Source organism: Sturnira hondurensis, unplaced genomic scaffold (genome assembly GCF_014824575.4).
Source record: "Sturnira hondurensis isolate 20B ecotype Veracruz unplaced genomic scaffold, ASM1482457v3 Scaffold0019216, whole genome shotgun sequence".
Lineage (NCBI taxonomy): Eukaryota > Metazoa > Chordata > Mammalia > Chiroptera > Phyllostomidae > Sturnira > Sturnira hondurensis.
This window is the reverse complement of record NW_028091847.1, coordinates 5,646,121-5,784,221: the sequence shown is the minus strand read 5'-3', so window position 1 is coordinate 5,784,221 and position 138,101 is coordinate 5,646,121. Positions and strand designations below refer to the sequence as shown.

General features: G+C 46.7%; 3 protein-coding genes and 1 long non-coding RNA gene across 7 annotated transcripts in view; 2 read left to right on the top strand and 2 right to left on the bottom strand.

Moving 5' to 3' along the window:
- Window positions 1-31,180: 31,180 nt before the first annotated feature.
- Window positions 31,181-77,891, bottom strand: LOC118974213 (uncharacterized). 2 transcript variants are annotated; one of them, XR_005063808.1, is made up of 3 exons: window positions 77,724-77,891; window positions 68,254-68,370; window positions 31,181-31,237 (listed from the first exon to the last, which is right to left on the bottom strand). It is a non-coding gene; the product is annotated as an uncharacterized LOC118974213 (long non-coding RNA). The 2 variants fall into 2 exon arrangements; XR_005063807.1 differs by lacking the exon at window positions 31,181-31,237 and adding an exon at window positions 62,677-63,023.
- ATF3 (activating transcription factor 3) lies at window positions 34,952-87,966 on the top strand. Of its 3 annotated transcripts, none has more exons than XM_037027592.1 (4): window positions 34,952-34,971; window positions 80,997-81,240; window positions 85,257-85,364; window positions 86,519-87,966. In XM_037027592.1, exons 2-4 carry the CDS (start codon window positions 81,001-81,003, stop codon window positions 86,714-86,716), a joined length of 546 nt encoding a protein of 181 aa, XP_036883487.1. In that variant the 5' UTR covers window positions 34,952-34,971; window positions 80,997-81,000; the 3' UTR covers window positions 86,717-87,966. The 3 variants fall into 3 exon arrangements, with proteins under 3 accessions (XP_036883487.1, XP_036883486.1, XP_036883489.1); XM_037027591.1 differs by lacking the exon at window positions 34,952-34,971 and adding an exon at window positions 74,933-75,123; XM_037027594.1 differs by lacking the exon at window positions 34,952-34,971 and adding an exon at window positions 75,161-75,393.
- Window positions 87,967-90,452: 2,486 nt separating this feature from the next.
- On the top strand, window positions 90,453-93,696 carry GARIN4 (golgi associated RAB2 interactor family member 4). The gene is given in 2 exon segments (XM_037027525.1): window positions 90,453-90,467; window positions 91,939-93,696. Coding segments are annotated over 2 exon segments (1,773 nt in total).
- A 36,658-nt stretch (window positions 93,697-130,354) lies between these two features.
- Window positions 130,355-138,101, bottom strand: part of BATF3 (basic leucine zipper ATF-like transcription factor 3) — a 12,158-nt gene continuing 4,411 nt past the window's right edge. Inside the window, exon 3 of the mRNA XM_037027598.1 lies at window positions 130,355-130,913. Coding sequence (XP_036883493.1) covers window positions 130,728-130,913 — 186 coding nt within the window. The 3' untranslated portion in view covers window positions 130,355-130,727. The remainder of the gene's footprint in view (window positions 130,914-138,101) is intronic.

Sequence of the window (138,101 nt, the reverse complement as noted above, 5' to 3'; positions counted from 1 at the left end):
AGCAGTTAGGTTGTATGTGCCATGAGATGAAAAAGGTTGAAAATCTCTGGTTTAGCACAACTGCGCTGTTAGCTCTTGAGTCTTTGACGTAAATTGTTAGGTAAGATTGAAAACCGGAAGCACACACGCCCACCTGGTCTCTTTTCCAGAGGCCGTTTGAGATGATTATGCCGAGATGGCTAAGAAGACTGTATTGTTTTTGCTCCCAGACTTGCGGCCTTTTCCTATATTCGCCCTTCATTTCAGACACTGAAAGTCCCAAATGATCTCTGCAAAATTCCAAAAGTTACCCAAGCCAGATTGAATAGGAAGGTCACATTGTAGATTTTTCAGAACTCGTTCACCTGGCATCTTCGTCAGGACAGCTAATGATTTTCTAGAAACAGCTGTTAGCACATCCATTTTGTGGATGTTAAAACCTCATTGAATGACTGGATTCTTTGCCATTTGGTGATTATCTCATACCAATTTCACAGTTTTCAAGCCCTCAGGACTTCCCTAAACACAGGCAAAGGTACAAAACTTTCCACCAAAGGTACCAAGTAGTGCACCAACTTCAAGGGTAGTCGCTGTGGGACAGTGAAGGTGGAGGAATGCACACCGGTCCTCTAATCTACCGCCCAGACCTGCAGTCCTCGGTCTCAGCAGGCCTCTCCGCTTCCCACAGCTTCATCCCGAGGGAACAGCCCCTGGTAGAACATGACGAAGTCACTTCCTTGAGACCATACACTCCTGAATTTGGGAGCCTTATTTCCCCTGTATCTTTGGACTATTCTTAGCAGAGTAATAACTAAGCTAGCAGTGTCCCCTAAGAGAGTTCACTAGTCAAGCCCACAGCCTTTAGTGCCTTTCAACTTGGAAGGGGTCCTACAGGTCAAGTCATTTAACCCCCAAATTCAACATGAAGTGGCTCTTAAGAAAAGGGTCTGCTGTCAAGTGGTATGAAGAAGGCCAAGCTCAGCCAACTTCTCTGAGGCGACAACTGCGATGATGGGGGGAGGTCCTCTGAATGGCAGGAGAGGATCCTGGAGTCCTATGGGCCTTTGATGGCCACGGTTCCTGGTCCCATGACAAAGATGACACAAGATGACAGGGCCCTTGAGGAGGCTGTTTACATCCGCCTTGCAGTTTGTGGGTGAAAGGGTGGGCGGATTTTGATGACTGTGGCAGTTCTTCCTTCCTCTATTCCAAAAAGGTGAGTGGCCCAGCAGAGCCTGACCCTGAGTCGGACGTTCACGTGGACCTCACCGACTGTGAGCACTTACTCTTGACTCTGATGGAAAAGGTTTTCCCTAACCAGTGGTGTGACCGTGACGCGGGAGCATATTTCTGCGTCCAGCTCAGAGAAATACTGGGGGAGAAACAAAAAACAAGCGAAAAAGAAACTTCTTCAGGCTTTACGGAGGGGCAGCCACCTCCACGGTCAGTGAGCAGCTTTTGGGACCCCTTCTGGAACCTCACTCACTACAAGCTCTCCACCTCCACTGCGGGCAGGAAGAGACTCACCGGCCCACAGGGAGGCTGTCCTCATGCTTGTGCAGCCTGAAGGGGAAAGGCCGCTTTCTCTTTCCCACTCTGACTCGTTAGACCCAACTTTCAAATTTAGTTTAGGGACACCCCTCACTGCTCCAGCTTAGAAGCCATCCATGGCTCAGCCCTCCATGAAGCCAAGACCTTACTCAGCCCAGATTCACCCCTTACCCAGATCCCAGCGCCAGGCATGGAGCGGGGTGGCGCAGGGGTCAGTGAACCGAGTCAAGTACTTCTGGTCCTGCTCTTCGTGTGGTTCTCTGCGGCAGTGTATGCAGTTTCTCCCAACCTGCTGCCTCTGGCTGCCCCTTATGTTCACACTCTGCATCTGCTACAGAATCCTGCCCATGCTGCTGTTTTGGAGGTCACCTGCCATTATCTGTTAACTGGTAACAGTTGTTTGTGTGGAAAATAATACAATAATTAATACACGATAATACAAGAGTGAACTCTGTGTTTCCTGTACTCACAACTGTGAGCCTACTTTCCCCACCCTGTGTGCCAGGGAATGCTATGCAACAGACCCTACACTGAACTGGCGAGCAGCTTGGAAACTTTGGGCAAGCTATTCACTTACTGGTGGTGCGTCAATGGAGAAATTAGTCAAACGCCTCTATCTTTCCCCTCTCCTGCCTCCCTTCCCCTCTAAATTTCCTGACAGGGTAATCTGTGTTTACTCCCTTCCACTCATACCTTGCCCATTTAAATCTGTTTTAATTCCCCACAATCCTTCTGCACATATGCAACTCTGAAGTGTTCACTCTACCAGATACAAAACCCTTCCTTGAATTGTGTTCTCGCTAATCTTCCTAATGAATTTGACGCAGCTCTTAACCACCTCCTGGAAAATCTTCTGCCCTCACTTTGGGAACGACTGGAATACGTTCTGCCTCCCAGCCCTGACTTACTTCTATCTCACTGAAAACACAAGTACGTCCCAAGAATTCTCCTCAACTCAGTTTCTCTTCCTTGTCCATACCTCCTTTTGGTGATCTCAAGTACTCCTGCTATTTCAATTAGCACCTCTGTACAGATGCTTCTGCATGTTTACCCCCAGCCCAGCTTATCTACGGAGCTTTAATTCCAAATTTCCCACTGTCTGTTGGATCACATCATCCACGTCATCCTCCTAGTCCTTCAAATTCAGCAGTTCCAAAGTGAACAAGTTGTCTCCCCCGAACCTGCTCCTCCCGATCGCTTCCCCATTAATATTTATGAAAGAAAACACGTCACTAACATTGAAATAAGTTTGAAACCGAAAAATCTCTCTAAATCCTGAATCTAACAAGATGACATTCATTGAGGTGACACATTCAATGAGGTGACAGTCATGAACATGTACTAAATGCCAGGCTCTGAGGATTTAGTATGGAAAAAATAAAGGGGAGGGAAAGGGGAAGAACAGGGTAGGGGAGAGAGAGATCTTACCCGAGAACTTGTAAGAGGAAGACAGAAAACTATTTATTCCTTTGACTAATATTTATTGAACACCTACTAAAGTCCAGGCACCCTTCTGGGTGCAAAGTCCTTCCATCCCCGCAGTGCTTCTCAAGTCTACTCTAGCCTAGCTCGGATCTGGTAGAACTTCCAGATCAATATTTTTTTAAGTGGGAAGAATGGACTTCTTACTTTTAGTATTTTATTATTTTTTCATCACTGATTATCGTGTTAGCTCTTGGTTTAAAAGACACTTTTGGGCAGTATTCTTCTATCTTAAATCATTATGTCTAACTTTTCCTGTCTGTCTTGACATTTTATTTGTTCCCTTGGCTCTCTCCAAAGCTCCCTAACAGACCCTCCATCCTCTGTTTCTCCACATTCCCACCCACCCCGTGTGCTGCCACCGGACAAATATCCCTGTGACACAGCCCTAAGGTGCTTCCTCATTTTAAAATGTTTGAAGGCTCAACAAATTTAATCTAAATGCTGCAATTAGGAATTCAAGGCTACCATCATGAGACTTGGGCTCCAGCCTCTCCTCTGGTCTTACCTCCCAGTTCCCCTTCATGTGTTCCTGTTTTCTAGCCAATCAGGACTCAGTGTTCCCAAACGTGTCCTATACTTTCTTTTCTTTCTTCTTTTTTTTTACCCTCCACTTGGAATGCCATCTGGTCTATCAGTAGTCCCTGAAAGCCTTCTTTCCTCTGTTAAGGTTCAGCTTAATTGCTTTGTCATTGTAAAGGTTTTCACCTTATTCTCCCTGAGAGCTTGTACCGCCGGCCATGCCTGAGTTCTAATCAGGGTCATGGTACATCCATTTCACATACAACTTGCAAAGGCACCTTGTCGTTACACGTGCTAAATACTTAATATTTACTAAATACATGCTACCTCAGATAATTTTCTAACAGTTTCACATGAGTGCATTATATCTTTCCAACAAGATTATAAAGTCTTCAAGAGAGCAGGAACCATGTTTTCTCCCTTTCCCTTTGTGTTCTACACAGTTCTCTACAACTATAAATACAGGAGGAATATACAAATTAGCAGAGTAAACAGGTGACGAGTTACATTTTTCCATAGGAAGTCATTATATTACATTAAAATCCATAGTCATTCTGCAGTCCGAGTCTTCTGTTGGCATACGGCTTTTATTCTAGAGAAGGTAAACAGTAAGTAAGTTAACAAAATATTTTGCGAGCAAAATATTTTCAGGTATTCATAATAAGGACTATAAAGATAATAAAAATGCCCTGGCTGGTGTAGCTCAGTGGATTGAGCACGGGCCTGAGAAGCAAAGGGTCGCTGGCTCGATTCCCAGTCAGGGCACAAGCCTGGGTTGCGGGCCAGGTCCCTAGGAGGGGACCCATGAGAACCACACATTGATGTTTCCCTCCCACTCTTTCTCCTTCCCTTCCCCTCTCTCTAAAAATAAATTTAAAAAATATTTTTAAAAAAGATAATAAAATAAGGTGATGTACTGGGGAATGACCGATAAGGATGGGTCATTTCAGCCGAAGTGACAGAGAAGACTTCTTCAAAGAATGATATATGAACAGACACCTAAGTGACAAACAGGAGCCAGCTACATAAAGAAGATAGGACACTGCAAGCAAAGGAAATAGCAAGTGCGAAGGCCCTGTGGTGAGAACCATCTTGGTATTTTGCAAGAACGGAGAGAAGGCTGGAGAACAGTGAAGGGAAGAACAGTGGCAGGTGGGTTTGGAGGGAGAGGGGGACCAGACGACAGGAGAGAACCTGGGTTACTTGGATTCACAGAAATCGCTCTCTAGGGTGAGGATAATAACACATTGGCCAAGATAAATATTTATACTTAGAAGACTGGCAATGTAAATCATAAACACACAAACAACTCGAATCTTACATAGGAAATAAGCCTAAATAAGGCAAGCTCTCTACTATTGTCATGCATTCTATTCTCTATAAGCATTCTCATGTACTTTTGTTTTGTCACCAGGAGCATGAAGATCTTGGAATGATAACATGCATTCCTGGAGCAAAATTTCCTTATACAACAGACTGTGAGCCAAGGTCTTTCGGGCAGTGTAGGCAGTTCAGAGAGACACATCATCCTAACCCGTTAGCTGTGGGCTCTCTGCAGCTGAGGAATCACATCATCCACACTAATTGCAACATTAATGGTAAATTAAACAAAACCCCATGACTTAGTTCCTTTCTTTGTACTCTTATTTGGAGTGAAAAACAAGTAAATGAAGCACTTTTGGTCCCCACTAAAGTTATCCAAAAATAAAGTATGTTACAAGTGAATCTGGATGAGTCAGGGTGGTCACACTCCATGTGTCTTGATTTAGAATATTTTAGGCTATTTCTGGTTTGTCATGACTAGCTGGCTGTTGTGGTCTCAGACCAGGCCAAGTGCACTGATCAAAGCAGTGCTTTGTCACAGCACAGAAGCTTGTGGCAAAAAACCCGGCAACTTTCTGTCCCTTTGTGACAGAAGAACACTGAATCCCAGTTGTGGCTAGATCCTGCTGCCACGCCCTCCAAGGGGCTACCAGAGTTTTAACATTTCACATAGTGATCATGTCCTTGGAAAGAGCAGATCACTAAGGAGATCTTGGGTTATAATGGTTGTCGTGGTGATTAGAATCAGGAAGAAGTAGGGCAAGCTCCTCCACTCAGACACCACCAGGTAGGCCAGCTCCCCCTCTGTGGGCAGCGTACTTCACACAGGGCCTGGGAGAGAGGAACCCCTCAGTAGAAGTTGCCTGGTTATTTTCATTATTGTACATTTATGTACATTATTGAACACCAGGATTCACTGCAGGTCTTTGGTTCACTGCTCAAAGATCAGACAAGTCCATGGGTTTAGGCTGGTCTCCAACAAAATGAGAAACAACTTTAAAGTTATCATTTATCACTTCTTGTTGATTGCCTTTACTCTTGGTATTTCTGTCTTTCCTGCAAGGTTCTTCCTAACATTAGCATGTTTTTTTTCTTTTTCTGTAAAGAAGATCATTATTACATGGTAGTAGTTGTTGTTTTAAATGTCCTTACTTGGCAAGCTAAATGATGTCATCTCAATGTCAATGGAAAATTTACAGAGCCCTGAACAAATCTGGGAACCCCCAGTTTGGAGGTGTATAGCCTCTAGTCGCCTGACCTTTTCAGGCCCTACTATATAGTATTTGAGATGGATAAATGCTGACTCTGAAGCTTCTTCACTAATTTATATCTTTCTTCTCTACAATGTCTTGTAACCAAAAGCTGAAAATCTGCGAGGGACAGAGAGATGTGGTAAGAAGGCAGGAATAACTATTAGCTATTAATAGTAAGATTATTAGCATTTGCAGTAGGATAGCAGAGGGGCAGAAAATAAGGCCACACTAATAAAACATACACATTTATAATGAGTGATTTGTTTTGTAATAATATGGACCTACTTCACCCTGGCCAGTGTGGCTCAGTTGGTTGGAGTGTTGTCCCCATAACCAAAGGGTTGTGAGCGTGATTCCTGGGCAGGGGGCTATAACTTGGTTGCAGGTTGATTTCCAATCCCTGCTCCAGAAGCATTCCAGAGGCAACCAACCAATGCTTCTCATACCGATGTTTCTCTCTCCCTTCCTCTCTCCCTTCCCCTCTTTCTACAAGTAATGGGAAAAAAATGTCCTCAGGTGAGGATAAAAAAAAATAAAATTAATATGAACATATTTTAAAAATTAAATGCTTCTGTTCCTTCAATGTTTGCTGTTTTTAGTTTGCAAATATAAAAGGTGCTTTAAAAAAATAAATAAAAGGTGCTTTAGATAGTCCCTTTAAGAAATGGTTAGAATGATAAAAGACCCCAAATAGCCAAAGAAATCCTTAGGAAAAAAGAGAAGAATGACAGAGGTATCATACTCCTTGATTTCAAGTTATACTACAAAGCTACAGTAATCAAAACAGTATGGATTGGCATAAAAATAGACACACAAACCAATGGAACAGAATTGAGAACCCGGAAATAAACTCACGCACATATACAGACAACTAATTTTTGGCAAAATAGCCAAAAATATACAATGGAGAAAATATCTTCAATAAATGATGCTGAGAAAATTAGAAGCCATATGCAAAAGAATGAAACTAAATTGCTATGTGACATCATACATAAATATAATCTCACAATGGATTACAGACTTGAATATAAGACCTGAAACAACAAAATACATAGAAGAAAACATAGATACTAAACTTATGGACCTCAGTCTCAGAGAAGTTATAAACTTGACCCCAAAGACAAGGGAAATAAAAGAAAAATAAATAAATGAATAGGACTAAATAAAACTGAAAACCTTCTTCACGTTGAAAGAAACGACCAGTAAAAGAAAAAAGCAACAACCAAATGAGAGAAGAAATTTTTGCAAATGATAATTCTGATAAGGAGCTAATATCCAAAATATATAAAGAACTTATACATCTCAACAACAATAAAACAAACAATCCAGCCCTGGCTGGTGTAGCTCAGTGGATTGAGTGCTCAGTGGATTGTGGTTCAGGGCCTGTGAACCACACGATCGCAGTTTGATTCCCAGTCAGGGCACATGCCTGGGTTGCAGGCCAGTTCCCAGCAGGGGACTCACGAGAGGCAAACATACATTGATACTTCTCTCCTTCTCTCCTTCCCTTCCCCTCTAAAAGATAAGTAAATAAAATCTTTAAAAAATGAAAAAAGAGTCTTTAAAAAAATCCAACTAAAAAAATAAGCAAAGGGTCTGAACAGACACTTTCCCCAAGAAGATATACAGATGGCCAAAAGACATATGAAAAGATGCTCAAATTCACTAGCTGTAAGGGAAATGCAAATCAAAACCAAAACTAAATATCACCTCATACCTGTTCAAATGGCTGTTATCAATAAGACAAAGAATCACAAGTGTTGCAGAGGATGTGGAAAAGGGGGAACCCTTTTTGTACCCTGCAGGTGGAAATGCAAATTGGTGCAGCTTCTATGGGAAGAATAGCGCTACCATATGACCAAGCAATCTCTCTTCTAAGTATCTAAATATTTTGAAAACACTTGTTTGTAGAGACGTTTCTACCCCTATGTTTGTTGCAGCATTATTCACAATAGCCAAGGCGTGGAAACAACCTAAGTGTCCTTTGACCAATGACTGGATAAAGAGGTGGTACATGTATACAATGGGATACTACTCAGCCATAAAAATTAGGAAAGTATTGCCATTTACAACATCACAGATGGCTCTTGAGAGTGTCATGCTAGGTGAAATAAGTCCGACGAAAAAGGACAAGACCCATATGATTTCAATCATATGTGGGATATAAAACAGAAAGCAACAATTGGGCAAGTAAAACAAACTCAGAGACACATAACTATCGGAGGGGATGGGGGTAGTGGGAGGATGAAGAGGGTAAAGGGGGTCAAATACATGGCGACAGAATGAGACTAGACTTTGGCTGGTGAGCACACAATGCAATATACAGATGATATGTTATAAAATTGTACATCTGAAATTTATGTAATATTAATAACCAATGTTATTTCGGTAAGTTACCAAACAAAATAAAAGGAAGAAATATTTCACACCACAGGGCAAGTGTAGATTTTCTACAATTAAATCATTGGTTAGATTATGCTTCATGTACAGTTTATGAATACGCATGCAAAAAGCCAAATAGCTATTTTGACCCCAGCGGGCCACCCTGGCTGGAGTGCAGGACTCCGAGATACAGGTCTTGCATTCAGTTAAGTCACTAATTTACTATCGCACCACCCTGGGAAAATTGCTTCAGCTGCCTGTGTTATATTTTATACATTTAAGAGAGCAAAATTTGTTACTAGTGGCCCATTGGGAAGGGCACTGGCGAACACAGGTGATAAACAATGGCCTTTGCTGCTGGGAGGGTGGTTATCTGTGAATTTGAAGGTCATACAACTACTATACTCTATCTGCTATAAATAATTAATAGTATGGGAATGAAAATTTAGATGAACAACTTTGTAATGACATCAATAACAGCTACCATTTTCCCAGCATTTATTAGGCACCAGGCATTATTCGAAGTGCTTTCTGAACAATGTCTGCTTTACTCTTTTTAGGAAGGCACTATTACCGTCTGCAACTCACAGTTCAGGAAAGTGGGGCTTCTGGGGAGAATTCCCCACGAGTTACAAATGCCAGGCTGGGAAGCCTGAGACAGGCGGCCCCCTGTTCCCACGGAGCAGTCCTGACCCCCTTGGAATCTCTCTGTGTTAACCAGCCCAGTGAATTGTGCATCCCCCACACTGCCACCCCCGCCCTGCCCCGCCTCCGCAATACCTAATAAGGTGGTATTTTCCTTTTTCATTCCTCTGGTTCCTTATATAATTCTCAATTTCCCTTCGTCTTTTGTCATTTGACTTTCATTTCCTGTTTGGGGTTTTCTGCTTTTATCACTCTGAGCCTTCGGTAACTGCCCTGACTCACTCTTCTTCTTAGCGGATTTAACCTAAGTTCCAGTTTTGGTGCTTTTCCTTCACGTTTCAAGTCCTTACAAAGTCTGTGTTTTCCAAGTGGAGTTACCTTTTATGCTTTGCATCCCTTCTTTCCACCGGAGATTTTCTAGTTTTTCTGCATTCTTTTGATATGTATATATATATACTTAAAGGGCTTTCCTTGGGAGGCCTCTCGGTTAGATTTCAAAAAGAACTTTGTGATTTAAGTGCTGTAATGCATTAGAACATTTTACGGAAAAGAATTACACATGCCGATAGGTTTTGATTTTACGAAGAAAGACTAACCACTGATGAAAAGAAGAGGGATGGAAGGACTGGTCATCTTGCTGAGATGCAGAGAGAGAGAGGGAGATGGAGAGAAAGTGATGGCCTCCACGCGTGTGGCCTTCTGGCTGGAGAATTCCGAACTATCTGTGTGATTTCAGTACCTAGAATAACAGGACCCAGAAATGGACATTATGTTCACGACATCAGATATTTTGCTAGGTAAATTTCGTTTTTGTTTTCTCTAGAAACAAGAACATCATTCTTCTACCCTGTGTGCTTTTGATCCTTATCGCTGGGAGTCCGGATGGTGAATGGCTTAACGAACTGGCTGGGCAGCAGGGCGCGTGGCCGCAAATGCTGCGTTGGGCACGGGGGATCGAGTTCTCGTCCTGGTTTTGCTAGCAACTAACTAGCTGTGTAACCTCGGGCAAGTCATCTGTCTTCTCTACATCTGTTTCCCTACTAGTATAAGGAGTTGAAAGGATTTGGGGACCCACCACAAGGCTTTTCGTACTTTACAATTCTCAGCACAACACATTTTCCCCCTTTCCTATTAAAACTTGGAAAATTCTCTTACAAAGAGAAAGCCATCTGGGGTAGGAAGACTGAGAATTCCAGCTTTTCCATAGTTAGGGCTTGGTAAGTAATACTGCCCTGTTCCCCACATCTGTACATATCAGCTATTTTCTAAAGAATGGTCAAATTTCTTGTAATGTCTCCTTGTGACTGTTACTTTATGTGACTCAAATGCCTCCTTTACAGGTTCCCTGAGCTACACTGACAGAAAGTAATGCATTTAGGTTTTTTTTTCTTTTTTGGTGGTGCTGTTTAGCAGTTTTACTGCATAACCTGAAATATCAGATGCCAAAAGTCTGCCTTTGAAAGCACATACAGCTTGAAAACAGCTTTTGTGGTTGAAAAGATTCCATAGATATTCAGCAGAATGTTGGGAAGAAACTAAGTGCCTGAGGAGAACTTCTCTGACTCCGGCATTTAAAACCTACTGCTGTGATCTACAACCAAGGAAGAAGCCCCGAGGGCCTGTGTTCTCAGGAGTCATCACTGCACTTTAAATTGGGGGGGCGGGGAGTCTTGATCATGTAGTTGAACCTTCTGCTCAGCACAGGCTTTTCCTCCCCACATTCCCGCCGACTGGTCCTCCACCCTCTGCTTTCACATGTCCTGCGACAGGGAGCTTGCTACCTTCCAATACAGGTCATTACACTGAAAGGCAGCTGTATCCATTGGCGGTTTCTTCTGTAAACCCCCCTTTGGCTACGTTTGATTGGTAGCCACAAGTTGTAGCATATACTCCTTTGCTGTGGGGCAAGAGTGTAAATAGAGGACCACATGCCATATGTCTAAATATGTAAAAGTTATAAATCAAGCAACACATTGTCAAATAAAGCTGATCTGTATTTCTACCTTGACAAATATACCTTCATAACCCCCGTATGGTATGAACGTGTCCCCCAGATCCCTGTGTTGATGCCTAACCCCAATATGACTGTGGTTGGAGGTAGCTCCTTTCAGGAGGTAATTCAAATTAAAGGAGGTCAAGAGGGCAGGGCTCTGATCTGATAGATCCGGTATCCTTAAAGAAGGAGACACATCAGAGATCCCTCTCTGCCTCCCCATCTGCCTGTGCACAGGGGACACGCCACGTGAGGGCAGTGAGAAGGTGACTGCATGCCAGCCTGGGAGAGGCCTCACCACAGAGCAGCCCCGCGGCACTCTGACAGTGGACTTCCAGCCTCCAGAACTGTGAGCAAATAAATGTCTGGTGGTTGAGCCATCCAGTCTGGTATCTTGTGATGGCAGCCCGATCTGACTAACAAAACACCCAAGTTGAACAGTGGATGAAAGCTGTGGTTTTCACATGAGCAAAATATGAAAGATAACAGAATTCCTCATTATCAGATATATCTGGTGTTTTGCTGATGAGCTGACCATGTTGAATGAGTAATAAAATAAACATACCTAATTTTTAAATACTATGAATTGTTTTAATTTTAGTGAAACCCCTAGGTATGTTGTTATCATCAAGATTTGCACACCATTTATGTTCTATTAAGGATTAAAAATGGAATGTTGTTATACTAAATGAGCACACATTTTCACCAAAAAGTTATTTTCTCCTAATACTAAAGATCATTTAAGTGAAAAAACAGAATGTAAATTATAATTGATACCAACTTAAAACAAAAATTATTTAAATTTGAGTTTTGCTTTTCTTAAACATTTAATTACATATTAATTTAATTAAAAATAAAACTATTCACAATCTAGCATTCACTGTCCAACTTGTTGCTGTCATTCCTAATACATGTTATACCTCAGTCTATCTATATACAAATTAACGAGTAATACGAATTATTTACTATTACAACACGTTCCTTGGCTGCTCTGTGCACCTGTTCAGAATATCATGCTAATTCAGGATTACCTTCATAACCATGTACTGGAGCACAAAGACAAGCAAGGAAGTTCATTCCTGGCACTAGGAAAGTATCTTTTTTAACGTGAGAATCTCGCATTCATGCTACCTGAGAGGAAGGGTTTGACAGGTGCATCGGACTGGTCCTTTCCTTACCTAAGTGGTTCTTCCACTCAGATCCTCCCTGCACCCAGAGCAATGTCTGATTCCGATGTTAGTAGCAGTGAATTCACAAAACTTCATAGCAGAGAGACATGATGAAGCATTACCCTGGGACTGGAACCGTGTTAGTTACTAAAACAGAAGTTCAGGGTTACAGGCTGCTATTGCAGGGCCCACTGGAGCCTGGGACCCAGAGCAGAGGCCCCTCTCACCTAGGACTATGGGTTAACCCAAAACCTGTAAACAGTAAATACTGCATTTCTCAGCAAACTCTATACTTGAATTATTATCTGTGTGTTACAGAGCTGTCTTAGGATATGATACCATACAGGGGTTCAGAATTTTTTCTTACATTTGAGAGGATTTCATTCAAATGCAAACCACATTTTATACACCAAAGCAAAGCATAAAGAAATGAACCTGACATTGTGCAATAAGAACAGAACCACTAAGATTGCATCATATTGAACATGCAAGTCTTTGTCTCACCCTGTTTCCATTTATCTCCGAACCGCATTTGCCAAAAAATTGGAAGTTAGGTTCCAAAAGCAGAGCAAAGACAGCTCAGAATCTCCCCTCTTACCCCTCTAAGAGCAAAGCTCATGGGTTTATCTATACTTAAACAACTATCTTTTCTTCTGCTTTAAAATCATCTTCTTCACGTGATGAAAACAATAAGTTGTACTACAGATCCTGTTCTCTAGGCTCTTCAAAGGCTCCTCTTACTTCTTTTATCTGAAAGGGAACCTGAGGACTAAAACCTGCCCTTGATTTTTTTAAAGCAAAAGAACATGAAATAAAGAGTAAAAGTATTTTTCCTTACTCTATTCCCAACTCCTAGTAACATTTATCAGGCTCAACAACTGTTAAGATTTTCTTGTGCATCTCCTCAGAATTTTTTTTAGGTATATACAAGGGTAGACTCTTTTCCTCTCTCTCTTTTTTAACATTAATGGGATTATGTTCATCTGTATTTTATTTTCTTAAATTAAAAAAAATTTAAATCCTCATCCAAGAATATGTTTATTGATTTTAGAGAGAGAAAAAGGAAAAGAGGGAGAAACAGCAATGTGAGAGAGAAACATTGATCATTGCCTACCATATGTACCCCAACTGAGGACTGAACCTGCAACCTAGGTACGTGCCCTGACCCAGAATCAAACCCTCAATCTTTTGGTGTATGGGGATGACACTGCAACCAGCTGAGCCACCCGGCCAGGGCATGCTCATCTGTATTTTTAAAAATAAGCAATTTATCTTGAAGGAATTTCCATTTCATCACACATAAAACAAACAAGCTTATCTCCCAAGGCTCTTTAAAAACTAAATGAGGTAAGGATGTATCACGATCAGCACCGCATCCGGGGTACACTATGTTCTCAAAAGGCGTTAGTGATCTTCCTTCCTTTCATTAACAGGAGAACCCCATGGATTTGTGATGGTGATTCTGGAGAATTCTATTATTAAGTGCACATGGAGGTGGAGACGATCACAGAATTACCGAATTTATGAGTGAATGGCTCTCATAGATAACTTGATTCAAGTAGTACATCCTGTATCAAAACCAAATTTTTGCTTTCAGTTTGGTGTTCTTTTAATTCTTTTTTGCTTCCAATATTTTTTGACTTTTATCTATTGTTCATCTTAAAAATTAAAGTAGAGCATATGAAGATGTTAAAAATGGTAATAAATCAGTTTGTGTACACTTCTTAACAGAAACAAGCTGGTAATTATCACTTAGACAAGATAGCTCCAACCAAAGATATATATGGTTCATTTGAAAAACATAAATTGTAGCAAAAACTCAAAAGTAATACTTCTGAGCCCTGGCTGGTGTGGCTCTCAGTTGGTTAGAGTAATGTCCAGTAACCAAAAGTCTGCAGGTTTGATTCCTGGTTGGGGCACATGCCTGGGTTGCGAGTCTGATCCCAGGCACTTACGGGAGGCAAGCAATCAACGCTTCTCTCGCTTGCATTGAGGCTTCTCTCTCTCCTTTCCTCTCTCCCTTTCTCTTTCTCTAAAAAACAATGAAAAAAAAAGTGTCCTCAGGTAAGGATTTAAAAGATTTTTTAAATATACTTCTCGCCCTGCTTGGTGCGTCCTCTGGGAGACCAAAAGGTCGTGGGCTCAGTTCCAGGTCGGGGCACACACCCAGTTTGTGGGTCTAACCCTGGGTCCAGGCACCTACAAGAAGGCAACCAATTGATGTTTCTCTCTCATGTTGATATCTTTCTCTCTTTTCCTTCCTCTCTCTCTCTAAAAAAAACAATGAAAAAAAAAGTCCTCAGGTGAGGATTAAAAGAAAAAGTAATACTTCTTAAAAAAAGACTCAGCATTTGGAGTTGGAAGACTTTCTTCTTCCACTGTCTGCACTTGTTGGTGCATGCATGCATTTTTCTACTTGCAAAACCAGGATTAATACACATACGCTGTTGGGCAATGTTCGGTGTCTTGTAGTTTAGACCTGGGGGTCCATCCCTCAAAGCTTAAAATGTGTTGATGCAAGGAGTGGAGACCCGGGGTTCAGGGTAAACACGAAGAATCCAGGAGAGTGCTCTGAGGCTGGAAAGGGAACAGAAACTGGGAGTTTCCTGTGGAAGAGAAAGGGAACTTTGACAAGAGCTTAGGCCATGAAGCACAGACAGTGATTTTTACTTTGCAGTTGTTCTAAAAACAAATTTTTAATTTTAATTTAATTTTATTTTTTGCAAATAAGAGAGAGAGGCCAGGAGTTGGGGGGCAGATGTGAAAAGTGAAATTACTCAATACACTCTGGAGGAAGAAATCAGGTAATAACTGATGGGACCGACATAATACTGGCGTAGAATAAACTCTCTTGTGCTGAAGAGAGTGGCTTGTTTTTCTCCAAAACATATGATGATCTGAGGAAGCCGCCTAAAATGAGGTTAGGCAATCCATCACATGACCTGAAGTCACCCATCCAGACTCTCATGTGAAAAATGGAAATTTTGAAAAACTCATGTTTACATCAGCGCAGCAAAAGAAAGCCTCAGGCTTTATTTTTGGCAATGCCAGGACTCTGTTATTTGAAAGCCATTCAAAGCACAGAACCACAGAACTGGAAGAATCTTAAAGGTCACTGAGCCCCCTCATTTTCTAGACGAGGAAATGCACAGGGGCGCAGGCACTAGCCTAGGTCTCGCAGCTGGCCCAGGGAGCACCAGCGCTAGGCTCCAGGCCCCCCGGTCCCGGGCTAGGCTGCACTACTGAGCTCCTTCTTCCCACGGACTACTCATTTCTGGCCATCTGATATTTGGCCCATTCTGTGCCAATGCCCTCTTTTAAAAATGATTTTGTGTTATCTTTTCCCTTTGCTAACTGTATGAAATTGTAAGTCCAATACCAAGGAATCATATATCTTTACTTGGAGAAAATGTTCAATGGACATATAAACTTTCTTTCTTCCACTAAGAAAGTTGTGGTAGTTATGATTGCCCCTCAAACATTTTTGATCCTGGGCTGTAATGGTGGAGTGTGTGGAAAGGTGGGTACCTTACTGACACATTCACACACACACACACACACACACACACACACACACACAGACACACACACATAGACAAAAACAGATGATGCATACTCAAGAGTATAAAACAGGGACTGTGGGAGAAAAGATAAGAATAAAGAGCCTTATTGAATTCATTCCAAAATAACACTGGTGATAATAATTCATCTTTTGTAACTATTTGCTAGTCATTCAAATTTATTCAACAGGAATTTACTGGGTGTTTTGTTCCCTAAATCCCAAGGTTTCAAAAATGAAAAGGCAAAGTTTCTCACTTAAAGAGCTCACTGCCTGGGAGAGGAGATACATAAACAGAGGCAGCAGGCACATTCGGTATCACATGCTCACCTTGCAATTAGTTGTCAGTTGATTTTTAGAAAGCTAAGATCTAAAAAAACCCTTTTACTTGACCAGTTCCTCAAATTTCAGTTTCCAAAATGCTTCAGAATATTGTATCTCTAGTCCCTTCACAATATGAATTTAACCCTAAGAAAATTCTGTCAACTGAACAAAATTTTTTGGCTCTTCCCATAATTAGATGACGAATACATAAAAGAGAGCCTTTAGCTAGTCTCACCGAAGTGCTGGCACATGCCTTCAAGCACTGATAGGGTTGTGGAGAGCACTGAGGCATGGTCATTAGCTCTTACGACCCTATGGCTATAAATTTTCCCTTCCATACCAGTTCATCAGCTTTGCTACTGATCTAAGTGCTATTTTTATATGGCACAGAGCTTCAGAACTTCCATAAAGAGAAGATACAAGATTGAAACAACTGAAAATTACATTAAAAAAATCTTTAAAAACAATTTCATTGTGTTAAGAAGACTTAACGTGAGATCTATGCTCTTCAAATTTTAAGTGTCTGTTATTAGGACTGTAGTTACAATGCTGTACAGCAGGTCTGTACAGTCTGTCTTAACACATTTTGTGCCTGTTGAATAGCAGCCTCCAATTTCCCTTCTCCCCTTTCTGACGACTGTCATCCACTCTGAGTCTGTGAGTGTGACTATTTGAGGTACCTCACTTAGTGGAATTACGCAGTATTTGTCTATGACTGACTTTGATCTCACTTAGTTCATCCATGTTGCTGCACCTTGCAGAATTCCCTCCTTTTTAAGGCTTAACAGTATCCCAATGTATGTAAATGCCACATGCTCTTTGTCCATTTCTCTCTCAATGGACAAGTTTGGGTTGTTTCCACATCTTGGCTATTGGGTATAGCGCTGCAATGAACATGGGAATGTTCATAGCTCCTTGAGATCTGACTTCAATTCTTTTTAATACTCAGAAGTGGGATTGCAGGTTCATATACTTGGATTTTTTGTATTTCCCTTATAATATTGAACATTTTTCATAAATCTGTTGGGTATTTTTAGAATTCTACCTTATTATATAATAACCTTCTGTGCCTCTTGTGACAGTTACTAAGTCTCCTTTTTTTGATATAGCCGCCCTTCCTCTTTTGGTCATTTGAGTGGAATCTTTTTCCTTCCCTTCACATGCATCCTGTGTGTGTCCTTAACTGTTAAGTCAATTTCTTGTAGATAGTATATAGCTGTTTAGTTTATTTTTAAAAATCCATCAGCCAACCTATGCCTTTTAATAGGGGAGTTAAACTCACAGGTAAAGTGATTATTGACAGGGAAAACTTCACTATTGCCATTTTGTTAGTTGTTTCCTGCTACTCATGTGTTACTTGGGTCTGTTTATCTTTCTCCTTTTGTATCCTTTCTGTTTGAAATTTTACTTTTTGTACTGTCATGCTCTAATTCCTTTCTCTTTTTCTTTTGTGTAATATCTAAAGAAATGTGTGTGTGTATGTGGTTACCTTGGAGCTTACATAAAATCGTAAAAGACCTTAGAGTTCAAAGTCTGTTTTACACTGATAACAATTTAAGTTCAATCACAAAAACTCCACTTTAACCTCACCCCCTTTTTATGTTATCACAATTTACATCTACTCATAGTATATCTTATATTTTTAGTTATATTCATTTTAATGTCTTAACTTTTATACTAGAATTAAAAGTGATTTGCCTACAACCATTATAGTAATTCAGTATTCTGTATTTGTCTATGTATTTACTAAAGTTTCATACTTTTTTAATACTATCATGTTATTTACCATCCTTTCATTTCAGCTTGAAGAATTGCCTGTAGCATTTCTTATGAGACATGCCTAATGGTGATGAACCCCCTCAGATTTTTGTCTGGGTCTTTCTCCTTCATTTTTTTAAAAGATCTTATTTATTTTTAGAGAGGGGGAAGGAGAGAGAAAGAGAGGGAGAGAAACATTAATGTGTGGTTGCCTCTCATGTGCCCTCTTCTGGGGACCTGGCCCCCAACCCAGGCATGTGCCTTAGACTGGGAATCAAACCAGTGACCCTTTGGTTCACAGTCTGGCACTTAATCCACTGAGCCACACCAGCCAACCAGGGCTCTCCTTCATCTTTGAAGGTCAGTTTTGCTGGTTATTCTTAGTTGGATTTTCTTTCCCTTTAAGCTCTTTGACTGCATCATTCTACTCAGTCTAACCTGCAAGTTTCCTAATGAAAATCCACTGATAGTCTTATGGGGTCCTATTGTATATGACAAGTTGCTTTTTTCTTGTTGCTTTCAAAATTCTGTCTTTGACTTTTGACAAGTTGATTATAATGTGTTTTAGTATGGATTTCTTTGCATTTATCTTAATTGGGTTTTTTTTTCTTCTTGAATTTGGGTGTCCATTTCCTACCCCAGACTTAGGAAACTTTCAGCCACTACTTATTTTAATAAGCCTTTAGGTCCTTTTTCTCTCTGCGTCTTCTCCTTCTGGGACTTCCCAAATGCACATATTAGTCCATTTGGTTATATCCCCTAAGTTCCTTAAGCTTTCTTCACTTTTTTTTTGCTTTTTTGACTGAATTATTTCTAATAACTCATCTTTGAGTTGGCTGATCCTCCTTTCTGATTGATCTAGTCTACTGTGGAAGCTCTCCAGTGAATTTTTCAGTTGTTACTGTGTTTTCAGCTCCATGACTCATGTTTGGTAATTTTTAATATTTTCTGTGTCTTTGTCGAAATTCTCATGTTGTTCATGCATTTCTCTCTTGACCTAGTAAGCATCTTTGTATAAGTCATTTTGAATTGTCAGGTAAATCATATAACTGTTTCATTAAGGTCAGTTTCTAGAGATTTATCTTGCTCCTTTGTTTGAAACACCTTTGCCAGATTCTTCATTTTCCTTGTCTCTCCGTGTTGGTGTCTGTGCATTAGACAAAGCAGGCATTGTATAAGAGAAGACTCCCATCAGAGCATCCCCACCAGATGTGGGAGCCTCTGCCAGCGAAAACTGAGAAATTATGATATTCTTCCACTTGCTCTTTGCTGAGCTGGGGTGGGGAAGCTACTGCATCTGTCAGTCCAAACCACTGTCTCCATTCCCCTCAAGGCAGCTAGATTGCACCAGACTCAACAGAGTTCTCAGACTGATGAGACAGATTCTAGTTCTTCGATCTGCCCCAGAGAAGTTGGGGCTCTGGACACGTGGATCAACTTGTCTCTTCTGAAGGGGTAACTGAGAGCTAGGATTTCTCATCTGTTCATTCCATGATATGCAGGAGAGAGGATCTGGTATCTATCAGCTCACACCCCTATCTCCCTTCTCCCTTAGGTGGCTAGATTATGCCAGACCCATCAGAGTTCCAAGACTTCCAAGACAGAAGCCAGTCCTCTGGGGAGCCCTTTGGAAAAGCTGGGTATGAGATGCATGAACCAACCCTTTCATTCAACCCCTGGAAGAAGCTGGGAGCTAGGGGATCTCCCTGATTGTACTGCACAGTGCAGGGACAGGAATTCTGCTGAGAGGGTGTCCTGAACCTCCCTACTGGCTTTGGTGAGTTGGTTTCACAATCACCACAGTGCAAGGGCCTTTCAGTTAGTTTCTGGATTTCTCACAAAGTTAAATTGTTCGTGAGCTGTTGCTGAATTGGTGTGTTTGTGCGGGAAGAAGGCTCTAGGGCTTCCTATTCTGACATCCTGCTGATGTCATTTCTGAAAATTCTTATTGCACAGATTTTTTCTAAACTCAAAATATTATCTAAATTTGGAAGAAATTACAAAGAAAAATCTCTTCAACACCTGTGATATTTTCTTACAAAAATTATTTCTAAATTTATAACAGTTCTGCTTACAAGAATATGATATTCAATACTTCAGAGACTGTTTCTACATATCAATTTTTAGAAAACCACATTTCTATTTTTAGAAAGAGTAAAAAATGAACAGTAGATATGAAAAATAAAGGAATTGGTTATTTTAGAAATAATATTAAATGACTATTAAATTTTGTATTACTAAGAAATGTTAAATAAATGTAATACTACTACAGAAATGCTTCAATGAATCTTCATTTAGTATATGGTAATTTTCTGCAGGTGAACATAAAAATGTTACTATAACCTCCATCAGGCTACCAGGGCATTTTCCAGTCTTCAATCTGAAGCATTTCTATTACAGACAACAGAAATGCCAGCACAGTAATAACTGGCCTGTAAGTGGCAGAGAGAGTTTATTGCTTTGAAGAGTAATCCTATTAATAAACTTCCCGAAGAAAAAAAGCAGTTAATACTACTATACAAACAGAGGTCTCCTGTCACAGTTTCGAATTTTCGGATGTCAGAGAGATTCAGCTATGCATGTATAAACAAACAGGTTCTATTAGACACAAAAGAGATAATAGCACAAAATTTTATCTTCCTAAAGGTTAGTTCAAAATCTATTTAAAAACGTTTCCAATAATTATTCAATAACTAGTGACTTATAGGTTAAATAATGGTGAACAGTAGATGAGTTATAAAAATTATACTTGATTTTCCATTAAGAATTGATTTTCTTATTATTTCCAATAATAATTAAGACTTATTATTAAAGGAAAATATACCAAATAAGGGTTAAACTTTTTTTGAGAACTACCTAAGTGGTAAATTCTTATCAATAATATGATAGCTGAAAATTCTAGCTAGTTGTCTAATAAAGGCAATCTTCGTTATTAAAATAAGCCTGATGGTAGAAAATAAATGCTTATGGAAGATTGAGGGACATGACATCCTGAATGGCACCTGGCGAAGGAGCTGGGCGATCAGAAAGTTTCCTATCTAGATTACATTCATAGTTAGATTAATAGGAGGGCTAGAAAAATCCAGCATAAATATACTAACATGTTACTGGAAATGGAATGCATCAGAGAAGAATGTATTTACCAAGACTCCTCTTGGAAACGGGGAGAAAGGCATACTCTGATGAGCCATTTGGGTGGAGGGTGTGACCCCCAAGGCACCTGCTGCAGTCACCAGAGAGATACCAAACTGCCTTCGAAGGAGGGCACAGGCAGGTCAGAGATACTGTTTTGCTTCGAGGGAGCTAGTGTGTGGCAAGAGCTAAATTGCTTGGGACAATAGACTAACCTGCCAACCTCCTTCTAGCCTCCGGTGCAGTTGAATGGAATGCCAATTAGTGATAACCTGACGTGCCATTCACATGCCTTTGGCTCACCTTGGAAAGCACTATTTAGTCCTCACAGAACTGCCTTACTTAGTAATACTTGGGGCCATAAGGTCCGCCATAAGAAAGTCACATGAAATACAACATTCTGTTGTAGGGATAAAATGAAGAGCAAAAGACACTTTTCATAATATCTACAATAGGTCTTTCGGGAAAGTACTTATTTATCTTAAGAACATTATGCAACTTGTAGCTGAGCATTATTTCCTCTTTTGCTTTGGATGCTAGGAAACTTAAGTGTTGGATTTTTGTCATCCCATTCTTGAAATTATGCAGGCCCAGAGCATGCATTTCTCTTCCTCTTACTTCTACCTTTTATTTTCCTACATTTCTCTTTCACCTGTACTCCTTTGATTTTTTATTTCAATCTTCCACATCATGATGTTTTCGAAAGTTACTGCTATCCTTTGTAAAACTAATTGGAGTCCCTGATTCTGGGGTCTCACACCTGCCTCTTGCTTTTTTTCCCCTTATTTGGAAAGACCACCCCCTCCAGCAGCTTCCTGAGACAAAAGCAAATGAGAAGTAATTGTTTTGAAATCTTGCTTATTTAAAATTGTCTTTATCCTGCCCTCAAATTTGATAGTTTGAGCATAGACATTCTTTTGATCTTTGCTCACTGGGCAAGAAAAGGTGGTATTCTTGGTTTCACCATGCTCTAATAACACTGTACTGGTCAAATAACTTAACAACTTCAGGAAATCAGAGTAGGCCAGTAACTCTGAACCACTGTTTTCTGAACCCGAATGCCATGTAATATACAAATTAACACCATGTAAAAAGAAACTTTTGCACTCTCATTTTATTTTTCCAAAACATTTAAATACCTAGTTTTTTGGTGTTCTTTATAGAACTTCCTCACTTTTTCCTCTTTTTTATTACGTATGTCACATAAGATGGCTTACAAAGGACAATATTACTTTTTTGGTATTTTGCTCTCTGTTCATTCATTCGTTTCACTATTTGTTCAATCATTCATTCAGTAAATATCGCTCCCTTCCTCAATTTCCCCATCTTGTTTCCTTTCTCTTCTCTATTGCCACTTTTCCTTCTGTCTTTCCTCTCTCAGAGAAAATCCAATAAATGAAAATGTGCAGTTAACCGGAAGCCAAATGAGAGTGATTAGCCCCCTTGCGCCCACAGGCCCGAACCAGCCACCTGCACCTGCACCCTAAGAGAGAATTCTCTCCACTCTGACAGCTGTAGCCTCGGCTTTAAAAGTAACTTCTAAAGATTTCAAGGTACAAGAAGGGGTCTATGGGCAAGATGCTGTGCCAAGGGCTTTAACCTCAAATTCCTCCTCACTGCAGTTCTAATGTGACATGCCTTTTGCTCTGATGCGTTTTGCTTTGTGATTTTGTAACATTGATAGGAAAACTGATGCCCAGAGAAATAAATTTGCCTTAAGTTTCACAGCTAAATAACAACGTTGGAGTTCAGATTTCAATCCAACTCTAAAATTTTAACTGAGTATTAAGTTTTCATCTAGTGTTATCAATACTATCAATGTTCACTTGAGAAAATCCAAGTCACTCTTAGAGCCCTCTTTGCTCAACTTAATACTATTCAAATGAAGAAAAATTACATTTGTTTAACAAATATTTAGGCTTCTTTGCAAGGAAAAGATGGTAATATACAAACAAAGGGGATGTGGTCCTTGCCCGTATGTTGCTCATTTCAGAACAGAAACAACATTCCGCTTTTATATTCAATGAAAACACTAATATACAAGCTAGCAAGAGAACATGCTTTGAAGATTTACTATTAGGGTATTTGAGGAGACTGACGTAGGGTAAAGAAATATTCATCAGGGAGATGGAATATAAAACATAATGAAATCAATCCTTTGCATTATGTTTTGTTTGTAACAGTTCTGCCTAATCATTTAAGAGTAATATATTCAAAATCTTAGGTTTGTTTCAATTATATTTTCTTCCCTCTGAAGTTATAATCTAGTTTATAACAACAATGGCCCAAGGTCCATGTACCAGGCATGTTTTTACCAGTCTTATTTCATTGCTGTTAAGGAATGTAGATCAAACCCTTTGGCTGACCGCAAAGCAGCACAGGTGGGCTTTCTGGAGTGGTAGCAATGCTCTGTCTTGGTGGTTGTAGTGACCGTGACTGCCAGAATTCACACAACTTTACACTGAAAAGGACAAGTTTGACTGAATGTAAGTTATACCCCATACACCTGACTTAAAAACAAACAACAAAAAAAGCCTGAAATCTTCACTATATAGCTAAAATTACAATAAAATTTAAGATACAATTTAAAATTTAGGTGCAAAACAAATTTTCTTTTTATGAGTGGAGTAATTTTTTGTATATAATTATGGTGCTAATAATCTAGTTATATATTATTAAATATGTACTTTAAAATAGGATACATAAAAATGTTATGAAATTTTTCAAAAATAAGGATTGAACTGCAAAACCTTTATTATAACCCTAATGTTGCTAAGGCAATGCTATATTTGAAAAAATTATCTCAAACAGAAAATCATTGCAGGTAAATTTTTCAGTGATTTAAAATTCCATATTACCATAATTTCTGCTTACATAATATGCTAAAAACTCTACATTTAATAGATAAAGAATTACCAGCTAGTTTCATTACTTGATAGATTGCATCCAAAAATGTAATTGTAGCTGAGTTTCTTAAAAAGGCCAAGAAAAAGAAATGACAGTTTTCAACAAAACTGGGTTTAAAGAAAGCATTAAGGACACAGGAAGGGGTAATTAAGTGATGTTTCCTCCTTAATACCCTCTGTTTTTATTCTATCAGACACATCTAAGCCAACCAAGTGGAGGGGTAATTCCAAGCTCTGAAAACTCTTAACAAATGTACTTTAAACAGGAAGAGCTCTCCAGCCTTAATTAATGTAATTGGGGCAGATGTCACTGTCCATCAAAAAATGCACACCTGATTTTTTCCTAACGTGGAACAAGAGTGTGTCTTTTCTTGTAGCTTTCATAAAATACCCCATGAGTGTATTGTGCGTGGTCAATTAACTTTTAGAACGAAAAGTGATTTAAGTGATAACTTGGTATGTGACAACTGCCCTCTGCAGTGAAGCCCACCTTCCAAAATCCATCTTTAAAATTTCAGTTTGGAAAGGCAGACAGGCTCAACCCTGTCTTTTGAGTATCAGTAACATACAGTTTTGTCTGTGTGCTTTCTGTGTTCTCTAATATTTTATCCTTAACATACAGCAGTGAAAAAACCTAAGATGTGAAAGGCAGAGAAAAGTAATCAGAGCGTTGCTCTATTGGGAATGAAAATGTTCTGGGTATTAAAGGACAACTAACTTGCCCAGAACAAAGCTCTGAGGCTGTTCATGAAAAAATGCTGAAGCGGCATTAGGGCATCTGTGACATTGATATAAGGTGTCCTAGGGTGTAACTGAGCAGTGCCAACTAAGCAAAAATTACATAAGAATCTGTATTCTTTCCAAAATTACAATCGAGGAAAAAATCAATCAACAATGTTCATTAAAAGTGCATAGGTCATGGAAGTTTTTTTAAATAAGCACTCTCTGGGACGTGGGTTCACAAGTCTGAACTCAAAGTGAGGCCCCTGCAGGGACAGTTGCTTCTGTTGCGGGGAGAAGGTGGAGGTTAGTTCTCAAACGATAGTGCCAGTGATGGCAGGAGTGAGTCGAGAGGAAGCAAAAAGCAAGGCTAGTGCTAAGGAGGCAGTTGAGAGAAGGGAAGCCCATGGGCTGGGCTGGCCTGGCTGTACCACCAAGGCCTGATGTCCTTCAAAGAGGTCAATGAAGAGGACTGAACAAGGAGACAGGTAGAATTTGCTGAAGTGAAGGGAATCAGTTCCAAGGGTTGTGTGAAGAGAAAATCAGAATGCAGGCAGAGTAATTACAAGCTGGGAAGTTATTCTAAGGAAGGAAATAGCTGTGTGGTAGGTGCTTCTGGGGATGGGGATGGGGATTCTAAGTTGGTTACTGACACTTAAACACCTGCACTAATTAGGTGTGTTTGTTAGGTCTGAGTGGGGTGAATGTTGATAGACATTCCAAATGAAGAGAAAAGAGACCCGGGGTTAAGGCTACTTTGTAATTCCTAGAGTGGGAGGAAGACATAACATTAGGAGCATAAGCTTTGGAAATCAAAGAGATCTATACAATGGTTAATTTATTGATTAACCTGATGGAGCCACAGGGCTATCAGACATTTGGTCAAACCTTACTCTGGGTGTTTTTGTGACAGGGTGTTCTTGGATGAGGTTAACATTGAAATTGGTAGATTGCCCTCCATCATGTGGGTGGCCCTTAGTCGAAGGCCTGAAGAGACAAAAAAGCTCACCCACCCCTACGTAAGAGGGGATTCTTCCTGCCTGACAGCTTTTGAACTGGAATATCAGCTCTTCTGCATCTCACACGTGAACCAATTCCTTACAATAAGTCTCTTTATATGTATACACATATCTAGAACACACCCTATTGGTTCTGTTTCTCTGGAGAACACTAAGACAACTTGGGTTCAAAATCATGGCTGTTTCTTCACTGCTGTGTGACCTTAGGAAAGCCCCTTAGCCTTTCTGAGCCTCTAAAATGGAATCATCCATTCAGCATTGGATTGCAACAAGGACCGAAATAATTTCATAATGCATTGAATGCCTGGTCCGGCACATAGTGCTCAACAAAGGAAAGGTGTTGTCATTTATCTTCATTATCATAGAAGGTTCTGTTTTGAGAAAAGAACCCTGGTGAAACGAGGCCTACAGACGTGTTCGTGGTGAGGAGAGACAGACGAAAGTGAGGAGGGACTATCAAAGCTCACCCTAGCCAATAGCACTCTCCTTCTTCTTAGTGTCCCTCCCATTTTCAAGAAAGCTACGGTCTGTGTCTCATCATGCTCAAGTGACCCGTTGACTGGGAACATTCAGCTAAACTTTCAAAATTTTTCTATAATCCTATTTAAAATCTTATTAAAAACCTTCCAAATAGACATCACTTGTTCTTGACTTAAACATACTGGATGCAAAAATGCGGACCTTCTCATTCAGGATTTTGCAGTACTAGGTTATTACTGAAAATATTAATCACTGTAGCCCTACATATTTATTTTCAAAACTAAATCTCTGATAGAAACATACTGTGTTGTCGCTAGCCCTTCGTAATACTGAGTGTGGCATCGATTCCAGTTTGCTAAGAGTTCTGGTTAGAAAAGCTTCACTGTAAAAGTCCCCCTCTGACAATGGTAACTTCTCCGACAGGAAGTAAGTACCTTTTCTTCATGTTCTATCCTAAATCTTCTCTCAGGGTCAGTGTGAAGAATCATAGTACAGAAACTGATTTAATTTCAAATGTAAACATTCCATTTAGCAACTACTCTCAAGTATTCACAGATTCAGCAGAGGTTCTAAAATCACTTTTGTTTTCTTAAGACTAGCCAGCCCCTGTGACAAGAATCTGACCAATGACAGTGTGTGGATGACAGTTATGAACTCGAGGGCTCGGGTTCCACCACCTAGAACCTAAAAGTACATTACTACTTAGGTTCCCCAAATAATTAAGAGTTTGGTTGTCGGTTTTATTATATTTTCCCCTGGTTCCTCCCTCACGGGGAGGAGTTAAGGTAGGCTTGGAAAAAAGGAAACTGTCCCTTGAACAGACACATAGGTCCGCAGCTCCATCCTTTCCACCATTACCCTCCCTTCCCAAAACGAGCAATGTGGTTTTGGTAATCCACATCTATTCACCAAACAAAACACTACAAAAAACGTTTGTAGCTCTTACTATATTCCAGATGCTAGACATGAAAAGATAAGGCTAGTCTGAAGCCCCGAGGGCTTAGTCTACTGGGCGAACCCTGTCAGCAAACAATCACAGCAGCACACAATGACAGACACAGTTCAAAGACAGCAGGTACAACTTGGGGGCAGGAAAGTCTTTAGCAGAATGCTACAGGATGCAGGTGGCCCATCCCAAGGTTAAGTATTTTTCAAGCAAAAACTCAATTTCCGGACAAAAAAATGACCCCTCATTTCTGAATGTAAGGAGAGTTATGTTAAAGTTCTTATACATCATAGACACACACAACAATAACTCAAAGGGAAATGCGCGGTTCGAGAGCATTATTCATCATTCACACCTGCTCAACCAAACACCTTCACAACATAGGCACTGCGTTGAGGAAACTGTGGTAGCCAGGGTACAAAACCCGGACAGAGAGACTTCTGTTGTTATACGGACAATATAAATCTATACACGCCTCTGAATTTCTTTGTTGCATTGTAAGCGTCAATCCTTTTTAACCTGTGTTAAGATGGGTTTTGAATGAGAACTAAAGCCCTAAACACTTGCAGTTTTCCCACTTATATCTGAAAACACTTCAATTTATAAAGGCCAGTGTGGTGATTTTGAGAAACAAATGAAAATTCCACTTATCATGTGGACTTATCGATTTGTTCCTCACTCCTGTCATAATCCCCAAGCTACCTTTATTCCACAACTAACTTTCCACCATTTCTTTCTAAAAGGAGAGCACAGAAATATTTTTTTCTAGGTTATTAAAAAAAAGCTTTGCCCTGGCTGGTGTAGCTCAGTGGATTGAGCACTGGCCTGGGAAACAAAAGGATTTCGGTTTGATTCCCAGTCAGGGCACATGCCTGGGTTGCAGGCCAGTTCCCAGAAGGGGATGCACGAGAAGCAACCATACATTGATATTTCTCTCCCTCTCTCCTTCCCTTCTAAAGATAAATTTTTAAAAAATTTTAAAGCCCTGACAGAAAATTTCAACCCAGCAGGGTAAAAGCAGGCCCATTCTACTGTTCAACGTTCCCAGTTGATCATTGTATTCAACACTCTTGTAACATCCAACGCCCTTCGTGGAACAAGGTCAAAGGTCCCTGAACGTTGTCTTAGAAGCTTCCCACGGAGACAAGCCCTGTGGAACCTGAAGACCTCAGGCCAGTAACAGGATGCGGGTCACTAACTGCGCAGACCACTCCGCAAAGTCGCAACTGCAGTTCATGTTAGGCTGACAGAGCTTCTTTCCAGAACCCTAGCCCTGGCCCCCCTCCCCCAAAGAACGGGAAAGTGTGGATTTCACAGGATGTCTTTAGATGAAGCTTTTATCTGGCTGCTGGACGGACCAGCCCGGGGTGGAGGGCCCGGGCTTTGTGGCATCAGCGTTGGCTTCTCAACCGGTGACCTTCACCCCCTGTGCTTGGCCTGACTCTGGAACAGCCACTGACTGCCCTTCACACCATGGAGGACGCCTTCGCTCTCACTGACAGACTGAATTCGGACGTGACAGCTCGGTGGGGAGGAGGGGGCCCCAGGCCGGGGCCCCAGGCCGAGCCTCCAGCCCAACCCGCGCAGATGGCCAGACCCGGGGTGGGGGTGGGGACGAGGATGACGGAAGCCAGGAGACGATGAAAGACGTTCCACCGAGGGCTGGGCCCCGACGGGCTCGGTCCGCTCCGCCTGCCCATGACCTCATTGAAACCGACTGCTGTTCTGACTTAAGCCCATGCCTTACTTCGTCCACCAGGGAACTTTCCAGAANGTGGAACAAGGTCAAAGGTCCCTGAACGTTGTCTTAGAAGCTTCCCACGGAGACAAGCCCTGTGGAACCTAAAGACCTCAGGCCAATAACAGGATGCGGGTCACTAACTGCGCAGACCACTCCGCAAAGTCGCAACTGCAGTTCACGTTAAGCTGACAACGCTTCTTTCCAGAACCCTAACCCTGGCCCCCCTCCCCCAAAGAACGGGAAAGTGTGGATTTCACAGGATGTCTTTAGATGAAGCTTTTATCTGGCTGCTGGACGGACCAGCTCGGGGTGGAGGGCCCGGGCTTTGTGGCATCAGCTTTGGCTTCTCAACCGGTGACCTTCACCCCGTGCTTGGCCTGACTCTGGAACAGCCACTGACTGCCCTTCACACCACGGATGACGCCTTCGCTCTCACTGCCAGACTGAATTCGGACGTGACAGCTCGGTGGGGAGGAGGGGACCCCAGGCCAAGCCCCCAGCCCAACCCGCGCAGAGGCCAGACCCGGGGTGGGGGTGGGGACGAGGATGAGGGAAGCCAGGAGACGATGAAAGACGTTCCACCGAGGGCTGGGCCCCGACGGGCTCGGTCCGCTCCGCCTGCCCATGACCTCATTGAAACCGACTGCTGTTCTGACTTAAGCCCATGCCTTACTTCGTCCACCAGGGAACTTTCCAGAACCCTGGCCCCCTCTGTAAAATGCCTACTCGTCGTCCAGGAGGGAACTTTGGTTCGTTTTTGAGTGCCCACTGAGGCAGGCGAGCTCAGGGCGGAGTTGCACAAGGAAGGGACCCTTTCAGGTTCGCCTCAGGCAACTGCGCTCCTGCGCCTCCAGGCGCCCTGCGGGCAGCCCCACCCCCACTCCCCCCTCGGTCCGGCCCCGTCCTACGGGAGGACAGACCACGGGGCAGGAAGGGTCCCGGAGAACCGTGCCCCGACTCCCCAGTTCCCTCTGCCCGCCTTTACCTCTCCTGACCCCACCAGAGCGGCCGGACCTAATATTAGAAACCCGCAGGGGGTGCGTTCACGTGCGCCCTGGCGAGGCAGGGGGGCCGGGTCCGGGTGAGTCACGACCCCGCCCCCACTCGTCGAAGACGCGCTGACGTTAGCAGCTTCCCTGAAGGGTGACGTAAGCGCGTCTCGGGGAGGCCGCGAAGCTACCCTTGAACGTTCACGGAGTTTCCATGCCTTAAAGGGACCAGGCCTCGGGAAATGGAAGAAGTGGGGAGACGATTCCACTCACCCATGCGTAGCGTCAGAGCCCATCATATCTCCCTTTGTACTGAGAAATGTTGACTGTTGAGATGGTGATGAGCAAAGGATAGTAACTGAGCGTAATGGGAGGCTCACTGAAACCTCAGAACCTCTTCCTGGAAGCCCTCCTTGATTAACCCAAGTCTGAAGCTGACCGCAAAGTCCCTAAGTTTTCTGTGGCCCTTAACTCACTACCCTTCACTTACTGCCCCTCCCCATATACTTACACATCGCTGGTAGAAAAAGGCTGTGGTCTTGAATGTTTATATCAGCTTGGATCAACTTGGCCCTTCTGACTATGTTCAAACTCTGTCACCAGTAGTACGACCTGAAACAAGTTGTTAAAATCTCTGCGTGTGAAATTGGTGAGCTGGTCTCCAAACCCTCCTCTTATGCTAATGTTGCCCCTGGACACTTCCAAAGGCAGGAGCCCTGTCCAACACTTGGTCACTCAGCATTATCCCAGCCTCCCAGGAAACTAGCAATTTACTGAGATCAACTACGTGGCAGGTATTTTCACTCTCCTCCCTCCCCCTTCATTCAGTCCTCCTATCACCCCCATTTTACTGCTCAGGAAAGACCACAGGGTTAAATCTGTTTCCCTAGGTTAGACAACTAAAGAATTGCAACCTGGCAGTCCTTCCCAGACTATGTTTGTGGTGATCAGGGTGGGCTATGAAATGTATGTTTTCTTCTGGATACACTGAGTCCCCTAGAACAAGTTTTTCCCTTTTAACACAAGCCCAGTGCTTCTGGACAAACAATCCGCCCTGTTTCAGAAGATTCCCAGAGAAGGAGGGCCCAGGCCTCAGGGAAAGGTGAGTGAGAGGGTGCTTTCCCTCAGGGGTCCTGCTCCTGCGCCCGCCCAACCCTGAGAACAAGTGCCTTTTTGAGGCTGACATCCCAGGTATTTCACTCCACCCTTGTCCCAGCCCTGCTAGGCCTACCCTTGACCCTGTGTTTCCTGTTTTGAAACTAGAGAGGCCATCCTGCTTACAGCATCCTTACTTGGCACACTGGTGGCCAGCTCTGTTGAGGTGCAGAAGAAATACTTGTTTTGCCTCCATCCTAATCCTTTCTCTATAAAACAATAGAAAATTCCAGGTTACAACAGCATGTTTACATCAAAAACAAATTAGAGACAATGGCTCCTCAAAGTTTTGAGCACAATGATGGTACCCATGTGCTAGACATGAAGCCAAGAGGGTGAGCTTCTGTCACTGTCGCCTTCCAACAGTCATTGCTGGTCCTTGGCTGAGTCACAGCCCCATCCTCAGGCTACACCTGCCAGGTCTGCCAGGAGCACCTTCCTCTCGCAGCTCCCTTTGGAAGCACTTAAAACCGATCCCTCTTCCCTACTACCCAGTCTCCAGCCACTACCAGGTTCTCAGGTTCTCCCCTTTGGGTCCCCTGCTCCTGTCCCCTCTATCACACTGATGGGGTTACTACCACTGCTCTTCCTGTTCTGTCAAACTTTTTGGAGCCTGTGACCAAACAACTTGTGTGCTCCCCTCGCAGCCTTGGGAGGACATGGAGAAAGCCACGGGCAGCCTCAGCTACAGGGACAGTGGCTTCTTTCTCTATATTGGGGCTGGACACACAGACGTGGAAGCTTAGACCAGCATGGTACCTTCAGGCCAACCAGACCAGTCCCTATTTTATAGCTAAGGGACCAAGGTCCAGGTGAGCTGACCTGCCCAAGGTCACATGGCCTGTGGAGTATAGAGTCCTAGTCACCTGACTTCCAGTTCACGGCTCTTTCCATGGATCACATTTATGTTATGAATTTCAAGTGGAACAATGGGCGTAAATGTGCATGGTAAGTTGTAACATGCCATGTAAGTGAGAGAAGGGGAGACAAATGGTGGCCTGAAGTAAATATAGAGATGAAGTCACAGGGAGGAATTGGAGAACACAACTTCTGAGGACCCCTGGCTGTTCCCACTTTCCCCTTCTCTCTCCCACCCAGTCTGAAGACCTAGGAACCATTTCCCAGTGGAATGAGTTCCACAATGACCGGGATTGCCATTTATAAACCTTCAGTAATCCAGACCCTGTGTGTCATTTCAGGGTTTGGTTTTTTATCTCCCAGCTTTCACTTCTCATCATTTTCTGATCCCAGAAGCCCCATTAAATACCATTAAGAGCCTTAAGTGTAACTGGCCACTAATGTGGAAGGATTGTGATGTCCAGAAAACAGCCCCAGCAAAGAACACAGAAGCAGCCTGGGTCTGTTCCCAACCGTGCCGGTGACTCACTGGATGACACCAAGCAAAGCTTTGCTTCTGGGGGGCGGGGGGGGGGCAGTGGAGCTGTGGGACAACATGCACAGCTGCTGGCCTGACCGAGGTGGAAGGGTAGGGGAGAAGCCACTCGGCGGGCTTTCAGCACAGTGGAAGCTCGGTGGTCCCCCGGGAACTGCCGAGCGGTGGCCCTCTGGGTCAGTCCTGAGCTCTGCCCCACCTCAATCCCTGCCCCCAGTGCAGCCCCCAAGGTGTTTTGGGCTGGATTATAGCACTCACCCTTCATGACCTCATTCTCACTGGTTAGGAACGCACCCTAGTTATTCCTAACTCCACTGTAATAACTGTTACAGATCTGCCCTCCAGGAATTTATTTGAAACTTTCTTTAATCTATTTATATTTCAGCCTGTCCCGCCTTCTCAGGGAACAAGTAAATTTACCATTTATGTAAAGCCCTTAGGCAAATCCTACAGTACAGAAATGTGCTATATAAGGGTTTTAAAATAATAATAATAATAGGATTATTATATAATGTTATACATAATAAACATAATCCTGTATTATAATTTGATGACAGTAATAATTCAGATGGTCTCACAGGCTTCCTTTCAGTCTCTCACTGTGTCTGCCTTTGCCTTTATATCCCCTGGACCCACACATGCACACGCCCCATCCAAAAGTATTTATTAATGGAGTGAGGTGTTGTGCTGAGTATAACTGCACAGATGTTCATAAACATGCATAGTGTCCTCGAAGGACTTACCACCTTAACCAATGAGGACGACCATAGAATAAATCCTTGTCAGGGGGAATTGCAAGAACAGAAGCCAGTGCAGTCATGGATGAGACATAGTAGGAGTGACTGTATTGGAGATCGGAGTGGGTACATAAAAGTATATTTGGCATGGAGGGAAAGGGGCATGTCCTGATTTTAGGGAAGGTGGGTGCATGAGCTCTGAGCTCTCCTCGGATTGGCCCCAGAGCTCATCCTGGAGGAATGGCTGGTTCTCAGGCCGCTTAAATAGATGAGGGATGCCAAAGGGGTACCCCCTTTGGCACTGAGACAAGTGCTGTGCGGACGGCAGGAGTGAGGAGGCAGGGGTGGGGGCCAGAAGAGGAAGACCGGGCCCTGTGCCACCTCTATTTTCAGCGTTAACTGCACTAGAATGGAGTTTTAAAAGCCAGGTGGGTGGACAAATAAATAGGTGAGTGGACAAATAAACCCTAGAGTATCCAGACAATAGGATGCTATTCTGCACTAAAAAAAAAATTGAGCTATCAAGTCATGAAAATACATGGAGGAAACTTAAATAAATATTATTAGGGAAAGGCAGCAAATCTGAAAAGGCTACATATTGCATGATTCCAACCAGATAACATTCTGGAAAAGGCCAAACTCTGGAGATGATGAAAAGATCAATGATTGACAGGGGCTGGAGGAAGGACAAAAGGGAGGGCACAGAGGATTTTTAGGGCAGTGAAAATACTCAATACAATATTATAATGATAGATACATGTCCAAAACCATAGAGTGCAGAAGACCAAGAGTGAGCCCTAACACAAATTGTGGACTTTAGATAATAATGACGTGTCAATTTGAGTTTATCATTGGTTAAAAAATAAAAGTACCACTCAGGTGGGGGATGTTGGTAGTGGGGGAGGCTGTGCCTGTGTGGAGGCAGGAAGGTCTATGGGAACTCTATACCTTCTGCTTCATTTTGCTGTGAACTTGTAACTACTTTACAAATTAAAATCTACTAATAAAAAAATCCAAGTGAGGCAATGACACCTTTCTGTATGTACGTTAGGTCCGCTGTAGAGTCACTGAGACTTGACTGGGACTCTGAGGCTGTAGAGTCACTGAGACTTGACTGGTCTCTGTCACTTTGGAAAAGTTATTGAATACCCCTGATCTCAGTGTCTCCTAACCCCACAGGGTGGCTGTGCCTTCCTCAGAGTATTTTGAACATTAAATGGAGAATCTATATGTCAAGAGTCTAACCCAGTTCCTGCGATATTCAGCATGGTAAATATATATAAACCACCTCCCCAATCCCTCCCTAGTTACTGTGATTATTAAACATTCTGATGGCTCCTACTTTCAAAGTCCAGCCAGTGGAGAAAAGCTGTCTTGGGTGAAAGTGACTTTCTACTAGGAAGGCAATCTGTGTGTGTGGGAGTGGGCATGTGTGTCCTCAAATGCCCAGTCAGAGGTGCTGGCTCCAGGTGGTCAGACATGAACTTGAGCTCTAGAAGGCAGTGTCAAGCCCCTCACTCAGCTCTCTCCTGTGAAAAGGTCAGGATGATGGGAGGCTTTCATATTTAGATGATGGCTCGTAGGGAAGCCTCGGTGGGTTAGTCACCTATGCAATGACATCATATTGCCACTCAATATAGTAACAGCTGTTGGTTGCTTTAGGGGGCAGGGGCGGGGTCAGATTTTGTTGACCAGCCATATCTCCAGGATAAATTGGATGGAACCAGCCAGGAAGACATACAAGGGGAGAAATCCTCCTCTAATTAGGATATTCCACAGTTTTCTAAGGATTTTCGGCACCTCACCTCAAAACGTGAGTCTTGACTTTTCTTTCTTTGTCTTTGGGGCCAAGCAGGAAAGAGTCATGAGAGAAAGGTGTGTGGTCAGGAAGCCTTCAGCTGGGCTCCGACCATGGCCAGCATCCTCGCCACCCGGCTGAGGGGTGGGAGAGAGTGTTCTGTGGACCAGCTCCATGGTGCTTCCATGGCACCCAGAGAAGTGGTCCAAGGAGGGGGACTGAAAAGGCCTGCAGTTAAGTTGCTGCAGATGAGGCTGGATTTGGGCTGGATTAGGCATTTTTACCTCCTACAGGTTCATAAAAAGCACAGGGCCAGATCAGTACCCTATCCAGGCAATGATGTTGTTTGAGACTTTGAAATTAGCTGGGAGGGAGCCATTGTTTGAAGGTACTATTGATCAGCGCTGTAGTTAATCTGGGCAATTGACGAGCCGTATCATAATGGAAACCCGCTGGATGCGATGAACCCCTTCACCTTTGACATCTCTACCACTCTTGGGACCTTGTGCTCTGGGGAGACAATGCCCTGAATCAGCAGCGTCGGACACAGAGGTTAACTGGGGAGAGCAGCCTCTACCTGTGCCTAAACTGGACGTAAGTCCAGAGTGAAGAAGCAGAGGTTAGAAAGAAAAACAACAACAACAAAACAAAAAACTCTAGACCAGGGGTTTGGCAACTGGTTCTACCGCATTTCGAGCTGTGTAACCTTGGGCAAGTCACCGCCATTCCTAAGCTTTTGGTTACTTCTCTTGACTATAGAAGTATGCAGACTTGTGGTCCTTCCAACCCGAACTAGCATGCTCCAGTCCCCTCCGTGTGGATTTGCTCACCCGCTGTCGCAGAGTAGGAAGGATCTGGGCTCTGCCACTCACTGCGCCGCCCTGCACACGGACACGCCTTCTCAGAACCCCAGTCTTCCCACCCATATAAATTTGGGTTATTATGAGACACGGGTGAGATAATGAACTGGGAAGCCTTTTCAGGGGCAATATGTAAGTGTACTTAAATGACACCCTGAGTTTAGAAGGGAAGGCAAGATAAAATGAGCTGAAGAGAACAGTTGGGGTTACTTACTGGCACATTGAGCTGTGACCGGGGCTAGGAAGGTGAGGAGGTGGGGGTTGTGGTCAGCCAGGCCGTGAAAAGTTCCAATTCTGTGCTGTTTCGTTCCTGGTTACTTCTCAGCAGTTCAGGGAGGGGAACAATCCAGAGGTTGTAAGTGATACTGAGAACGGCCCAGGAAAAAGTGGCTTCGAACTGTTGTCTGAGCAGGCGTGGTGCCAGAGCAAAGTGGGGTGGAGGGGAGCCCAGCCAGGATCTGGAATCCCATGCAAATGAGCAGCCTCCCACTTCCTTTGGGTACCTGGGGTAATATTCAAGCCCCCGTGCCCCTCCCACAGGTGTGCACTAGGCTCGATGGAGAGCCCTGACCGCAACAGGTAACAACTGGATATTGACCAGAGTGATGTGTCTCAAATCATCCATTCGGAGAAAATCAAAGATCCTCTGGAGAAACTCTTCAAATTCCCGGTTATTCTTCACGTAAACAGATTAATCTAGGGTTAGGGACATCACTTTGACTCTCGGTTTCATGCTTCCAGCGAATGAAACTGACCACTTCTTTGAAGCTGTTCTTTGAGCCATAAGCATGACTTCTTCCCTCCCAGCAAAAGGCATTTTCTCTGGTTCTGATTTTTTTTTTTTTGACTCTGAAGCCCTGGGTGCTGGGGGTGGAGGGGCTGGCAGGAGGCGCGGCTGTCAGTGGAGCGGCATAGTGACTTGCTGACTCATCTGACATTAACATCATTACGTTTCAGGAGTCGAAGTGATGTTCAAACTATGAGTAATGCGCAGGGTTAGAGAGAATGTTCACCAGGCAGCAGGCATCTCAGCACACTGAGGAGCCAGCAGCTGTTTACAGCTGAGAAGCGTGAAAGGATAAGAAAGCTCTGGGCAGAAAAACCCTCTGCTATGCGCGGCTCCGCCTTTGGAAAGGATTCAGCCGGGAAGGACAGATGGACTCAGAGGTCCCTGAGGAGGGACCCAGGTCTAGCATCCTTATGTGAATACCTGGATGTCTGATCATATTATATGAAAAAAAAGCTTTTTTGTAGTCTTTGTTTTCATTTATGCAACTGTAGGGAAAGATGGATTTAATAACGATAATAATAGTGTAAATCTGTGTAGAGAGCTGTGGTGCTTTCTTCTGAGGCAAGGACGGGAACAAATCACTCCTATTTATTTATTTTTCATTTCCCAGTGTTGAAGGTGGGGAGCAGAAGCCTGTGGGGAGGGTGGAGGAGGGGCATTAAATGCCTTCTTAAAGCTCCTTCATGGGATTAGTAAGGGAAAAGTCTGAGAGCCATCAGATACAATGAGCCGAGTACTTAGACCTCAGGAGAGGAAAGAGACTCCAGTCTGGGTTCAGAGCTGTGTCTGTCCCTCTCTCCTAGTGGAAAATAGTGGAGGTGCTTGCTCTGCCTGCCCCAAGGAAGGGCCCTGAGCTCTGGAAAGGCAGGGACAGCGTCTGCCCGCCTCTCTAGCCCCCAGGTCTAACTTGGAGACCGCCAAGAGTAAGTGTTCAGTAAATATTTGCAGTCTTAATGAATGAGATAAGAGCTTCCAGCACCAGAACCCTGCTCTTCTGGTCAGTGGGTCTTCTTGCCTTTAGTTCCCCCTTCCTGGGGCCCGGATGGGGGTGCTTAGCAAGTAGGGTCATGGATGGAGACACACCTATTGACGATACTAGCCCTAAAAAGGAAAAATAACTGCTTATGTCCTCGGGAATTAACTTCTAAAACCAGATGAAAGTAAAATACTCAACTCTGGAGCTCCTTTAAAAAAGGCTCATTCAAAGCAAAGCAGTACTTTTCATTTGTTTATATGTTGGAGGCAAATCAGAACTGGAGGACTCCATTCCACCTGCTGATTCTCGAGCTAATGTCATCACTGCAGGTGTGATGACAGCAAAGTCAACTCGGGCCTGGGCGTCGGGCCGGCGGGTGAGGGACACGTAGTTGAACTGAATCAGCCCTTAAAAAACAAAGGTCCAATCTTAATATGCCTTGATATCTATAAAAGAAAAGGAAAACGAATAGAAAATGAATCCTGATTTTTTTCATGGGAAAAACAGCCACATGATTTTATATGCTAGGACATATTTCTAAATTCTGATAAGGGCTTACAAGTACAGCGACAGCCTTTTCCGAAACCCCGTCTCTCTGCCGCAGAGGTCTCTGGTCTCTTGTTCTTTCCGTTCCTGCTTTGGCTTCCGGGCCTCAGTCTCCTTCCTTCCCTCCTTTCTTCCTCCAGGTTAACTCTTTGCTTCTGTTTTTGTTTGCATGCTGCTCGCCTCCCCAGGCATCCTTTGTCATCGTGTAAACTTCGTCACAGTATCCGGCAAAGAGTCAGNCAAGTACAGCGACAGCCTTTTCCGAAACCCCGTCTCTCTGCCGCAGAGGTCTCTGTTCTCTTGTTCTGTCCGTTCCTGCTTTGGCTTCCGGGCCTCAGTCTCCTTCCTTCCCTCCTTTCTTCCTCCAGGTTAACTCTTTGCTTCTGTTTTTGTTTGCATGCTGCTCGCCTCCCCAGGCATCCTTTGTCATCGTGTAAACTTCGTCACAGTATCCGGCAAAGAGTCAGTCACCTGTGGTCAATAATGTTTCGAAAAAATAGATAAAGTCATGAACTAATCATAAGGTCACTTATATATAAATTGGTATTTATTTTTAAGCTTCCAAGCTTAATCACACACAAAAATATTTTTGTTCACCTGAGACTGTCTTTGAAGAAGCTATAAAACTTAACTTTATCATATCTTGCTCCTTGAGTCCATGACCTTTAAACGTTCAATATTTGCAACATGGAATAAAGGGGTGGCCCCAGGGAAAGACACACCCTGAGAACCATAACTGTAACCTTCTGTGAGTTGCTTGCCTTGACTGGGCTCTCCCCTCCCCACCCACTAAAATAATATTGTTAGGCTTACTCTACGCAGTAAATATAAGCCAGTAATCAATCCAATATGATTGTTAAGGAGAGTCGTCATCTGTGGTCCCATCCCAAATACCTGAGGATGAGGCCAGGGGACAAAATGCTGTGTGTGCCCCCAGCGTCTATCACTTGGTGCTTCTGCCCTAGGCATACTCTCCAGGGGGTGGACGGGTAAATCTAGTCTGGGGGCTTTTCTAGGGCTCTGAACCTGCACTACTCTGTGTCCGAGCTGCATTTGCAGGCAGGTCTTCATTATTCCTGCAGGTACACAAATGCTTTTCAAGCTAGGAACCCGCGGTCACTGCCCTAAGGTACCTCAAGTAACCAGCTGCCTCGTTTTCACCTTGATTTATAATATTTACTTTATAAATATTTACAAGTCATTTCATATTCATTTAATAATATTAGGTTAGTAGCAGGTTGCTGCGCATTTGAGATCCAAATGTTTAACATATGTTTTAAAAAATAAGCTTCATCTGTTTGCAACCATAATAGAATAAATTCCTTCTAATTTTCCCTCATATTTTCCCTTTATTTTGGCCCCCTCCTTTCTTCCCCTCAAGTTTTTTCTTCTTTCTCCCTCCACCTTTCCTTCCCTCCCGTCCTTCTTTCCTCTGTCTTTGCTTTCCTGTGTTTTGTTTGTTTGTTGCTTTGGGTAGATGTCTTTCTAGAAAATATATTTAAAAGGAGATTTAAAAAACTGATTAAGGACTAGATAGAGGCTTTTTATCACCTGTATATTTTGACTTTCCATTTTAAATTATATGCATATATAGTCTTTCCCAATTAAAAGAAAAGTTAGCCCACACAGTGTTCTGCACTCTTCCTGTTTCCATTTTTAAGAGTGTTTTATTTTCCCTCCAATTTTAATGTCAGCCTATTTCCTCCTCCTGGAACAGCTTCCAAAGGGAAACGGGGAAGAGGGAAGGGACAAAGTTGACAGAAGCCAAGGGCCTGTGTGTCCACAGCAGGGACATGGGGGATGGGTGAACCTACCCAGATCAAGGAAGTTTTGGTGTTTTTTGTTTTCCTTCGAAGCTTGAGATGTAAACACCTCCCCACATCATTAAATATTCTTCTACAACATCATTTCTAATGGTTGCACAAGTCCTAATTTCATATCTTTGTAATGCAATTTATTTCATTAATATTCTGTTAAACATTTGAGTTACATCTAATTTGTAAATATTGCACATAGTGGTGCCATAAAGTTTTTTGTAGCTTAATCTTCGTGCACAGCCATCCTTATTTATTTGAACTATCTCGTTAAAGGAGAATGATTATAATTTTCAAAGGAAAATAGATCAGAGTGTATAAATCCTAGAGCCTTTGATATATATATATATATATATCCTTTGATATAATTTAAATTTAACATGAGTAAATTTTCACCTTTGTTTATTAACAAGTTCTATTTGTTTCTTATGAATTTTCTGTTCAGAGCCTCTGCCCATGTATCTGTTGGTATCTTAACACTTGCAATGATTTAGAGTGTTTTACATACAGGGTCTGGCACAAATAACGCCCCTTTTTTATTACAACATCTTTTATTACCAAATCAGAAGCATGTAATTCTGTAACATAACAATATCAGACTCAAGCACACCATGGGACATTTTAGGTGAAATGTTCAAAGTAAAACTGTAAATTAGTACACCCATATTACTATCCTATCAACCACACTCAAACAGGCATTACTTCTGCTGGGCCCTGGATAGATCATACATATAGAAAAAGACTTCCTTGTCTAGTAGGGTTTTAAAAAATAATAATTATTTTCTGGTTTGATATTTGGTTTTATATTTATTTATTTATTTAAAGATTTTTAATTGTTATTCTCTTACAGTTGTCCTAATTTTTCCCCCTTTGCCCTCCTCATCCCAGCCCCCCCCCCCACCTCCCACAGTCAGTCCCTACACATGCTGTTGTCCGTGCCCATGGGTCATTCACACATGGCCTTGGCCTAGTCCCTTCCCCTTCTTTCCACCATTACCCCCCTTTCCCCTCCTTTCTGGTTACTGTGAAGGTTTTTAAATTAGAAGTAATCAAATGTATCAATATTTCCTTTTCCGAGGAATGAGCTTTTTCATACAGAACTGTGAAAATATTTCACATTTTTTAATAAAATAAATTTAAAGGTAGAGTTTACATATTTTACATCTTTTCAGTACAATGTACAGATTTTAAGTCCATCAATTCAAAGATTTGTGACAACTGCATAAAACCTAAGGTTTAGAAATTCAAAGGGTACAGATTTCTTTTTGAGTTGATGGCTGCGCATATTTATAAATACTCTAAAAACTACTGGATTGTACAGTTTAAAAGGATGAATTGTATAGTGCATGAATTATAGCTAAATAAAGATGTGGAACATGTTAATAGAGAAATTGACATCACCCCAGCAAGTTCCCGGGTGTCACTTCCAATGGGTTCTCACTCCCACTCTACCCCAGAGACAACCAGCTCTTCGTTTTTTTCATGAGAGTTTAGCTTTGTCTGTTTTAGAATTTTATATAAATAGAATCATGTAGAGTCATCAGAATGAACATTTGTGTGTAAAGTTTATTTCACTCCATATAGTGTATTAGAAATTCATCTCTGTTGTGTCCCAGGAGTTCCTTTTTGCTGTTAAGAGTACTATTTCATGAATTGTCTATTTTACGCTTTGTTTCTCCATTTCTCTATTGGTGGACTCCTGCACTGTCTCCAGCTTGGGGCCGTGGTGGACATTCTTACACAGGTCCTTCTGTGGACCTGGGCTTCCATTTCTCTTGGGGAAGTACCTAGGGGTAGAGCTGCTGGGTCATAGAACAGACTTATGTTTAGTTTTATAAGAAACTGCCGGACTTTTTTCCAACGTGGTTTTATCATATTATACTCCAATAAAAATGCACGAGAGTTCTAGTTGCTCCATATCCTTGCCAACATTTGCTGCTATCAGTTTTTTGTGATTTTAGCCATTCTATGACTGTGCAATTGTAGTATACTATAGCTTTAATTTTCATTTCCTTGATACTAAAGTTATTGGAATTTTTAATGTGCTTTCGTTTTTTGTTTTAATAGTTTTGTATTTTATCTCTGATTACATCTGTTTATCCATCTAAAGTAATTTTGATTATTATTTGAAGTAAATCTCCAAATTTATATTTTTAAATAATTTACTCAGCATAGTTTATTAAATAATAATTTTATTTCCACTGATTCATGATGCTTTCTTTATCATAGATTAAGTTCTTACATATAATGTGGTCTTATAATATTTATTCTGTGCAATTCATTTATACATTTGTACATTTGGTTTTTGTTAGTTCACACTATTTTATTGACATTTGCTTTTAAAAACGGTGTAACACCTGGCTCGTTCTAGACCTTTTCATGTTCATCGTTTTTTTTTTGTTGTTCATAGCTATTTATCCTTTCAGTAAATGTTAGAATTATGTCTGAAAAGTATCTTATTGCTATTTTTATTGGAAGTATATTGAGCACTCAAATTAATCTGAAAAATACTGACATTATTGCCATAGAATTTAATATTCAAACTTTATTGTGCATTTCTCAGTAAAGTTTTGTGATTTTAATTATAAGGATCCTTCACTTCTCATTAAAGGTGTCCCAAGGCATTTAATAGAGGTTTTTTAATGTCATTATTGTCAATTTTGCTATTGTAATTTTATTTTTTTCACTGTATTTTCTAACTGGAGAGTATTTCTAGATAGAACAGCTACTGGCTTCGTGTCTCCTTTATATATTTAGCAGTTTTCTTGAATTCCCATATTAATTTTAATAATTTCAGTTGAATTATTCTTTTGAGTTTCTGGGAGTATAATTATATCATCCACAAATAATTTAAAATCTGTTTTTTTCCTCCTGATATTTATGCACCTTATTTTTGTATGTGCTCTATTTAATTGATCAGAACTTTTATATCTAAATGAAATAGAAATTGCAATAAACTGTATTCATGTTTTGTTCCTGGTTTTAATAATATTGCTTTAGTATTTCATTCTTAAGGATGGTTTGGACTGTTTGAAATAAATACTTTTTATTAAGAAGGAGTTTTAAATTTATAATAATTTTTTGGTAAGGACTAATTTTTGAATTTTAATATCTTCTCAACATCTATTGAGAATTTGATTTGAATTTTCTTTTTGAGATTATTCTTCTGATACTCTTATCTGTGTTTGGAGTTTCTTCTAGTGTTCATAGCTTAAATAGTTTTATTATTTTCTTTGTTTTGAGCTGTCTTTCAGGTTTTGACATTTGGGTTATCTCTATAAAGTACATTAGATAATCTTCCTGTATCTTTCAATGTTTTGAAGTAGTTATTGAGACATAGTAACTACCTACTCCTTGAAAGCTTTTTCCCTATAAAGTTTTTAGGCCTTGACAAATTTTTTATGGAAGGAGTTCTTTCTCTCTCCAGTTTCTTTAGCTGTAACTAGTGTGTTAAAGTTTTATAATTCTAAGTTTGGTAATGTCTATATTTCCAGAAGACTATTTCATCCTGGTTTTCAAGTTTGTAAGTTATAATTTTGCAAGTATTGTCTTATATTTAAAATATCTCCTTCTTATCCGGTGTCCAGTCCCTTTTCTTAACTTGTAATTTTATTGTCCATAGGGTTTTTCTTCTTTACTTTCTCTAGAACTTTGAGTATTTTGTTAATTTTTTAAAAGAAGCTCTTGATTTAATTCTGTACATTTTCTTATATTCTAATTCATTTGGTTTTGTTTTCACCTTTATTCTCCTTTCTCTTGATTCCTCAGGGATTCTATTGTTGTTTTTATAAATCCTTGAGTTGAATACTTTCATTTTTCTTTTCCTTGAAACTAATGAAAACATAAAAACTATAATTTCATCAAAATATGCTTTGATAATATTTTATAATTTTTGATATGGTCTATTCTTATTTTAATTATCTTCTAACTGCTATATTCTTATGCTTTAATTTTTTCACATTTTTGAACAGTTTATTTACTCTCATAATAGTTTAATTTCCTTTGAAGGCTAGAAAATAAATATCATTTATTTATATTTTTATTTTGTTGTTTTCCTTATAGTAAACATTGATCTTTCCCTAGCTCTTATAAAGGTCATTAAAAAAAATTCATGCACAAACCACTGAATAGTAATGTGCAAAGCTCCAGGAAAATTATTACTTGAGTGTTTTTAAGGTGGCAGAGAATCACAATTTGGAGATATATTCTATAAACACTGTTTCTTTTTTTCTTTTTGATAAAACTAGTTTTCAAGGTGGTATATTTTGACTGATTACAATCTAAATGTAATTCAGATAATAACTTAAGGAGATACCTTAAGATAATAACAAACAGATAATAACTTAAGGAGAACCTCTGAGCTGAGATACTTTGAAGGGTAAATTAAGAATGTTAATTTTTCTTTGACCTCAATTTCTGAATTTCATACATATTTTTTTCCCAAATGTCATTTCTTTTTTGTTTGTTTTACAGGCAACATAACACACACCAGATTATAATCCTGAAGCTTGTTTCTTGTACATACAAGCATGGTCAAAGTTAAGGTACATTAGGTATAGAAAGAATAAGGAAGATGGAACATTTAGAGCCACATATGACTTAAAGCCTCAGTTACTTGTGATTTCAGTATTCACAACAGTGTATTGCCCTAATGCTTACCTTCACAACTAAGCAGGCAGACTCAGCAAAAATGTCTAAATGTGTAGAGAATGAAGACAAACAATTTAACTTATATATTATCAGCTTATTAATACAGTGGGACTCTTAAAAGAACCTTTGGTAGTAAAATAATCTGATTACATTTCACATAGCAATGAAAAAGAATAGAAATCACAAGTCTCCTCTACAATTAAAGCATCTTCTGATAAGTAAAGCTGTTAAGAAGCCCAGGTATCCTTTATTTTGTAGATGCTACCCGGACAACCACTGCATAATGCATTTTGTAAAATACCCTTCTAAAAAGACATTGCATTTCATAATGTTTATTATTACAAATGGGGGGATTTCTAGGCTAAACACTTAAACCAAACATATACATGAGACTATTCAACAGAAGCTTGTAATGCAATCTGATGATAAGAAATTTCACATGCACCCACTAAATAGTATCTTGTGTTTGTTATTTCAATCGTGCTAAATTAAGACAACATTTTCTTTTCTACAAAGTTACCTGAAAAGACACTGAGCTGGAATCAGGAGAGCAGATTTCTAGGTCTAGCCCTGACTCAACCTACCTGTAAGACATTGGGAAAGTTCTCTTAAGCCTTGTAAAGATCTCTGGTGCCTCAACTGTAAACAAGAGAGTTGAACAAAATGAATTCTAAGGAGTATTCCTATAAAATGAGGCTTTACTAAATTTCTGAGAACTTAAATTTTTAAAAAAATTATAGCTATGAAATATCAAGCCTGATACTTATCACCAATAATGTTGATTATAGAGGAAGTTTTTTTTTAACTGAGTCTGCATTTATAGACAAAAATCCAAGACTTCTTTTGCATGTTATATACTCTAATTTTTGTTTTTATTTCATTTTTGTTCAGTCCTTATACTTTACATTGCTTTAATTTCTATTGTTAATAATTTTGTTGCCTTGTGATAAAAAAGTTAAGCTTGTATAATTTCTGCTTCTTAAATATTAAAGACCTAAATATGAAAAGCAAAAGTCTGCAACTTTTAGGAGACAATGTGGGGAAAAAACATTTATCACCAGTAGGGAAAGATTTCTTATATAAGATGCAAACATACAAACAATCAAATAAAAGGCACATACTAGATTACAGAACAAGAGAAGATACTTGAAATGCATATAGCCAAAAATAAGAGGTATTTTAAGGCTGGTGGTACTAAAAATCTGATTCTTCTCCCACAGGGATAATTGATTGTCCCAGTCCCACCATTTCCCTCCCTTGTTGCGTGATGCCGCCTTAGTTATGTATAGAGTTTCCGCACGTGTATAGGTCATTTCTGTGCATTTGTTACGCTTCATTCATCTCTATGTCTATCGCCTGGGTCAATACCACCACGATCTTTTTAATACCTAAATAATAAGACAAGTCTCGCTACTTGATTCTTCTTCCAAATTGTCCCTTTCCCATGAATTTCAAAATCAGTTTATTAAGAATCTCCTACACACACACATTGGGGGATTTTAAAAATTAAATTGGCCTTGTCTATAGATTAATAGAGAGATAACTGACATTTTTATGTTAGTAATCAATGAACATGGTAATTCTCTGCATTTAATTAGATCTTCTTTATACCGTTCAGTAATATTTTCATAGTTCTCTTCACAGAGGTCTTACAGAAATTTATCTCAAGGTGCCACATAATTTCTGTTACTGTTGTGAATGGAATTCTTTTCTTTTCTATCATATTTTCTAATTAGCTATGACTATTAGAAATTCTATCATTTTTTGTAGCTAGCATCCTTGCTGAACACTTTCTAGGTTTAAGAGTTTCTCTAAAGTTTTTGAATTCCTTATCTTGACAATCACAATTTTATTTTTTTGGAAATGAGCAATTTTCTTTCTCCTTCCAACTCCTCTCTCTCTCCCCTCTTTCTTTTCTATTGCATCAGTTGAGACCGTCAGTAAAATGCTGGATAAAGGCTTATAACTGGTATCCGTATGTTATTCCTGACTTTAATGGAAATGCCTCTAAAATATGGCCAGTTAGTTTATTTGCTTGTAGAATTTTGATAGATGGCTTTGTCAAGTAAAGAAAGTTGTCTTCTATACCTAGTTTGCAAAGATTTTTTTGAAATGAATAAATGCTGTATTCTATCAAATGTATTTTCTGACTTATCAGGATGATAATTAAAAGTTTTCTTAAAGCTTTTTCTTTTTTAATCTGTTGACTTAATAGGTTTTCTAATCTTGAATTAAGTTTCATTCTTGAAATTAAATCCTATTTGGCCACAATATTTGCTTTAAGATTTTGAATCTACATGAAAAGTGAGATAATGTATAATTTTCTTTACTTGTATTGTCTCTGGCTTTAGTATCTCAAAAAATAAGTTGAGTCATCTTCCTTTTTCTCCCCATTCTCTGGAACAGTTTTTTTTTGTTTGTTTATTATTAGACAGTGTTTATCTATTTATTGAAGATCTGTTAAAACTGTTTGGGCTTCATATCTCTGAAGGTGAGAGACCTTTGGATTAATAATTTCATTTCTGTAAATGGCTAAGGCTTTACTCTGGTTTCATCTGAATAAATTGTCAGAATTTTATTTTTCTTAAAATGTACATTTCTTCTAAGTTTTCATCTTTATATTGTCATGAAGTTTTTAATAGTTTTAAAATGTATTTTTAACATCTTCATTTTCTCTATTTCTAAACCCTTTTTATTCCTGTTTTCTGTTTTTATTTTTTTTTTCCTTAGTCACTTTTGCTCAGGGTTTGTCTATTTCTATAAATTGTTTCAAAAAATCAACTTTGGATTTTATTCCTCTTCCCTACATAAAATTTCTTTAGTTTTTCTCTTATATTTATTTTCTCTAATTTCTAGTTTGGGTTTCTCTGTTGTTCTTTTCTTAATTTCTTAAGTTGGTTACTTTATTTATCCATTGCTCTGTTTCTGTTCAACTTTTCATTTTGCCTTTATAGAATTTATTTTTAAGTGTTCATTTGTTCTCTTGACCTCAACTAAGGTCCCAGCACTTTCTAGACACTTACTGAACTCTGCTTCCCAGCCTATTTTTGTTCCAGATTTGTAGTTTTACCTTTTTAAATATAAAAAGTAGTTACTTTTACAATCAATACTTAATTATATTTATAGTATTTATAATAGTCTTCTTAGTGACAGTCTGTGATTGTTAAACTCTCTGGTCTTGGAATGTCTGAAATGTCTTTGTGAGGGTACAGTGTTCTAGATGGAAAATCATTTTCACTCTGCACTTTGAACATAGCACTTCTTGCCTTCTAGACTCTATCGTTGTCTATGAGAAGGCTGCTATCAAACTAATTTTCTTTTCTTCATAGGTAATCTACCTTTTATTTCTATTAACTTCTGATTATTTCTTTATCTTTAATGTTCTGCAATTTTGCTGCCATATGTCTCGATGTAAATTTATTCTTATTTCAGTGCTTGGTCCTCAAATGTACTTTTGAAGTCTTCAATTCTGAAAAAGTCTCAACAATTATCTCTTTAAATATTATGTGACTGTCATTTCCTCCTTTCTCTTCTTTCAGAATTCCTATTAGATGACAGTTGGTGCCTCTTCATCAAACCTCCATGTTTTTTAAAAATGTATTTTATTGATTATGTTATTACAATTGTCCCAATTTGCCCCCTTCCACCCAGTACCCCCAAATTCCCTCTGGCAATCTCCTCTCTAGTCCATGTCCATGGATCATGCATATAAGTTCTTTGGCTACTACATTTCCTACACTGTTCTGAACATCCCCCTGTGTATTCTGGACCCATCAGTTTGTACTTCTTTTTTAAAATTTTATTTAATTGTTGTTCAAGTACAGTTTTCTGGCTCTTACTCCCATCCCAGCCCACGTCCCGCTGTGCTCCCCACCTCCCTCCCATTTCCACCTCCATAGTTGTTGTCCATGTGTCCTTAATCCCTGTAAATTTTCCTCCATCCTTCCCATTCTCCCTCCCACCTGATAACCCTCCAAATGATCTCCGTATCTATGATTCTGTTTCTATTCTGTTTGTTTTCTTAGCTTGTCTTTCATATTCAATTGTTGATGGTTGTGAATTTGTTCCTATTTTAAAGTTCATAGTTTCGATCTTCTTCTTTTTCTTAAATAATTTCTTTTAACATTTCATATAATAATAGCTTGGTGATGATGAACTCCTTTATCTTTACCTTGTCTGGGAGGCACTTTATCTGTGCTTTGAAATGATATCTTTGCCAGATAGAGTAATCTAGGTTATAAATCCTTGATTTCATTACTTTGAATACTTCTTGCCAATTCCTTCCAGCCTGCAAGGTTTCTTTTGAGAAATCAGTTGACAATCTTATGGGAACTCTTTTGTAGGTAACTATCTGCTTTTCTCTTACTACTTTTAAGATTCTTTATCTTTAACCTTTGGCATTTTAATTATGGTGTGTCTTGGTATGGTTCTCTTTTTGTTCATCTTGTTTGGGACTCTCTGCACTTCCTGGAATTGTATACCTATTTCCTTCACCAACTTAGGGTAGTTTTCTTCCATTATTTTTTAAAATAAGTTTTCAATTTCTTGCTCTTTCTCTTCTCCTTCCAGCACCCTTATATTCAAATATTGGTACATTTGAAGTGTCCCAGAGGCTCCTTATCCTATCCTTGTTTTTTTTTAATTCTTTTTTCTTCTTGCTATTCTGATTGATTTTTTTCTTCCTTATGATCCAAATCATTGATTTGATTCTCAGCTTCATCCACTTCACTGTTGATTTCCTGTAAATTTTTCTCTATTTCACTAAGTGTAAACTTCATGTCTGCCTGGGTCTCTTATGTTGTTGAAGTACCACATGAGTTCTTCAAGCATCCTAACAAGTGGTTTGTTGGACTCTGCATCTGTTAGGTTGCTTTGCTCCATTTTGCTCACTTCTTTCTCTGGAGTTTTGTTCTGTTCTTTCATTTGGGCCATATTTCTTTCTCTCCTCATTTTGGCAGCCTCTCTCTATTTTTTTCTGTGTATTAGGTAAAGCTGCTTTGAATCCCTTTCTTAGTAGCATGGCCTCTTGTAGAAAAGTGCACCCATAAGTTGGATGAGATGGAGCCTTAGGTTATTGCCAGGGTGGGGCAACCCATGTGAACCAGGCTGATGGAATCTCAGATATGGTGTCCCCACTCTGTGGCCCTGTGTTGGGGAGGGCTCAGAAGAGGGACAATGACCGCTGCCTGGCCTCTCAAGTTTTGTCTGGGAGGCAGCTGTCCCCCAGCACTTGCCCTGATGCCAGACACTTCAGTTTCTCCCTGTATGTCACTGGTGCCCTTCTAGCTGCTGCCTTGGTGATGGAGCCTAGAGGGAGTGAGTCTGCATAAGTCTTAAGTCCATTGTGGGCCCTTTAAGAGGAGACACCTGAGAATCCTGCAGTATCTTCTGCTGCCCCAAACCCCACTGTATTTTACAGCCAGAAGTTATAAGGACTTATCTTCTTGGCACTGGAACCCTGGGCTGCGTGGTCTGGTGTAGTGCTGGGATCCCTTGCCCCTGAGGTATCTTTCCTGATTTTTACCCACCACATGTAGGTGTGGGACCACACATGGGTATGGGACCACCCATTCCACCTCTTAGCCCCTCTGCCTCTCCTACCTGTCTAGTGAATGTGGCTTCTTTAATTCTTTGGTTGTCAGACTTCCATACAGCTCAATTTTCTGATGATTTTGGATGATAGTTCTTTTGTAGTTTTGTAATTTTTGCCGTGGTTGTGCAAGGAGGTAAGCCATGTTTACCTATGCCTCCATCTTGACCAGAAGTCTCATGTGTCTAAATACTTTCTCTCTCTGCCTGGACTCTGGGTGTGTTCTTCAGCACCCTTTTCTATCTCCCTACTGTGCTCTTCAGATTTATTAAGTCCAGAAATTTTATCATCCAGGGCATCTTAAATTTCAATGATTATTTTATTTGTGATAATTTTAGTTGGCTTTTTTATTATATAAACCTGATGTTGTTTTTACCTAGTTTGTTTTATAATTTCTAAAAATTTCCTTTATTCATCTTTTTAAAAATATTTTTTATTGTTGTTCAAGTACACTTGTCTCCATTTCCTCCTTCCAATCCCCCCACACCATCCCTTCCTGCCTCCCATCCTTGATCCTACCCCCTTTGTCTTTGTCCATGTGTCCTTTATACATGTTCCTTGATGACTCTTCCCCTATTTCCCCCCCCTTATCCTTCCCCTGCTTCCCCTCTGGTTATTGTCAGTTTGTTCTTTATTCCAATGTCTCTGGTAATATTTTGCTTGCCTGTTTGTTTTGTTGATGAGGTTCCACTTATAGGTGAGATCATACGGTATTTTTCTTTCATTGCCTGGCTTATTTCACTTAGCATAATGCTCTCTGGGTCCATTCATGCTGTGGCAAAGGGTAGGAGCTCCTTCTTTCTTTCTGCTGTGTAGTATTCCATGGCATAAATGTACCACAGTTTTTTGATCCACTCATTTACTGACGGGCACTTAGGTTGCTTCCAACACTTGGCCATTGCAAATTGTGCCGCTATACACTATCTCTTTTGATACCTCAAATGTACTTACTCTAAAGTCTTAGTTACGTTGGTCTAAGGAGTAAAATCCTGTCCTGATTATTGACTTTGTTGGCTCTCTTTCTTAGCATTAGGTTTCTTCATTTATTTTGAAATTTGGGTTTGCAGACTCATTTCAGATGGGAGTCATGTTTGTTCCTTGTTTTCTTCCTCTCTCTTCCTCACTCTGGGCTCGCCCTGCCCGTTCTCCCACGGTTACTCCCAGCCCTCTTACTGCCTAACCCTGCACCATAGTTTCTGGTGGCATGTCAGGGTTACGGCCGCATGGTGATAATAGTGCACAGCAGATCTGCTCACTGACCTGTTCCCCACTACCAGGCTGTGTCTGCAGCCTCCTGCGTCTTTAGCCCTGCAGATTCTAGAGCTGCAGCCCAGGCAGTTCGCCTCCTTCCCGAAGCTTGAAAATCGACCCCATGAACCACCGCCCCTAATCACGTTCTCCATAAGGAGAGGAGCTACATATGTTTTGGGCACCACCGTGTATCCAGTGTATAAAACAGTGTCAGCACATAGTAAGCCGAGAGAATGAATGAAGGTTAACAAATTGAAGGTGCAAACTATACCTTTGAAGTTGAACCTGGAGCTTTGTTTACACTCAGTCTCCCTGGAGGGATATAGTTACATGTTCTTAAGGAAATACAATTCGACTATTTTCAAGGACAGAGACATTGGAACTAACAATGTTATTTAGAGTCCTCTCTTAATGAATATAAAATAAGTTATTTATAAAAAGCACATTGGTTTCTGAATAAAAGAGAGTTTCTAAAGTGTGGGAGGAACCGGAAAACCATGTTCTCTTGGGTCAGTGAAACACCTCTCTCCCCCACTCATAGGGGTTCTAGATTTAGCAAACAAATCACACAATGCCCAAGCAAATGGGAATATGAGAGGAAAACAAAGAATTGTTATGGTACGTTTATCCCAGGTATTGCACAGAATCTACTTGTGTACTAAAAGTTATTGCAGTTCATCTGAAATTTAAACCCCCCTGACATCCTGTGCTTTACCTGGCAGCCCTACCCACCCCACTTTTTGAACCCTCATTTTGCACCACCCTCTGGAAGGAAGCTGGCCAGCCTCCGCCCCAAGCCCCCTGCATTCTATACTAGTGAACTTGCACTAATGCATTTTCACTTTACACACCGTGAGGCTTATGAAAAGATGAAGTCCACCAACCAGCAGCTCTCAAACCCACTGTGCCCTTGTAAAGAAAGCAGCGTGGCCTTTGGCACTGCTCCAGGGGGAGGGCTGTGTGGGCTCTCCCCCATAGCGCCCTATTTTAGTCACAGTCGTTAGCGCTAGAGAAAAAGCACGCTGGTCACGAGATTGTCCTTGTGCCATGTCACAAGAGAGTCAGTAAAACCAGTGCCTGAAAGCGAGCTTGAGGGAAAAGATCTGTGTCCTGAGCCGAGGACTCTGGAGCCTCTTTCTGAAGCCTACTTTATTTATTTATTTATTCATTCATTTATACCAGCCAAAACCCCTGACATCTGCCCTGCACAGAGATAAGCAGCATTTTTTTTTTAACCTAAAAAAGAAACAGTGATTTCAGACTAAATCAGGCATTGCCACAAGACCCAAACTTAAGAGAAGTGGGAGGAAGCGCCAGCTTCACCGAGCCCGTGGTGTAAACTCAGGGATGCAGTTACTCCTCGTTCCCGCCTGCCCACAGGATGGCTGCACTTCTCAAACCAGGAAACAGAGGCCCCGGGAAGTCAGGCCCCTTGCTCGGAGCCACACAGCTAGTGGCAGAGCTTAGATTCCAATTCGGGTCTTTGGGGACACAGAGCAGCCAGCCCTAGCACCGCTCTTTCTCTCTTTTCGTGGAGTTTCTATTACCTTCTGACCCCAGAGCTTGACTGGAGATTGGGGGAGACCCACAGGGGCAGCTCCCCCTCTTCCTCCCCCTCCCGATGCTCCCTTCTCCACCAAGATGGCAGACCTGAGCTGGGGTGGGAGAGGTCCATGGAAGGGAATACTCTTCTTGGACCACAGTAGCTTCTTCCCCTCCACTGCCGAGGGTGCAGAGCTCGTGGTGCGGGGGTAGCTCCAGGGGACCCTCCTGGGACAGAGCACGGTGCCCAGCGCATAGTAAGCCTTCAGCGAGTATTTAACGAATAAGAGAACGAATGAACAAAAAAGACTGTACCAGTATGTTGGCCATTTTGAATGATACTCCCACCCAGAATAACCTTGGAGAAAGTGCCCAAGAACTTAATTTGGCTGGAGTTACAAATGTCCCCTGCGGAGTCGTTGTCCCCTCTCCTCATGCGTGCCAGCACTGCTCTCTGCGGGTGAGAAGTGCACGGTGTACAGGAAACCAAACACGTGGACGGCCCTGGCAACATGTGCGGGTCACCTCAGACTTTTGTGGGAAAAGGAATAATAATAATGAGCAATTGCGGGTGTTTTAAGCCTTAAAAAATGGCTTTTTGTTCCTGTCAGTGCGACAGCCTCAGGAATCCCAAAGATAGTGGATAAAGCGCTGACTCCCGATTTCACCCAAGTCACTGAGGTGTCCTGGAGAAAGCACAGAGCCTGACTTCTCTGGGGGGCCCTCCACTGGGCAGAGAAGCCCCCGGGTGTGGGAGCACCATCTAGAACTTTCCGTCTCTAATGAAATCAACCTTTTCACTGACTCTGACATAAAGTTTGCTTTTAAAATTTTTTTCTCATAAGGCGGGGCAGTTGAGTTGGGGGAAGGCGAGAAAAAGTGGCTTATGTCTGGAAAATAGATGACCATTGGGAAGTTAAAAACAATGAAAGCTAAACATTGAGCGAAGTTATGTATTTTAAAGATTGTGTTTGATAAGATCTTATAATGCTCAGATCACCCGTAATTGGTGTTCAGTAAACATGGGGGATAAGTACATTAATCAAGAAAGAATATCCGGCCCTGGCTGGTGTAGCTCAGTGGATTGAGTGTGGGCCTACAAACCAGAGGATCACGGTTCGATTCCCATTCAGGGCACATGGCTGGGTTGCAGGCCAGTTCCCAGGAGGGGACCCACGAGAGACAGCCATACATTGATATTCTCTCCCTCTCTCCTTCCCTTCCCCTCTAAAGATAAATAAATAAATAAAAAGAAAGAATATCCGTAACTATGAGCCTGGGAACTAAAATATTTGTTTATCACATTGTTTCTATAGGAAAATATGTGTTGTGTTCCAAACAACTGACTTGCAATGGACTTTTGCAGAAGTTGGGGTTCTGCCGTGGGGGTGGGTTATGTGAGGCAGACCACAGTCTCCAGCCGGGGCCTCTCATGACTAACCCACGCATTTAGAAGCCCACAGCCTGGGTTCAGGGAAGCAGTCCCTGGGCAAGAAACAAAGTCTTACTAACAAAGGAATACTCTGGAATGTGAGCTCGCAACAGAGGGCAGAAAATGATACATAAAATCCAGCCCTTCAGTCAAAACAGAGCGTTAACCAGCCATTCATTCACTTATCCGAAAAAATACACATATACTTCCATGCTCTCTCCCCACAAGCCCTTGAAAATAACACCAAAGGGATGTTTTAAAAATATACCAGCTTGTTAGAGCACAAAGGACAGGAAGACAATGTGGAAGATGGAAATTGGGGGTGGGAAGAGACACATGTAGTTAATTCAGCAAAGCAGAAGGAGTCTAGGGGGTGTGGGAGTCCCAACACACCCCTTTAAGGCTCAGCATTTGGGGATACGAGTAACTAGGGAGACGAGGGTGAGGGGGAGGCTGAAACCAGAGAAACCACTTATAAATCTGAAGCAAAAGGGGTGACCCTTAAGTAGCGTTTCTTACATCCCGCAGCCAGGTAACTCCCCGCCCACCTTGAGAAGCTTCTTTTAAGGAGAAATTGAAACCAGAGAGGCTCAGGATGTGAAGATTCCAGGCAGGGTGTGGCCTTGGCTGGAAACCAGGGGATTAAGTGAAACTGCACATTCTGAACTTGGGGACGCTCACACACTTTCCACTCTGCTCACAGCCCCCAATCAGGCGTGTTACCACTAGCCCCAGACAGAGCGATGTTAGAGGAAGACTTAGGGCCCTGACTGGTGAGGCTCAGTGGGTTGGATGTTGTCCCACAAACTGAAAGTTTGCTGGTTCCATTACAGTTGGGGCACGTGCCTGGGTTGCAGGCCAAGTCCCAGGTTGGGAGCGTGTAAGAGGCAACTTACCGATGTCTCTCTTGCACATAGAGTTTTCTCCCTCCCTCCCCTTCTCTCTGAAAATAAATAGGTAGAATATTTTTAAAAAAGACTTGGGGTTGCTAACCTTGAGGTCCTCCAGTGAAGAGTCACATCTCATCACCCAACTGCGCCACCACCAGGAGACGAGGCTCACCCCACACAGAGCTCCACCCTGCGTCAGCGCCTCTCTCTCAGCTATTGGCCTGGGTCAGCAGCGGTTATCCGGTTATCCGGTTATCCGGGTGGTGGGATAAGAGGGACAGTGACTCTCTCTCCCCCTCCTCCTTTGAAGATTTTATTTATTTATTTTTAGAGGGTGGGGAGGGGAGGGAGAAAGAGAGGGAGAGAAACAGCCATGTGAGAGAGAGAAACATCGATCTCTCGCAGGCGCCCCGGCTGGGACGAAACCAGCAATCCCTTTCTCTGCAATGTAACACCTGACCCACTGAGCCACATTGGTCAGGACAACAGTTACTCTCTTCTTAAGTTTAATTTTAATGTGTGTCCAAGTAATACATGGACGAAGTTTAAAAAGTCCGACGATACCGCAAGGATTCATATGGAAAAAACAAGTCTCCCAGCTCGTGCAATGCCACTCCTGACTTCCACTCCCTGAAGGCAACTATTTTCCATTCTTTTAGCTGTTGTTTCTCTGCATTTATACATCATGTGCTTACACCCCTCACTTCCTGATTTTTCCATTGTGGACATTATCTACTGCCTTCTAATTTAGGATGTTTTGGATTTGGCTTTCTTCTTCCACCACCCGTATCATTCTTTCCAGTGCTCAAAATGATCCTACATTTTAGTTGCCTTCGTAGTTGGGCAATACTTTTTAAAAAAATATATAGATAATACAAGGGCATGACATTTTTTCATGACTAGGTAGACATTTATATTTTTCAAAGAAAAGTATTGTCCCAATTGAAGCCAACTAAGACAGGGTGTCGTTTTGAGCACAAGAGAGGACCCATGTGACTAGTTTTGCTAGGCATGTTCTCCTCTAAGTGGCAGAGAGGTGGTGACTTCGACTGGGCATAGAAGGAAATATGATCCCAGCATGCCTCTGGGCCACATAGTAATCCAGATTTACATAGTCAGTAGGCTGACCCTGTCTGCCAGCTTTCCATTCTTGAAATCCACCTACCCATAAGGCAAGGAAGACTTGACTCTGGTGACAGAGCTGATTGTCCATGTTTTCACTTTTGATGTAACGTAAAGATACAAATAGCAGATAATGAGAAGTGGAGGGGAGAGATGGGAAGACGGGAACTGTGCCAATAACCTTATCTGACGTAGTGGGGAGCCCAAAGGCACTGTGTTGATGGAAAAAGAAATGGAGGGTTAAATATGTCACATACTTGTATAGAGGGAACAGTAAAAGAAACAAATTATAAATCAGAAAGTTGGGGGCAGGGAATCGGGAAGCTAAATCCTCATATTCATTGAAGGCGAGTCAATAGACAATGTTAGATTGTCTAATTGTTTTGAAAAATAGGAAATTGTTTTTTAAACATTCTGAATAATTTTTCAAAAAGGCAGAAAGAAAATAGTGATCTCTGGCAAGTGGCATGAGTGTGGTGTGAGTACTTAGGTTTCTCTATGTATAAACCCGCATACTTTGGAATTCTTTAAAACCTTGTGCACATGAGACTTCAATTTCAAAACTGAAAGGGGAAGTGCATTTTAAACAGCCCACGTGTTTAAAAGTTGAGTTCAAAGCAAAGACAGGGGCCAGGACCCCGACACTCATTCTGCAGTGGCAATCTCTATTGTGATTCCCTCAAAAATGCACGTCTCCCAGGCCCTTCTTTAAATGGTAATAGAAGCTTAACAGGTCTCTTGTTGAGAGATTTACAGAGTTAGCATTGGATGTGGGCAACATGAAGAGCAGAATAACGTATTTTCATCGCCCTTACTGTTGGCTACAGGGGAAGTGCACCCACCGCTTAGATAGTAATGAGACACTGCCTAGAAGAAATGCTTCTTTATGGCGGGCCTGGTTTCTTGTGCCAAGTTCTATTTATTGTCTGAATCCTTTTTTTCCTGAAGGAAGTCTCTCTTATTCGCCCTGGCCGCTTCTACATGGCAAAGCTGGGTTTAAAGGAGGATGAGGGGTTCAAGGGGTAACAAGTAGCTTTGGACCCTGTAGCCTAACGTCCTAGGTTGTGCAGGTGAATAGCACATTTCCCTTCATCTTCCCGACACTTGGTCACATTTCTTAGTCAAAAGGAAAGGGGCAGTGTCATCTTTGCTGAGAAAGTTGCCCTTAGTAGGCTCTCAGGTTGCTGAAAGAATGAGATTCACAGCAAGACATAGGAGAGCATCCGCAGTGTGACCCCAGCTAGCTTCTTCTCCCCTTCAGTGTCCCCATTGTAGGGACATGTGCCTACCATCTGTTTCTCGAGGGAGACATGCTCCTTGTATATCCTGATTCTTCTCCCTGGAATGTCTTCCCCCACCTTTCCATGGGGATATCTTCCAGACTCATCTTTAAAGGAGCCTCCCCCAGTGCAGGCTTCCCAGGATCCGGAGGCAGGAAGGACGTCTCCCAAGGGTTCCCAGCAGCCTATACCATCCAGTTCCTCAATAGAGGTTCTTTACCTCTATTCAAAAGTTGCCACTAGGCCTCTTTTGGAAGGCAAACTCTAAAATGATACCTTAATTTATATCTGTGGGAAAAATATAATCCCAAAGCTCATCAAGCTGATCGAGAATGGCCTTAGGTGTTCCAGCAAGGGCAGAGGTCAAGGAGATACTGTCGCCGAGGAATGCAACTTTGAGAAAACAGCAAGCACCCTTTAGTTTGCCAATGGCTTGCGAGTTAGTCGTGGGGAATGAGGACGCTCTTCACAGCCCCGCTGTCTGTCTATGGCAGGAGCCTTCCCAGTCAGATGGACTGCTATGTTTGTAGACAGATTTGCTCTGCATTCATTTGCCCTTGACAGTCAGGCATTTTGTAGTCATTTGAACACTTTTTAATTCTGGAAAATTTCAAACATGCACCCATACATCTTCATGTACCCATAACCCAGCTTTAATAACGATCAGTGTTTGCCAACCTTATTTTACCTGTCCTTCCACGCAACTTTTTATGGGGGTGGGGAAGGGAGGAGTATTTTAAAGCAACTCACAGGCATCTCAGAGGCTATACAAGGAGAGTATCCAAAAAACCCCAGAATTATCTTCTGGAGGGTGAACTCCTTGGAGTCCAGGCTTCTCCCACCAGGTGAGTGTTCAAGGAACCCATCTGTATCAGTATACCAGCTGGCATGGTTGTGAGATGCTGCATTCCACTTCAGTGAATTTTTTTTGTAGACTCAACGCATTTTCCCATTTCATGATGGGTGACGTACAAGCTCACCTGCATACACCTCTCTGAATGTGCAGCAGTTTTTGACCCAAAATGGCCCAACTCCCATGCCCCACCCTCCCTAATCACCCCATCTTGCCCCAAGCAACTTTTTTTTTAGTTTCCTTGGTGAAACAAGTCCTCAAAGGGAAAGTTGGATGTAAAAGAGCAAAACACAGCAGAAGCACTAAAAGGCACCAAAATGCACACGTTCAAAAACTGTTTTGAGCAGTGGAGAAAAGTCTTGATAAGTGTATTGTAGCAAATGGAGAGGACTTGGAAGGCGACTGACATTTAACCATCTAAGAATAAATACACAATTTTTTATAAATAAACTTCGGTGTTTGGGGGGTTCCCCCCTTGTATATCTCTCCAACGGATAAGCATTTCTTGAAAATTGTGCTGAGATATACGTAACATAAAACTGACCATAGTGTTCATTCTAAGTGCACAGTTCAGTGGCATTAAGTGCATTCACATGGTTGTGCAAACCCTACCGGCAGCCGTCCATCTCCAGAACATTATCCTCAACTAAACCTGCAACTCTGTTCCCACTAGCAGTAACTCCTGCTCTTCCTTCGCCCCAGCCCTGGTAACCGCCGTTCTGCTTGGCGTCTTTGGAATTACCTATTCTAGGTGCCTCATATGCGTGGAATCGTCCGACTACTTGTCCTTTTGTGTCTGCCTTATTCAGCCTCCTGTTTTCAAAGTTCATGCTGTCGCATGTCTCAGAATTCCATTTCTTTTTGAGACCGATAGAGACTTTTAATACAATTTTCACGACAAACAAAATTAACAGTAATTTCACTGCATCATGTAATTAGCCGGTCTTCATTTGTGTCTCCAAAATTGCCTCTCTAAATGTCATTGTACGGTTGATTTGACTGAATCAGGAGCCAAACAAGGTCTGCGTGTTGCATTCGGTTGATGCCTCTTAAGTCTCCTTTATGATAATTCCTTCTCCTTTGTTTTTTCATGCTATTGATTTGTTGGGGAAAAAATGAAATCACTTGTCCCATAGCGTCCTCATAGCGTTACTTCATCATTTCCACTCGGCCCTAAATTCCCTGGAAACGAATGGGCAGATTTAGGGGTGTTCTAAAATTCAGTTCCCTTGGTGAGCGGTGTGCCCCCTATCACAGCACCGCAAGCGGCTCGCGAAGTCTGCCGGCCCCACTTGCAGAGATCAGAGACCTTCAGATGGGCCAGTGGGCTCCAGCCTGACCTCTCCGTGGATAATGTGGCATTTTACAGTAAGTGCTCTTGAGTCTTTGTGAGTGGTCTTAAGCATGTGTCTGTCTCTCTGTGTCTATAGTTATACCGTCACCAGGCTCAGTCCTAGAACTGTCCTCAGTGGTCCTGTAGACCCTCACAGCTCGCACTGTCCCTGCTCAATCTGCGAGGCTGAACAGCCACCTCCAGGATTCTGAAGCTCTCAGGTCTCACCAGGCTGTCTCCCTACTTCCAGTCAGTCTTTGAGGTGCCTACCATTGGGTACCCACTCAGAGCCACAGAGATCTCCCTGAAAGGAATCCTCACCCACCTGCCTTGATGGCCAGGCTCTCACAGAGAGTACATCTTCCTCCTGCCTAGTCTCGCCCTCTTCCTGGAGTTGAATTCCATTGCCTTTACTTTAGGGGTGGGTGGGGCCAGCAGACCCTGCAGATGGGCCTGGAGAAACGATTCACGAGGCTAAGGCACTTCCCGGGGAGCCCACTTGCTTCATGAACCTAACGAACAATTGGAAAGGACTAGAATACGTTTTACTACAGCTTCCCAGCCTGGGTTCGTTATTTTCCTTTCACATTTAAATACAGACAAGTTTTTTTTTTTAAAGTAAATATTCAGAGAATATGAACAAAAAAGCCACAAAACCTGACAATTTTCCGAAGTTCAGAGTTGAAATTGTGCCTTTTTTGTAGCCTTTAAATATTAGCAGAGGCCAACAAGTGGCAAACTGAGAAAGTCAGGCCGCCTCTCGCACATTCCGCCTCACTTGGGGGGAAGGGCAGAGGAACGAGGTGGGGGCGGGGAGACAGAAGGGACGTGACAGGAGGGAGGAGGGCTGCGTCTGTGAGGAGAAACTGCAGGAGCCAGAATGCTACGCTCTAGATCAGCTATGGATTAGAACAAAATAGAAGCCACAGATCTGAGATACGTATACAATTTTTAATTTTCTAGTAGCCACGTTAGCAAAAATAAACAGAAACAAGTGACATTCATTTTTAAAATGTAGTATATTTAACCCAAGATATTCAAAGTATCATTTCAACATGTAATCCCCGTAAAAGTCATGTGTTATTTTACATTCCTTTTTTTGTATTCAGCCTTCCGAACCTGGTGGGTATTCTGCACTTGCAGCCCACGCCAATGTGGATTAGCTGCCCCGGTGGGTAGCTATCTCACTGGAGAGCATTGCTCTAGGGATCGACAAAGCTGCTGGGCCTCTTCTCAGCTTCTAGTCAGTGAAGTGGCGGAAATCCTCCCTGCCCTGATTCCATTTCAAGGTTGTGCGGAGTGTGTACAGGAGCTAGTGGGTGTGAATGTGCTTCCCCTCCCCCCTGACCCCTGAAGCCCCTCACAGACCTCAGGAGAAAGAAGAGAGTATTGTCAGCACCCATGAACAGAATTAGCCTATTGATCTATTGCCCAAGCCCCTGGACTTAGCATGTTCCAAACTGAATGGAAGGCTGGCAGGGGCTCATGGTCATCTTTATTTTTCAGAGCAGTTAAATTTCACAGCAAAAATTACAGTAATGGAGGTGAGGTTGTCTACTGTTGTTCTGCAATCTATGATGACAATGATTTTATTTATTTAAAAGAACAGAGGGGTGTTTTCAATACCATCCCAAGCACTAGGGTTAGTAAGATGAGCAAACAGTCTGCTGGTTGCCAAAGACCTCACAGAACATCGGGGGGACACATAGAGAAACAGATGTGGTTCCCCTTGGGCTCCTGCTTGCTTGCAAGGGCCGGAGAACCTGGTCCAGAAGCAAAAGCGGGGACTGACCGCCTCACATAACTGAAGACGGCACAGTAAATGTGCCCCTGCCTCTGATCTCCAGCTCCATGTGGCAACCCCAGCAGCCTCTGCCTCACAGCCCCACACGTTCAAGTCCCGCAGAGCAGCAAGAGAGAGCTGGTCTCCAGCAGCCACAGCCAGATGCCCCCGGCAGTGGGTTGGCTCCGACTGGGTCCCAAGCCCATTCCTGGGCTAATCCCCATGGCTCATGGCACGGGTTTGCTCCGACTGGGCCAGGGCCAGGAAGATGAGGGGAATGGCTTTCCCAGAGGAAAATGGGAGCTATATTACCTGGATCAGTGAGGATAGATGCTAAACAGCCAAGAAACAATATCCACTAAGAATTATGGGAACACAGAAAAGGTGTGACCAGGGCTGGCTTCATGAATGTGTGACCTGTGCAGTCCAGCTCTTAAAAGGTCCCACACTTGGTTTAATCTTCTGCTGTCACTAGGTTGAAATTCTTAACAATTGTCGGACAAGGGGATCCACACTTTCATCTAAAGTACAAATGGCATAGCTAGTCCTGGGTGTGACTAACATTACATTATATACTTGAAGAAGTGACTGTGGAGCTGAATTTTGAAAGAGAAAATAGCAGTTTCCCAAACGGAGAGGGCTGGGTGGGGGTGGGGGGCGAGGAGGAGGAAAATCTGGGCCGAGGGATCAGGGTAGACCCTGCAACCAGGTGGAAGAGCTGCAAGGGAAACTGAAACCACTAGCGCCTCAAGTGGCTGGAGTTTAAAGTGCCAGTGGGGCGTGGCCGCCGATGAGTTGGAAAGACCTGGACGGAGAGGGACCTGTTGTGTCACGCCAGGAGGCTGGCACTCAGTAAATACTTTTTGAATGAATTAATAAATAAAAGCCAAGTGAGTCACAACATTAGAAGGGATTACTTATTTTTAAACTTATATTATTCCAAATGACGATTACTGAACAACCGCCCCGTTTTCCACCTCGCTTTGCCACAGCAGACGGAGGCTAGCTTTTCACACTGTGCAGTGTTAGCGTCCCCTGATCCTTATCATCAGCAAGCAGCAAAGTTAACATTCCACCTCTGTGACTTCACCATCCAAATATTTATGAATCACAGCGATGTTTCTAAGAACCTGTTTTCTGATTGTTTACTTTATAGCAATAATAGTGTGCTTTAATTACAAAGATGACGTCTTAAAACCGAAATAGAACAAGCCTCAATTGTGTGGGAGTTCATTGCTTTGGAGATAAAAGAGAAACACAGACAGTGACTCAGGTAGAACGTTGTTTCGTTTTCATTCTGTGTTTTCTTTGGTCCAACGTGTCAGGATATGTCACAGAGCCAATGCAGAACCACGCTGGGGAATTTGAAAGTTAAAATTAAGGCTCTACATGTCCGAAGGAAAGCACACAGTCCCTATTCACCAAGCCTCCCCCTTTCCAAGGCCAACATGAAAGAGAAAAAAAATTGGTGGCTTTTCTTCAGCATGTGGGTGATGAGCTGGAAATGGCCCATATTTTGCACCCAAATTCTTTAAAGGAACATTGAAGACATAATACCGGTTCTTCTGAATTGAGCATCTCTTTGGGTTTCCATCACAGCCTTGTTTCAATTTAAATTAAACACAAGAGCAGAAATTTGTGTTTGGGTATCTGCTAAGCACCGGGTGTGAAGCCTTTGTCTGCCTTGTTCATTCTTGTGTTCCCAGCATCTTAAACAATGCCTGGCATGAAATAGGTGCTCAGTAAATCACTTGATGAATAAGCAAATGGATTTATTCTTCAGGGCAGCCCCATGTGGCTGTGGGGACTTTTCAGTCAGGAAACCGAGACTAAGACTCTGTGCTGACACTCAAGGAAAGTGACAGTACACCCTGCCAAGCATGTCCCAGGCGGACAGAGATGACCTGGGGCCACCTCCATGACTAGCTTTTGTGTGACCAGGTACGTGTGTCTTCTGTGGAACCCTTGTTCCATAGGGAATGATGTTGAGAGAAAGAGGGCACTGAAAGTGTAACAACGCCACCATGATCAGCATCTTCACGATCATCAGTGACTGTAGACAGAGCTGGAAATCATAGAATGCAGAACTGTAAGGACTTTCAAAATTTATAATATGGAGGTGCTTCCATTTCTGGGTAATTTGTTCCATTCTGGACTAAGTTACACACACACACACACACACACACACACACACACGGGCCCCCCACACCCCAGCTTATCAGGCCTGCAAGAAGGAAAGTGAGCCCAAGGCTCATGTCATTTCCACTTACCCCGTGCTCTCAATTCTAGATGAACCCGCTTGGGCTTTCTTTCTGCTTCGTGGATGTCAGTCAAGGCTGGGTTTAGCAGGACAAACATTCTCTGAGCTTATTGGAGATGGATTAGCCATCGCTTTTCCCACCTTAGAAACTATTTTATCCTTCCTGTATCCCATCTCGGTTCCGGGCTCATGGCGGGCATTCCACAAGTGCCTGACACAACTAAGCCAGGATTTGACTGGGATGGGATCTCAGTCCTTAGTATCCCTCAGGGGCAGGACCAGAAACAGTAGGGAACCATCCCCTTTCAAAGGCACCTGATAATATTAGTCCTAGCTCCACTCTAATAGAAAGTGCACATTTTCATCTTTTAAGAATTATCCCGCCCCCCATTAAAGGAAATTCAGAAACATAAACAGAGGAGGAAAATATCGCCCACCCATATTTCTGTCATCCAAATTGAATCATTTAGAATATTTTATGGCAATTTTTTCTCTTTTGTATTTGTTTATTTACGGGTTTTTATTGAGTTGTGACTGTTGTACATTTACAATACATGTGTCTTGCTTTTTTAAATTATCCCCACAGCATTCCCTAAGTTATAAATTCTCTGCTGACATCTTTTTAAATAGTGGCATGGCATGGAAAAAAGAGACTCTCGTGTCCTTGGTCAGTTCCCCAGGATGCCAGGCTGCTGCGGATCACTGCCTTCTCCGATTCCTTGACTCCAGCGGTCATCAACCACTTTATCAGCAAGCTACCTGAGATCAACACTATCATTTCTCATTAAGACTAAAATTCAGAGGAAGATACAATATGTAGCCTTTTCGGATTGGCTCTTTTCACTTAGTGATATGCATTTAAATCTCCTCCCTGTCTTTTCACGGCTTCATAGCTCATTTCTTTTACCACCGAATAATAGTCCATTGTCTGAATGTACCACAGTTAATCTATCCATTCATCTACTGAAGGACACCTTGATTACTTCCTGCTATAAATATACGTGTGCAGGTTTTTGTGTGAACATGTTTTTAATTCCTTTACCTAAATACCAAGGGGCGTGATTGCTGGATTGCACAGCAACAGTGCGCTTGGTTTTTAAAGCAGCTGCCAAACTATCTTCCAGGGCGGCCGCACCGTTTTGCATTCCCGGCAGCAATGAATGAGGGCTCCTCTTGCTCACGTCCTCGCCAGCACTGGGTGGTGTCCGTGTTCTGGGTTCTGGCTGTTCGATCAGGTGTGCAGCTGTGGCTTACTGATGTTCTGACTTGTACTTCTGTGATGCTACGTGATGTGGGGCATCTTTTCATAGGCGTCTACGCCATGTGTATAGCTGCTGTGGCACGATGTCTGTTCATGTTTGGGGGCCATACTTTTATTTTTTTTAATTTTTAAAAAATTTTTTTAAATCAATGTATGGTTGCCTTTCGTGCGGCCCCTGCTGGGAGTTGGCCTGCAGGGAACCGGCCTGCGACCCAGGCATGGGCCCTCACTGGGAATCGAACCTCGATCCTCTAGTTCGCAGGCCCGTGCTCAATCCACTGAGCTACACCAGCCAGGGCCTGGGGCCATACTTTTAAATCGAGTTGCTTTCCTACTGAGTTAGGGTCAATGCGGCTGTCAAAAGCCCAAGGGAAATCACAGGGGAGAGCTGGGCACCAGCCGGGACAGATTTAGGTGGCCCTTGGTTACTAACAGTAAGTTTCCAATGATCTAGAACAGACTACATTGAGTCCTAGGGACCAGCCTGGCTACCCTTCCTCCCTCTCTGCCTTCTCCCCTCTGAGCCTTTCTGTTACTTTGATGTCACCAACATGCCGATGCCCAGGGCCCACTCTCCTCTTTGACATCCCACTGCTAAGCACTGTGTGTCCCCCCACATAAACCCATTAGCCTGTTCCAGGCCCTGCTCCCTATCATACCAATTGGCCCCTGCCCCACTCTGCCCCCAACTCTGCCCTATAACACTTGCGAGCTAGAGCACCCCTACCCTCTTCGTCTGTCCTGACACCAAGCTCCCACCAAAATTTAAAGGTGGCCGCTTGGAACTTTCCCCCAAATCACCCCTCCTGTTCACTCTGTCACTGGCTCCTCAGGACTAGCAGCACTGCCTCCCTGACAGGGTCTATCAGGTACTTGCTGAGCGCACTGGTAAAGTAGGCACAGCACTCCCACCCCCCCCCAAAAAATGAGCGAAGCTCAGCCTCAATGATAGAATCTTGAGTTTTGCAATGACAAAATCTAGGGAAAAAAGTTATTTTACTTTTCAAGCACCAGAGCATTGTTTTGCGGGTGATTTTTATTTAGATTGAAGGTCATATGAGGCTGGACCACCATCTTCTCAGTTTATCTGGCCTTCGATCGCCTCCCCCGACCAGTGTTGCAGCTTCCCAGTGCCTCTGCCGACATCCTCCTCTCCCATGCAGTCCACCCCCAGCCCTGTACCAGCAACCTCCCTAAACATCCATGTGTCCATCTGCTGGCCAAAGACCTTGTGACCCACTTCTTCGCTTTGTGCCTGGGACACAATCCAAACTGATTGTTCCAACCTTTAAGGCCTATGGCAGTCTGTTCCCTATCCCCTCTCCACCCTTCCAGCCACTACCATTTACTCCCTAACTTCCCCTCCCCTCCACACATACTCCTGCTCAGCAGCTGCCTCACCATTCCACAACTCTGCTATAGGCGTTCACAATTCTATATTTTACTCATTGCCTGCACATTTACTGTGGACCTAGCATATACCTGGAATGGTGCAAGGAGCTGGGAATAAGCATAGAGAATAGCGGGGCACAGCCCCTCTCTTCCTGGCACCCACAGCCTCTGCATTTGCCTCTCTCTGTGCCTGGAATGCCTTCCCTCCTCTCCTTTCCAGAAAATGCTCAGCTTTCAACCTCCAGCTCAGAAGTCACTTTGTCCATCAGCCTTTGCCAGCTCTCCTGGGCAGAGCCTTCCCGCCCCACTTTAGCTTTCATTATATAAGCCTGTAACTATCTGTTGTCACAGTCGGTCTCTCCATGAGCTGTGAGCATCTGCAGGGCAGGGGAGCATCCGTGTGCACCTGCAGCCCCTGACATGGTACCTAGCTCACAGTAGGTGCTCATTAAATGTTTGAGTAAATATATGGTTAGCGAACACCTGCTATGTGCTGGAGAGTGTTTCATGCATGTTACCTTTCCACCTAAAGTCCTCAAGGGCAAGGAGTGTTCTTAGATTGCCCTTGTAATGCCCCAGGTGGCTAAACATGCTGCTGAGATCAGGATCTGGCGATAGGAACAGTATGAGGAATTGACTGACAGGTATAAACGCACAGTGACTCACTCCACCCTCAGCCACTCCAGTTTCAAGTACAAGCTCATTGTCAGATGACTTCAGTTCATCATATTTTGGGAAACAGTACAAACATCCAAAAAGCACTACTCAGTTTACTCAGTCAATAGCAGGGCTCATGTTTGTGGTGAAAGCAAATTCTGGAATAATTGCAAATTTGGCAGATGGGAGAGCCTTGCAGAGGGCACGGGGATCTGGGATTTTTCAAGTGGGAATCTTCTGGGACTTCAGGAGTACGAATTATCTGGTAAGGTCAACCCTAGAAGGTTCTGTGCATTCAACCAGACCTTGGGAAAGCCGGGGTGACCACTTTCAACAGGGATTTGGGGGCAAGGCTAAAAAAAATAAGCACATATAAATCTCTCTAGGCTTTGGGGGACAGTACAACTGAATAGAAGTTTTGAAATAAGCCAGACCTGAGCTTCAATCAAGTGACTATGAGCAATTTTCTTAGTCTTTCTGAGCTTTAGTTTCCTCACCTGTAAACCTGAGATAATAATACCCACCTCACAGGGTTATTACAAGAATGAAATGAGATATTGGGTATTTTTAGAAGTGCTTACCATGGTTTCCGGCATGTAGTATGTGCTCAGTAAATAGTAACTACTGAATATGACCTGGCTTCACATTGATTTTTCAAAATTTGTTTTAAAATCAGTCAGTAAGTCAGCCTGAGAGACAGAGCTTTCCACTGGGGTCCAGGCGTTTCTGATGTACGAGGGTTCTTCATGACTTGCTAGCGACAAGGGTAAGGCATGAGGAGAGAGAATGGTAACATTTATTGACTACCTTCTACGTGGAACTTGAGGGTGCATTCTTTAATCCTCAATATCACTTTGTAAGATAGATACTTTCAATTTACAGGAGAAACTGAGGTTTCAGCACTCAGCCAAAGCCAAATCGGAGCTGGCAGTCTGGGGATTTGAATTCAGTTGTATCTGAGTGCAGGTCCAAGGTTCTTCCCGCCATCCCTGGTTCCTGCCCCTCCACCACTCACCTTTTCAGCTCCAGCGACGCTGTGTGCGGCCAGACACCAGGCCCTGGGATGCTGTCAGTCCCTCTTCCCGCCACCCGTTCTTCACCTGGGCCCCAACCTTGCCAAAAGGAGCATCTTCTGGGGCAGAGGGCAAAATGGGGGCCCAAAAATCTGGCTGCTATGCTAAGGTTCCTCTCAGTGTAAGAATTTACAATTCTGAGACCACAGAGAGCCATTTTTCCTCTGAGCTCACTATCCCCACCCAACAAATGAGGACACTGATCCATGTCGAAGCCTCTCAGATTTTCCCATGAGCACTTGCTGAAAGGCAGTAGGTGTTGTGGTTGAGACCCAGCCTCGGGGACCAGACTGCCTGGGCTTGGCCACTGCTCTGCCACTGGCTAGCTGTGTACTTCTGGCAATTATTTACCTTCTCTGCGCCTCAGCTTCCTCATCTATAACACGGAGAAATTCACAGTACTTACCTTGTGGGGTCGTTATGAGGATTAAGGCATTAACTATGTGCAAAGGGCATAGCCCACTGTCTGAACACAGGGAGTACCACCCTTCAAGGCAGAAGATGGGCAACCGTTCACCCAAGGAGCATACATTTCGGTAGCCCATCGCAAGCACAAAATGTATTTGATATCTTTTTCCTTTTTAAAAACAATTATTCTGTGACACACCCATATTTGTTTAATATAAAGCAATATCTAAAGCACTAATCAGTTAAGACCGACACTCCAGCAAGGTTCCCGTCTACCTCCTGGTACACATTGGTGTACCCTGTGCATGCTAACACACAGTTTGATGGCAGCCGATGACTTCTAGGACCCTTTCAGCTCTGGTGTCATGTAGTTCAGAGCATCAGCACTGCCAGGTGTCAGGAACCTGCTCTGGTGACTGCCTATCCGGTGGCCCCCATGCCCCCCATGCCCCCGAGCTGGCTGGCGCAGCAATTCCTGAGCTGAGGCCCCATCTGGGCTCCAGTAGGCCTGTTGCTGGAAGGCACAGGCTGCTTCGTGCCAGCTCTGCTGCCTCGGTGCTGCCCACCGTGCCCCCGCCTGGATCTTCTGTTCTAAGGTGGACGAAGAGAAAACAAGGGATCGGAGAGTAGAGAGGGGAAGGGTTCAAGGTGATGCTTTGTGGGGGAAAGTGCCTGCAGGATATTTTTGTTCGGATGGTAGGAAACGAGGAAAAGGAGCAGGTAGTCACCATCATTGGGGCCGTCCATCCTCCATCGTGCCCTGCGTGGCCCTCGAAGACAGACACCAAGACCCTCTCTCTGGACCCTTCTAAGCACCAAGGTGACAAAATTTGATGCCCCCTCCTCTGTAATGAAGATTTAAATTTCTATAACACTCCAGCAAAACATCAGTGACACCTAAATGCTAAAAGTAGGAGAAGGACTGAGTAAATCCTACCCCCTCCACTGGCCACTTAGAATTCTGGTAATCAGTCAGGAGGGTGGTTACCTCTGGGAGATGGGGACAGGCAGGTGTGGTCATGACGGGCCACACAAGGGCTTCTAAGGGCTGGCGGTCATGGTCTGCTTCTGAACTTGGGTGATGGGCTCTCCGTATTTGTTTTATTACTAAAGTGAATTTATATGTTCTCTATAATCATTTGTATGTGGGCTACATCTCGAAATAAAATGACAAAAATTTTTGAGCAGAAAAGTGATGGTAATTAAGACCACATCCAATTCAGAATAATAGGCAAAAGAGCAAATTCCAAAGTTGCATAAAATCTCAAATTATAACTGTGTTTTTAAAAATTCTCCTATGCAGGAGAAGAAAGGCTGGAGGGAACTCACCAAAATGCTAATAGTGTTGAGATTATGGGTAATTTTTTCTTACCTATTTCCCAAACTTTCACAATGGTTACACACACTAAGAAAAGTTCCCCTGAAGGACTTTAAAAGGTATGATTTTTAAAGTGATTTTCAGATCACTTTCATGTCTGTTGTCTCATTAATTCTTATAATCCTTTGGGTGGGGTCAGTACTAAATAGTTCTATTTTATAGACCGGAACACAGGTGTAGTGCGTGGGATTTACGTAAGCCACTCAGTTGGCTGAAGGGAAACCTCCCAGTGGGTCCCAGGTCTCCTGAGCCCTGCTGATATTCTCGCTGTTGCAGCTTCGTCCTCAGTACCCGGGGCTCCGGGATCCTCATTCTTAACGAGGAGTAGCTGCTACCTGGGTTTTGATCCTCTGATCCAAGGTGGAAGTCTAGGTGTGTTGGAAATGGAGCACATGAAAGGTCCCAAAGATGCAATCCCTGCCTGGGGTGCCCTCTTCCACTCTATTCTCAGATAAGTTACAAAGTCCACTGGTGAAATTGTTTTGAAATGTTGAGAGAGAGAGAGAGAGAGAGAGAGAGAGAGAGAGATGTGGACATGTCAGGACCAAGGCTGTGTTTGAGAGTAAAGTTGGACAATATTTCTCCCCTCTAGTTTTGGGAGGGGAAGACATCACGGAAATGGGTCTCTCCTTGTGCAGTTCAACGCCCGCCCCCGCCTCCGCCTTCTCTCCCTCCAACTGTCTTAGGAGAGGTTGCCAGGGGCTTACAGGGTGACTCTGGCAGAAGGTCTTCACTGGAGACCCAGGGCTCCTCACTTCGGAGGGGTAATGCCTTGGGAAAAAACACCAAAGGCACAACCAGACCGCTCCCAGCTTTGGGGGCTCTGCACAGGCCACTGGCCCAGCAAGCAAGGGGGAGAGCCCCGACATGCACTGGAATCTCTGAGGGTGGGGAACAGGACTCACGCTCATTGTTTTCTGCACGAGTCTTATTGCCGATCCCCAGATGGTCATTCTCTGGGTATAGCTTGACTTCCTCCGCAATTGTTCACAGACTAGGGGACAGAATGGGCTCTGGGAGAAATCCAGGGGTATCCCCCAAAGCCCTCCTTGATTCACAATTAATGATGCCACTACCGAGGGGCTGGCTGTGTGCGCCATCCTCACTGATCCTTTGGACAAACTTCTGTGTTAGGTAAAATTAGTGCTTTATTTCCGCTAAGGAACCGTAAGCCCAGAAAGCAAAATGACTTATCCAAGGCGACACAGTCACTTTCCACACTTCAGAGCCCACTAGACAATGCTTTCCCGAATTTCCTGAGGAGGTCCGTCTTGTAGATTCTGAAGTTATTGATCCTCACTCTTCAAACTGAGTTTAAGTGTGGGCTTTGGGACGCAGAATAGAAGAGAAAGCCTACCCCACACTCTTTCTGAAGTGAAGTGGGTTGAGCCACAAAGACAAGGCTGGTGCCCGATTGATTTGAACTTGTGTTTAATTTGCCCCTCTAGGGCCCTGTGAGCAAACACAATCTTAGGGTTCAAAGAAGAGCAATGGGGGTGGGGGAGGGAGTGGGAAGAAACTGTTCCCTAGACTAAGAAACTGCTAAAATCTTTAAATATCTCTGGACTTTTTTTTTTTTTGGCTCCCTGCAATGTTTTGGTGTTTAGATTCGGTTGCCACGAGTGGGCTGTTTTTAGCTGCCTTGTTCCATCCCCTCCCCTTTTAACTTTTTTTCCTTCCTTTAGCACATGCCCCAGCATGAAGTTTCCAATTCTTATCTCACTCAGCAAAACATACCAAGGCTGGTCTGAAGGTGGGTTCCCAAGGCTGTGCTCCAGCAGGAGACCTCAACAATATTCAAATCTCTGCTTAACCCTCTTTCAATGCGGATTAACCCCTGAAATAACCCAAGCCAGGGCTTCCTTCTCAGGAGGCAGGGACAGTCTTTGCCTTCGTGCAGAGAAATATTTTGGTCTGAGGAGCTGTTTCTGCCCCTCGTTTACATGGGGTAGGAAGTCTGCACACGGGACATTGGGTGCCTTTAACGAGAGTTAGGGTAAACTGAGGACGCAGAGGACCAGATGTCGATCACCCCTCCGGGGGCACAAACGTCGGGGCCCTTCCTCTCCACCTTCCCAGTCTCTGCCAGTTGCCAGGCATTTATTTCACAGTTCTCCCCAGGGCTGGGGGCTGGGGGCAGGGAGGCAGGCAGGCATCCTTTCTGTTTTCCTGAGATAAGAATTTCATTCACAAGGGGGTGGGCTGACTCCTGTGTCAAGAGTCTTGCTGCCCTTCGAGTTTCAGGGGGAAGGGAGGCAGAGAACCTCAGCCGCTGTGAACAGCTGACAGCATTTCTACCCAGGTGTGACTTGGAGATTCAAAACCAGGAGCCAGTGGAACGAACATAAGCCTACTGAGAGGACCGGGAGGCACTATGGTCACAAGAATAAACCGAGGGGTGTGTGGGCTTCGTCTGGGAAGCTCTGGCCTTGGTGTGAGCAGGCCGGTCTGGCTGTTTATCCTACGCCTGCGCTTGAGTTTTCCCCAGGGACAGGACTCGACCTCCAGAAATCTGGCTTGGGCGCGCCAGTGGCTCCGACTTTAAAATGAGAACTGGTTAGATGTCCGCAGGCATTTCACGGAGGAAAAGAAGGGAAAGCTTTCTCGAGTCTTCCCCCATCTCCTTGTTTCACTTTACGACGGCGCCGGTTATCCCAGACAGCAGATAAGTAGATACAACAGATAAGCAGAGAATCCCAATCCCTCTCGTTTACACTAACTAAGGCCCTTTCTTCTGGTCTGCGGGCTGTGCCGACACTCCCCGGGTTTACCCGCCGGCCCCGGGTTTACCAGCAGACGCGTCGGCAGGAGGGCGGGTGTGGGGGTGTGGAGCGGGGAGCGCAGGGGTGCGGGCCCGGCGCAGGCCGGGAGGGTGTGGCTAGGAGAGCCGTTACCATGGCGAAAAGTAAAGCAAAACAACCGCCCCGAGCTTCCCGCGCGACGCAGCTGTAATTCGGGCCAAGACCCAAACAACACCCATGTGGGTCCCGTGTGGAACCCCGGAGCTGCAGGACGGGTCGGGGCGAAGGGACCTTCCGGGGCCGCCTGCCACGTAGTCCTGAGCCTGAATCTTGAGGCGAGGTGGGGAGGGCGTGTTCTGGCAGAGGCTCAGGTTGGGGAAGGGAAACACGGAGGCGGGCAAGTCAGTTTACCTGCACCTCGGAGGGTCCCTCGCCCAGGCCGCTGGGCAATTGGAGGGGCTGGGGGACGGGACACGGATACTCTGGGGATACTCACGGATACTACGGGACACGTACACTGACTATGTGCGTGTCAGTGTGTGTGAGACACACACACGCGCACGCACAATGATTGGACCCCCCCCATCGCCACCATAATAGACGGGGGCTGCAGGTGCGGTGGGGTGGGGCTTCAAACGAGCGAGACCAGGTCTCGGAGGCCTAGTTCTTATCCCACGTTACCAAACTTGGACCTTCGCTTGTCTCTCCCAAGAGGCAGATGGAAGCGGGTGTTTCTGCCCCGGCCGTGGCCCCACAGCGCACGGGGCTCCCTCCCAGACAGGTTCAATACCAGCGAGGGCAACACTCGCTCCCACATCTACGCGTCCGTGGTTCCAGAAGGTCCGCAGACAGCTATGGTTGAGGAATCCAAGGCAAGATTCTTGGATTCTTGAGGTTCAAATCCAGTTCTGCTGAAGGTTCGGCTCGAACCTGGAGTCACGGGACACCACCTTTCCCGCCACCCGGGCTTGGGGGCGGAAGGGATTTCTGCTACCGGGCCTCGTTTCCGCAGCTGTCAGTCCGTCCCCGGTGCCGGCGGCCGGGTCCCAGCCCAATCTGCTCTGGGCGCCGAAATCTACGGGAAAGCCGAAGGCGGCTTTTCCCCTAAACACCTAAGAGACCGAAACACCCTCTCTCCTCCTCTGCCTGGCCTTCAGGCTTTAGCCCTACTCGGTCCCTCTCTGAGTTGCCTCGGATTTCTCCAGGTCTCTCGTCTTTCCCTGGTCTTGTTCGTTTCACTGTCGATTTCAAACGCGGTGGTTTAAAAACCCCAAATCCTAACCCAAACGTTCCTATCTCTCGCCCTCGCCTGGGTGCCAGGCTTCCAACCTGTCTCGGGGCGGCTCCGCTCGAGCGGTCGGTGGGGGAGCCTCGGGGCTGAGAGCGCACAGCGCCCGCGGAGCGCTGCCTTTCGCTCAGGGATTAATCGGCAAGCTCGGGGTCCCCGCCGCAGAGGTCGCCCGCGGAGGATGCCTTCGGGCACCTCTCCCCCACCAGAGACTAACGCCACAGTCCCTACCCCGCCCCTACGTGAGAAGGAGGGGTTTGGCAGTGGAAGAGGGTATTTTCCCGAAGCTCCAGAAAATCATCACGGATTTTAAGGAAAGGACGTGCCCGCTTCCCAGCCTCACCTCGTCTGGGATACGGCCAGGACCCATCCCTCCACGGCCCCCCCAGCCCCCTCCCCCCACCTAGCGGAGGGAGAGATGCCAGCGCGGTAGAGTCATGCGGCTGGCTTGGGCACCATTGGCTCATGCCGGGAACACGCCGCAGCGAGTACGCACTGTTGGCAGGCAGCCCGAGCAGCTCGGATCCTGATATGGAGAGACAGGGCGGGCAGGTTTGCGTCCCAGCGCGCGAGGCAGGGAGGCAGAGCCGCGGCTGGCTCCTCCCGGAGCTTGCATCACCAGTCCCCACCTCTCCCCACCTCCCCTCTGGCTCCTCCTCCTCCCCTCCTCCTTTTTGCCCAGCCTAGTTCGGCTGGTTCTCAGGGGAAACTATTAATAGCATTACATCAGCCTAGGACTGGAGTAATTGGGCGCGGCGCCAGCCAGAGGGCTATAAAAGGGGTGATGCAACGCACTCGCAGGCACAGTCGCACGCAGCGAGGCGGGCACTGCACAGTACTCTCCCAGCGCCGCCGCCGCCGCCGCAGGGAACTCGCCAGCCCGCGCGCCGGCAGTGCGTTCCCGGTGCTCTGCCACCGACCCCACCGACTGGCAGCCCGACCCCGCCCCGGCACCCCCCGCCCTCCGGACCCTGGCCGCCCCGACTGGAGACCGGAGGTGAGCGCTTGGAAGCCAAGTGAACGAGCGCGGCGAGGGTGGCTCGCTTTCATTCCCTTTGCGCCCCTATAGTAACTAGCCCCGCGACCCCCGGACCCACCCCCGACCGGCGCCCCCAGCCTCCGGCTTCTAAAGGACTCCGGCTGAAGGTTTCCCAGCCACTGCTGGTCCTCAGCGCTTCAGAAAGTTTCTCGCCAACAACTTTCTGTTTTGACTTGGGGCGGGAAAGTTTCCTGGTCAAGAAGAGTTGGGCTCCTGATTCCTATCCAGGTTGCGGATCCTGCTCTTCTCCGCCCTCGGCATTTTCTTACTTGGCTGGGAGAGGGCGTTGGGAAGTGGGTTTCTCGGGGGTGGCCGAGGCTCTCCAGCTCACTGTCCGCTCCATCCCTCGCTTGGTGCCGGAGCACTGCCACTCCCATCTCCGTCTTCTCGAGGTCCGCAGGGGGGCTCGGAGGTCGTGAGCTCACGAAAGTGCTGCCCCTGGGGCTAAACGGAATGAATGGTGACCAGACCGGTAAACCCGGGTCGCGGGCGCTATCGCTGGGAGTCGCCCTGCGCACCCGCACTCGAGAGCGCTGGGAGCCCGGAGCGAAAGTTTGTTGAGATAAGTTTAGAGGTGGCGAGCGCTCCGGTCCAGACCGGCGGCAGAAGACGGAGAGGGCTCCCAGCACGGGCTGGCGTCCGGCTCCTGGGCTTGAGACACCCTGTCCCAAGTCTCTCACGCTTTATCCTTCTCTCGTACCTGTGGCTCTAGCTCTTCCTATGGCGAGTTCAGGGACTTCTCTGCTTGTCGTTCACCGAGACCAGCCGTGGGGGATGCGAGGGTGCAAAGCCCGATGTTCATATAATTGAGAGAATGGCTTTGTGCCCCAGTGGCCAGGGCCGCGAGGAGAGCTTGCACTGCCCCTGATGACCTTGAGCCTCAGTATCCCCAGCAGGAAGATGTGGGCACAGATGCAGAGCTGGCGCCTCTGCCTGTGTGCTGTATGCGCGCGCAGGTGGTGGTTGGACCAGATAACCATCAAGGTCCTTCCTGGCCAGATTTTTAGATTCGAGGGTGGTGTACTTGAGAGAAAGGGGGCCGGTGAGGAGCCCTGAATGACCCGAAGGAGGGGCGTCTCTAATGTCACTGGGCAGCCTGGGAGGCAAAGGGGGAAAGAGACTTCCCTGTGGGGCATCCTCCCTTTCCAGCTTTCTTCCCCCTGGAATTGGTTCTCCTCTGCTCCCCTACGCTGCATTTTCATCTCGTCTGCTTACTTGCCAGCCACTTTCTTCTCTCTGATTTCGTTAACTAGATCACAGAGGCTTCGAGCTGCTGAAGCTTTGATGGGGAAAAATAAACTGTGTGTGTTCTGGGGAGGAGGGTGGTTAAGAAAGGGCCAAAGGGCCAGGGAGAAGGGCGGGGTTGAGACAGGAAGAGCCCGAAGCCTCCGGTAGCAGCCACAGGTGCCATGTCTTATCCAGACTGTGGGCCCGAAGTTCTGCCCGTCGAGTTGTCTCCCAGGGCACCTATCTCAGGGTGAGCGACAGTCCCCTCTGTTGGGGGCTTTGACAGAAATTTAAATGAAGGAGAAACGGATATTACGGCCCCCCTGTTTTGCATTTAGCATTTGTTGTAGAACAATGCTGCAGTATATAGGCTCTTGCTCTGAGGGTGTTCCCTGCCGAGACTGGAGTGGGGGTGGGCTTTGCGGTTGTTATTGTGGGCATGGTTTCAGCGCAGGCATGGCCGGTAGCACTCCGGGCCCTCAGTGGGGGTGAGACCCAGTCCTCGGCACCTGGGCCAGCTCTCTCAGCCTTTGGATTCTCGCTGTCTTAACCACTCCCTTCCCCTCTCCTCTCACCTGGTGGCCATGTCTTCCCTTCTTCTCTTTCTCCTGCACTCCCTCCCTGTCTGGTCCTGTCAAAGTCTTCTCTGTGCTGGGTACCAACCCGGCTACTGGGCCATTGACCCCTCATCTACCTGGCCAGTGGCTCTGTTCTCCATTTGCCTCGTTGGTTGAATCTTGGTCGGTGATGGAACACAGTGAGCAGTGGGTGGGTGGTCAGCCGCTTGGCCTGAACTGGACCTCTCCCCAGCTTTATGGCCTTGGGCAAGTCACTGTACTTTCCGAGACCTCATTTTACTCAGTTTACAAATGGAGGCCTGACCTAGATGACTCTAATACCGAGTGTTCCACCCCATTGGATAGAATCCACGATTTCTTCCATTTTCAAATTGGGTGGGCACGGGGCAGGGTCAGTGACTCCAAGGGTCCCCCACCCTGGGGAAGAGGAAGTACATAGCCAGGATACCACAGAAACCAGAAATGGTTTCACGAGTGAGAACTAGTTATTTCTTAAGTACGTAAAACCTGTGGGGGCAAGCCGCTGCCAGCAAATGGGGGCTGGGGTGGGATTGACCTGGTGTGGCAGGAAGCTGGGGGTCAATCAAAGTGCAAAAGAAGCTGTGACTGACGGGAATTCCTGAGGAATGGGACTCACTCGGCTGGCTGGCTGGCTGGCTGGCTGCATTGACTGACGGCAGTATGGAACTCCCGCTGAGATGGGGAAAGTGTAGTCACAGCAGTGTCGAGTACCCAGAATGCATGTGAACTCACCCTCACGAATCTCGTATGATCTTCCTGACTGCCCTGTGAGGGAACTAGGGCAGGTGGTATTGGTCTCACTTCACAGATGAGGAGACTGAGGGCCTGGAAGCTTCTGGTCCCGGAGGCTGGCCTCACGCCTCCAACCTTCATGTGGCCGGGGGAAAGACTCAGCATGATATGAAGTTAGCGAAAGACTGATGTTGGCTTCTATGTTTTATGAGCAGGAGTAGTTAGTGGAAAGAGGTAAAAATTAAAGCGAAAATTCAACACAGTTGCTTGTAGCTACTAGGAAATAAAGTCGAGGTGCTGAATTTCCAGTTAAAGAAATACATGAGTAAGGTTTCACTTTCTTGAAAATGATGAAACTACCAATGATATGACATGATTTCTGATCAAAGATAATGAAGCAGAAGCAAAACGCAAGTGCTTTGTAGCAAATCTGTAGCAATTTTCAGATCAATGTAGAAAGTCAACTCAGAAAATCCTCAGACTTTTTTTTTCCTTCAGTGAAGGGGATGTTAGAGTGTCTTAACTTGTGGGGAGGGGGGAAATGTCTGATGATTTAACTTCATTTGCCTTGTAGGGACATAGTGGGAGTCCAGGCTGAATCGCATCATAAGAGAATTGAGTAAAGAAGTCACTAGAAAGTATCCCAGGAAACTAAAAACTAAGCTTTAGCCGAGGGCAGAGAAAGTCCAGATCTCTAATGATACAACTGCTTTACTTCCTGGAAAGCTTTTAACATCGTACAGCTCTTTTCTATTCCCCCAAGGAAGCCCTCCCAAGGCTCTTCATAAAGACATTCCATACCACTGACATTCTTCATTTTCTTTCATCAGGACTGCTGACTTTACACTAAGAAGGGGAAAAACAAAACAAAACAAAACAAAGAACCCGAAAGAGCAGACCTCAAGTCTTGAGAGCTCATTAATAAACTTAGTCGGGTGGTGAAATGGAACTACACTCAACTGCCATGGAGTTCGAACTACCCGTGTAGAAGGGACCCGGCCATCTAGGCTCCCAAACAAAGGGGAGTCCAGGGGTAGCTTTGAATTCCAGCAGAAGTTGGAGAGGGAGGGAAAACACAAATGCATGGGAGAATCTTAAGCCTCTGGCTTTGGATGGCTGGTTTCACAGAGTTTATCACCTGCCAGAGACCAGCGCCCTAAGATTATAGGATTAAACTGGTAGAACATCAGTTCTGACTGATGACAAAGGGCTTTAGGAAGAGCGTTAACATACAATTCTTGGGTTTCTTTGAATAATAAACAGTGGCATTTGTTGGCCTAGAATTCTTGCCTCTGACAGTGTATCTCAGATCTTAAGGGGGAGTTAGAGGTCAGGGTGTTCTACGGAAAGGTGTTTGAGATCAAAGAGAGTGACCACCCTCCCATGTGGACCTCACAGTGCGTCTGTCAGAGAGCCAGCCCTGTGCCCAGTAAGAACATGCCTCCTAGTCGCATTGTTTCCAGGGCATATTCACGCATTATTATCATGCTCTTTTACAGAGGAGAAGGAAGACACTGGGAGGTATAATGATGACATATGAGTGAGCGAGCCTTGTATCTTGATCTTCTGAGCCAACTCTGGGAATTTTGTGGACCAAAGACCCACTTACACACACTCCGAAGTGTGGGCAGCCGCCTGAGTGTACACCCTGACATAGAAAGATCAGCAGTTTGTTACTTAGAGTTCAAGTTTTCCCTGTGGCTCTTCCCTTTGTTTCTTCAGTTCCAGGACCCCTGCAACCCTTAGGCCTGTCCCATTCCCCAGAAATACTCGCTCTGGTTTTTTGTTTGTTTTTGCCGTGTGGAATAATAGTTTATAAATTAAGGGAGTAAATTCTGGAGTCAAACCTAATTCCAAACCCTGATGCTGCCTCATACGAAATGACTCTAGACAAGTTGTTGAGCTTGTATAAACCTCAGTTGCTCCATCTGTAAAATGGGGCTGGGACCTAGCCCACTGGGTTCTGGTGAGGATTAAATGAGATAGTGCACATAAGGTGTCTGCTGTGAAGGAGGCACCTGTTACATGGCAGCAATTTGCTGGCGGGCTTCCTCTCTGGCTGGACTTGGCTTAAAGACCACAGGTTCCCAAGATGGAGGAATCTCCAGGGGACCCCCGGGCTAGACGGTCCCTACATTCATCGCCCCTGGAGAACTGACTGCCTGGATGAGGGGTAGCCACTGCTGGAGGAAGAATCTGACCAGGGGAGGTTTATGGGGGCTGCTCCAAATTGGGGCCATGAGACTATTATTACTGTTTCTACCCTTTATTTCCCTATTGTCAGCTTGGGTTCCCTGGACCACAAGATGACAGAAGTGGACAGGACCTCAGCAGTTAGCTGATTTGACCGCCTGTTCCCGATTTTGTGTATTCTGTTGGGCAGTGGCCAGTGGACAGCAAGCAGGAGAGCAGCCGGTGCCAGGCACTGTGCTGGGCGCTGGGGGCGAGCGGCAGCGGACACTCTGTCCCCAGGCTGCAGGAGCTCTCAGCCGTTCTCCAGATGAAGACTGAGTCTCCCAACGCCTCAGTCGCACTGCTGCTTCTGGTCACACTGGCCAGAGCCAGTCGCAGGTGCGCTCTGGCCCCCAGACCAAAGCACTCCAGACACCACAGGACTGAACAAGACCTCCAAAGGAGGCCTGAAATCTTAGCTCCTCACTCGTCTTCACTCTGAGGTCTTGGATTCACCAAGCTTAACTCTACAAAGGGACCACTGGTCCCTTGTGATCTGAATCCTGCTACAGTGACCGTCCCCCTTCTCATTTATTTGGATCCAACTTGCTGAGGGAGAAGCCTCAGAGATATATTTGCTAAATTCAGGGGTCCCCCTGACACCTTGCTTTACTTCCACTTACTGACAACTTCAACTTGATTTGAGATGCCAAGTTTCTTTTTTTCAGAAGGAGACTGGAAATGGGTTTACATAATAGTTTCACTTTTTGTTTTTAACACTCTTCCTCTTTCAGTTCTGTTTGAGGCTACATTTGCCTATAAGCACACCAGCCCGGACTAATGCTTTTAAGAATGTCGAATAGCCTGAAATGCCACCAATAAACTTCAGATGGGCATTCTATCCACATCACTGAGTTGTGTTTTCTAAGAACCTGTTTTACTCAAACTGAGTATGGCATGAAATGAAAACAGAACAGAAGCTGGAGGGCATGTGGGACTTTTTCTGGGAATGGGGCTTGGGTTGGAGGTCACAGGTGTTGGGGGGACTTGGTCCCATGCTCCCAACCCCTGAAGTAGTTTGGGTTTCCATGTGTCTTTCAGCAAAATGATGCTTCAGCACCCAGGCCAGGTCTCTGCCTCGGAAGTCAGTGCCTCTGCCATCGTCCCCTGCCTGTCCCCTCCTGGGTCACTGGTGTTTGAGGATTTTGCTCACCTGACACCCTTTGTCAAGGAAGAGCTGAGGTTCGCCATCCAGAACAAGCACCTCTGCCACCGGATGTCCTCTGCGCTGGAGTCGGTCACTGTCAGCAGCAAACCCCTCGAGATGTCGATCACAAAAGCCCAGGTAGGTTCTGCCATGGGTGTCCGTTCTTTCAGCGTGTATTTCCTGTGCACCTGCACGCCTACCACGTGCCAGAGCGTGCTCTAGGTGGGGGGCTACAGCGTGAGTAAAGCCAGCCACTGCCCTCAGGGAGCTTACCTTCCCCTGGGAGGAGACAGGTACTACACAGAAGAAGTAAATGCATAATATGGGAAGCTGGCAAAGGAGAAACTCCAGCAGCAGAAGGGGACGGAGACCAGGGCTGGGGGCGGGGACTGCTCAACATCAGGAGGTCAGGGAAGGCTTCACTGGTAGAATGGCCTCTGAGCAGAGACTTGAAAGAGGAGAGGAAGGAGGCTGTCTAGGTATCTGGCAAAAGAGCACAGATCAGGGCACGGCGAGGGAGTGTGCCTGGGGATAAGAGCGGTAGTAAGGTGAGGGCTGGGAGTCAAGGTAGGAGCTGAGGTGATGGGTGGGGGCAGATTGTGCCAGGTCTCACAGACTCCCGCGAAGGTACAACCATTCACTCAGTGAGATGGGAGGCCCCTGGAGAGTTCCTGAGCAGCGAAGCAACATGGCCCGACCTACAATTTTTGGATGATCTCCAACTGCCACATTCAGAATGGGCAGTAGGGACAAGAGTAGAAACAGAATACAGAAATGAGAGGTCACAGTAGTGCAGGTGAGCAGTGGAGGGTCAGGTCTGGATGGAAGTCATGAAGTATGGAGAAGTGGTTGGCTCCTGGGTCTGTCTTGAAGGTAAAGCAGATGTACTGATGCATGGGACATGGAGTATGGCTCCAAGGGGGGGGCTCAAGGGTGGTGTCCAAATTTCTGGCCTGGCCAACCAAAAGGATGGTGTGTCCATTTGCTGGTGAGCTGGGGACTGTAGGAGGTTGGATGGGGCCAGGACACAAGTCCATCCTACTGGACGCCATAGCAGAGGAGGCAGCCGGACATGTGGGTTGGGAGTTCAGAGGAGAACCAGGACTAGAGATGTCGAGTGGGAAGCCATCGGCCTATGGGTGTTATTTAAAGACATGAGCCTGCATGAGATCACCTCTTGTGTCTAGTCGTTCTGAAGAAGCACCAAGTGTAGTGTTTGTTTTCCTAACTGCAAAGACCCAGGTGGCCAGACTGTGGTGTGAGGACCCACCAGCCAGGCTCACAGCTGTGTGTGTCGTGCTCTCAGCCTTAGTACCAGGTTCTGCTTCAAGTTCACTTCTGTCTCTGACACTTGCGTGGCTCCCCACTCGGTGACCCTTTTAAAGACACGTGGAGTAACAGACATAGTGAGAAGTCTGCGCGGTGGTTGCTGGTGATGCTGTGTGGTGGCTTAAGAGACTCAGAGCTGAGGTCCTGGATGTTTTGTTGGCTCTTCCCTCACGGGCACAAGATGGGAGTGTTTCAGGCTTAACTGACATGAACATGCCTTTGGGCAAGGAGTAGGGGAACTGGCCAAAGGGAACTGAGTTTTAAAGGAAGTTGGTTAAGAATCTTTATGATTCTATGGAAGGGGCAGTGATTCTATACAAGGGCTCTCTGATTCTATGTAAGGGTTAATAAAATGACATTTTTTAAGGGTCTAGTAGAGGACCTGGCTGATCATTATTTCAGGGACTGATGCTGTTCTTGGGGGCATTGGCTGGGCCGTAATTAACCCGAGGGGGTGTCACTGGTACCCAGCACAATAGTGGGCAGTGCAGGTTGGATATTGGGGTACTCCAGGGAATATTTATTTGAATTTTATAATTCAATATCTTGAGATAACGGGATGGAATGGAAGTAGCAGGATCATCAGAGAAGGAAGGAGAGCATTTTGGAAGGATATTTTTAGGGTTCTCCAGGGGAAGTAGAAGGCAGCCTGCCTTGTGGAAAAACTCCTTAAAGCCACCCATCTGAGATTCTGTGTTCATCGCGTGATCTTCCGATCTCAGTTTCCTTTAACAAGCAGGTTTTCCTGTTGGGAAGAAAATGCACCAACCTACCTCCTTGAATACTCTGGTCCCCTTGGCTGCTGTAATTCTCAACTTAAAATGAGACACTGAGCCTGGGAAGCCCACAGACATCCTGTCTGTGTGTTTGGGTAGCATGAACCTGTTCCCCAGATCTCAGTCACCCAGCTGTGACCTGCAAAGGACAGAGGACGAGGGACCAAAGGCCTGGGCCGCATCAGGTTTTGTAGCCTGCTGGTCTGCTGACCATGAGCTGGTGATTCCCGGGCCCCCCGGGGCACGTTGCTACACTAACAGATCAATATTATTGGTTGGTTGAGTTCCTCGTTTCCACATTAATAAACCAATGGGACCAAACCAAATGGCCTCTAGGAAGGCCTTTCCATCTCTGACAGTACGTGAACTTGAGATTTGTTCTACTGTCCAGTACTGCCTCACATGAGAAATCCCTGAATCCTCTCCCATCTATCCAAAAATGTCCAAGTGTCAGAGGAAATACCAGAATCACTGAGCTGTTGATGAAGACACAGATGGTGAAGTTAATGATAACTGACACTTACATAGCACTGGCTGTGTGAGCTGAACACTGTGCAAAGCATTTTCATTTATTAACTGATTCGACCCTCATCATAACCCTATTAAGTAAGTAAAGTTATTGATTCCACTTTATAGATGAGGAAACGGAGGCTCAGAAGAATATGCTACTTTACCCAAGGTCTCACAGCTAATAGGTAGTAAAGCTGGAATTCAAAGGCAGTTGAGTCAAAACCCCAATGTCTGCCTGTGTGGGTCTGGGACCCTGGGTTTAAAATGTGGGATTTCTCTCACCGTACTTCCCCCTTGGGCCTTGTTCCCCGACACTGCATGGCCAGCCACCTCAGTCCAGACAAAGTCAGTACCATCCAGTCCAGACCGCCAGCAATAAGCCGGGCACGAGGTGATGATGGCCTGCCAGGGTCTCTTTGGTTTGAGGCATGGCTTCCATACCCTTTTCCACTGTCCAGAGCAGTGACAAGTGACATGACAAGGCCTGACATCAGCAGCCTACACCATTACCCACTCACCCTGTCAGCTTCGCCCCAGCCGGATGCTGGTCGCTAAGCCAGGTCCAGCAGCCGGACTCTGCTGACTCCTCATCAGTCCACAGTTAGAATCAGAGTAAACTTCCAGAGGACCAGATGCTAACACAGGATACGGTTTTGTTCTCTGAGGAGCCCCAGAGCTGGCTCAGCGTGAGGCCCAGAGGACGAGATCAGTATTTAATCGAAGGATAAATCGATGGATAGTTCTCGTTTGCCACCCATTGGTGGCACTGAGCAGGGGGGCTGATATGCCACTTTGGTTGGGATGAGCTTGGGTTCCTCTTCTCCAGGAGCTTCAGGGGCTTCGGAAGGAGGTGCCCTGATGCTCCAGATGAAGCTAGAGGTGAATGGGCTGCCCTTGGGTCTTGAATCAAAGAAACAGGGAGACAAGGGTGGCTAGGCCACTGAGGTCATTTATGGTTTTAAGGGAAAGGACATTTACCAAGCAGAATCTGTTTTCTGTTTTAATGAGTACTGTTATCAATAGTTATCAATTTGAATATCAAATCTATTTTAAGACCCAAATACATTTTTAAAATAAGCTAAATTTTAGTTTAGCAATATTACCAATATAATTTTAACAGTTCTTTGACTTTTTAAAAAATTATTTATTTTTAGACAGAGGGGAAGGGAGGGAGAAAGAAAGGGAGAGAAATATCAGCATATGGTTGCCTCTGGCACACCCCCAATTGGGGACCCGGTCCATAACCCAGGCATGTGCCCTGACTGGGAATTGAACCGGTGACCCTTTGGTCTCAGGCCGACACTCAATCCACTGAGCCACACCCGTCAAGGCCAGTTCTTTGATTTTTATTATTCATTCTTAAGGGCGTATGTGTGTGGTGAGGTGCATGTAAAAGCCTAAAGCTTTCCTCTTTCCAGGTCCTTCAGCATTCTGGCTGCCCCGGTTTGCCAGTTTCGGGTGGCGATAAAAGGCAGCGTGTGTCTGCGGTGGGTGGCATTTCTTGCCTCCCATTAAGCAAGTACCTCTTGGATTTTATAGGTAACCCCTGAAGAAGATGAAAGAAAAAAGAGGCGACGGGAAAGAAATAAGATTGCAGCCGCCAAGTGCCGAAACAAGAAGAAGGAGAAGACAGAGTGTCTGCAGAAAGTGCGTATCTTCTCACCTCTCCCCGCCCTCTGGCTCACGCCTGTCCCCTACCCACCTTGTGTCACTACCAGAAGGGGCGTTAAAAGCCCCCGGCCCAGAAGTGTTTTCCCAAGAAGGGCATCGTCGCTGGTAATAGAAATGCCAGTGGCTGAAGGAAATGTGACTCTGGATGTATCAAAGCAGGTGTGTGAATTAAAAACCCCACAGCGGCCTCGGCCAGTCCCTACATGTCCCGCGGTTTCCAGGCTGCAAGATATGTCAGCCCAGTTAAAGAGGCTTCACTTGCCCATTTGCCTGAGAAAAGGAAGCTGCCAGCTCTCATTTGGCTCACTATGAAACACCTTTAATTAATCTCTTCAAACAAGTTATTTCCTTAATCCGCAGTAGTTAAACTTTTTTGGTGTTCCTGTGTAGCCCTCGTTGGCTCCCCCAGTAGGCCTTGCTCCGGGCTGCATTCAGCCTGCCCCACTTCCCAGAGGGGGCTGCATCTGGGGCAGGTGGGGCGGCTGACGGTGCAGTCTTTCCAGTGGTTGTGTCCCTCCCCCCTGGTGTGGACAGGCCAGGGCAGGGGCTCACCCAGGTTCAACAGGTCCTCAAGGGTTCTGTTGATTGCTTTAGGGACTCAGTGAAAATGAAGACATTTGTGTGTAGCTATATACATTACTTCTGGGGAGATGAGCTTCTCATTGAAATTAGTGACTCACAGAAGACGAAGCCTCATGAGTCTGGAGTTTGCCCCAGCCCCCAAGGCGCTTGTGGGTCCAGAACACCCGCACATGGGCTGTTGGGCTCGTGCAAAGGGGATCTCCGAGCCATTGGTTTCCCTGCAGCTTCATTGCTGTTAAAGTCACACCCTGCTCAAACCTTGAGTGGAAACTCAAGGGCATCTCTGAAGAAGCCTCTAAGTTCAAGAACACCCTGGCTTCTCCGGGGTCTGGGTTCTCCCAAACCTAAGGCCGCTGCCCTGGCTGCGTGGGGCAGCGCTATAGCAGGGAGCCAGTGGCATTGGCTCTGCAGGCCATTTCCAGCTTGATGTGCCCTTACAAGTCCCAGGGGCTACCCCGCCCCCCAAGGCCCATTCCCTGGTCACCCGGTCACCTGCTCCTTGCTGGAACTTGGCTCCATTCTGACTCACTCTCTGGCTTATCCCCTAGGAGTCAGAGAAGCTGGAGAGTGTGAATGCTGAACTGAAGGCCCAAATCGAGGAGCTCAAGAACGAGAGGCAGCATTTGATATACATGCTCAACCTTCATCGACCCACGTGTATCGTCCGGGCGCAGAACGGGCGGACTCCAGAAGACGAGAGAAACCTTTTTATCCAACAGATAAAAGAAGGAACATTGCAGAGCTAAGCAGCTGTAGGTATGAGGGCAAGTGGGGACTCCTCATCGGCTCCTCCTTCTACATCCAAAACCTGCAGCCATTGGAGATCTGACTTCCTGTGCACCTCTTGAATCCCACTGGCAAAGGACCGTGGAGGCGGGAGGGCTCCCTGACTCCGCGGGGCCTCTCCGCTCTGCCCCCGAGCGGACTTCGGACCAGAGCAAGGGCGACTTTTGCCTCAACTCCAGGACTCAGGCCTTAACATACCAGCCATTCTTGGGTTCTCCAGAGGGCCCCTGGTTAGGGTCCTGCGCACCGTTCATCTGGATTCTACAAAACCGGAATTCCCACCATTAGGGTTCCCGCGGAAGAAGTGTCTGTACCTTGGGTGGGTGGGGCGGGGCCACCTCCTCTGTCGCCACTGCCACCGCCGTCACTTGTAGGGGACATGGAGTGAGAATGGCGTTTAGCAAAGTTGTACCGTGGCCAGGGTTGTGCTTCTAGCGAATACGCTGTAATGTACAGGAATTATTGTATGCAAGGCATTTGTTTCATAACTGGGCATTGTGTGCTCCCGATGTCTGTTCTGACAACACTGGTGTGATTTTTCTCATTACTTCCCTCGGGTCTGGTTTCTGAGGGTTTGAGGGGCTATCACCACGTGCAGCGTTTTACACAATGTTCAGGCGGCCGGAAGAGTTCGTCAGCCGCGGGAGAACAGAGCTTTGCTAGCCAGCAGTGCGGTTCTGTGCCGACCGAGAAGGCCTCCTTTCCCTGGCACCCAGGCTGTAACGCAGAATTCACGGGCGCGACTGCGGCAGGTCCTCTGTCACTGGGTGGAAGCAGAAAGTCCACCTGCCAAAGGGTTAGGACTCTTTCTGCTCAGTGACTGAGGTCAGGAATCATTTCTAGGCGGGACGAGCCAAAGAATATTCCATTTTCCTTTTCCCGCGGTTGCAAGCCACATTCAGTGGAGGCACATTCGAAGCCAGGGGACGCCTAGGCTTTAGCATTATTGGATGTTAATGTCGTCACGTTTGTCGTGCAGGTGATCATAGGAATCTGGCCCGGCGCTTTTCACAGCTGTGAGAGGTCATTCGCACTGGCCACAGGACTCTGGTCTGTTTGAATTCTGATGTTTCCGTGAAATCCTCAGAGTGTTCAATCCTACACAATAGTATCATTACAATTTTCTGTAAGAGACAATGTTACTTATTTATCCTAGTATTCCAACCTTGTCAATATAATAAATATTGAAACCAAGATGTGGTAACTTTCAGTGTTGTGCTGGTTTCTGTTCTTTGGAACCGACTGTGGGTTGCAGTCCAGTCACTCTGCCGTCCCTTCCCTCTCCGTGGCGGGGAGGGCGAGGGGAGGGTCACTTAGCCTTGACTATTCTCCGAGGGCCCCTTTGTTCTTTGGGCACCTGCCATTAGCTGGAGAGCGAGCGGGCGGGCTCTCAATCTCGCTCCTCGGTCTGTGGCATCCGATGCTCCGTTTCTCACTAACACATCCTGGGACACAGCCCCACGTGTATCCCTCCGACTGTCTGGTGTTAAGACAGAATGCTGATACAGAATCTGCATCGCTAAATACCTCAACTGTCGCTTTCTCTGAGTGTATGAAGCCTAAGATATACACCTGTTGTTCAGCTTGAGCCACGGACACCTTACGTTCAGCCATGGAACTTGAAGTAGCCGCTTGAATTGGATTCATAATGCCCCAGCGTGTGTCTCATTGTTGCAAACTTAATGTGTGTCAAGTACCAGGAAAACAAGGAGGGGAGGTTGGGGAAGAAGAAGGAATAATTTTAGATGAGATAGGCGTGGTAATTTAAAGAAAAGTATTCCACCTAATTTTCTGGAATCTCCTGGGCATACGATCCCTTAGGTCTGGAACAGAAGCCGGTTCCTTTGCTTTTTGCTTGCACACTGTGCAACACGGGTTAGAGCTAATAATTGGCTACTGTGTTACCAATGCTTCCGAGAGATACCGGCTTCATTAATTGTTAAGATTCATGCACATGACGGTGCCCGCTCCTTTGAACTTGTGTATGGTTCCTTTCAACCGGCACCTGTGACACAGGTGTCTTCCTCTTGCTGCTTTAATTGTACATCAGGGGTAGTTACTAATCTGTAAAGACCAGCTGGTGGGAGTGCCCTTCTCCCATCTTTGAGATCGTCATCTTCTCCGTATCCTGGTGGAGGGGCAAAAATTCCCTGCATTCACCCTCTGGTTGTGGGTATAGGAGCCACCGACCAGCCGTTATGAAACTCAAGACACTTTTTAAGCTCCCACGGACGATGGAAATGAGGAAGGAAAGCGTTGGTGGCTGTGGCAGGAAAAGCTGATCTGAGAAATGCACTGTGTATGGTTAATGAAACTAAGTTCTTTTAACAAATGCATTAAAAGTAGTTTTGTTTTCTGTAGCCAAGTTTATGTTTTGATACTTCAATAAAAAAAAAGAGAGAATGACTTTGTGTTTACCATCAAGGCATTTAGTTTGTCTTGTTTCCCATTCGAGGATGAAGAGAGAAGGATGGGGGTTGGGGGGCGGCAGAATGAACTCAGATGGGACCTCCACCAGAATGACATCTTTCCAGTGGGCCGCCTCTGTGGCGCCAGCACAGGGCCAGGGCGTGGGAAGCCCGTGCTCCCTCCTCATTGTCCCCTTGCCCTTCCCTGAGATCTGGCTCCATACCTGTTTTGGAGTAAAGAGACTGAACAGGTTCTGGCCCAGGACAGGGGTTCGGGAATGAAACGTCCACTTTCTGCCAAGGGCTAAAATGCTATTTTTCACCTTTATCCTAATTTCTCTTCATGGGCTTTTAACAAACCCTCGAAACCCAAACCAAGCTATTTCCTCTCTTCTGTGCCCCATACTAGCTGGTCGTGTTCAGGCAGCTTCCCTGTGGAGTGGACAGTGTGGCTGTGGACCTGCCTGAGGCAAAGCCTCACGGGAGGCCAGGGCTGCCCGCTGCGCACCCTTCTGTCTTCTCGTGGGGGCTCTGCACTCCGAGAACTTCTCTAATCCCATCCGCTTTCAGGAAAGAATCCACCCGGAGCCTTAAAGGCCAGCTGAGGACTAATGGCAACCAGAACTAACATTTATTGAGACAATATGCTCAACCCTTTATGTGCATTAAATCATTTAATCCTCCCAGCAACTGTTATGATCCTCATTGTACAGATGAGGAAGTAGAGAGCTGAGTGGCTTGCTCAAGGTCACACAGTTGACATTTCTAAAGCTGAAGCCTATGCTTTTTACCCACAAGTGTTCTGAGCAGGGGGTGTGTGCATGCGTGTGTATGTGTATATGTATGTGTGTGATTAAACTACACATAACGTAACATTTACCACTGTAACCACGGTAGAGTGTGCAATTCAGTGGCATTCAGGGCATCCCCGATATTGTGCAACCATCACCACTGGTTCCAGAATTTTTCCTCACCCCAAAAGGAAGTCCGGTATCTCTTAAGCAATCACTCTGCATTCTCTCCTCCCTCCAGTCCTAGGCTACCAAGAATCTAATATCCATCTCTAGGGATTTACCAATGGAATCCTACAACATGTGGCCTTTTATATCTGGCTTCTTCCACTTAGCAAAACGTTTCCCGGGTTCATTCACATTGCAGCATGTCAGTACCTCATTCCTTTTTGTGGCTGAAGATCGTTCGGCTGTATGCGTAGACCAAATTGTATCTCCTGGCCATCTGTTGACGGACAGAGATATTTTGACCGAAAGATAGTCTTTATCGTCAAGGAATGAATGGCTCAGATGTGAGCTAGGAGGGCTGGAAACAGGGGTCTTTCTTGGAAGTTTCACATAACCACTTAGAAACCACGTGTTCTTTGCCTGGCGCTGTGGGAACGGCGAGAAGGCAGCAGGTTCTGCAGGAGGCCCTTCGGCAGGCGCCTGGGACCGAAGCTGACACAGGCCGTTTGCACGAGGAGGATGGAGGGAAGGGACGGAGGTGGCCCCCTGGAAAATCTAATTCTCAGCCCAGCCACGATCTTGCACTCTCTCTATAATCCACACACATATATGGAATTAATTATGCAACGTCTAACAATGTCTTCTTGGACGTAGTTAACTCAGACCAGTTTGAACCCCTTCGGTCGGCCCAAGCTTCCTGCATGAGGCAAAGTGCTCAGTGGTTCCGGAAAAAGGCTTTAGAACTCGCAGGGCCTGCCTTCAAACACGGCCTTCACTGCCGTTGGTTGTGTGAATTTGGGCAGGTGGTACAGCCTCAGTGTCTTCACCTGTGAAGGGGACAGTAGCAACAGCCCCAAACTCAATGGATTCTCCCGCCCCTGTGGCAAGAACACAGCACGGAGCCTGGAGGAAGCAACTGTTACTGTTACTGGTCATTGTCATCAACATTTACGGGGATTTTTATGAAAGGATGGGCTAAGGACCAAGGTTGCCAAGTCTGGGTTATTTGGTAAAATTAAACTTAGAGCTCAGCCCTGGCTGGTGTAGCTCAGTGGATTGAGCGCAGGCCTGCGAAGCAGATGATCAAGGTTCAATTCCCGGTCAGGGCACATGCCTGAGTTGCAGGCCAGTTCCCGGCAGGGGACTCATGAGAGGCAACCATACATTGATATTTCTCTTCCTCTCTCCTTCCCTTCCCCTCTAAAGATAAATAAATAAAATATTTAAAAATAAATAAATAAACAAACTTAGAGCTCAAATGGCTCAAATGTGTCCCATCCTCTTACGTTCCCACAGTTTGGTCCAGTTTTCATTTGGGAACCCACCTGAGCCCTGGCAGGGCGGGCCTGTCCTCTGGCGGGGCAGTGGGGCCTGGGGGAATGATGGTGGTCCTGCCCTGAGGGGGTGGCTGGGGCATGAGAACAAAGGGGTATGTGATAGCGACAGGTCACAAAGGACAGCAGAGGATAAATATGGCTGCGCAGGGGGTTTAGGCCGAGCGTGGAGCTCGCAGCCTCTCAGGGAAATAAAAAATCAGGGTTGGAGGTGAGGTGAGGTGAGGCCGAGTGGAATCCCACTCTACATCCCCACATCCTTGAAGACAGTCAGCCTGGGGTCCAGGTACCCTCTAGCATCCCCACCCATGCCCCTGGGAGGCTGGGAGGCAAAGAGGGTCCTGTGGGGTGGGGCGGGGTGGAGAGACCTGCCGTAAAACCAGCTGGGGGACACGGGAGCATCGCTGCTCCCTCTTCAGCCCATGAGACTAAAAAAGAAGAAACCCAGGGGTCTGCCTTGCCAGCACTGCTTGCCGGGAAGAGTGAGCTTCTGTTGCCATAGCCCACAGCCCAGTGTGGCTCCGCCCTGAGCATGTTCAGCAGCGCCATGGGGAAACTGCAGCGACAACTGTACAAGGGAGAGTACGACATTTTCAAGTACGCACAGGTGTTTGAGGGTGACTTCATCCAGACCACGAAGAGGGGAGAAGTGATCGACGTGCACAACCACGTGCGCGTGGTGACCGTGGGCATCACCTCCACCAGCCCCATCCTCCCTCTGCCGGATGTCATGCTGCTGGCCCGCCAGGCCCCCGGCTGCGAGGAGCACGCGGGGCGTGGCAAAGGCACCAAGGGAAAAAGCCACAAGGCCTCGAAAACCTTAGAGCTCACTAGGCTGCTTCCCCTGAAGTTCGTGCGCATGTCCGTCCACGACCGGGAGAAAAAACAGCTGCGCCTGAAGTTCCCCACTGGCCGCTCCTGCTACCTGCAGCTCTGCCCGCCTCCCGGGGCTCGGGAAGACCTCTTTGCCTGTTGGGAAAACCTTGTTTACCTCCTGCGACCATCACTGGACAGTAACTGTGGTCCCTATACCACCCCAGCGGGGGACAGGACATGCATGCCCCTGTTGGAGGAAGAAACCAGGAGGGGCCTAGCAGTGGCCCATCTCCCAGGGAAACAGGATGAGGACCAGAGCAGCACCAGAAGCCTCCACGTTGGCTTTGAGATGGCTGGAGCCATCTCTGCAGCTTTTGCTGGGGGGCAGAAAATCCAATGTGACTCCCACGGATTCGTGGCCAGGCCGGACGTAGCCGCCCCAGACCCCAAACCCCTAGAGCTTGACAAAGGGTCGGCGGCTGGGGCGGCTGGGGCAGCAGCAGGCACCACAGCAGGCACCACAGCAGGCGCTTCGGGCACAGCGATAACCTGGTCCGCTGCCCCTGAACAGCTAAGCGTGGCCATAGCCGGGGCAGCCACCCGGGGTCCAGGAGGAAGCAGAACCAGCACAGCCATTGCGGGTGTTGCCAACATGTCCCCCGAGAGCATTAAAATGGCCTGGGCCGGGGCTGCAAACCGGCCCTCAGAGTGTGCCGCCTGCACCAGCCTCTCCTCCAAAACCAGCCTGATTGCCGCAATGGCAAAAGCAGAACCTGCCGGCGAGGCTGCTGGAGAAACAACGAACGATCGTGGCACAGGACCTCTCCTCTTGAGCTTGCTCAGGGGAGGTAGTGTGCATGAAGGGGCTGGAAGGTGGCAGCCAGTGCCCCTGGCCAGGGCTGAAGCCCCAAAGAGCAGAAGGGATGGGAGGGAGCAAAGGCAAAGGGAGAGAGCTCTCTGGAGTCCCCACCACGGCAGGATGACTGAAAGCCACCACAAGCCAGGGGGTGACCAGATACTTCGAAAACCATTTGGTTGGTCCTTAGCCAGGCAGAGAAATGACAAGAAAGAGAAAGGCGGCGGCAGCCCGAGGGGCAGCAGGCCCATCACCGGGCACAAAGCAGTCACCCACGCTCCTGTCACCAAGGACTCCAGGACCTCTCTCAAACCGGGGAGTAACTGGTCCGCAAGTAGTTCAGGTTCCACAGCCCAGAGACTCAGCGGGATCAGCTCTTTCTTGAGGATCCTGAAAGCCAATCTTACTACAAAAACAGTGGCCTCACCGCGTGGTGAGGACGTGGACAATTTGACTAAGACAATGGAGAGGAACACGGAGGCCATCATAGAGAGAGGACAGCGCGAGCAGGGGCTGGAGAGGATTGACAGTGTGGCCTCTGAGGTCATGGATACCTGTGATCTTTGACCCCTGTTGCTGGAACCAGGGCTGGAAGCTGCAGAGGGCACCTGGGCTCGGGGGAGGATCCCTGGAGAGCCTATTCCAGCTTTCCTTACTGCAGTTTAAATAAAGATTGGTACAGTCTGAATATAATCGATCCAATGCTTCTTTCTGTCTGAGTTTCTATGTCCTATAGCCTAGTAGTGACCTCACAGTGGATTCTGTGATGTCAACTGTGCTGCAGCCAGAGTCTCCAGGGTCCAGTCACGAGTAGCCTCACCGCATTGCTGCTTGGCCTGGCCAGCAGGAGGGCTCCTCCCGCCACCTCAGCTTCTTTCTGGTCTCGCTCCCCAGAGCCATGGCTGAATGCCACACCACCCACCATCGCCCTGTCCTTTGTATAAATATTCCTCCCCCCCCCAACCAAAGATCCATAGGCAAAGCCAGAATAGGACTTACACCCCCTCAGGCCATGCAGGGAAGGGAAGGGGGTGCCCCAACACTGGCTGGCAGTCAGAACAGGGGGCATTCCCATCTAGACTTAGCAATCCATTCCTAGGTATGGACCTTGGAGAAACCTGTGAGAATGTTTCTAGCAAAAATAACATAATAGCCAAACACTGGAAACAGCCCAAATTTTCAACAACAGAATTGATAATACAGTAGGATGCTAGCACAGATAAACTCATAACTTTTTAAAAAAACCATCACAAAACAGGATATAATTCCACTTAGAGAACAGCTCAAAAACAAGACCAAACATGTACCCTGTATAGTTTGCTAAACAGAATTGATAATACAGTAGGATGCTAGCACAGATAAACTCATAACTTTTTAAAAAAACCATCACAAAACAGGATATAATTCCACTTAGAGAACAGCTCAAAAACAAGACCAAACATGTACCCTGTATAGTTCTCAGGCAAAAAGAGAACAGCAGACACGAAATTCGGCCCAGTGGGTTTCTTAGGGGGAAAGTTAAGAAATCGGGTTGCTCAGCACAGGCTATCAGTGCTGCTGGGAAATGGTCTGTTTCCTGAGCAAAGCAGTGGGTACACGGGCGTTGTATTTTTCTCCCCCCACCCCGCACTGCGTAACGCTCTGAAATCGGAGATCCGATCACCATGGCAGTTGTGATGCCATTATTGCCTCAGAGATACTGCAGCCAATGCCTTTTCCTGTATGTTCACTCTGATGTTAGCACAAAAGTATGTCTGAAAAGTCTAGTCTCTTTAAATTCCACTGATTCTGAGTAAAAAGTTTGACAAGAACCCGTCTTTGTTATTGGAAAAGGAAAGAGTGAGACCCCTGTTTTACAGATGAGAATGCCCAGGCTCGGAGAAGGTAAACTGCTTCTGCCCACTGCTTCGCCCGCAGCCCTGTCTCGGGCATGGGGAGGAGGCGGAGCAAACAAATCTAAGGAGATGGGGCCAGCACAGGAACCTGAGACATCAGCAGTCCTACCAACATGCTTCAAAACTCATGGAGATGGGCACCGAATTCACAGGATGGAGGGGAGGGTGGGGTGCGGTGGTAGCTGGGGAGCTAGCTGGGTTGCAGACTCCAGTGAGCTCCCAGTGAGCACACAGCCTTTAGCTGGTCTTATCTCAAGAGGGTCCAGGCCCCCCTTGAGCTGTGTCTGGCCCCCAGACTTCTGTCCCCAGCCTCTGGCATGACCTGCCATTGCAGCCATAAACAGACCACCCGCCTAGAATTCCGTGGTCCACTCCTGACGGGCTGCCTCTCTCTGCAACCCAGTACTCCCCCAGCTGCCAATTAAACTTTCAAAAGCCAGGCTGTGAATGGTTTCTCTACACACCACATCTTCATGAACTTCTTCTGGGGTTCTGAAAACAAATCCTCACACTTCACGGGCAGGAAGCTATGGCCTAGGTCACAGCATACTCGTTGCTTAGGTCTTCACAGTTTGTGACTTCCACAGACCTCCTCATGGGTCAGGGGTGGGAAGGTGCCTCTGTTGGTCCTGGGGATGGAGGGCTGTGGAGGGGCACGGCTGAGGCCTACATACATCCCCCATCTTTAGCAAAGCAGACTCCTGACTCCAGGATGGGGAGTTATTGTACTGAGTCAAGGTATTCTTAAGAGAGACGGGAACGTGCCAGAGGTTAGCTATGAACTGGCCCTGTGAAGAAAACAACCTCAGAATCATTAACCCAGAGCTTCAGAGAAGCCTGGGGGCCTCAGGGAGACAGAATTAATGGTTTACTGCCGACCAGCTTTTCCCTGGGCTCAAGGTGGGGGATTTACAAAAAGATCACATCACATTCCTCTTACCTTATGATTTCCACATAGGCAAGTAGTGCAGGTAAACACTCATCTGGGAGGGAAAAAAATGCAGTCAACACATGTGCCCAGCACTTAGCCTTTTATAGTTTTTAATACACGTGTGCCTTTGGATGCTCACATCCTGCCATTTTGAAGATAAGCAAACAGAAATTAGAGCAATTAAAGAACTTGTCCCAGGCAGGATGGTGCGGAGAGCGCAAGCCCAGGGCAACAGCTCTCACGCAGCGCCTACTATGTGCCGTCCCTGGGTCCCACATGGAGGTGCAGAGATGGGGGAGGGGCAGGAGTGACAGATACGGGGAGAGACTCGTGTTGGGGAACAGGAGCCACCAGAGGAGAGGTTCTGGGACTCGGGGAGGAGCTGGGGGCGGGGAAAGGGTTCCCAGAGGAATCGGGAGTTTGCCAGGTGCAGGAGGCGTGGGGAGCAGGGGGGAAGGCGGGGGAGGTGCCGCAGAGGGGTCGGGAGAGCATCACGCCATGGAAAAGACGTGTGCAAAGTGCAAAGGCTAGAAACATCACGTTGTGTTGAGCAACTGCAAGTATTTCAGTATTGTTGGTTGGAGGGCCGGGGAGAAGCAGGCACGAGGCTGGAGGTTCAGGCAGCTGGATCCCGGAGGTGTGGGGGCGGGATAGGAGCGGGGCGGGGCTTGAGTGCTGGGTCAATGTCCGGAATTTGGGGAGTCACTAATGGGAGTCAGATTGCCCTAGATCCAGGGTGAAGAGTTCATGGGCAGGGGACCTTGGAGAGGGGGCGGGGCGGGGGGGTGGTCCTCCAGGAAGCATTAATCCAGGTCAGAGAAGGGGAGCCCCGAACCGTGGGTGATGCTGGGGAGACAGGAGCGGGCAGTCAGGGATTTGAAGAGATGGAAGAGGACCATTTCCATCCCACATCCTGGAGAACAAGGAGTTTAGGCTCAGCGCTCATCTAAAGGAGGTGGAAATGACAAAAGCGAATGTGCCTTCCCCTGCGGTGATTAGTGGTCAGTAAAGGGGGCGGCAAGAAGAGAGGCTCGTGGGAAAGCAAAGAGGAATATGTCAAGATATAAAACAGTAGCTGCTAGATGGCTAAGGGCTAAAACAACAGAAGCCAGCTAGCAGGGCTGCGGGATGCAGATGTCGGAGAGGAGAGAGCCCCTGAGCACCTCCCCATTCCAGTGGGCAGGACGAGTTCTCGCCCAGCCACCCTCGGACGGGACGGGCAAAGAGTCGCGGTGCAGCGCCCCTTGTGGCCAAACCTGGCTACTGCAGGTTGGTGCGTGAATGAGGGGAGCCTGGTCTGAGGCCGAGTCCCAGCCACCTTTTCCCCCTTTGTCGCACCACAGTTGACCTCATGCTAATCCCAGAGGTGTGAGCGGGCAGGGAAGGGGGCGGTAGGGGAAGGAGAATGTGTCTCATCCAGGCTGCGTGGGTCCAGGCCCCTGGCAGTGGAAGCACAGAGTCTGGAATGACCCACAGGACAGGTCCCCTGAGAGATGGGGAATCAGACTCAAGAGGACAATGAGAGGCCACCAAACATATGGGTGGGGTCTCTCTGCTGCCCGGATGTCACTTGAGAAACAATTGTGGAGCACTTACTATGGGCAAGAGAGGAAATCAGGGACCACAAAGACGTTCACACACACAGCCCAGTCGTGTTAATACAAGTCGAAGTGTTTGGGCGGCCTTGGGCAGAGCTTGCAGGGGAGGCAAGGGCCCAGCAGGGGGATGATGGGCTGAGCGCTCCTGGCAGAGAGCGGCCAGCATGGCAGAGAAAGAGGCATCTGGGAGATGAGGGGCTCGGGTGATGCTCACACACAAGCAAGCGCAGCGTGCCCAGGGTGTAATGCACTCAGGGGAGAAAGTGGGGTGTGAGGGGGGAGGAGGGGGCGGTAGGAAACGAGGCCGTGTCCTGATGACAGAACCAGTCATCGGGGCTGAGGGGCACAGGGCTGGGCTCTCTAAGAGCGAAAGGGCAAGGCAAGCCCAGACACTTCCCCTTTGCCACTCGAGAGAACTTGAAATGTGTAATGGAGGCTGTGTCTTCCTGCACAGTCCCCGTCCAAGTAGTTGTTTTCCACAGGTGTGCCAAGGTATCGATGCCGCTCATCTGGGGGTGCCTGGGCACCAGGCCAGCCAGCTGTGGCTGTCCAGAGCCCATCATCCCAGGGTTGTCATTTTCTACGTGTGCCACAAACGGCAAAAGGTCGGGAAGCACCTTTCTAGAGGTGCACACAGGCGCACACAGCACAGCTCAGCACAGTCTGCTGGTGAAGCACTGGGCGCAGCAGTGGCCAGGGACGGCAGAGAAGCACCTGCCTCGGATGGCCAGCTGGCCCCATGAGGTCTCGGCCTCTGCAAACTATGTCGCCCCGTTTAACTCTGGGCTGGCCCGATGCCTTGCTTGTAACCAATCGAACAGGGTAGAAAGTAGGCGGGTGGCTTCTGAGACTCAGTCAAAGCAGTGTCCCCTTGGTTATCTAGGGGCCCGTGCTCCGAGCGTCCCAAGTCTTCCACTCCTTGTTGGATCTCTCCCGGTGACATTGTTACAGCGCCCCCCCCCGCCCCCGCACCCTGTCACTGTGCAACTTATATTGGTCCAAGGAGAAGTTAGAAAAATTAGAACGAGCATAGCAAATTTTTCGTAAAACTTTCATAAAGCTAAATTAGGGGTTTTTTTTAGATTTTTAAAATTTATTTTTAAAGAGAGGGGAAGGGAAGGAGAAAGAGGAGTGAAACATCAGTGTGCGGTTGCTTCTTATACTCCCCCATTGGGGGCCTGGCCCTGACTGGGAATTAAACCAGTGACCCTTTGGTTCTCAGGCTTATGCTCAATCCACTGAGCTACACCAGCCAGGGTGCTAAACTAGTTTTTTTTTTTTTTTTAAACTATCCTTTGCTTTGAGATCAGGCCCTGCTTTCTGCTGTTTTGTTTGTAGGATAACATACCGGCAGAAAAGGACTCAAACTGATGCCATTTTGCAAAATGAGCCACCCCAAGTAGCCAGCCCCTGTTGAAGAAGTTGAACACCGCCATACTCCTGGAAGCCCCTCACACTCTTGTTCAGTCGCTGCCCCAAGGGTAACCCGTTCTCACTTCTCACAGCGTAGGTTCATTTTGCTTGCTTTCTCAACTGTATATAAATGGAATCGCCTAGTATGTACTCTTTGACTGGTTTTGTTTTCTTGACATCGTATTTGTGAAATTTGTCCATGATTTTTTTCTGGCAATAATTCATTACAATTACAATAATTCTGTCTGGCAAAAATTCAATACACTATAAGTATTCCATTGTATGAATATACTACAATTTATCTACTCATTCAGCTGTTGACGGGCACTTGGCTTTTTTCCAGTTTGGGGCTATTAGAGAAAGTGCTACTCTGAACATTTATATGCAGATCTTTTGGTAAAAAAAAAAAAATGCCTAAACTTCTGTTGGGCACATAGTTAGGAATGGAACTGAAAATATGCATATGTTCAGCTTGGATGGTACCCCCAAGCCATTTTCCAAAGCTGCCTGTGCCTTTCACGCCCCCAAGAGGAATGCGTGAGAGCTCTCCTTGTCCCACACCTTTGCCAACATGCGAGAGGCTGCTCATCTTTTTCATTTCAGCCTTTCTGAGGGGATGTACTGCCTTTTCTTCTTTCTTTATTAATAACAAAATACACTTTAAAAATGTACTATGGTGACCTTGAAAATAGTAGTTTTGTTTTAATGTCCATAATGGGCAAAATTAAAATTTGGCATTCAAATCAGTCTTGAAATATCAAGCATCTCCAAAATCTTAAGTGTTATTTAGACTTTTTAAAGGGTTTTTTCATTGCAAGGAGGTTTATATTCTCAAACCTCTTATACTATCATGTTCCAGCACTTTTTGCTTGTGGCAAACCACCCCAAAACTTTGTGACTTAAAACAACAGCCTTTTTCCCCTCCTGTATCTCAGATACCTCGACATCAGGAATTTGGACAGGGCTCACTGGCACAGTTCTCCCACCCACGGTTTCCAGTGAGGCTGGTCAGTACTCCGGTCTGAAGAGTTCAAGAGAGCTTCTTCCTACAGGTGGCTGATGCTGAGAGGGAAATGGCCAGAAGGTGACGCTCAGCTGGGACTGTCGACAGGAATGCCTAGGTGTGGCCCTCTCTAGCAGGATGGTCTCGGGTAGTCAGACTGGCTTCCCTCAAAGCCAGTGTGTCTAAGATACCCAAGTGGTAGCTCCTTCTGACAGCCTCCAAGTCACGTAGCAAAATCTTTCTCCCCCATTCCATCAGTTACAAGCAAGTCTCGAGAGGCCAGCCCAGATTAAAAGGGTGGGGAACTAGCCTCCACCTTTTCATAGGGAAATGGCAAGATCACATTGTAAGAGAGCATGGGGGTGGGGGTGGCAATATTATTATGGCCCCCTTTGGAAAAGACAATTTGCCAGGCTGTTCCCCAATCCCAGCCTAGCAAAGTGAAAAGTAAACGCAGCCATTTGAACCTGAGGACCCCTGAGGAGTTTGTGGTGGCCACCTGTCTTTCATACTTTCTCTTTCCTTATCTCCCTCTCTTAGGCTCTTTCCTCCTTCCTCTTTTCACTTTGTTTTCTTAATCCCTTCTCTGTCTTCTCACTGGCCGTTAACTAAGCTCCCAGAGACTCCCCGAAACATGTCCTAGTCCCTTCCTCCCGTTCTCTCCCTCATGTCTTCAAGCACTTGGACCCCTGGGTGACAGGTTACGGGGACCCCTCAAAACCATGGCATGACAAGCCCAGAAGGGCCGTGGCTAATGCCAGAAGCACTTTACGTAGGAGGAAGTTGAACCCTAGAGAGGAGAGGGATTTTCCCAAGTCCTAGTTCAAGTAAGAAACAGAGTTCTGGCTAGCACAGCACAAAATATAGCCCACAGCGGGTCTCAGAGAATGTCAACACTTGTTTTTCCATTTCTGACTTCCTGAAACTAAAGCTCCTTGTTTCTGTTTCACGTTTGCTGCTTCAATATTACAATGTCCTTTTGGCCTCTTGGTCAAGGAGTGAAACCGGGACTCTCAGGCTTCTTGCCCGAAGAGTCCTGTCCTAGCCCTGGCCTGGGTCCTAGCCTTCAGAAGTGGATGTGGTGGGTAGGGGGCCTGTGGGTGGAGCAGCCAGTCCCTCTCCAACCATCTCATTGCAACCCAGACACAAGTAGGTCCACTCTGGTCCTGAAGTCCAAGAATCGTCCAAACTCAGGCGCCCACTAGCAGCCAGTTTCCGCTTTTTCCGGGCATCCAGAGATGGTGGGTTTAACTTAGGCTGATCTGACTGAAGTCAGACTGAGGATAAATCCGTGGTGACCTAGGGCAAGAAGACGACTCTGTGGCCAGGCCCAAGAGACAGCAACTCTGTTATGAAACAGAGTTGTTTCTCTGTTCTGAAAGTCAGTTTCCTTTGATAACTGCAAACAGGAGGAGGAGAGGGAGTGCGGGTGTTGGGCCACCAGACACCCCGCGGCACAGGGGCCGGACCTGGAAGGACAAGCAAGGGTTGGAGCAAACACGGGGGTTGGCACATTGCTCTGAGATCTGAGTAGTGATGAGGTGGAGAAGAGCCCACCGAGAAGTCTCCCAGGAGTCACTGTCATCCCCCAGCTCAGCGCCTTCCACCGCAGATATTCAGTGCTGCAGATCGGCGTGCCACCAGGGAGTCACACAGGGCCAATGGTGCAACCCCCCCAGGCTGCAGAAACAGCAGCTTCGGAGGACTTCTTGACAAGAAGGGATCGAAACAATTATTTTCATCGGTGTAGCCTGCGACCTCCGTTAGGGGAATAGCCCTGTCTTATTGTGTCTGGGCCCCTAGGTCTTGTCCAGAGCTTGGCATGCATTAGAGGTCACATAAAGGTTTGTCATGAGGACCTACAGTGGTCCACCAGTCATCCCCACACATCTAGGCACAATGCCACCAAGGCCTTCCATCCTTCCCTGCAGCCCTCCCCTGCCCCTGGCAGCCCTCCCCTGCCTCCCGTCAGTCCTCTGCCAGCTCTAACTGATGAGAGGCCCCGCACATGGAGAGACACCTCTAAAGGGGTTTAGTCCCTCCTTGCCCACAGAGGCCAAACTAGCAGACCCTCCTCAGGGGTCCTCTATTGGGAGTGGTAGAAACAAGGCATGAGGGTCCCACGACTTTCTTCTTGCCAGGGTCCCTGCCTCCAGCCTACATGCGTTTTCCCACCAAACAAATACAGAGAAGGTGATTCTTTTCCTTCATGGGGGAACCCCCCCCCATCATCAGCTAACAGTGTCATTTCCCAGCCTCTGGGGGCCAGAGCCCATGCCTTGCCCTCGTCCTCACAGCCTGTTTCTGCAGCTGCATCAGCTTGAGTTGAAATGGTAAGAGCAGCTGCCACTCAGAGCACAGAGCCAAGAAATTAGGAGCCCAGTCAGCGTTTCTCTCCACGTCCTTCGAGCTTCTCGCTGCAGGTTATTTGCTCTCTGGCAGCCACTGCTCTAGGAACATAAGGGCCATGGTGTTTAGTTCTTTCTCCACAACTCTCTGACGCTGGCATTATTGTTCCCATTTTACAGATGAAGAAACTGAGGCACAGACAAGTTGCAATAACTTACCCAACAGCCCCAGGGGCAGAGCTAGGATTAAATCCCAGTGGGGTTTTAATCCCAACCCCTGACTCACTGTGGGCTGACTCCACAGACTGCCTGGTCTTCGAAGGTACCTGAACCTATGCCTGGAGAGTGGCCAACCTTCAGCCAGCAGTCGGTAAGCTCCTCAGCTTAGAACACTGGGCACGTACTGGGTGCCACCCTCTCCCCTAGATGAGGGGACCCTTCCATGTCCTTGTACACCTCGGCCACAGGCAGTACCTTTCACTCAGGCTCAGCAGTGTCCTGGCCACCAGGGGAATGAGCTGCATGTGTGGGCAGAGTGCTTTGTTCCTTATTCCGGAAAAACCACCCAGAGTCCCATCCTCCTACCGTGTCTTGCCTGGAACCACTTTCCAATCTCTCATCTGCACTTTCAGGCTGTGACACCTCAGACAGTCCCTGGATGCTCCCAGGATGCCTTGCCAGGCCTCAGTCCGAAACCCCAGCCGGTCTGACACCAGACTAGCAATGGAAGAAGGGATGGCCCCTGGAGCCACCTGGCCACACACCCTCTAAGTTGCATTGACGACTTCCCAGAACGAAAGTGCACCCTCCATTCCAGCTGGCTATGCAGTGCTTGGCCAGCGGTTTGCTTCTACTGACCCTCCCACTCTTGCTCCTTCTGCCCTCTGCCCTCCCTCTCCTTTTCCTTCTGCAGGGCTCTCCTCCATGTGGGCTGCGTCATCTCCAGGGAGACTCTCTGTGGCCCCTCCATCCACCCCTCTGCTCAAGTCTGAGGGTCCCTCCTCACCCAACTCCTGTCACACCGAGCCCGACCTCCACACACGTCACATGACTCCAACCCCCTCTCTTAGGTTCCAACACATTACGGGTAAAGCTCCAGCACCTAGAAAACAGAGGATCCTGGGTAAAGTTCTCAGTGGGTCCAGGGTGCACTCTACAGGTCAGGGGATGGGAGGAACTCCTGCCTCCTAGTCAGGGCAGCACTCTCTCTCTCTGAGGCCTTCCTCTACCACTTCCCAGGGGCACAAAAGCTAAAGCTCCATTTGCATTAATTCTCTGGGTTGCTTTAACTCTGAGTGGCATGCTAATTTATGCAAACTGAATGCAAATGAACATAGAACACTATGTGACCCTGGATTTACTGGAAATCAGAGTTTTTCCTGATGGGAAGACTTAGGGAATTTTGGAATTTACTTCCCAAGAGAAATGTAAAAATAGAATGGCCTCCAGTGGGGGGCTGGGGAGGAATGTGGCTGGAAGTCTTTGAGAGGAAGGAGCGGAGTTCGGGTTCCATGTCATTTCTAAGTGATTCAGCAGAAGCCAGAGGAAGAGAAAGCATCTGGCCACCAAGCTGTCCCCCCTTCTCCTCTGCTGGCTCTGAGCACTGGATCGGTTCCAAGCTCCGCTGAAGCCGCACCCCAGTGCGTGCTGCAGAGCAGAGCGCCCAGGGCTTCCCCCGTGTTTGGAGAGGGGCGTTGTTCTGGTGTCCAACTTCGCATGGAATGCTCTGCTGGTCCCCAGTCCCCTTGCATCTCCTGTACTGACCACCCTCCGCTTGCCCCTCATTGTGTATACCTGGTCAGGTGTTCTGGAACCTGGCCAGGGGTGTGAGGTGGTTCGGATGTCCCTACAAAAATGACCTCAGAGGATAGGTGGCTGGTGGGTCAACTCAGGCACAAAGCCGTAGGCCCCTCATGTCTAGGAGGAGGGACAAAAGCCTCACTTCGAGGAAGGGCACGAGAGAGGAAACTGGCCCAGGAGCAGCGGCCTATTTTCCTGAGTCTAAGCTGGGATGTGAAGAATGACTCCGAAAGGTAGAAACTGACCTTTTCTTAAAGATTTCAAGAGAAGAAACCATTTTTCCAAACTATTTCTAAGAGCCCACTAAGTTTCATCAGAACATTTTAACCTATACTCACATAAATGGTTGGCGCATCCCATGGAAGTGATTTTCTGTAGTTTTTCCCTCCAACCAGAGAACAGCCGTTCCTGGCTGTTTAGTAATGTTCCAGCAAACCCTTAACACATGCTATGAAAAGACCTTATGCGAACTCCCCCAAGATTCCAGGACCGCCTCACCACTTCCCTAACTGAAACTCTCCACCCCCCCAGTGACAGGGAACAGTGGGTATCGAACCTTGTTCCCCTAACTAGACAGAGAACTTGCTGAGGGACAGCTTCCAGCTAACCAGGATTCGGGGTTACCCACAGGAAGGAAAAGGCGCCCATTTGTACACTGAAGAGGGAAGGGCATCAACATGTTTTATATATTACATCCTTTAGGTCTTACAACAGTCCCCTAGATATGTGTTATTTCCACTGACAGATGATGAAACCAAGGCTAAGGGAGTTCAAGTCTTTGGCCCAAGGTCACACAGCTGGTGAACGATTATGGCAGAGCCTCCGACAACCCATTAGCATCTGTTTCTCTTTTTCTTTTTAGACGCATGTTAAATGGCACTTCTCAGCCCTCTTGTGTTACAGGCCAGTCTTGTGCCTGAGTTCTAGCCAATGAAATGGGGACAGAAGTGGCTTTTGCCACCTCCAGGCCTGGCCCCTAAAAATCTCACAGGGATCCTTCATCATTGCCCCCATCACTCTCTGGAAGACCCTGGACACCATGAAGCCATGAGACCAAGACGGGAGGAGCCTGGTCCCTGAAGGACTACAGGGACCCCGTTTTCTGCCACCTGTGCTAGATTACTTGGATGCCAGAAGCCTTCACTGTGTCAAGTTGCCGAGAGCACAGCTCACCCTGATGAACAGCACGGTGAGGGCGAGACCTGACTCCAAGTCTCTCCTGCTCCAAGCTCCAAAGACCATCCTCTCTCAGTAAGCCACACCACCACACAACACAACGGAAATGCGCTGTCCCGTGCTTCACCTCTCCCCTCCGCGCTTGTCCCACAACCAAGAGCTGCATTCCTAAAGATTTTGGAGAAAATTGGGTAAAAAAACCCAAAAACCAAAAAACAAAATCAAGCAAGCAATCAACAACTATACTACCTGCTAAACATACACAAAACTATGTTCGTTGTTACCTCAGGTCTGGAGAAACCCTTCTCTCATTCACGCCACAGGAGGGCGCTCCCCACCACCTCCACGAGACCCACCTCCACCTGAGGCTTCGGCAGGTGCAGCAGGACACCACACCAATCCCATCAGCATCTCTTTCCCTCTGATCTGCAGGTTTCCTGGGATGAATCAGCTTCTCTCATTTAGGTCTTTATGCTGAGCATTTTGTTATTTGCAGCCGAAACATCCTGGTACACAGATTCACTGAATTTCACTGTTTGCCGTATCATTAATTGTTGGAACTAGAAGGGACCTGGGAGACCGACTAGCTCTGGGTGTCTTGGTAATAGGAGAATCTAAGGCAGATGCAGGGACGGAACCTCCAGGAGAACCTGGGCCTCACTCATGACAGATTCCCCAACACCCTGAAGACTGAGCATCCAGAGCAGGGGCACTGGTGGGCAGCCATGGGGTCAGAGCCTGAATCCTGGCACCTGAGAGTGGTGGGCAAAGTGGCAGGGAAAAGGGCAGAGTGGGCTGGGCGTGGGCAGGGCCGTGACCAGGGCTGTGACCAGAGACACCTGAAACCGCAGAGACTGAGCAAGGGCGAGACGTGTCCCCAGCTCTTTCCGTCAGGGTGCACGCCTGTGCACACACACACACCTTCACCCCGGGCCCCACTTCCCAGGCTCCCCAAGTCTCTGGGGTCTCCTGCTTCCCACTGGCCTGGCAGTGACGAGCTCTTCCTCTCACGGATGAGGGCTTTCTGTGGTTTCTGGCTGGTTTCATGCCCTGAATCTGGACGGAAGAGACCCCGAGGAGAGACTAGCAATTAACTGTTGTGCTCCACAAACTTCGGAACAGCGGGCCAGACTTAGTGGGAATGTGGGTCGTGGAAGCAGCACGCTAGCGGAGATGCCAGTGTGCTGTGAGTTCCTCGAGGGGGCTTCAGAAGACTCCTCCCCCAATTCCCCAGCCTCAACCCCAAGTCATGCTTCCTTTGTTTGTCTGGAAAGTTGGTGCTGAAACCCCACCATCAGAGGCACACCGTGAATATTCCTGGGACTCAAAATTGCCCCAGAAGACTCCTAGAGGTGGATGAGTTTTTCCTCAATTTCCTCTGCCGACATCCCCACCCTGGGCTTCCTGACTCCCTTTTCATCTCTTAAAAGAAACTCAAGAAAATACTTAAACTGAAACCATGTCAACCCCTGTCCCCTCCAAGCCATGGCTGAGTCTGTCAGGGGCACCCCTTCTCTCAGGCTCCCAGCCACTACCTTGGAGGCCTCCGCCTTCCGCGTCCCGCACCCCTGCGGGGCAGCCAAGTCCAGGCCAAGTGGACTTCAGATACTTCTCCTCCATCAAGCCTTCCCTGTGACCCTATGAGAAAGGGGGTGAGCCTTGGAAACCTGGAGGAAATCTCCTGCTCCCCTTCCCCCAGCCTCACTCAGGACCTGCCAGGAAAGGTGTGAACAGGTAGGAGGGAACGCACCTTCAGTCAGTCCTTCCCCCTTCAGCCTGCCTTCTTCATCCAGGCCAGTGTTCCCAGGGGCCCAGCGTTTGTGGAATGAATGAATGAGCACGAAACCAAAGGTGTCAAGAGCAGATACTGCTGGATGGAGGAGCCTCCAGTCTCCCTGGCCGGCACAGCCGTGAGTCAGGCAACTCTCCACACCTCCAAGGCAAAGCCCTGAAAACCATTACCAGGCGTTAGCTCTGACTCAAGCCCAGCTGGCTTGGGGTAGACGTCAGCCACCCTGCTGCAGAGTTCATGCTCTAGGAGCCCATCCCTTGGGCCAACATCCTGGCCTCCCATACCCAATGCTCCCATTCAGATCCAGTCTCAGACCTTCTGCCTTTGCCCTGCTTGGGAAAGGATATGGGGTGGAAGCTCCTAGCAGGCAGGGATGGGGGCTCACTGTCCACGCACCCCAGGGACAGGTTCACTATAGGTGGATAAATGTCAAAGGGTGGAAAATGGGTTATTAATTACTTACTAAGTGCCAGCATCTTGAACACATAGAGATTATTCGGGTGGTGCAGCAATCTCGGGAGATGGGTCCTACTCAGCCCATTTTTTGCATGTGAGAAAACAAACACAGGCAAAAAAAGCAAGAGACTTCTTTAAGACTGCACAGCCACTTTGGCAGCAGAGGTGTGGGGTTGGTTCACATGGGGTCTTTTTGCACGAAAGGCCATGCTCCTTCCACCAACCATAGAAACTAAATGGATCTGGGACCTGGAGGAGGGGACCCTGGTGTCTGGAGTCCACACCGTTATTGCTCCTCCCCTCTCTACCCCCAGGCTGAGTCGGGGAGAGAGGCAGCTCCTTCCAGGCCTTAAGGAAGCTCACTACTAAGGCCTCGCTAAGGCTGGCTCTCTGTGGCCTCTCGGATGCCCAGGATGGGGAAGGGGGCCTCCTTCTGAGATCTACAGGGCTTGAGTAGACTCCGATCGTCAAAGATGGGCCTCCTGGTTCTACCCAAACCCCGAGGGCCCCCTCCTTTTGCTGGGGGCTTTGGGGTCCAGAACCAACAGCCAGAGGCCAAACAAGCTGCACTCTGGAAGGACCAAGTGTCCCATGGGTGACATGATAGGCAGAGCCAATGAATCTGACATGAGGACACCATTTGACACTTGGCCCCAAAGCAGGATGAGCCGATTAGGATTGAGTGCTCCGGCAGAGAATTCAATCAAGACGGAAGTCATCGGAGGGCAGGGCCCGAGGTCGGTTCCCATCCGCCCGCCCAGCCTCCATGAGAGTGCTCAGGAGTCTGTGCTCTGTTTCCACAGCTCTGTGCCCTCGAGCAAGTCACTTGACCTCTCTGACAGCCCCTTCCTTGAGATCCTCACACACTTCAGAAGCACCCAATTAGATAGATGCTGCAGGTGAGTGAAGCCCTGCGCAACAAAGCGTATGAGAGTGATGGAGAGAAGACAATTAACAGCTGTTGAAGGGAACTGCTCTGCGTCTGCAGCTTCTATTTGATTGGATTCCGGTTAACGTCCCCCCCATACCTCCTCATTCTCCCTTTTGACTTGTACTTGGGTGGGTGGGGAGTGACAGTGAACATGGAGGGTCTGCTATGTGCTAGATGAGTCCTTCTCAAAGTTGGGTCCCTGGACAGATGATACCAGCATCTCCTGAAATGCAAATTAGACATGCAAATTCTTGAGGCTCAGACTTACCGATTTAGAAACTGCGGGTGGGGCCCAGTGACTAGCATATTTTAATAAGGTCTCTGGTGATGCTGATGCATGCTAAACCCACTCGGTTAAGTGTTTTACATGATTGCCTCATTTAATTCTATAAAAGCCTAAAGGAGTAGGAATTAATATCTCTGACTTTCAGACGAGGGAAGTAGGGTTTGGAGAAGTTAGTGACTTGCCCCAGGTAGGGGCTCACCTGGTTAGTGAACCCCAGGTCTGCATGGCCACACACTACTACCCTGTCCCCTCGCTAATATAATGCCTCTCAGAAGGGGGGGGGGTCCTGTTCCAAGGGGGTTTTCTACATTGTAGGCGGGAGGCAGGAGTAGCTGGAGAAGATGGAACACGCTCCCAGGCTAATGAGAACAGGCAGCTGTTCTTACAGGATTTGCAAGCCCAACCAGACTGTTGCCGTTTACGAAAGAAAACAGGCAACTCTGTAGTGCTAGGGCTGACCCACTCCGGAGCTGGCACCGAGAAGGCGTCGCTGCCAGTTTGCAAGGCGCACCCGCCATCTGCCAGCTCGAGTCTCGGCGGCACTGGGATCCACTGTAGCCACTGAGGAGGATGACACCATCCATGATGTACTGAGCGCCTAGGGCTCTAAGGCAGCGTTCTAGAAGCTTTGCCATTTATTCTCCACCCAGCGTCACTATGCCCTTAAACAGATGAGAAAATTGAGGTCTAGAGAGGCTCAGAAACAACAGGTTCTGGCTTGTCCGGCTCTAATGATCATTCCTTCCATGATGCTACGCGCTGAGTAGCCAGAGCCAGTCCTCAGATCCAGGCACACCTGGTCCTGGCCTCCGCACTCAGGCCCGCCTCCCCTCTAGAAGAAAGCCAACCCGAGCCCACCCGCGCGGTTGCGGAGGGGCCAGGGGCTGAGCCAGAGAAGCCCAGGAGAGAGACCTGTTAGTGGCCACGAGATGGCGCTGTGGTGCAGGAGACTTGGGGTCCTGCCCGACAACCTCTCCGAGCACCGAGAACCGGGGCCCTTGGGGGAGGTGGCCCTTCAAGTCAGAGCTGCCCTGCGAAGGACCTGACCCAAGGTCGCGGGAAGGAGTTGTTGAAGACGCTCTTTCCCAACCTCCATCTGAATTCCTCCCCGCCTTCCTCCTCCTCCTCCTCCTCACTGGCCCGGGCGTGGGGGCCGCACCAGGGAGAGCCTGCGACCTGACGGACTGGGACTCCGCAGCGACTTCGTGGCAGCGCGCAGGAGAGCGGCCTCTGCCCTCCCCTGCCCTCCCTTCCTCTCCCCCCTCCACAGCTCCTACCCCGCCCAGCCAGCCAGTCCCAGCCCACGGCTCTCACACATTATAGTTTCAGCACACTCACAATGTGAGGATCTTCAATATTGCAAAACAAAACACCCAGCATGATCTCTCTGCTGTAAGGCATGCTCCTACCTTAAAATTTAAAGCTCGGCCATCCAAGTTTCTTCCTTGTATCAGAAATAAGTGACAACGGGAGTCAGGTCCATGTCTGCTGCCCTCCTCTTCGGGCGGTCCTTTCCCATCATTTAAACAAGATGTAGGTACGTGCACACACTCTGGGTGAGGCAGAAGTTTTGAGTTCAAATCCTGGATCGACCCTTAAACATTGTGTGACTTCAGCCAAGTTCTCTAATCTCCTGTGGCCTTGCTGCCTTTCCCATCCACAAGAGGAGAATAATACTAACACCCATCTCATGGGTGGTCGGAAACATTAAATAGGCATAAACCATTTAGAATCGGGTCTGACACATAGTAAATGCACAATAAACGTTACCATTATTTTTTTCCCTCTGACGCTGTGTGCACCAGTCATTCGGCTTTTAATCCAGGCCGCCTTTAACTTTTGGCTGACTTTCCCTACAGGGTGTCCTTGGTCCCCGAGGCTGTATCACACATCGCTTCACTCAGAAGTACCCAGCACAGACCCTCACTGGATGCACAGTAAGTAGAGTGGGTCGTAGCGCCCTTCTCTGCTGTGGGGCAGTTTTGAGTGATGAGCACTGTAGCCTTATACAGTCTGCCCCCTTATCTGAGGGGGATACACTCCGAGACCCCCAATGGAGGCCTGAAACTGCCAGTAGTACCGAACCCTTATAACACTATGCATTTTCCTATATGTACATACCTACGATAAAGTTTAACTTATAAACTAGGCGCAGTATGAGGTGAACAACAATAACTGATAATTAAATAGAAGAATTAGAACAATATATTGTAAGAAAAGTCATGTGAATGTGGTCTCTCTCTCAAAATATCTTATTGAACTATTCGCTTACCTTTTCACTCAAAGGAAGCGAGCGCTTGACGGCTATTCCACGGCATTTCCGAATTGCCAGCATCACTACTCTTGCTCTTTGGGGCGGTTATTAAGTAAAATAAGGGTGACCTGAACACAAGCACAGCAGTACAGGCACAGTTGTCTGATAACCAAGGTGGCCACTAGGTGCCTAACGCTGCACGGGGCATGGAGACACGGTGCCGTCTGCAACGTGGAGATGCTGAGCAAAGGGAAGATCCCTGCCCCACGTGGGTGGGGGCAAAACAACGCGAGATTCCACCATGCTATTCAGAACAGCGTGCCATTTAAAACTTAGGAATTGTTTATTTCTGGGATTTTCCGTTTAATAGTTTCCAGCCGTGGTTGACCACAGATAACCGAAACCTTGGAAAGTACAACTGCGCCTGAGGCAGGGCAGCTGCGTTCCCTCCTAGGCCAGGAGACCCTGGCTGCTGCCAGGGGCTGGGGGCGTGTCTGCACGGGGTGCATGGTGTGTCCAATTGTTTTGTCTCCACGCAGGAGTGGAGAGAATGTGTGCTGCTCATGAAGGCCTGAGGGCAAAGGGGGAAAGCCCGGATCCAGAACCTTGACCTCTAGAACCTCGGCCAGATTAAGACAGTGAGGAACTCTTGCCTCTGCTGCGCATGGCCACACAGGTTAGCAAGTCAGTTTGTAGGTGTTTGTGCCTGGAGTTCTTTGAGATTTGTATTTCTGCCTTCCCTGACTTCTCCACCTCTGAGAGTCAGGTCTTTCCTCAAGATGTCTCTGTTCCACACTAAGCAGTGCCGGGCACTGGGTCTTACTGGCGGAGCACAACCATTCCATGTGTGTCCACTGGCTGTCTGACCAGTCGGCTCTGGGGGCGCAACCAAGCTGGGTCTCCCGCTGATCTTTAAAGAAGCTGCAATCCAGGCATGTGCCCTGACTGGGAATCAAACTGGCAACCCTTTGGTTCTCAGGCCAGCACTCGGTCCACTGAGCCACACCAGTTAGGTCTGGGTTGCCGACCAGGTCCCCAGTACGGGGTGTGCAAGAGGCAACCACACATTGCTGTTTCTCTCTTTCTCCCCCCTTTCCCATCTCTGTAAAAACAAATAAATAAAATCTTAAAAAAAAAAANTGGCGGAGCACAACCATTCCATGTGTGTCCACTGGCTGTCTGACCAGTCGGCTCTGGGGGCGCAACCAAGCTGGGTCTCCCGCTGATCTTTAAAGAAGCTGCAATCCAGGCATGTGCCCTGACTGGGAATCAAACTGGCAACCCTTTGGTTCTCAGGCCGGCACTCGGTCCACTGAGCCACACCAGTTAGGTCTGGGTTGCCGACCAGGTCCCCAGTACGGGCACTGGGAAAGGGGTTGCCCCCCTTTCCCATCTCTGTAAAAACAAATAAATAAAATCTTAAAAAAAAAAAAAAAGAGGAGCTGCAATCTAACTCATTCAAGTCCATCAGAGGACCCTGTAGAACCTGCTTACAGATCACCCGGAGGTCAATAAAAAGCTAATCACATATGCAAATGAGGGTGTTACAGGTGTGAGGGTGATCTGGGGTAGAAACGGCTTCTGGGTCATCTAGGAAGGTTTCCTGGCTGGGGCGGTGGAGGAGCTGCAGCTGCAACCAAAACGGATGCAGAGTGACAAAGTGAGGGGAGGTGGTTTTGGGACACAGCCCACCCTTTCCTGGTTCAGGTCCTCACTTGAGTCATCCCAGAGTTCCCCTGCCAGCTGCTGGGAACGTTCCGGGGTATGACATCTCTCAGGAAGCTGGCCAAGTTTCCTGGAAAACATCATCCACAGAAAACAAATCCACCACCTCCACCCCCAAATCTTTCTTAGAAACCCTTAGCAGTCTGCAGCCAGGAATGAACGGAATGGAGGGTGAGGGTTAAGCAATAACCAGATCTCGGGTTCGAGGTGCCACTGGCAAGGCCACCTGACAGCGCCCCCTCTCTGGATGGGAGCACATGCAGGCGAGAGGTGTGAGGGAAGCCCAGGGAAGGATGTGCTCAGGACATCCTGATTCCTCGCTCAGCTGACGGAGTAGCCAGGCTGCTGCTCTGTGAGGTCCTCGCCTCCCTGTTCCCTTCTCAGGACTTGAACAGGGAATGTAAACTGCGGGTCTCTGATTAACGACTGTGAACTCATCAAGTTGGTTTGTGGCCAGAGTCCTGGAATGTTTCGGAAAGAGCTTTTGGTTTGATTTCATATGTTTTTGTTTGGTTGGGTTTTTTTTTTTTTTGTCATGCTTTTCCTTTGAAATAGGAAGTTTATTTTGCCAAAAATAAAATGGAAAACTAGATCTGAGGCTGGAGTAGAGCGCAAAAAGAAATTAAGATTTTTATCCTGTGTGTTGTCCTGTTTAACCATACAGTACAAAACTAGCATTAGCCAATATTTAATCTTGCAAATCAAGTCGTATCATTGTCCCCATTTTACAAGTGAGAAAACTGAACCCAGAGAAGCTGAGTGAGATGCCCAAGTCCACATAGCTAGTAAGCTGTGGGCCTTATATACCTGCACAGTGTTGAGAACCCACAGTGCTTTGGGGGCGCTTCACAAAGGTTTTACTTATTTTTTAAATCAGAAAAAAAATGAATCTTAAGGCCTAAAGAAAATGTTTGCATATGTAATATTGATATATTTGTCTTTCTAGCCACACGGGCATATTGATTTTAATTGTTTTAGGAGCAGGCACAGCCTTAGGTAGGTAGGCACCAAGCAGAATTAGAGTCAGCAGCTCGCAGGTGTCCAGTGCCCTGGTGCAGGCTGAGCCCTAGGCACCACGCCACCCTCCCTCAGGGGGAGCTGGGCCTGCACCCTAATGCAGAGCAACCTGTGTGTGACGAAGTGCCACAGGCTTGGACCAGGTGGGTCACAAGAGGCTTCCTGAAGGAGCTGGGATTGGCAGAGAGAGGGGGTTGAACATAGAGAAGAGACATGGGAAAGTGGAGGCATTCTGAGGAAGGGAGAATTCACTGGTATGGGGGAAACCGAGGCAGCTGATAGAGAGGTGGTGATCATCGGTTGAAACTCAGTTCCACACTTGCTTTTGAATTTTTAAAAATACCTTTCGAGGCAAGAACCCACCTTTAACTATTGAACTCCATCAGTAGGACTTAAGGCCTAACCGTTAGTTAATCTCACAATGATTATCTATATAATAGAAGGGAAAACAGGATTTTGTTTTTGTTCATAGTTCTTCTCTGTTGGATATTAACAAATCTTCATTCTTTAGCAGTTAGTGTCCACCAGTAATTTGCAAATTGTCCAAAAGGCCCTAAGAAATCATCTCACTTCCTTATTTTTGCATCGAAATGGTATACTAAGTTTGCAGTGCGGTTTCCATGGAGCGGGTTAGTGGTTTACAAACAGGCCTCCTCAGAACTACCAGGGGACAGCCAGGGGCTGGGGCTGGGGCTTCTTTCCCTTGCTTTAAATATGTATATGTAAATATGTGTATATATATATATACATAAAAGATATATCTCTTCTATGAAATATTTTTTATAAAAAGGAATTCCTTTGAAAAAATATATTTGAAAATCACGGTTATAAAAACTTCAAGAAAGGTAAATAAGAACTCCAGAACTAGTTTATTTATTTATTCCCTGCCTATTTCAAGAACAGCCTAGAGGACATACAGACATATAACACAGCAAGATTTTTGTTTAAGATAGAGAAGGAAATGGAAAGGGAGAGGAAGAGTGGTGGGAAAAGCCCCGTGTTGTCGTGGTGAGGGTTAGGCGCTGATGCCCCTGCTGAGGGGCTGGCCGGCGGGTTGGGGAGCACAGGCTGTAGCTGGCAGGTGTGATTCCCAGAAGGGTGACAGAGACAGTCACTCTCCATTTGTAGAAGGAGATGTCGTTCTGGGCAGGGCCTCAAGCTCTTCGTGGACGCTCATAGAAAATTAGTGAGAGTCCTTTGGGGATTGCTTGACTTCGGGCAGGCATGTCTTCCTCCTCCCTGCCCACCACCCTCCCCCTCCCCTTCCCTAAAGACCCCAGACCAGGGTGAGGGGAAGGCTCTGCCTGGCCACCTGGCTGTCCTCAGTCCTCAGCCACAACCCTCCTACTTTATACGTGGCAGTCACACCCTCAAAAGTCATCAGCGACAAAACCCAGAATCCCACACAAGCATCTGTACTGAGTGAGAGTGGCTAACATTTACTTCATGATTACTCTGTGCTAGACCCTGTTTCAAGCACTTCCTAGGCACTGATTCCTGTGATTCTCACAACCCTGCGAGGTAGGTTCTATTATTATCCCCAGGTGACAGATCAAGAATCGGAGGCACAGAAAGGTTAACTTGCTCAGGGTCATCCACCTGTGGACAGTGCTGAGATTTGAACCCAGTTTGGCTCTGTGACCTTAACCACCCACTGCACAGCCTTCTGGTCTGCTAACACGTTCTAACCAGCCACCTGGGCACAGAAAGTTATTGATGCTGTCCCTGAGGCTGGGGTCCCACATTTCCCCTCCTTCTGCTCTGTCCTGTTTGGTGCCTGCAGGCAGCACCTTATGCATCGTTTAGCTGCTCATTAGGATGGTAGATCCCCCAAAAAACCCCAGGTTTGGGGGCATGAGGGAGATGAGGACAGGCCTTCCTGAGAGTGGACAATTAGCAACAACATGCAAGACAGCACCTTGGCTGGTCCATGGTTTCACCTTATTGACACTAATGGTTGTGACAAATGCCATTTAGAGCCACATGCTGTTCTGGAGGGAACTGAGACTTAGTAGTTAAGTGACTTCCTGGAGGACATAATTTATTCTGCCCAGCTTTCCCCTGGCCGCAGCACCTCTGGCCACCGCTGGTCACCACCTGTGTGCTCTTGTGCCCCCTCAAACAAACCCATTTGCACGGAAGTTCCCTCTTGAGTGTTCGCAGGATCTTCTGGTGTTTCAGAAGTTCCTCAAAAGCCAGGGCTGTCGTGTTTACTAGTTCTCTCTGTGTCCTCCCCTCCCCAATGCCAAGGGCCCCACATGAAGTTCTGCATAAGGTGGGCCCTACTTAGATGCTCCAACTCCCTGGCCAGGACAGCATGAGCAATAGAAATGGGGAAGCAGCCAAAAATCAAGTTCCCTGAACTTCATCCCTCCAAACAACCTCTCGTCTAAACACCCCAGAAAAATACCTACCCGTGAGTGTCCAAGACCCAGCCGTGGGCATCATGCAAATCATCATGCAAATGAGGTGGCAGCTGTTGGACTATTTCCAGAGCAATTTGTGTCCACTCATACCAGGATGGAACCCCAATGCTGGCAGGAAACCCTGCCCCTCTGAGCTCTTCCCTGCTGTGCTGACTCAGAGAGTCGTGCAGCCATTCACTGCACAGCCTCTAAAAGCAGCCTTTTAACTTCCCTGCACCTGTCCCCACCCCAACGCAGGCAGGGAGAGGCAATAACAAATGAGCTGTCACCAGCTGTCATTGCAAGGCAAAAAAAACCCCAAAAAACGTTCGCTCAGCTTTGCTCAGAAAAACACTGTTACCCAGCCCTAAGTAAGCCTGCAGGGCCACGACCAGGAAACTGAGGGCGGGCCTGGCTTACTTACGTCTTGGGAAAAGGTCATTAATCTGAGCGATAAACAGACTTCGTGGCATCATAGTGGTAGGACAAAAGTTGACTTCTCATTCAACCTATGAGGAAACTAATTTGTGAGCAAGCGAATTTAATTCTTTGTTCATTTATTCAATGCATGTGCGAGAATGCACTAAATGAGGGCTAGGAACAAAAATTAAAAATGGCCCTTGTTGTGAAGGAAAAAAGGGTTAAGATAATCAGTCCTAACAACCTAATGTATGAGAGAGAATCGGGCATTTTCAAGCTGTTTTGAGGCCTTCGTGTTTAGCAGGGAAACCGACCTGTGCATCTCAAATCCTGCTTCCTTCCTGCGACTTGGAGTAGATTCATGGGGCTCTCCTTAGTGTTTTTTTTTAATCCTTATCCAAGGATATGTTTATGATTTTAGAGGGAGAAGAAATGAGGGAGAGAGAGACAGAAATATCGATGTGAGAGACAAACATTGATCGGTTGCCTCCCAAACTTGCTCCAACTGGGGATCGAACTTGCAACCTTCTGGTGTATGAGACAATGATGCTCCAACGGACTGAGCCACCTGGCCAGGGCTATGGGGGTCTCCTTTTTAACCTTCTGTCGTTCTACGAAATGGTAATTCTTGGAAAGCCCTTGCACTTTACGATACTTAATGTATTTTTAAAAATTCAGACTGCCCTCTCTACCTCAGCTTTTCTGAATTGAAGAGATGACCCGAAAGAATAAATTGTATTTTTTAAAAACTCACAAGATGCGCCCTGGCTGGTGTAGCTCAGTGGATTGAGCACAAGCCTGCAAACCAGAGGATCGCAGTTTGATTCCCAGTCAGGGCACATGCCTGGGTTGCAGGCCAGTTCCCAGCAGGGGACTCACGAGAGGCAACCATACATTGATACTTCTCTCCTTCTCTCTTTCCCTTCCCCTCTAAAAGATAAATAAGTAAAATCTTAAAAAAATAAAAAACTCACAAGATGCACTAAGCCCCGGCCACTCACAGTTTGGCCCACAGACCAGCAGCACTGGCACCGCCCAGCGGCTTGTGAGAAGCGCAGGCTCTTCACCGGGATCTCCTGGGTCAGGACCTGCAAACTCTCCAGGGGCATCCAGTTCACGCGAGAGTTTGAGAAGCGCTGCCTTGGGCATTTTCTTCATGGGCAGAGACCTTCCTTGCAGAGTTATGCCTTGCTCCCAGTGACAGGATTGGCCCTCTCTGTGCAAGTGTCTCCTTGTGGGGGCAGCCGGTCCTGGGCCTTGTGGAGGGTGGAGGGAGCAGAGAAAAAAACACCCAAGCCCTTTGAGAACAGGGCCTTGGCAGCTGGCCTCTAGGTCAAGAGCAGCAATGAGAGAGAAGAAGTCTAGAAAGCAGGCTCTTTCGGGCCACAGTGAGTGGCATAGGTGAGGGTTTGGACCCTGGGAGGGGATGCACCCATCTTAATGCAGGTGGGAGAGAGGAAAGAAGGAAAGGAAGGCCCAGCACAGTGGTCCTCCAGGTCCTCTTTCAGCCCAGTCCACAGAGGAAGGGTCAAAGGCAAGAAAACAGGCTGAGCGCTAAACCCAGGCCCAACTCAGAGGCCCTGGCCTGTCTGCTCCCGACTTGTGCTGAGATTAGGAGAGATCCAGGCCACGTCCGTGGACAAGGCAGCAAGACCTGATCTGCTGAGCTCTGGCTGACAGGCAGAGGAAGACAAGGGGGAGTGGGGCTCGCACTGATTTCAGACAAGCCACCTCAACTGCTGCACAGGAAAACTCATGTCACTCTGAACAAACCCTGAGCCACAGGGTGAGCACAGGCTGCAGCCACAGCGCTCACTCCCTCAAGACAGAAAGTACTGCCGTCAGCATCTCTCTCCTCCGAAGCATTTTCCCAGACAGAAGTCATACACCAGCTGGCTGTGTCCCCCCAGACTGCAGGGACACACTGAGCCCTTTGAGTCTCCTGCTGAATTCCTCTTCCTTGACTTCAGGGGGTGTGGGAAGCCCTCACAAATTCCTTCACCATCTCTTCTCTCTCCACCCTTTCATAGCCTCAGTCTAGCTGACACGTTTCAAGAGCCACGTTGTCAGCTTTCAGCTAATTTTGTGCTCAATTTTGCACACAGTCTAGCACTTTCTTTGGAATGCAGCATATCCTACAACTTGGTAGCTGAGTCAAAACTCCAGCATTATATCTTGTGGTGTGTATAATAGAAAAAAAATGGGAAAACCCCACGTGTTTCTCTACATTGATTCAGTCAGTGGTAGAACATCCGTTTGTGGATTACCCTGCAGTGGCTAAAAAGAATAAGGTCAGTCTCAGTGTGTGAGCTTGGGCTGGCATCCAAGATGTATTATGTTGTTGCTTGCTGTAAACAGCAAGCATCTGATGTCGTCTTACTGCATCCAAAAGGAGGGGAAATGATGTTCCCATCCACGTCTTTATATGCACGGCATTTTTCTGGATGGACCTGCTGAAACTGGATTGTCCTCTCCTCTGACTAAGGCACCTTGAAGATCAGAGCCGAGGGGAAAGGCTCAGGTCTTTACTGTGTGCCACTGGGTGTTCTGATTTTTTTTACTCTGAGTATATATTATATTTTAAATTTCCAAAGCATTATAGAGCCATTTACAGTGGTGATTATGAAAGCTAATGTAGTGACGTGGACATTTTAAGGTGTAACGTTAGGTGAAAAAAAGCAAGATCCAAGTCATCGTGTGCCTCCTGACTTCAGTCACGTGAAGACAAGCAGATACCAGGGAACATGATGGAAATGAACAAACTTCAGAGCAGCTTTGTCCCAGTGCCGAGATTTTCCAGACTTACAAAAATTGACGCTATGTAAATAATTCATCCATTTTAAGTGTACATTTGGGTGAATTTGGACAAATTTATACACCTACACAGCCATCGCCACAACCAAGTTGCAGAACATTTCTGTTATCCACAAAAGTTTCCCTGAACCCCATCCCGTTCTGTCCTGACCTGCAATCAACAATGTGTTTTCTGTTACTATAAATTAGACTTGGCTTTTCTAGAGTTTCATACCAACTGAATCATCCACTATGCCCTCTTTTTGTGTCCTGGCCTTTCTTGCTTGGCATCGTATTTTTGTCCATCCTCTCCTTCCCTAGTAAATCTTGAGTGAGGCACTCAGCTAAAACATTATACCTCCCAGCCTTCCTTGCCACTAACTGTGGCCATATTATAAAATAATTGCCAAAGGCATGTAATTAAAAGGGTCATGGGGGACTTCTGAGAAGGCTCTGTAACAGTGAGAGGTGGACACATTTGTTCTTCTCTTCACCTTTCTCCTGCTGATGGCCTGGAACATAGAGCTGATGAATGGAGCTATGGCAGCCATCCTGGAATATGAAGGGACCTAAAGGGTCAGCAGAAAAAGAGAATAAGCCTGAAGCCTCTAATGACACAATTGAGTGGCCGTACTGGCTGGACTCCTTTCCTCTCAGATGGCTTCTCTGTGGACAAAACACAAAGGTTTTGGGCTTTTCTGTTCTTTGTGCTAGAAACGAATTCTACATATGCCTTCTAGCACTACTTGATTTTTTACAATTGGGCATATGTTTGATGGAAATAAAATTTTAATTTCAAAATAAACCTTTATACCAAAATCTGACAAAAACAGTTCAAGAAAAACATTACAGACCACCGTCTCTCGTGAACATAGATACAAAAATTCTTGACAAAATTTTAGCAAATTGAAACCAGCAATATGCAAAAAGAATAATGTACCGTGACCAAGTGGGGTTTATCCCAGAAATGAAAGGTTGATTCAGCATTCAAACATCAATGTAATTGACCACATTAACAAAACAAAGGGTTAAAAAATCCAATAATCACCTTGATAGATGCAAAAATAAGCATTTGAAAAAAATTTTAATTCCTTCATGGTCAAAACTCTCAGCAACTTAAGAATAGAAGTGAACTTCTTTGATTTAATAAACAAAAATTCTGGAAAAAAAACACCTACAGCTAACAACATACAAAAAATGCTTTCCCTAAGATAGGAACAAACAGTAAAATGTGACTGTTCTTAAAACATCTATTAACTATTGTGCTGAAGCCCTTAGCCAGTATGCAAAGCAAGAAAAAGAAATAAAAGCACACAGTTTGCAAAGGAAAAAGGCAAAGCCTTTCCTATTTACAGGCAACGTGATTGTTTACGTAGAAAATCCCAAGGAATTAAAAATCAACTCGATCTGACTAGAACTGACAAATAAATTTAACAAGGCTAAAGGATATAAGGGCGATACAAAAAATAGCAATATGCCACCAGCAAATAATTGGAAAATTATAATCTTATAAATCTTACTTATAACAACATCGGAAAGCATAAGGTACTTAGAATTAAATTTAATAAAAGATGTGAGGTACTTCTACACTGAACATTATAAAACATTAAATATTACAAAACACTGGATATATGTAAAACACCACACTAGCTGAGAGAAATTAAATAGCATTTAAATAAACGACTAGATATATCATAGAGATGCATGGAAAGGCATGCATCTATCACCTTTAGATGATAGAATCATCTAAAGGTGATAGAATCATCTTTAGGTGATAGAATCAATTCTCCCCAAGTTGATCTATAGATTCAATGCAATTCTATTTGAAAATAGCTGTGGTTTTTAGACTGGAGCAAGACAATTCTCAACTTGCATGAAATTTTATTTTATTATTTTTATTTATTTATTATTTTTTAAAAATTTAATTATTGTTCAAGTACAATTTTCTGTCTTTTATTCCCATCCCAGCCCACCCCCCGGCCCAGTGCTCCCCACCTCCCTCCCATTTCCACCCCTCTTAGTTGTTGTCCATGTGTCCTTTATACTAGTTCCTGTAAATACTTCCCCTTTTTGCCCTAAAATTCCCTCCTCTCTCCCCTCTGGTCACTGTCCCCCTGTTCTCTATTTCAGTGTCTTGGTTATATTTTGCTTGCTTGTTTGTTTTGTTGTTTAGCTTCCTGTTAAAGGTGATATCATATGGTATTTGTCTGTCAACGCCTGGCTTATTTCACTCAGCATAATGCTTTCCAGTTCTATCCATGCTGTTGCAAAGGGTAGGAGCTCCTTCTTTCTTTCTGCTGCATGGAATTCCATTGTGTAGATGTACCATAGTTTTTTGATCCATTCACTTACTGATGGGCATCTAGGTTGCTTCCAACTCTTGGCTATTGTAAATTGTGCTGCTATGAACATTAGGGTGCATAGGTTCTTTTGGATTGGTGTTTTAGGGTTCTTAGGACATATAATCCCAGCAGTGGAATTGCTGGGCCATATTTATTTATTTTAAGATTGTATTTATTTACCTTTAGAGGAAAAGGGAAGGAGAGAGGGAGAGAAATATCAACGTATGGTTGCCTTTCGTGTGTCCCCTGCTGGGAACTGGCCTTTGACCCCAGCAAGTGCCCTAACTGGGAATCGAACTGCGATCCTCTGACTCACAGGCCCACACTCAATCCACTGAGCTACACCAGCCAGGGGTGGAACTTTAAAAAATAATACAACGAATCTACAATAGAATAAAATAAGACCAATGCTGTAGCAGAGATGCATACAAGTTTCTACAACAGCATGGAAGAAGGAAGACTAGCTCTCACTGGGTAACTCAGGGGGGCAGATTCCCCAGAGGAGATGTTATTTGAACTGGGAGTGGGAGATGATGAAGTACTAACCAGATAGAGGCATTCACAAAGGGCGTTGATTGACTTAGATGCTGCTGACTGTAAGGAAGTAAAACTCGTCGCATTTAGTCAAGCGATGGGGTTGCATGTGGAAGTGTGCAGGAGATAAAGTCCCATGGAAATCCTTGGTCAGACCTCCCAGATTCTGGGCGGGGAGGGAAGTTCTGGTCTGAGGCTCCTCACCTGGGCCCAGCGGCCCACGGCCCTAATGCCGTCTCTTCTCTACTCCATCCTCTCTACACTGCCAGATACGAAGCGGGGAGGCCTGGCAAGAACCAGATGGTGAAAGACCTTGTTTGGCCAGGCAGGTGGGCTTTTATGATTGTAGCCACTGAAGATTTTTAAGCAAGAAAAAGAAATGCTCGGTCTTGCCTTCGAGGCAGATAGTTCTGAGGGTGTCTGGAGAGACCAGAGGCAGGCAGGCCAGGGAGCAAAATATCCCAAGTAAGAGATAATGAAGTGAATATGGGAATTTTGCTTTGCAGCAAAATACATCCTACTCTGGTAAAAAAAAAAAAAATTCATGTCCTCTTAGGAAATAGGGGGATGGAGAATGACAGCATATGCATTGTGAAAGGAAAAAAAACCCCTCCCCAGCTGACCCTGGTTGAGAACGACTGGTCCGGGCAAGGTGACGCCGATGGAGACAGAAATGTGAGAGCAGATGGACGATGGAATGGGTTTGGGGCCCAGGTGGCCTCAGTGGAAGAAGAGCCCCAGGTAACCTGCAATTTCTAGCTCAGGAAACAGGTGGATGATGGCTTCGCTTTCCCAGATTCGTGAAATGGAGAGCAGAGTAGGTTTATATACAGGGATGGGAATGAGAGAGGGTGAGAGAAGAATTACCCCCCGCCCCCCGGGGAGCTCAGGAATCCAGTTTCACTGAGTGCACAGTAGCAGGCAGAGAGCAGAGATGGACACACTTCAACCAGCCCTTTATTTTTTGCTTCCATGGGGCAGACGCTGCTGGTGAGAATGGTATTCTCTGGGCATTAATTTGTTGGACGGGGGCTGTGTCCTAGGGATCTGAGTGAGTATAAAGCATTTGTCTTCGTGGTTTTGGCAGTGGTGGTGATGTTATTTAAGGTGGATTTTGTTAGCCCCTGGTGAACTGGCCCAGAATCCTGGGACAAATTTGACCAGCAGATCAGTCCGTTTCCAGGATTCCACTCTGATGGAAAGAATTTACAGGGATCAGGGCAGGATGAAAGGAACTAACAAAGGGTGCTGAGGTATCCGAGGGATGGCAATAGTAGGGTGCTGTTACCATCTAGGCCTGAGGGGGTGCTACTAGGACCCAGGGGCAATGAGCCGGGGAGCAGGGGCCTCCACACCCACTGAGGAATTGCAGCCACTACCAGATCTGGGGCTGCAAATCAGGGAGGGACACGCAAGAAACACTGGGCTGCCCTCGCCCTCCTTTCCCTCCAGTCTCCTCTGGTGGCTCGCTTTGGCTAATGCCACTTGAAAACCAGCCTTCGGGAAGCACAGGATGGAGTACGTAGGGGTCAGCCTCGTGACACAGAGCGAGCCAGAGAATGGATCAGGCTGTGTGGGTTTAGGGGGCAAGTGAGGCCCAGCTGCAAAACCACACCCTCAAACACAGCCCGGCCAAGGCAGTGGCACGGGTAACTGTGGAATGGCAGAAAAGCCAACGGCAGGGAGTCAAGATCGTTGGCCTCCTGACAGGCCTGACCTCACTGCACACAGCACAACGACCTCCCCAAGGGCACATCTCTGGCATTTTGGGCCTTGACGGCTCTGGCTGCAGAGTGAGTGGGTTGGATGGACCACGTGACCCTCTCCGAATAAGACTTCTCACATAAGGTCCCTTGACTCCTGCCCTCCTGCTGGGTGGTGTGCTCACTGCTCCAGGGCCCCCATCCCCACTGCAGGGTGCTGTGACAGACAGAGCAGTGACGGGGACTCCTGGCCTGGCCAGCGTCTGGGGCTAGAGCAGGAGCTCCTCTCTTCCAGCGAAGCCCTGGACATGCAGAGTCAACCAGGGACTTTCTGAAATGCACTTTTCACTGCAATGAGTTACATTCAAAAGGAAAGGGGGGCACATTCATTTCCAGAAAGCAGCACCTTCAGAGACCCGAGCTGCTGCAACTCCAAGTCTTGGTGCCCCTGCTCAGTTCCTGATAACTGAAGACGAAACTTGAACAGCAAAAGGGAAGTCTCTTGTCTCCTACAGGGTATCAAATCCTGTTTCTAACCGGTTTCAGTTCTTAAAGACACAGGATTCCATATTTTCTCACCCAATAAGCTAGAAGGTGAACAACCTTTGGTGACCACCAACCACACTTGCTGGGACCTGGGGTGAAATAAGAGTGAACCACAAAGTCTTCTGAAATCCAGGTTTGAAGGTCTGGATATTTCTCATCATTCTCCTTCTTAACATGAAGAACTGGTTTGGTTAAATGCACAGATTTGCTCAGTCTCATCTGGGGACCAGAGGGCCTCTCATGCTTTTACTTTTCTAGCTTCCTGCAGGGGTCAGATGACTCAGAGATGGGAGCATCATTGTTTTCTTTTGGAGGTGGGAAGACTGTGCATGCTGGCTTCAGGGTCACACCAAGGGTGGCCTCAGGGAGATGTCCGCTCATTTGTTGCGCCCCTGAAGCATCCCGGGCCCCTGGAGAACAACCCCAAGGTGAAATGTGTGAGGATGGTCCTGCCTTCAGGGCATTTGTTTGCAAATACTGGTTCAGTTAGGCGTTATTAGTTCTGTGGGCTCTGTAATGTGCTGAAAAGGATAAAAGAGGGAACAAATAAGAAAAAAATGCAAAAGGAAAGGTGGGACAGGTATTAGCGAGGGTTTCCCAGCATGTGAAAACACACACTACAGAGAAAAGGGTGATGCATCTACTGAAAAAGAAGAAAGGAAGATGTTTTCACAAAGGTTCCGTTTAGGCCCCGGAAGTTTTCTCACAGAAGTTGGAACAGGTGGATACAAGGTGCTGTAGAGTCTCTCCCATTGGCACCCAGTCATTGGTGTCTCTATTTACTTAAATGGGTCATAATGATAGAATGGGACGTATGCTGTGACTGATGCACAGAGCTGAGAGCTGCTGGAGAAAGTGACATTTGGCCTGTGATGTAAGGGATGCTTAGGAGATGGAGAAAAAGCGAGGGGGAGGAGCGGCAGGTGTGAGGAACTCAGGACAACACAGCCCAGGACAGCGGAACAGGAGGAATGGCCCCAGAGACTCTGCTCCTTGGAGGTGGCCCTCGGTGAAACTACCTGGCTTTCTCTGTGTCCCCATGGGGTGAACATCCACCAGCGTCACTGGGATCATTTAACCCTGTTTAAAACAAATTCGCCAAATGGCAAATCATAGCTGTTATTCGGACATGAAAGGAACATCTGTAAAAAATTTACTTAATAAAAGTTAGATAAGATCATAAAGATTAAAAATGAGATGAATAGGGAGGGCTGAGTGGTTACGGCCCTTTTGAAAATGGACTTCAAAGAACAGGCATATTTATCAATCGGCCGAGCTGAACGTGCAAACGCAGTGACCTGGTTGGTCCAGGCTGCAGGAGGGCGGAGAGCAAACCAGCTTCTCAGGACAGGGCCTGCGTTTTGTGTCTTCGGCTACAAGCCAAGTACCCATAATTCACAAAGTTATAAAATGACTCAGAGACCCTAAAATACTATAATTGGAATACCGGTGTTGGGGGGGGGTGTCTTCTAGACAACAAGTCCTTTGCCCTTGAACTTTTCCCCAGAAGACCCACCTATTCAATTTCATTCTTTCTTCCCCTCCAGACCAGGCCACTGCTGATTTGCATAGGAACTTCATATGAACATGTGATAAGTAATCCGAATCAAATATTAAAGACAAGCAGTGATGATCGTAGAACAAATAAAAATATAGTAACTATATATCCAGCATTCAACTAAAATTGGAGACAATGACCCAAGAGACGGGTCTTCTGCCCCAGTGCTCCACCTTATCGTCATCCGCCCACTGTCACTTTCAGCTCCGTTGTCTCAGGGCCTTTATGAAGCAACTTCATTGCTGATTTATGGGAACCCCTCATTTGCAACAGGCAAACTGACCCAGATGAAGAATTACAGGAACAAAGGAAGTAGATTAGGTCCATGCTCTTAAATGGGGAAACCACAAGGAGGAATTCAAATCACAAATAGAGTAAGAGTAAGTGATTTGGGGGGATTGGAATGGGGGCGAGTGACTTCACGGAGGTGAAGACTAGGAAAGGAGTAACCAGTCATTCCATCGATCATCCAGACAGACCCTTTTAGTGCTGGTCACACAGGGCGAGCATCTCGGTCAGCAGCCAGAGATAGATGGATAAATGAAAGAGCATCCCTGACCTGTGGCTGTTTAGAATCGAGGTAGGAGTGTTCCCTGACCCAACCAGATGAAGAAATCACATTTTCTCTGCTCAAGCTGAGACAGGGTTGGAGGTGAGATTTTAGAAGTTGTAGGATAAGGGGGTTCTTTAAGATGTAGCCCTGGCTGGTGTAGCTCAGTGGATTGAGCACAGGCTTGCGAACCAGGGGATCGCGGTTCGATGCCCAGTCAGGGCACATGCCTGGGTTGCAGGTCAGTTCCCTGCAGGCCAACTCCCAGCAGGGGATGCATGAAAGGCAACCATACATTGATGTTTCTCTTCCTCTCTCCTTCCCCTCTAAAGATAAATAAATAAAATCTTTAAAAAAAAAAAAAGATGTATTGCCAGTTCTGCTCTCTGCCACATGCACAATGGGTACATAACTACTAATTATTTGAACAATACCTAATTAGTAAATTAGTAATGATAACAAATTATTAGTTAATTATTTTTAAATGCATATTTATTTAGTTTTATAAATATGTGTATTGTTTATTGCCTAAATAGTAAATATAGGATTAAAATAAGTCATTAATTGCTGATAAGTTGAGTAATAATTAATTAATAATTAGCGAATTCCCTGCCACAGTTCAAGAACGGCCGTGGGATACATCCACTGGTTCTTTCCCTTCTTGAATCTTTGGGTGCTGGCCACCAACTCTCAGTTTCAAAAAGTCCTGCTGGTCGAGTTCAGCTTTTTGTGGGATCCTGACATTTCGGAGGGTGCTTTTTTTTTGCCTGGCCTCTGGTCAAGAGGAAAGATTGGGAGGAAGCTCAGTGAAGGCCGGATGCTCAGAAAATAGCCCTGCTCTCTAGGCCCCTGGACACCGGCACCTGCTGGGCATAAACGACTCGCCCTGGATTTGGAGCAAACGCTGACGTCCTGCACACAGTTGCTGAGAACTTAAACTAGTTTGAGAAGAGCCTTGAAACGTGGATGGATAGATTAGGTAGCGGTCATTAAGGGAAATCAGGGAAGTTCCAAGTGTACCTCTGGCCTTTAAGGATGGCGTCTTAAAATGCAAACACCGGACTCTCCCTCACTTTCCCTCAAGAGTCGTGGCTGGAATTCTGGACCCGTGGCCTTTCATCTGATCTGTGATGACATTTCCGATCTTCCTAAAAATACCTTACCAGAAAAGGTCATACTAGAACACCCCAAAAAAGCAGGTGAACTGTCGTTTCCAGAGGCAGAGTCTGCCGTGAACACAGCCCGGACGTAGGACAGAGTTCTGCAAGCATGTCATGCTGAGCACACTGGCATCTGCTAAATTCAGACTTTCGGCGTGGCTCATGCTAACGATGACGATGTCCATGTTGACAATGTAACCACATCGATCTCCCTTGTCCCAAATGGATGGGGGTGGGGACAATTTCATCAAGGTGGGCAATATCCAAATGAGCAATTCAGGAATGTTCCCTTGACTCCAAGCATAGAGCAGTGTCCGAAGATTCTGGCCTTGGCCAGCTCCACTCTTATACCCTGCGGTATGCAGCATTATTTGGAGGGGTGGGGGGGTGGGTGCTTTCAATAGCAAACCCTCCTGGGGATTCAGCATAACTTCCCCAGGAGCAGAGAGGGTTTAGGTTCAGAGCTCAGGGATCCCCATCACCTTCTTCTCTTCCTCCTTCTCTTTTCCTGTTTCTTTCCTCTCTCCTTCCCTTCCACTCTCTCTCCTTCCTCCTCTCCAGTCTTCTTTCTTTCTGCTCCCTGGTTGTCTGTTATGAGCCTTCTTGCCGTGGCGTGGATGACTCTGCCAGGGCTTCCAGGATGTCATGGGAGGGAAGACGCGTCAGCCACACTCGGGGCTGCCCCTTTACTTCTAGCTCCTCCTGGGGCAGAGCCCTCAGCCCTGGTAAGTCCACAAGACTGCAGAAACCCTAGCACTGATGGGGAAGAAGAGAGGGGCTTTTGGATCTCTCGCTTTCCTGCTCGTTCGAGTCATTGTTCTCAGCCAAGATTTGGGTGACAAACTGGGGTCTGATTCAGCGATGGAAATCCCAGGCTTCAAGCCCGGGCTGGTGCAAGGCAAGGGCGGGATTACGGACAGGAAGTGGTGTGGCTGCATGGGTGTGAAGAAGGGCTTCCTTTCTTGCTAACACTTTCTCAGCCTCCCTCCCTCCCCCCCCGCCCCCCCCAGCAGCAGCCAGTGCAGACGCCTGCATGGGGCCTGGCGCACAGCTGCAGTGTGAACGGAGCCGAGCAAAGCCAATCCCCACCAACTTCTCTACTGCCCTTTCCCTCCTGGAATAATCTAATCGTCTCTGGAGTTTATGCAGAATCCCTGCTTTGTCCGAGGAGGAGTTGGGGAGCTCAGACAGCCCCTAACACTAATGGGAGCTTCAGGAGAACGTCCTTTGCAGCCAAGTTCCGTTCTGAAAACTCTCGTTAACAGCTCGTTATCTCGGAGGGACATGGCCTTGGCAACATGACTCAGAGCCCGGGCTACCTTAGTTTTGGTTCCCTGGCTCCAAATGTACTGTTTCGATATCAAAAGTGAAGGCCTAACGGTCCCTAACTGAGAGCTCAACCTCAGTGAACGCACAGCTTACGGAGGCAACCCCCCTGTGCTCACCAGCTACTTTGAATAAAGTTCTTGACCGCAGATCGCACCGTTTGCGCATTGGAGCCAAGCGGCTGAACCTGGGGGAAATTAAGGAGATACAGGAAGGCCTTGGAGGAATCATACATGAGATGAAAGTTTCTGACCAGGCGGACGATGGAGCTCTTCATAAAACAGGTGAAAACGGATCGAGAAGCATGTCTGAAGGAAAGATGGTGGGGTCATAAGTAGTTTTGAATGTGTGGAGGGGAACACACCTGTGGGATGTCCTCTCAGACATGTGATGGGAAGCTACATACAGGTCTGCCCACGAGAGAGAGCGGGTTCTGGGTGCAGATGGGGGGTTGGCAGTAGAGGGAGAGATGGTGGCTGAGCTCTTTATACAGTGAAGCTGGTAGAAGGAGAAAGAGAGGAAGGAACGCAGAAGCCAGTATCCTAGGCTGTTGGAGAGTAAAGGAAGAGAAAGCCTGAGATAGTCCCGTTAGACCTGGCGACCAGAGCTTGCTGGGGACATCCGAGTGGGCAGTGTCAGTGAGGTGGCAGGAGCGAAGGCTGGATCTTCCACGGCAGAGACTAACAAAGTCACACAACCCAGTTCCTCCACCCCAAGCACGAAGCTAAGTTTCATTCCCCGACCTCTCTTGTAGCAGGGATTGAGGTCTGGCCCAGGGTCTTCGGGCAGAAAATGACTCGCTTTCACCCCCAAGATGTAGCCCCTCCCCACCCCCTGCATGGACCCCTCCTCCTGAGTCTCCCAGCCCAGGGGCACTCCAATGCCTTGGGCTCACTAATGGAAGAAGTTTGGTCCTTGAGTCATTATGTGGAGCCCTGGGGCTCCAGCCAGTGGGGCTGGCAGGCACAGACACCCGGGGTCAGCAGTGCAGGGGGTGAGCAGCCAGCTGGACAGCGGTGACGGCAGGGGTGAGGGCAGATTAGCCAGAGGGGTCTGCAAGCTGGGCTGGCAGAAGGTCCCTTCGGCCTTTGCTCTGCAGCCCCCAAAGCTGCCTTCCCATCTAGTTTGGATGTAACTGCAGGGGAGATGACAGGGAGGGGGAAGTAAGACCCAGGAGCTGTAAAACAACCTGAGGAGACAGCAGATACCTCAACAGGAAGAGAAAACGTGCTGCGTCTCTAAATTCCAGGAACCTGGCAAAAGGAGAGATAATAACCATCTTTATTACCCAAATTCTAGAGAAAGTGGTTCTGCATCACAGCGGAACCTACTAGCTGCCGAAGTGGAAGTGAAGTACTCGGGAGGGTGGTCTCCTGATCTGGATCTGCTCAAGGTTCTCAGAGTCAGGGGCCCGTGGGATGTGTCCCAGAGCTCCAAGGAGGAGCCTGGCTGTGGGGGAGATGACCAGGACCAGGAAGCAAGACCCATGAGCCACAAAACCACCCGAGGAAACAGAAGATGACCTCTTCAGGAAGAGGAAACGGTGGACGAGGCCTGGCCGCAGGTCCCCTTATACACAGATGTGGAGGGAACCCTCCTCCCAGGTGTGAGAAAGACCAAGGCTCCTCGCTGGGCTTCACCGGGGCAGGCAGCTGGTCACTGGGTCCGGCCGCAGCACCGGGACCAAGTTCATGGGGCACAGCAGCAGCGGGCACATCTTCTCGTGCTCCTTCAGCGCCTCGCTCAGGTGCTTCAGCTCCTCCGTCAGCTTCCCGATCTCTCTCCGCAGCACTGTGTTTTCCTGTTCCAGGCACTCATACTCCTGGGCAAGACAGAGAATGGGCAACATCTGAGACGCATTCTCTTCTCCTGTCATCCTGGCAGATCTGCCTGCCCTGTGATGCTCACCTCCTTCCCACGAAAGCTTTCTCATTAACTACACCCCCCCCACCGCCACCACTCATAACCAGCTGTTCATTTGCTTCATGTCTCTCTCCTCCTGCCAGGACCAAAGGTTCGTGCAGGCACAGCTGTAGTTATTGAAAAAACTTCATAGGAACCCTGACTGGTGTGGCTCAGTGGGCTGAGTGTTTGTCCTGCAAACCAAAGGGCCGCTGGTTCGATTCCTGGTTAGAGCAGATGCTGGGCCGTGGGCCAGGTGCTTGGTTGGGGTCGGGGGGAGATGTTTCTGTCGTACATCGATCTTTCTGCCTCCCTTCACCTCTCTCTAGAAATAAATAAATAAATAAAATCTTTTCTTAAAAAACTTTATGAGATAGCCTTTACATGAAATAAAACACACTACTTTTTGGCGTATAATTCGGTGAGTTTGAACAAATGGAAATAACTATGTTGATTGAGATAGAATGTTTCCATCACCCCGAAAAGTTCCCTATCGCCCCTTTGCAGCCTTCCCTTCCCCCAGCTGCTAACCGGCGTTCTAAAGGTCACCACTGGGGCCACTGCTGTAGACAGCCCCAGCACCCGGAACAGTGCCTCAAACATCAGAAATGTTTGTTGAGTACTGAGTAAATGAATGAAAACACCCCTTGCTTTGGCTTTGCACCAATACTCACGAGGTAAATTTCCTCTACGTCAGAGCTTATGGGGGCTTAGGACCAGAAAGGATCAGCGAGACTCCTTAGCCCACCTCACACAATGCAGACACCGGGGAATTCTAGCTCAGACATCCAACCCACGCTGAGCCCTGTCCCCTTCAAAGACAGTCCCTGCCATTTCTGAGTGGCTGTGGGACAGAGCTCCTCTTTGCACTGATCCAGAAACTCTCTCTCCTTCAAACCCACCTTTGGGGCTTGCTTCCACCTTAGGGAACCACATAGAGTAAATTCAATACTTTTTCAACATCACAGTTCTTGAAATGTTAGGAGACAGCCCATACCACTTCCCTTTAGGTATTGCCTGGGCTCAACTGTCTCAGGTCCTCTGGGTTCCTTGGTTTGAGGACTCCTGGGCCCTTTGCCCTCCTAGACCTCACCCAACACATGCTCCAATTTGTCAGGAGCTCTGGGAGAACACCATTCCCAAAACGCAGGACATGCCTCCAGGGATGGCACACCTGACCGTGCAGAGGGCCGACTGTGGAGGAACCTGTTCTGGGCTGGACAGGAGCCTCTTGCCACCTTGCCCTGGGGACTCTGAGCATGCAGAGAAGTTTGAGCTCTGTCTGCACCTGCTGCTTCTCTGTCTGTCCATGAAGAACGACTGATGCTTTGCAGCCTAAGAACAGGCTTCACACTTGTCTCTGCCGAATTTCACCCTACCCCCTGAGCACCTCCCAGCCTCGCAAATCTTTAGAATCTTGATTGTGTTGGCTCACAGGTTTTCAACACCACAGGCTGTCCGCCAGCTTGATAAGCAGGTCAAGGAGGTCTTCCTCTTTTTCCCCCATCCAGGTCATGAATGAGCTCTAAATACTCAGCCAATTGGCAGTGGCCCTGCAGCGGTCAACAGAGACCCCCTAGGGCTTATCTAAATCTTCCTTAAACCTCATTTAAATCTCCCTGACACGTGGTTTGAAGTCTTTTCTAGGTCAATTCATACCTCAGGCTTTATTGCACCATGCAGACCATGCTACCTGAGTAGGGGTCCCAAACTTGTTATCCGTCACAGCTTTTCTCTGACCGGTAATTTTTAAGGAATAGCACTAAAAATGTCAGATCTTCTTAACAGGGTCTGAAGGCAAAGGCACATTCCTGACTCTGCCCCCGGACTGCCTTCCTCTTTTTCTGTGGGTCCAGCTCAAGCCCTCCACCTCCAGGAAGGCTGCCATGATCACAGTACCTAATGGAAGCACATTTTTTATTATCTTATTCGGTCTTGTGTCATATTCAGTCACAATAAAACAAGGTTTCTCTCCAAAGATCAGAAATACATAGCACCTGGGCCTCTGCTACCCTCTCTTGTACCCCTGCCTGACAGGCCCCCAGTACTGACATTTAAGTTCTCGGTGACCCTCAGCCCTCTGTCTCCTTCTCCTCTAGGCATCTTCTTCCCTCTAAGGACAAGGGGCCCCAAGGGGCTGCATGCAAAGGTCATCTGAGCCATTGGGCCTCTGCCTCTCCTGGGCAGGCTCTCAGGGTGGTCTGGAAGATTCTCCAAGGCAACGGGCCTCCCCCCTTCTCCCACAGGCTGTGCTGGGTCAGACTGGCATCACCTGTTCTGCCTTCTGCACCCCTCCATGCCTAGCACTCCCAACTGCTCATGCTCTCCTCTGGCCTCTGATAAGCTCTAGTTCTAGGGTCAGAATTCAGACTACAGACCCAGCAACCAAGCCCTCCACAGGCAAGGGGAGGTCTGGATGGGAGACAGGGGATAGAAGCCCCGGCGCAGCCTGTGGGAAGCCTGCCTGCAGCAGGTGGATGCTAGGCTCTCTCTCTCTCTCTCTCTCTCTCACACATACACACACACACAGACACACACACACACACACACATACTTCACCCCACAACTGGAAGTGTTCGTCACTTCCAAAGAAAAGGAGGATCGATTTAAATGGCTCCGATGCACTAACGTTTAAACTAGATTCCAAAGAATAGGAAATCCTCTTCCTGTGGCAAAATATTCCAAACTGACTTTCTGTATCGACTGAATTTTGGGGTGAGGCACCGTGAGCTTCTGAGCATCTTCTCTGGAAGCCACGCGGAGTCAGGTTGCTTCAGCTGCAGCTGCTCTGCCCAAACCCCAGCCCAGGCCGCCCAGCAGGCCCCTCGCAGGCCTTCTCCTCGGGGACTTTCTCCTCTGGGATTTAAGTTTTACTCACAAATATGCCCAGGGACTTTTATCGAGCCGAGAGAATACAAAAGAGAGAAGAAGTACAAATCTTCCCATGAGACCAGTTCTACAGAAATAAGAGGAGGAGCTGGGAGGGGAAGGAGAGGAGACGAGAGAGCTCGGAGTGGGGACAAAGAGGAAAGAGTAAGGCCCCCCTCACACTGAGAAGAAATCACCTGGAGGACTCCGCATGCGTGAAAAAGAAAAAGGACACTAAACTCTTTGTCGTTCTCAAAGCGATGCTCAGTTCAGCTCAGCAATTGCTGGGTTTCAAATCCCTCGCCCCAGGAGGGCTGAGGTCACTGCACTGCCTTCCCCCAGTACCTGCCCCAACACTGTCACAAAGCAGCGGCTGCGGATTAGAGGTGGTGCCCCACTGCGAACCCCAGTTCCGTCTCAGAAATGAAGCTGTCTGGGGCAGTGACTGCACTGGGGCGATCTGGGCATGCCCAGGGACATGGGGAGTGTCTGGAGACTGTGTGGGGAATGGGGTGCTACTGCATCAGGATGGCAGAGGCCAGCCCCCCAACAACAAAGAACTACCCAGCCCCAAGGCTGAGAAGCCCTGGTCTGCGCATTTAAGAGGCTGACCGTTGAATGGGAGGCTGTCTGGGAATATTCAGGATTTGGGGTGCCTCCGAGGCAGAGGGAAGGATGAGACGTGGCAAAAAAGATAGTGCAGGAGCCAGGGCCCAGAGATGCTAACTAGGCAGGGGACCAGGGGAGGGAGAAGGCCACAGGAGGACACAGTCACACACGGACCCCGTTTCACAGGCGAGAAAACGGAAACTCTGAGAGGCGCCATGACTTTACCAGAGTCACGAGGACTGGAGCCTGATCCCTCATTTCAAGGTCAACTGCCAAACTCCTGCAAAGGCAGCAATTCGGCTTTCGCTCGGCAGTACCTGGACCCGAATTTCCCCCCGGGGTGGTTACCAGCAGAGACGGGCTGTCAGAGCTCGGGGTTTTATAACAAGCCGATTCCCGAGGCTGAAGCTGATGCCTTTCCCAGCAGAAAAAAATGTGTCACCAGCAAGGACTGTCAAAATTCATGTCATCGTCAGTTTCTAAACCAAGCGAGGACTGAACATGAAGCTATTCTCTTAGAATATGCAATATCTGAAAGACCTTCAGCAGCACATACCACAACCGTGCTACTCAAGAAATTGGTCGTGTGTGACTTTTGGGGCTCCTGAGGATGGCACTGCTGCCTTCCTTCTCTGACTCAAAACGCTCTCTCAGTCTTACACCTTTGGGTGCCTGGCAACAACCAGTCTGACCCACTTCTAAGAGCAGCGCCTTAGGGCTTGTCTTAGGGAGCTGGGTGGTTCGCTTGGGTGCCCGTCTGTGAATGTGGACTCGGGCGGGTGCCTGCTATTCAGAGATGAATCGGGGTCGAAATCCCCCTGAGAGGTGTAAGCACTCGGAAGGGCTGACTTGAAAAGCCACAGAGAATACTGAGGTCAGCGGAGGCACTGCTTCTCAGCACTGCAATCGGGCTTCCGGCAACCCCTGGCCTGAGGAGAAAACTCACACTGAGGAGCAGCCCCAGCCTCGCTCTGGCTTGGCCTGTCCAGGCTCTCTCCCACTGCCCTGCCCTTCAAGGAGGTCCTGTTCCCAAGGACCGTTCTCTGGCTTTGGATATGGAGGGGAGGGAGGTGGCGGAGGGACTTAGAGAAGCTGGGACTGAAGGGGTTTTCCAGGGTGTTGGAGATGAGTGAGTGAGGTGGGCAGGGGAGAAAGCTGGGAATTCTAAACAAGTCTTGCTCTAAGTATTCCCTTTCATGGCATTCAAGAAAGGCAAATAGCCCTGGCCAGTAGTAGCTCAGTTGGTGAGAGCGCCATCCCAATATGCCAAGGTGTTGGGTTCGATCCCTGGTCAGAGCACATGGAAGAGCCAACCGATGAATGCATAAATAACTGGAACACCCAATCGATGTTTCTCTCTCTCTAAAATCAAGAAATAAAAAAATTGTAAAGAAAGGCAAATAAAGATCGGAGTGAGTTTGAGATGTTCAGCCATGTACCCCAGAGTCTGGGATCAAGGAATTTGTGGGACAGCGACTCAAACCTCCTCAGGGACTAGCAAGCTGCTGTGGCTGTCTGTGGCTGTTTTCTGCCCCTCGCCACCTCCCTGTGAGCTGGCCTCCTTCACACCAGGAGGAGGTTGGAGGAGGGGTCTCCCCACTCTGGGTCCCCTCTCTCTCTTCCCACCCTACACGTGGCCGGGGAGCCCAGGGGGCTTTCTGTGAAGACTGAGAGCAGCGCCCTAAGTCCCCTGCCCTCGGCTCACTGGAGCACGGTGAGAGTACTCCTCCCCACTTTTTAATCATACATCCCACCCCCCAACACAGAGATCTTTTCGAAGTTTAAAAATAATCATTTTTTACTATGTTGACTTTTTTTTCACTAGATCCCCAAACTAGTAAAAAAGATCCCCATAACTAGGATGTGCTCCCTGGAAGGAGGTGGGGAATTAACACGGAGGGATTCTTCACCTGGTACTACCCTTGGGCCAGGCACGATGCTCTTCTTCTACGGAAGGATCGGACACTTCCGTTTTCCTGAGCCAGACACCAGCTCCCTCACACCTTCTTGTCACCAGTGACCTGTGTGTGGCTAGTAACGGCGAAGGTGTGGCCCCCCCTGGCACCATGTTTGTCAATAAAGCTGTCCTTGCTGAAGCGATCCGCTGGGGCGCGTGGTGCGCATCCATCCTTCTAGCTCACAGAGGCAGAGGAGAAGGGAGGGCTCTTCCGTGGAGGGACTGGGTTTCAGACCCATCAGCCTCATTTCTGGAAAGGCCACCTGGCAGGACTAGTCAAGTCCACGGACAGCAGAACAGGGTAGGAACCCCACGGAAGGGTCCTCCACTTGCCGTGCTAAGAGGGCAGGCAGGACTACGTGTAGCGCCACCCCAGGTGGTTCACTCGGTTACCGAATCCAGCCACGGCAGACATTGACAAAGACCTGTCTTAACTCTGTAGTGAAACCATTCTGCTGCCTCCCGTGATGGGCAGAACAATGTCCTGCCCCTCAAAGGATCCCATCTGTGGAGCCCGTGGACATGTTAGCTGAAGTGGCAAAGGGACTTTGCAGATTTCATTAAGAGCCTTAAAGTGAGGGGACTATTCTGGATTGTGCGGGTCACCCGAGGTCACCACAAGGGTCCTTGGAAGCGAAGGGAGGAGTCAGGAATCAGAAAAGGGGATGTGGCTATGCAAAAAGTGTCAGAGTAATGAAGCATAAGAAAGACTCAATGGGCCAGCTAGCTTTGAAGATGGAAGGGGCCCACAAGCAAAGGGGCACAGAGGCTTCTAGAAAGTAGAAAAAACAGGACACTGGTTCTTCTCCAGAGCTTCCAAAAGAAATACAGCCCTATCGATGCCTCGATTTCAGCCCAGGGAGAGCCATTTAAGACACCTTACCTCCAAAGATAATGAACCTGTGTCGTTTCAAGCCACCCATTTTTTTTGTAATTCGTTACAGCAGCCACGGGAAACCAATATTCTTTCCTCGGGAACTCCTATGCCTCCCAAAGACAGGAGTAAGGTGCCAGTCCTCTCTTTGTGACCCAGTGGCCATGCCCCGCTCACAGTAGTGCTTAACAAATATTTGAGGAATGAATGTACTTGACCTTGCTCTGAGAAAGATCCTGCTCAAGTCATTTAGTCGCCTCTATACACATAATCATGTGAGACTTAAAACTGAGTGTCCTCTTCTGGGTTTTTTTTTTTTTTTTTGGACTAGAAGGTTCTTGGTGGGGTTCGGCTGGGGGCGGGGGAAGCCCTCGTTGCCCAACAGGCGCACGTCCTGAACCCAGGGCTGTGCACTGAGGGCCGCAGGCCCTCTCTGGGCGTTCTTTGGTAACGAGTTGCTGGAACCAGAGGCCTTCAGGAGCAAGGGGGTAGGGAGAAAAGAGGCCGAGGCACTGCAGTGCATCTGCGGGAACTTTACAGAATGAATACCATCTGGGAAGGGCCTTCTCTCACCCTAGTTGGAAGAGCCTCGGGCCCAGCCTTCCTACTTCCGGGAAAGAATCGGATGGAGAATGTATGCTGTGCTGGGAACTTGTATCAGTGGGTCAGCTCTCCCTGGACCTGTGCATGCTGAGTCTCTGCTCTCTTCGTTGTCAAAGGTTTCAGAGACTGTCATTCTCCCTCGAAACACCTCAGTCTCTTCTCTGCTGTCAATGCCCCTGATTGGCCTTGCTGAGACA

Excerpts from the sequence above, each read along its gene's own strand:
- ATF3 (XM_037027592.1), top strand. The coding sequence starts at position 81,001 with ATGATGCTTCAGCACCCAGGCCAGGTCTCTGCCTCGGAAGTCAGTGCC. Across the intron at positions 81,241-85,256 it reads TGTCGATCACAAAAGCCCAG|GTAACCCCTGAAGAAGATGA; the intron begins GTAGGTTCTGCC and ends TGGATTTTATAG. Across the intron at positions 85,365-86,518 it reads AGACAGAGTGTCTGCAGAAA|GAGTCAGAGAAGCTGGAGAG; the intron begins GTGCGTATCTTC and ends CTTATCCCCTAG.